The 144,179-nt window shown below is 34.4% G+C and overlaps 7 protein-coding genes and 1 long non-coding RNA gene across 20 annotated transcripts in view; 5 read left to right on the top strand and 3 right to left on the bottom strand.

Annotated features, from left to right (window-relative positions):
• The window catches only part of LOC106055101 (sodium-independent sulfate anion transporter-like), a 22,981-nt gene extending 18,113 nt beyond the window's left edge, over window positions 1-4,868 (top strand). The window contains exons 14-17 of one of the 2 annotated variants that reach the window (XM_056021283.1): window positions 1,349-1,451; window positions 1,975-2,103; window positions 2,778-2,880; window positions 3,605-4,868. In XM_056021283.1, coding sequence (XP_055877258.1) covers window positions 1,349-1,451; window positions 1,975-2,103; window positions 2,778-2,857 — 312 coding nt within the window. In that variant the 3' untranslated portion in view covers window positions 2,858-2,880; window positions 3,605-4,868. Of the gene's footprint in view, window positions 1-1,348; window positions 1,452-1,974; window positions 2,109-2,777; window positions 2,881-3,604 lie in introns of both variants that reach the window. The other variant, XM_056021282.1, reaches the window with a different exon arrangement.
• A 2,732-nt stretch (window positions 4,869-7,600) lies between these two features.
• Window positions 7,601-35,601, top strand: LOC106055115 (sodium-independent sulfate anion transporter-like). The gene is made up of 17 exons (XM_056021281.1): window positions 7,601-8,143; window positions 16,724-16,938; window positions 18,735-18,837; window positions 19,146-19,368; window positions 21,646-21,731; window positions 22,968-23,047; window positions 23,590-23,738; window positions 25,143-25,318; window positions 25,650-25,722; window positions 26,116-26,227; window positions 29,655-29,851; window positions 31,408-31,466; window positions 32,762-32,833; window positions 33,091-33,193; window positions 33,420-33,553; window positions 33,890-33,992; window positions 34,535-35,601. Exons 1-17 carry the CDS (start codon window positions 8,057-8,059, stop codon window positions 34,582-34,584), a joined length of 2,022 nt encoding a protein of 673 aa, XP_055877256.1. The 5' UTR covers window positions 7,601-8,056; the 3' UTR covers window positions 34,585-35,601.
• Window positions 35,602-38,247: 2,646 nt separating this feature from the next.
• Window positions 38,248-61,536, top strand: LOC106055116 (sodium-independent sulfate anion transporter-like). 2 transcript variants are annotated; one of them, XM_056021269.1, is made up of 17 exons: window positions 38,248-38,629; window positions 50,996-51,195; window positions 51,831-51,933; window positions 52,453-52,675; window positions 54,156-54,241; window positions 54,370-54,449; window positions 54,920-55,068; window positions 56,263-56,438; window positions 56,754-56,826; window positions 56,930-57,041; window positions 57,150-57,346; window positions 57,827-57,885; window positions 58,133-58,204; window positions 58,479-58,581; window positions 59,065-59,198; window positions 59,883-59,985; window positions 60,558-61,536. In XM_056021269.1, the coding sequence occupies exons 1-17, from the start codon at window positions 38,516-38,518 to the stop codon at window positions 60,659-60,661; spliced, it is 2,088 nt and encodes a 695-aa protein (XP_055877244.1). In that variant the 5' UTR covers window positions 38,248-38,515; the 3' UTR covers window positions 60,662-61,536. The 2 variants fall into 2 exon arrangements, with proteins under 2 accessions (XP_055877244.1, XP_055877245.1); XM_056021270.1 differs by having other exon boundaries at window positions 38,249-38,629; window positions 60,600-61,536.
• LOC106055103 (enteropeptidase-like) lies at window positions 61,284-87,737 on the bottom strand. 4 transcript variants are annotated; one of them, XM_056021267.1, is made up of 14 exons: window positions 87,575-87,737; window positions 75,499-75,633; window positions 74,030-74,154; window positions 73,167-73,275; window positions 70,626-70,769; window positions 70,339-70,498; window positions 69,930-70,201; window positions 68,670-69,146; window positions 67,839-67,949; window positions 66,644-66,830; window positions 66,187-66,452; window positions 62,843-62,988; window positions 62,414-62,507; window positions 61,284-62,276 (listed from the first exon to the last, which is right to left on the bottom strand). In XM_056021267.1, exons 1-14 carry the CDS (start codon window positions 87,648-87,650, stop codon window positions 62,197-62,199), a joined length of 2,382 nt encoding a protein of 793 aa, XP_055877242.1. In that variant the 5' UTR covers window positions 87,651-87,737; the 3' UTR covers window positions 61,284-62,196. The 4 variants fall into 4 exon arrangements, with proteins under 4 accessions (XP_055877242.1, XP_055877240.1, XP_055877241.1 ...); XM_056021265.1 differs by lacking the exon at window positions 87,575-87,737 and adding an exon at window positions 78,030-78,427; XM_056021266.1 differs by lacking the exon at window positions 87,575-87,737 and adding an exon at window positions 78,030-78,427 and having other exon boundaries at window positions 70,650-70,769.
• Window positions 83,268-88,551, top strand: LOC106055118 (uncharacterized). 2 transcript variants are annotated; one of them, XR_008776670.1, is made up of 3 exons: window positions 83,268-83,373; window positions 83,521-83,839; window positions 87,531-88,551. It is a non-coding gene; the product is annotated as an uncharacterized LOC106055118 (long non-coding RNA). The 2 variants fall into 2 exon arrangements; XR_001215511.2 differs by having other exon boundaries at window positions 83,278-83,412.
• LOC106055119 (uncharacterized) lies at window positions 87,918-98,945 on the bottom strand. Of its 2 annotated transcripts, XM_056021280.1 has the most exons (4): window positions 98,867-98,945; window positions 98,773-98,822; window positions 97,950-98,102; window positions 87,918-95,671 (listed from the first exon to the last, which is right to left on the bottom strand). In XM_056021280.1, exons 2-4 carry the CDS (start codon window positions 98,789-98,791, stop codon window positions 94,725-94,727), a joined length of 1,119 nt encoding a protein of 372 aa, XP_055877255.1. In that variant the 5' UTR covers window positions 98,792-98,822; window positions 98,867-98,945; the 3' UTR covers window positions 87,918-94,724. The 2 variants fall into 2 exon arrangements, with proteins under 2 accessions (XP_055877255.1, XP_055877254.1); XM_056021279.1 differs by having other exon boundaries at window positions 98,773-98,932.
• On the top strand, window positions 98,667-110,507 carry LOC106055120 (N-sulphoglucosamine sulphohydrolase-like). Of its 4 annotated transcripts, none has more exons than XM_056021273.1 (9): window positions 98,667-98,763; window positions 102,806-102,943; window positions 103,178-103,310; window positions 103,825-103,958; window positions 104,798-104,948; window positions 105,313-105,554; window positions 106,101-106,276; window positions 106,625-106,807; window positions 107,279-110,507. In XM_056021273.1, exons 2-9 carry the CDS (start codon window positions 102,862-102,864, stop codon window positions 107,975-107,977), a joined length of 1,800 nt encoding a protein of 599 aa, XP_055877248.1. In that variant the 5' UTR covers window positions 98,667-98,763; window positions 102,806-102,861; the 3' UTR covers window positions 107,978-110,507. The 4 variants fall into 4 exon arrangements, with proteins under 4 accessions (XP_055877248.1, XP_055877251.1, XP_055877246.1 ...); XM_056021276.1 differs by lacking the exon at window positions 98,667-98,763 and adding an exon at window positions 99,008-99,056; XM_056021271.1 differs by lacking the exon at window positions 98,667-98,763 and adding an exon at window positions 99,065-99,236.
• A 933-nt stretch (window positions 110,508-111,440) lies between these two features.
• On the bottom strand, window positions 111,441-125,998 carry LOC106055122 (uncharacterized). 3 transcript variants are annotated; one of them, XM_013211266.2, is made up of 4 exons: window positions 125,873-125,998; window positions 118,797-118,854; window positions 117,904-118,005; window positions 111,441-117,251 (listed from the first exon to the last, which is right to left on the bottom strand). In XM_013211266.2, exons 2-4 carry the CDS (start codon window positions 118,845-118,847, stop codon window positions 115,644-115,646), a joined length of 1,761 nt encoding a protein of 586 aa, XP_013066720.2. In that variant the 5' UTR covers window positions 118,848-118,854; window positions 125,873-125,998; the 3' UTR covers window positions 111,441-115,643. The 3 variants fall into 3 exon arrangements, with proteins under 3 accessions (XP_013066720.2, XP_055877253.1, XP_055877252.1); XM_056021278.1 differs by lacking the exon at window positions 125,873-125,998 and adding an exon at window positions 120,525-120,599; XM_056021277.1 differs by lacking the exon at window positions 125,873-125,998 and adding an exon at window positions 120,518-120,537.
• Between the last annotated feature and the right edge of the window lie 18,181 nt (window positions 125,999-144,179).

Raw genomic sequence — 144,179 nt, 5'->3', positions numbered from 1 at the left:
TGAAACTAATTAAGCTGGAGGATCATTTGAGATGATACCACCCTCATAAAAAGATAAAAGTTTGCAAAACTTTCAAACACTCAAAGATGAAGTTCAGAATACACCCACAAATTATCTCTTTGATCTGACATTGAGATGATTATAGTAAAATATTGAAAACCTCACACGATAGGCAAATTATTGATATTACCAGCCGTTGAAGAAATTGTAAAAACTCTTACACAAACTTATATCATTAAAAGAATTTCATGTTTGAGTTTTGTGGCTGCTTCCTTAACATGACTCTAAGCAGGTTATCTCTATCCTAAAGCAGAAGGCTTTGTTACGACAATACAGGACAGAGTAATTTGGACAAAAAATTACGCGAAGCATATCTTAAAACTCAATGTTGTCGACAAATGCCGAAAATGTGGAAAAAATGAATCGATTGAACACATTATGGCAGGATTTTCACTGTTGTTCAGCCCTATCAGAATCAGCCTATCTAGTTCGCCATAACAAAATTGCAAAGCTAATACACTAACATTGGCTTTGACACACAATTAGATCGCTAAGGATACTCCTCCTTATTATAATTACTCGCGTCACCACAAGAGGTTCTCGAGTCTACTGAACATCTGCTGTACTGGGATAGGCCCATTCTGACCGACAAAACGATAGATTTCTATCGCCCTGATCTGCTGTTCGTTGATAAAAAAGAAAAAAAAACGCTACCATTATCGACATCGCCGTACCACTGTCTCATAATTTAAGAAAAACTGAGATAGAAAAAGAAATAAAATATGGGAACCTAGACTTGGAGATTAAACGTCTATAGAAATTATCCAAAATAACAATATACCCCATTGTTATATTAAACGAGGGGATAATAACAACTGACCTCACAGACACCTTCAAGGCCCTTAACATTCCTAGGAACATTTTCGTTGCCTGTCAGAGGGTGAAACTTCTGCAGACCTGCCACATCACCTGAAAATTCATCAGTGGAAACTGTTAAAGCGACTACGATAAATTTTGTTTCTCTTAACGAAACCCGACCCTGGCAGTGCCAGAGAATGACTACTCGTTCGTTTCTGACATAATAATAGTAATCTTAAGTGTCCGTTATTGTAGAAAAAAACAAGACAAACATAACAAATGTACTTTTTAGAAAACAAAGCTTCTATTAAGTGTAATTGCATCAATTAATTTGGGTCAATCAAGTAATTAAACTTGTAATAGATCTCGACTAATGATATCGTATTTGTGCGATTAGAAAACCTCTTTGTTCGGATGTGTTTTACGTTGCTTTACTTGTTTGAGCTTTCTGTAAAACTGTTTATGATGTTTGAATGTTTCACGCTTTCAGTTTTCTAGTGTCCAAGGCTTCATGATTGTAACCCCAACCACAGGTCTTAACTTCCCCAGCGCAGAGTATCTGGAGATAAAAGCACTGGATAGAGCACTAGATGGTAATATCACTACTTCAAGCGGTATCAGGGTGACGGGCTGGGTGATGGTAGCTTGGTGAGGGTGTCTGCACCTCATCTTAATTCCTATTTCTGTCTTCGCATTTATTCAGAGGCTTTGACGGCTGGAATAAAATTGGAAAACCTTAAGCTTATACTCTCCCCCTTCTTCCCTTTCCCCCATCACCTGACCACTTTCCGAATGAATAGCAAATAGAAGAATGAACATAAAAGAGTAATAAAGTGTAACCTTAGAATTTAGTCTCAATGTAGCCAGATCTACAGCCCAACTTTCCTTCGAAAAATATACATTTCGTACTAAATCATTCAGGTATGCCTTTACTTATCTCATAACAGTAATTGCTAAATGAAATTTATTTTATGAACAAAGTCTATAGTGGTAGTACGTCATGTACATTCTCCAAATAATAATTACCCTTTTATTTGTTAAGTGTTACTGTATGTCTGGGTTCTGTCTGACAGTACTGTTGTAATGTTAAAACTTTTTTATCTCTTTTTATTTCAGTTGAAAAACCAAATCATATCATTTTAAATATGGAGCACCTGTCCTTCATGGATTTCTCTGGGATTCAAGCCATTAAATCTTTACTGGCTGAGTGCGAGGTCAACGGAATGAAACTTATACTAGCCCAAGGTCAGGTCAGTGATCTTTTCTAATTGAATATATTTTTGAGCTTATTGATAAATATATGGATACAGTATTGAACTGCTTGACTTCAGAAGCACTATAACTTCTATACCTGCAAAAAAAATAAATTCTGCCCATTGAACTTTCCACAAAAAAGATTTTACAAATACAAATGAAATCTCTATTACAGCATTCAGTAGTGAAATTCAATCATAATTCCTTTAGACATATAGTAATGTAATGAAAATGGTAATGTAATATTAGAACTCATTTGTTCAATTTATGCATAAGTAAAAATAAATACAAATTGATTCACCATTTTTATAATATTAACTTTTTATACTAATAAAAAACAATTACAGAATGTAAGAGTACAACACTTTATACCGTAAACATTTATTATATCAAAAAGAATCAGTTCGCCATATAATTGCTAGCGGTGGTCTGCCTTCTAAATTTATCACTCTTTTGAAAATTCAAGGTAATTAGCTATCTCCATCAACTTTAAATGTTTGGCAGATTTTTTCCCTTCTTTTTTTTTTTTTAAATAAATAGTACAAAATATGTTGTATCTACCACAAGACTTATTTCACCCATATGTTAGTAACGCATATCAATGAAACTGCACAGAGAAGGCATGTGTTCTATAAGTTTATATATATATTTCCGTTCTCCCTCAGAAACGGGTCAGAAGACAACTGAAACTTGCTCAGATCAAAAATTTGATTGTCGCCCACACAATTCAAGACGCAATAATTAAGTTTACTACTGAAATGACTCAAGGTAAGCTTCATCCTCTGCCAGTGTTTGGCATAGTGACCTGGCGCGATAGAACCCACGAACCCAAGATTTACCAATATATATATATATATATATTTATGTATTTTTTATTTTTTTATTTTGTTTATTTATTTATATACTACTATATATACTACTCACACCGGCCTCCAGCAGTACATGGAGGCACCTTTGATAGAAGCGCTTCAAGAGCCCTAAATGCCTTCTATAAAGACATTACTTCCCATTCAACAGTTGCACTGGGTCGGACACCTATCCAGCATGGCTGACAGCCACATGCGAAGGGCGATCTTTTTGGTCGAGGTAAAAGGAGGATGGCGTAATAGAGGTGCTCTCCCTACCCCACCCCCCGAAGCGATATAAAGATCACCCCAGGCGCCATTTTGCTCTCACCGGCTTAGAGAAAAGCAGCTGGCAGTAGATTGCCTCTGAAACAGCTTGATAGACTTCACTGATGTCACGGGACATACATTTGAGGCCCTAAAAAGCTTTTGCAGAAGACAGGTTTGGAAAACAAAATGAAAACTTCAAATGAAACCTTACGAACAAGGATGTGAAACACTGCACTCAATCCTAATCTTCGGAATCAAAGACATATCCATTAGTATTATTATTTCCTTAAAAATGTAATCAAAAGCATTCTCCCATAAACATAATCATTAATTATTTAATGATCTTATTATTTTTATTTATTTTTTAAAATCTCCAGATCCTAAGGACAGTAAAGAAGAACAGGAAACTGATGGACATTTTATCAGCCGTCTCTAAAACTAATATTCTATTTCTGGTCGAAAATTCATTTTTCTGGAGACTCAATTTCTTGTTCTGAGAAAGAACTCCAATGCAAACAAACGTTCGAGTGACTCACAGTCCTGGATTCTATATTCCTGGTACATGGATTCTTAACGACCATTGCTATACTCAGAATGTTCAAGTAATTTAACACATTTGGTTTACCCAATTGTTTGAAAACTATGTAAATATTAAGCAATATTCTTTTCTTCTGAAAAGAACATTCAAGAAACAATCATATTTTCTGAACACCTTTATTTTTTCAATGTCTCCCATTAGCTCTGTCTTCATAGATGTAAAAATGGAAATTATTTAAAATGGAATTATTTATTTCAAGCTACGATTTCGAACTAGTGAAGCTGGATTGCTTAGTTCATTAGCACGTTAATAACGCGAATGTCATGAGTTCGATCGCTCTACTGTGCATTTTAAAAAAAATTTAATGACAAAGAAAGTTTTAATGTTTAGTTTACTATTATGTTAACATAAAGTAGGAAATTATTTCCAAAATATAGGCAGTGTTTACGTTTAATCCTCAAAACTGGAAAGACTGTGTCATGTTCAAGAGTTGGTCTATTTAGGGTGTGATAGGTATTTTTCAACTCTAGGGATTCCCAATCATTCGCGTTCTAAGGCGTACACAAAATATTTCAATTCTGCTAGATAATTTCTTCACTGGGCAAGTTATAACAATAAATTATAAGAAATTTGAAATTATCAACTGTCGATTATAATGAACTTACGTTTACATGAAGTGGAATTATAAAAGGCACACATTTTGAAAATTCAAACATAATGGGGTCAGTTGTAAGCGAACGCGTCATTCAGTAGAAATTGCGTCATTAAGTAGAGATGTTGTCATTCAGTAGAGATTGCGTCATTCAGTACGGATTGCGCATTTTCTTGAAATCTTCCACAGCAAATTTGGTTGAAACTTATTTTTTAAGAGCGCTTACATGAATACACAAAAAAATATGGGTATAATTCTATGGCTGTGGTTGTTACAACAATCATTGATCAATTATTTAACCTCAATCATTTAGAAGATACAACTGACGTAGCATTGTTTCAGTTAACATAGCCATTTCACTTGGATGAATATTTCTATAATAGTTCTATCTATTTTGTAAATATCTGTAAATATTTACTAACCATAGAACCATAATAAATTGATGTCAATTATAGTGATGACTTGTACTTTTTTTGTTTTATTCATATTTTTATTACAACGATGTGGTATACGCTTGTATATTCCAACTTGGCGTCCTGTCCAATTTTTTAAATATTTATCTTTGTTTAAAAAAGGGTTCAATGTATGTGCATACAATATGTATGCTCCCTATTTTTTTTTAACAAAAGGATACAATTTCAGAATATTATCTTATCTTATAAACTACTGAAGTTTCTTGAAAAGAGAAAACAATTACATCTTTATAATTTGTTATTTCAATTAATTTCTTTCATTTCAAAAGGGTTCTACCACTACTGCAGGGCCTGTCACAGGCATAGGCAAACTAGGCAGCCGCTTGGGCCTCCGATTGGTGGGAGCCTCGCATAGTATTTAATTAGTGCACAGCCTGTAGACAATAGCTAAACTTGTGTTCAAAGTTATTGTTTGAGTATTCTAGCCTGACTAGGTTTTTATTAAATTGCATAATTTTATTTATTTTGCTTGATTATTTATTTATTTTGTAAAATTACATTTGTGGCCACCAAATTCACTTTGCCTAGGGCCTCCTAGTATCTAAGGCCGGCCCTGACTACTAGCTTCTAGTTAGTAAAATACTAGTTAGTCTTTTAACCCCCCCCCCCCCCCCCCCCAGTTGCCACAATAGGATGTAAGTATTATGGGATGTCCCTCCCCTCCGCCTTTGTTCACGTTTTCATTGAGGAATGGAGAAAAGCACTTCCTCTTGTCCGACCTCTGCTCTACGGGAGGGGGAGGGGGAAAGAGACCTGGACTTTTAATTCAAGGGTGAAAGAAACAAAGGAAGAGAGAAACATGTACAGAAAGAGTTAAAGCGCCTACATACGACAATAATAATCACCCGCATTAAAAAAAACAACTTTTGGGAGTCCTTACACCCTGTTATTGAGTACCGGTATTACATCTATATCTGTCTGTGGCATTTCACGTCTCAAGGGACAATCTGTTCCCTTTGAAACTTGTCGTGTGACTAAGGAGGCCAACCCTGGATACACAGCAGCGGTCGGGCATCTCTGTGTTCACCAGGTGCTATATGGCAATCAAAGAATCAAACATCTCTTTAAGGTAAATGTTGACTGCATAATTATGTTATGTTTTAAAAAGAATCAACTGAAAAACAGAGCCCTATAATAAAAAAAAAAATAATAATATAATAAATCATGCATTGACGTCATCTATTCATTACGCTTTGACGCAACACAGACATGTGACTTAACATCTAGACTCAGCCCCAGACACTTATGTCTGCCTTCATTGAAATGCTACAATTCTTTGGTCACTTGTGGCTTCACAGTATTTCTTTCTTTTTTTTTTCGTTATGTCAAGGCTTTGACTTTAAACTCTACTTAGAATATACGTGACGGAACTTGTTTGCAATCTAATGAATGTAATCTAATTAAAGCAAGTTTAGAGAGAAAGCATTCGTCTACGGCGGTAACATGAAAGACTACTTTGTATAGATTTAATGATTAAATCAATTATTGATCGAAACAAGATCCAAATGATTAAATGGTTTACTGGAGGTCATTGTACATTGTGTTGTCTGGTGGGTTTTTTTCCCCCCAAGTCTTATTCTAGAAAAGGTATTGAGTTAATCCTTTTAATAGAAAGGCTAAATCATTGGTTTAATATCAACCACGTGAGTGAAAGAGTTAATGAAGTCTCTATTATTGTTTACAGAGTACTTGATAATACGTTTTAATTGAGAGACTGCGTTTGAGACCATTTGAGCGTGACGCCTGACCCTAGAGTGCATTCCCCTTAGTCAATCACTACTCTTCTCTTCTGGGTCTGTCTCGAGAACACTGCTGTTGTAGTTACAACTAAATCTACAGAGGAGGCGCGACTTGGTTGACTTATCTAGATCTGGGTTTGAGAATTAAATTACATACTAGACTTCTGTCTCTCTCTCTCTATATATATATAAAAGATGTTCTTCTTATAATACATAGAAGTCATTTATCACTAAAGAAATGCAGAAGAAAAAATATTTGTAAAAAAGTTTACACTTAGTGTATTGCTTTTTATTGAACATCTACTTTACGTCTAAACAACCTATATATATATTTATATGTAGTTTTCCTAATTTTTTTTTTATTGGAGGGGTTTTTAATCCAGACCTCTCTTGCCTACGCTTATGGAATGTAGGGCTCTAGAATTGCTTTTTTTTTTTTTTTTTTTTAATTGAAATTTGGTTTAAACTTCAAAATCCCTTTGGCTACAGTTATGGAATTTAGAGGACTGTAGTTTTCCTTTAGGCTTTTAATAACGGGTAACTATGGTAAAACTCAATATATAATATATGGACATTATTAAATTGAACGAGACCAATCAGGGATCACAAAAGTGGGTATATTCCCTTAAATATACATAAAACCTTTAGCTCTAATGTATACCATTAGAAACACTTCTGTAGTGGTAAATATTTATCTCTCGCGATTACGTGTGTATATTGTATTCCGCTTGCGGTTGAGAAAACGAATGTACCAGCGTGTGATGAGGTGGTGACACTTATGTCGCGTAGGAATATCACAGGGAACTAGGAAAAATGGTCGATCTTTAAAAGAAAACAACAACCTAGACTACCTGGGATAGGGGGTTGTGGCGGGGGAGAGGGGTTGTTTATCAATGTCCAAAACTTTTTTCCTTATGAATTTCTAGCATGTGTGTGTGTGATTTTTTTTCTCTCACTCACGTAAAAGTATCTGCCGACCAGGAGCTTCCTACGTCAGAGTCCAGCGCTGAAAAGTAGATATAGGAATCTGTGTGGAAAAAAACAATAGAACCCCCTGACTTAACGAAAGGGCGGAGTTTGCCAGAATAAGAGAATTTGATTACTGGCTTATAGTGAATTTTTTATAAAACTTTTATCCTCTCTAGCCCCGCCCTGGGGTCCGATGGTCATGTGCTATATAATGAGCAGGAGTTACCGTCCTTCGCACATGTCTTATGCAGTTCTTTGAGCTTTTGGATTATCTCCCCTGCTCTAGTTAAACTTGATTCTTTCAGCAGACGAACAGGTTTAAAGTATTCGGACGACGCAGCGAAGACAACAAAATTAACATAATTTATTGGATAGTACAAAAATATTTTCGCCAAAGAATTTCTTTACATTTAAAGGAAGTATTTTGTTTCGATTTTATCTCCGATCTTGTGAGTTAAATGGTCTTTACAACAGACCAAGGGACAGAGAAAACAGGAAAGGATGGATCCATCAGACTGGACACTACTGTCCACATGGGTACAGAGGTAGGTACACTTAGTTTACAAGATACCTGTAGAATAATGATAATGTGTGCAAGATTTATATATAGTAAAACATAAGCGAATAATTTTGAAAAAATGTTTTTTAAGAGAATTCTACCTTTAAACAGCTGACCAATTATTGTAAGAGAGATTATTTTGTTCTAAATAACTAATGAATGATAGATATTTTTTTTAATAGAACATTTTAAAACCCGCCCAAAATCCACTACTCTGAAAACCAATTACAATAAACAAACAAATAAACCCCTGGGTAAGCGAATGTATAAATCTACTCAATGTAAATGGAATTCCAATGTTAGACCTATAGCGAGCCCAATCATTGTGCCTGAGCACTGACCTGCAACGTCAGAACCAGTAGGCAGTTTAGACCAATAGTTTGTTGCCACGTCACAGGTCTGTACGAGCTATTGGTCTAAACTGCCCTCAGTTTGTGACGTAGCAGGTCAGTGTTGAGGTCTTCTAACACGAATGATCTCGCCTTTAGACCCAGACGTAGACGACGGTGCGAAAGATGAACGTTTGTCTGTTCAACCATAAAGACAGGCTGGAATTCCCGCTAACACACGTGTGTTGTAAATAGAGAATGTCTTGAACTCCAGACAAATTCAATTGTTACGTTTTTTTTTTCCAAAATATCATAATGGTCAAACCAGAGTTTTCCCAATGTGGCCAATTAGCTTTGTTTCTCAAAGACACGCATGTCTTAGTATTTTTTTTAGGTAAATCCTTAGAGCCATAAGACGAAAAGTAAACAAGTAACATAATTAAACTTTGAAAAAAAAAAAAAAAAGACAATTCCTCTTTATATTGTTCACTTTCTTTTGTATCTAATAAATAATAGATAAAAAAAAAAATGGAACATTTTTTACCCAGCCACTAGTTCCCCTAAGCCCCCCAAAAAATCCTGGCAAATAAAATTTAGCTATCTACCCAGAGTATCTAAAATTCTTCTACTAGGCCTTTAGACCCTAACGTAGAGGACGGTACGCAAAATGTAACTCTAGTTCTTTAATCATCACTGACATATGTGTGTTCAAGATAGAGAATATAGGTATAACAATCCAGACCAAATTTAATTTTAAAGATTATTATATTTTCAAAAATTATAACGGTCAAACCAGGGTTTTCCTTGTGTAGCTAGTAATTCATTTCCCAAAGATATACATAAACTGTCAAATTTCTAGGAAAATTAATAGAGTAGTTTTTTTTTATATCTTTGTCCATGCTTTGCTGATGGAGGATTTGCAATATGAATAGAGGAATTGTAGAAAAAGGTTTATACATAAGGTTTTACATAAAAAGAAAGTCAACACTTTGCATAAAATGACTTTTAAAAATCTGAACTGAACAACAGAGTTGTCCACAGTTTTTTTCGGTTTTGGAGTCATTAGTTTTCGACAGAAAATTATCAAGTCCAAGTAACCAATCCTCCGCTGTTTCATTAAACACTGGGTGAGCATAAGTTTCCAGGGGCTGGGCAGCCAAGGGCTTAATATGGCCCGCGGGTAGTAGTTTTTGTGTCACTGTTATATACTTGTTGCCAGCATTGAGACTTTAATTCTTTATAACTTTTCTTATAAAATAAAAACTACAGTTTCTACTGGCATATTTAGGCCTATAAACACCTACAGAATTGTTTCATTCTTGAGTAATTTTTTTTACACACACACGATATATATATATATAGATATAGATATAGATATAGGCCTAAGCTATATACTTTCAGGTAAAAATAGTTTAAATGTTAAAATAATACATACTTGTAGGCATAAAGTATCTAAACTTGACACAAAATTAACTGTCATTATTATCTTTTGTTAAAAGTTGTATTTTATTGCATATCTATGTATAAATTTGACATTGAAGAAACATATCAGACAAATCTTTAGTGTAACACACCAAGGGCGCACCAAAGTTAAAACCAAGGGCACACCAAGGGTACATCAAGGGCACACCAAGGGCAATTCTGTTTGTAAAAAGGGGCTTATAACTATAAGAACATAGAGTCTTTACAGTAATACAAAACGTAGGCCCTATCTTATTTTTCTAATGGGGACTCTCTGAAATTGTCTACGCTCAAATTTCTAAAAAAAAAAAAAAGTAAGATCTAGTCTTCAGTTTTAAAAAAAAAAGTCCGTCCGTCCGTTTGTACATACCTGTCGCTTGTCTGGAGAGACAGGGGCCAAACGAGAGGGAGATAATTAATTACCTTTCACGTAAAATTTCCATGGATTTTTGTTGTTTCCCTTTGTGCACAAAGTGTATATCCTCTTTTTCAACTTATTTCAGCAGTTTCTATTTGTATACTACTTGGATCTTATTAGGGTTGGAAGTTCAAAGCATTAAAAATTAAAATTAGTACTCTCTAATTATTTATGTGGGCACTTTTCATAATTTTAATAATTCTCAATGTCATAAAATTTTGAAATTTCTAAGAAGACATCCCGTAGTATCCCAACGGACTCTCATAGTCACTAGTCAGTCCAAGTCAAGGAAGTAGTCATTAGGTTTTCAGGTCCCTTGTTCATTTGATTGAACCATAACTTCATTATAAGAAATTAAATAAAGAAACATTTTCATTATTTTATTTCGCTAAAAGTGACGTAGGCACGTAGACACATGAAAATTGAAATACATTTCTTTTGTTCCTCGTAAAGCTGCATTCATTTTCTAAGTTTACAGACCGACGGTAGACCTTCATAACATAATATCAAGTAAACTAAAAAAGAAATAAAATTCGATGGAAATAACAGAGAGGAGGCGAGAGAAAGGAAGAGAGAGAGAAAGAAATACAACGAAAGAAATAAAAAGAGAAACAGAGAAAAAAATAAGTAAAAATAGAGAAACAAAGAAAGAGAGAGAGAAAGAAAGAAGGAAACAGAAAGAGACATAAAGAGAGAAAAAAGAAAGAGACTAAGAAAGATAGAAAGAGAGAGAGTGAGAATAAGAAAGAGAGAAAAAAGAACGAGAGAAAAAGAGACAGAAAGAGAGAAATAGAGAGTGAAAGAAAGAAACAAAGACTGAGAGGGAAAGAAAGAGACAGAGAAGAAAGAGAGAGAGAGAGAGAGAGAGAACGTAAATGTGCCCAGCATTTCACTTCGTGTTCCACTATGTTGTTAGCCTTAAAGAAAATGTCTTGTTAAAAAGTGACTCGGTTTGTTCAATACACAAGTCATTCTAAGACTTTGAGATATACAGAGTTCAAGTTACAAAGATACTTATTTACCACACCCTCCTCCCCGGTCTTAAAAAAAAAGTAGACCAGGCACTCACCCTCCCACCCCCACCCCCCATCATTAAAAAAATGCTAGTCAGATCTCATTGGATACGTCTTTTTTTTTTTCTTTGGTGGTGGTGGGGGGGGGGTTGCATTATTTCCAAAGAACTAAAACACTTGATGTAAAGTTTTCAAAGACCTCCAGTGATCTATGTGATGTTGTCAGCGACACTACAAGACCAGACTGACGTCACTATACACCTCACTGGAGCACACATTTAATGTGCAAATAGATCTGTAACATGTTACTTACGGTTTGGTCTCAAGTCGACTATTGATACAGAAGTGTCTTGTCTTCTTTGCATTACACTCTGATCCACTGGGTTCTGTTGCTTTGTCTATTACTGAGTTTTGAGTTTTGAGTTTAGGCACATCGGCACAATTTAGGCCATGCCGTGCCCGTAATCCTTTAAGGATCACTCTCCCTTTACATAACAAGGGCTAAATTCTACAGTTAAATCATTAAAATCAAGGTCTATTCACAGTTAAAATAGTAAAGGTAGTAAAAATTTAATAATTAGGTAAAAATCTAATGTTATCTATTACTTGACTTGAATTATAAGTTATATACAATACACTCTGATCCACTGGGTTCTATTGCTTTATCTATTTCTTGACTTGAATTATAAGTTATATACAATACACTCTGATCCACTGGGTTCTATTGCTTTATCTATTACTTGACTTGAATTATAAGCTCTATACAATACACTCTGATAGATTGGGTTCTATTGCTTTATCTATTACTTGACTTGAATTATAAGCTCTATACAATACACTCTGATCCACTGGGTTCTATTGCTTTATCTATTACTTGACTTGAATTATAAGCTCTATACAATACACTCTGATCCACTGGGTTCTATTGCTTTATCTATTACTTGACTTGAATTATAAGCTCTATACAATACACTCTGATCCACTGGGTTCTATTGCTTTATCTATTACTTGACTTGAATTATAAGCTCTATACAATACACTCTGATCCACTGGGTTCTATTGCTTTATCTATTACTTGACTTGAATTATAAGCTCTATACAATACACTCTGATCCACTGGGTTCTATTGCTTTATCTATTACTTGACTTGAATTATAAGCTCTATACAATACACTCTGATCCACTGGGTTCTATTGCTTTATCTATTACTTGACTTGAATTATAAGCTCTATACAATACACTCTGATCCACTGGGTTCTATTGCTTTATCTATTACTTGACTTGAATTATAAGCTCTATACAATACACTCTGATCCACTGGGTTCTATTGCTTTATCTATTACTTGACTTGAATTATAAGCTCTATACAATACACTCTGATCCACTGGGTTCTATTGCTTTATCTATTACTTGACTTGAATTATAAGCTCTATACAATACACTCTGATCCACTGGGTTCTATTGCTTTATCTATTACTTGACTTGAATTATAAGCTCTATACAATACACTCTGATCCACTGGGTTCTATTGCTTTATCTATTACTTGACTTGAATTATAAGCTCTATACAATACACTCTGATCCACTGGGTTCTATTGCTTTATCTATTACTTGACTTGAATTATAAGCTCTATACAATACACTCTGATCCACTGGGTTCTATTGCTTTATCTATTACTTGACTTGAATTATAAGCTCTATACAATACACTCTGATCCACTGGGTTCTATTGCTTTATCTATTACTTGACTTGAATTATAAGCTCTATACAATACACTCTGATCCATTGGGTTCTATTGCTTTATCTATTACTTGACTTGAATTATAAGCTCTATACAATACACTCTGATCCACTGGGTTCTATTGCTTTATCTATTACTTGACTTGAATTATAAGCTCTATACAATACACTCTGATCCACTGGGTTCTATTGCTTTATCTATTACTTGACTTGAATTATAAGCTCTATACAATACACTCTGATCCATTGGGTTCTATTGCTTTATCTATTACTTGACTTGAATTATAAGCTCTATACAATACACTCTGATCCACTGGGTTCTATTGCTTTATCTATTACTTGACTTGAATTATAAGCTCTATACAATACACTCTGATCCACTGGGTTCTATTGCTTTATCTATTACTTGACTTGAATTATAAGCTCTATACAATACACTCTGATCCACTGGGTTCTATTGCTTTATCTATTACTTGACTTGAATTATAAGCTCTATACAATACACTCTGATCCACTGGGTTCTATTGCTTTATCTATTACTTGACTTGAATTATAAGCTCTATACAATACACTCTGATCCACTGGGTTCTATTGCTTTATCTATTACTTGACTTGAATTATAAGCTCTATACAATACACTCTGATCCACTGGGTTCTATTGCTTTATCTATTACTTGACTTGAATTATAAGCTCTATACAATACACTCTGATCCACTGGGTTCTATTGCTTTATCTATTACTTGACTTGAATTATAAGCTCTATACAATACACTCTGATCCACTGGGTTCTATTGCTTTATCTATTACTTGACTTGAATTATAAGCTCTATACAATACACTCTGATCCATTGGGTTCTATTGCTTTATCTATTACTTGACTTGAATTATAAGCTCTATACAATACACTCTGATCCACTGGGTTCTATTGCTTTATCTATTACTTGACTTGAATTATAAGATCTATACAATACACTCTGATCCACTGGGTTCTATTGCTTTATCTATTACTTGACTTGAATTATAAGCTCTATACAATACACTCTGATCCACTTTGTTCTATTGCTTTATCTATTACTTGACTTGAATTATAAGCGCTATACAATACACTCTGATCCACTGGGTTCTATTGCTTTATCTATTACTTGACTTGAATTATAAGCTCTATACAATACACTCTGATCCACTGGGTTCTATTGCTTTATCTATTACTTGACTTGAATTATAAGCTCTATACAATACACTCTGATCCACTGGGTTCTATTGCTTTATCTATTACTTGACTTGAATTATAAGCTCTATACAATACACTCTGATCCACTGGGTTCTATTGCTTTATCTATTACTTGACTTGAATTATAAGCTCTATACAATACACTCTGATCCACTGGGTTCTATTGCTTTATCTATTACTTGACTTGAATTATAAGCTCTATACAATACACTCTGATCCACTGGGTTCTATTGCTTTATCTATTACTTGACTTGAATTATAAGCTCTATACAATACACTCTGATCCACTGGGTTCTATTGCTTTATCTATTACTTGACTTGAATTATAAGCTCTATACAATACACTCTGATCCATTGGGTTCTATTGCTTTATCTATTACTTGACTTGAATTATAAGCTCTATACAATACACTCTGATCCACTGGGTTCTATTGCTTTATCTATTACTTGACTTGAATTATAAGATCTATACAATACACTCTGATCCACTGGGTTCTATTGCTTTATCTATTACTTGACTTGAATTATAAGCTCTATACAATACACTCTGATCCACTTTGTTCTATTGCTTTATCTATTACTTGACTTGAATTATAAGCGCTATACAATACACTCTGATCCACTGGGTTCTATTGCTTTATCTATTACTTGACTTGAATTATAAGCTCTATACAATACACTCTGATCCACTGGGTTCTATTGCTTTATCTATTACTTGACTTGAATTATAAGCTCTATACAATACACTCTGATCCACTGGGTTCTATTGCTTTATCTATTACTTGACTTGAATTATAAGCTCTATACAATACACTCTGATCCACTGGGTTCTATTGCTTTATCTATTACTTGACTTGAATTATAAGCTCTATACAATACACTCTGATCCACTGGGTTCTATAGCTTAACTTGACTTATAAGCTTTAGACATTCTTTCAAAAATGAATATTTTTACACGGCTCTTAATGGAATGTGTGATTGAGAGTCATAGACCTCTTGGCTACCTACCTCAAAGTGCCTAAAGGCATCACGGAAACCTTGTTTGTAAAATGTTTTACATGTTTCGGATGTTCCTTCAGAGTTGAAGATAATTACTTCCTAGTCCAAACCTCCCGCAGGACGACGGGGGATGGAAGCGGGCAGGGTTTGAACCCGGGACCATCGATAAATCTGAACGACAGTCTAGCGCGCAAACCGCACGACCAGGCAGCCATCCTTCCAGGTACACAAACCGTCACCCCATCTAGTGCACAAAATAGAACTCGAAAAAGGCTCTATACGAACCAGAAAAATTAAAACAAAAATCGTTTATAAAAAAAACAACAAAAAACAAAGTTTATTCAAGTGGAAGAATTCAGCACTTCAATAATGTGGAAGTTATTTCCATTATTCGATGTCAAAGAAAAATAATAATTACCAATAACTAATTAACTAATAGGTTAATTTTTAAATTGATTCATGTTTTGCTAGGTACAATAAATATGTTCTGTGAATATCTGTGAATGCTGTAGGATTAAGTTCCCTTATAGTTTATAAAACAACAAAATAATGATTTACCAGTGACAATGATAAATTGGCTAATTTTGTTGTTGTTGTTGATTCATGTATTGTTTACGCCAATGAATAATTGTGCAAACTTTCAAGAAATGCTGTGGAAGAAAAAAACGTATTCAAACTTTTTGCTAGAAAGACAGACAGACAGACAAAGTGACTTTAGATAAGCCTTGTAAAAAATGTAAGAAAAGGTTTTATATTCAGAACGTCACTAATGGCTCTTACAGGATCGTTTATAGACTAGAGTACGGTAGTAGCCAAACACATTTCTCGAAATAATGTAGACTGTCACTGATGAATGTTTGTATGTATGTATAATGTATTTTTACACTCTGCGTGAATGACCGGAAGTGTGTTTGTTGTCAGAGAGTGGTCAGACAGAGTCCAGCTTGTGTTAGATGCTGTAAAGATTATTAAAGTGTATGTGTTCGATCGAGTGCTACTTGTTGATTTATAACTACAGCTGAACCAGGGACACCTAGACGTAGCGAGACCTAAGGTAGTTTGTACCCAGTTATAAGTAGATAGAGTTATATAATAGGAATGCTGTAACATACACCTAATAGTCTTGTTTTGTATACTGTGTATAATATATTATTGTATATGGTGAGCTAAAATCCCTTATACATAACTGTACTAAGCAAATAACTTACAAAATGTCTTTTATTTGTAAAGGAATGTAGACGTTATGTTAGTATGGACAAAGTCTGCTTATACTAATATAATTAAAATAAGGTTACTCTATGGTTGATATAGTCCACCAAACTATCTACATATAGAAGTACAATAAGTAAAAGTGTTTTTTTTTCCATCACCAGGCTCCTGTCAATGGTCACAATGGGTCGATGTACAGCGTGACCCCCAGTGCAAAGACAGGGAAGTCGACAACCTTATCAGAGTTCGGATCCTATGACGACATAGTAACGCCTTCCGTGCCCCTGAAAGAGAGGGCTAAGGATTACGTCCGATCATGTTGCACTATGGACACTCTCAAGCGGAAACTCCCGATCATTGGCTGGCTCCCGCAGTACAAGTGAGACCTTTATTTGTTGGTAGATCTCTCTGTGGTAATAGAAGATGCAAGGCTGAGTAGATGTGATACTTGCTTACAGTGGTGATTGTAGCGATTTACGTCAAAAATAATTGTATTGATGCAGTTTTAGTTAACAGAAGAAAATGAAAATGATTATTTATTATTATTATCTACTCATTTTAAAAAGACGTTTTAGTTTCCGTTGTTTGGCTTTTCTATTTCGTTTTTGTTTTCATTTTTATTTCAGTCACTCTAAGAATTTTTTTTCATTATTAAGTGCGAGCTCATATTTTAAATAACAATTAAACAGAATAAAATAATCCATCTAGTAGAAGGCTGTGAAGGGTTAAGGACTTGAAAAGTCGCCTTGATCTTCATGGTGAAAAATGTGTGCTGTCCTTCATACCGCCATGGCGCACTAAAGCAATTTTTCCATTCACTGAACAGATAAATTGCTGAGTAAACACTTTGCTGAGATTGTACAAGAAATCTAATAGGTCTTCTAGGAACTTTTTAAAAATGTTCTTTCTTTGGTTTCTAGCTCCAAACAGTACAACTAAACCAATGTTGGCGTATTACATTCTGTATGTAGAGCTTGAAATAAAAAAAGAACGTGTACACCAAAACTGAATATAACTTTCATTTATTAATTTTCCCAAGCTTCAACTTGAAACCAGATGCACACTACAACGCAAATGAAATGATAATTTAAACAAAATCTAACCCCTGAAATCTACACGTCATTTCTGTCTAAAGTCTCCGACTAGTCTCCTCTCTTCCAGCTTTCACACCAGTAGTTATTAACTTCAATTACGACATACCACCTCGTGATTACATCAGAATCTCTTTAGTCTACAGGAACATTTTAAAAAAGTTAGATCTTGCTAATGGTTACAGGGACATACACTCCATAACAGAAATTGGGAACTGTGTCGTTTAAAAAAGAGATACACTCGGATAATCGAGAGTCCAGTTAACTGACGACTTGTCATCATAATATCATTAACTTGTCATCATAATATCATTAACTTGTCATTATTATATCATTAACTTGTCATCAAAATATCATTAACTTGTCATCATTATATCATTAACTTGTCATCATAATATCATTAACTTGTCATCAAAATATCATTAACTTGTCATCATTATATCATTAACTTGTCATCAAAATATCATTAACTTATCATCATTATATCATTAACTTGTCATCATTATATCATTAACTTGTCATCATTATATCATTAAATTGTCTTCATAATATCATTAACTTGTCATCATTATATCATTAACTTGTCATCATTATATCATTAACTTGTCATCATAATATCATTAACTTGTCATCATAATATCATTAACTTGTCATCATTATATCATTAACTTGTCATCATTATATCATTAACTTGTCATCAAAATATCATTAACTTGTCATCATTATATCATTAACTTGTCATCATTATATCATTAACTTGTCATCATAATATCATTAACTTGTCATCATAATATCATTAACTTGTCATCATTATATCATTAACATGTCATCATTATATCATTAAATTGTCTTCATAATATCATTAACTTGTCATCATTATATCATTAACTTGTCATCATTATATCATTAACTTGTCATCATTATATCATTAACTTGTCATCATTATATCATTAACTTGTCTTCATAAATTCCTCGTATTATTTATACTGCACTCTCACTTGTATTGTCTCTAGTACATCCTCGCCTTGTCTACACACAACCCTCATCTAGCGTGCTGATGCAAAGCGACTGTTTTATTTTACAGTTTCCACAAGCTCCAGTATGACCTGATAGCTGGTATCACAGTAGGCATGACCCTCATTCCTCAAGGACTAGCCTACGCCGGCATCGCTGGATTACCTCCCGTGGTACGTCCTTTAAATACTAATACATTCACCTACATTAATTCAAATTGTTTTATGTATTTATGTACAAATCATATTATGAATCCATGACACCCGGCTACATATGCCATGACCATACGTAAGTATCAGAGCCTCCTAGTCCCATTGCATAAACATACAATTTCACTAGAGGGCCATGCACATGCTTTTAAACGACCAAATTCCCTAGGATATTTTCAGGTTGGTTTATTTTCTGTAAACAACACCGTGTGATTTTCATTCCATTTAAACTTTCATTATGTTAGGACTTATAAATCTTGTTTGATTTCCAGTACGGACTCTACTCTGGCTACATCTGCTGCTTCATCTACGTGTTGACTGGCTCTGCTAAGGACATCACTGTTGGGCCGAGCGCCATCATGTCTCTCTTGACGGCTTCTTTTGCTACTTCCTTATCCCCAAAACTTCCCAACGGAGATGTGGACCCGACAATGGCCATTATGTTAGGTTTTACCACTGGTCTCATACACATTGTAATGGGTCTATTGAATCTGGGTAAGTTGAGCCTTATACATATCCTTATGGGTTATAAAATATATGTAAGTTTAGTCTATTTAACATATTGTTATAAACCTGGTGGTGGCACAGATGGGGGTAGTGGTATGTGTGTAGTCAACCGACTCAAATCGCCCCAGGCCAGCGTTAGACGAGCGGTCAACCGTGACGAGTTACGACGGTCAGCCGAGACGTGTGTCAACATGACGGTTCGGGAAGGATCGGCGTCGTTAACAGACCTCAGAAGCGTCAGGAGGGATGTAGTCATGTGACGAAACTAGAAACGTCGAAGCGATGTTCCGTCCGGTTCGAGAAGGCAGGGACCCTATATAAAGAGCGGGGCTGTCGCAGTCAAGACGGTTCAGAAAAGGGGTTCAGAGCCCGGTTCACTACAGTCCGGTCTACTACAGCACAGTTCAGTGTGGTTCAGCGGTGTGGTACGACGGTTCAGTGCTGAGTACTATCATGTACAGTTGAGACGAACGGCGTCTTGATCTTGGTCTGTGATCGAGTCCGACACAACGAGCTCAGTGTGTGAAGTCAGTCCTGAACTGTTGAACCCAGTGCAAGCCCGGAACGAGATGGAGAGGCCAGTACAAGAGTTGATACGGTGTTATCGGAGAGATATTTGTACAATGTACGTTTTGCCAATTGTACAGTATTGGCTCAGATTTATTTAACTATTAAGTGTTACGTTACTTTGGAGCCCTGAGTTGTCAAGTTCTTTAAGTTGGTGGTGTATGGTGCAGTTTTCAGAGAGCATGGATAGTGAGATTCGTAACAATATGAACAGGTCTTTCAAATGTTGGGCTAGCGTCGCCTCATAAACACCAAAATAAATCTTTTTAATTAGGCTGAGCTTATTTCTAAATACGTTTCATGAATGTGGCTAAGCTCTGCCTCATAGCATTTGTGTAAGTCTGTTTCATCAGGAAATGCTTCATCAAAATTTCAGTACTTTAAGTCTTCTCGTGTAGTTCATCTCTACTCAGCTGTTAATTACGGTCTTCTTGTCTCGAGTGCCGCTGAGGCTACAGAAGTAAACATTTCCTTGTACATATTTGTTTACCTCTGTTCTGGGAAACAACTTCCTCCAACGTCACATCATTTGCTTCTTCAACATTTAAGAAACATAAACACTGCAGATCTTTTTGTTTCTGACAACAAACAGTCAACATTTCCTGTACAATGTTTATAAGACATTGGGGTTGGAAGTTCCTGTATGTTTCACCACTTTTACATGGTCATGAACATTTTTATTTCTGAACCCTGTTACCCATTATCAAGAGTCATTTTTGCAAAGCTTACCTCAACTCTGTCTCTCCTCTCTGTCTGGTAAAAGATTCCACACCCAATCTATGATCAGGCTGAAATTTAGTACAATCATTTCTTGTACCAGAAAAAAAAAACAAGAATTAATAATAATAATAATAACAATTAGTTGATAATTTATTGTTAATTAAATTATGTTTTTTTGGTATCGAACAAGGGAAAGAAATTGTACTAGAGTGATGTGGTGGTCTAAGTTGAATTAGTCCCCTTAATACTATGTAGAGAAAAATAGGTCGCTGCTTTAAAGTTTGAAGCTAACAAAAGATACTATAAAGCCTTCTAGTTTCATAAGCGCTTACTAGCATAGTGGTTAGTGTGTTGGCTCGTGAAAGCTTGAGCCATGCTACTATATTTTCCTAATTAAATAATTGAAATTCCAAGAAAATATTAGGAATGAGTTAAATTTTGTTGTCCTAAAGATTTCAAAATCATGTTAGACCCATACTTTCAAAGGCTCTGCCTCTAACTTCTTAACGTCTTAATGAGTAAACGTTTCTGTGTTTCTGTAGCTCGCGGCTAACGTGAGTGTCATGTGGCCAGCACAACGACCAACTAATGTCATGAAGCCATTAGAGTGAACTATGGGGCACCCTAAAAATCCCGAAATTAAAAATCCAAGTCTACAATCGGGGAAATTGAGAACCCTCGGTTCGGAAGTTCGTACATAAAATTTTTATTTTCACAACAAGGGCAAAATAATCCAGAAATGACGTCATTACTACTGTTGTTTGACTAAAAAAAAAACATCTTTTCTGAAATTAATTAGATGCTTAAAAATAGCATTAACGACGTGTTTGTTCCTGGTAATGAGGAAGAAGGGCAATAAAATTAATGAATTCGACCTTGACAGTGAATGTTAAATTCAGACCTATGTGTCCAAACTGTACTAAACATCTACATTTGTTTATTCACTACGTCATACGAGCTATTCTGTTCACCTTACAGGTATACTTGTCAGCTATATATCTTTCCCTGTCATCAACGCTTTCGCATCTGCTGCTGCCATCACCATTGCTGTCAGCCAACTTAGAGTAAGTGATATGAGATATTGATAGATTATACCAGCTACTGTTGTCAGAGAGAAAGAGAGACAGAGAGAAAGATAGAGAGAAAATGAGAGAGAGACAGAGAGAGAGACGGAGAGAGAGACAGAGGGGACAATTTTATTACAAAGCTTTTATCAACTCAATCTGTCTGTCTGTTTGTCAGTCTGGTATAAAATTTGAACACGTTATGTTATCAACTCAATCTGTCTGTCTGTTTGTCAGTCTGGTATAAATTTTGAACATGTTATGTTATCAACTCAATCTGTTTGTCTGTCTGGGGTATACATTTTGAACACATTATTTCTCCCCACCCATACTCGGATCAAGTTGAGACTTAATATTATTATTTATGAAAAATGAATCAATAAAAAAGATTAACCAAAAAGTCAATTCATTACAGGTAATTAATTATTTTGTTTGATACCAACAAGAGGAATTAATCGTTCATAATTCAGAGATATGGCTAAATATGTAGAGTCGTGTTCCCTTAGATGATTGTACACGTTATTTCTACCACACACATTCTTGGATCAAGTTAAAACTTCATACATGAATCAATTTTAAAAAATTAAAAAATTATTCAATTAATTATCAGTAATTAATTGTTTTGTTGAAATCAAAAAAAGAAAATAAATCAACATTGATAAACATAGTTGTACATAGTGGGTTCTCCACCTTGAAATGCTTGGTAGTTGTTTGCATAATTACGAACTATTTGGTCACCTGTTTCTTTGTGTTCAGTAACGGATGAAAGAAAGAAATAGCTGTTCATGAATATTTAGCGCGCAGTCTTATGTATACATTAGCTGGACTTCTTAGAAGAGCTATAGACTGCGCAAGCTCTCTGGAAACATTCTTGGCTATATTGAAGCATGACGTGAAATAGACAGAATCGGATTAGAGTGATCTGCATCAGCTTGATAAGGGAGGAATTGATTTGTAAAAATAAATTATGATGTATTTTTTTAAGTCTCACTTTGAGAAATCACAAGATGACAGCCTACTTGATAAATTAACCAGAGAAACTAATTACTTATCCCATAGTATTGGCGATGTTGAGGGAAGTTAGTAATTTTATTTTTTGTTTTCACTAGGGAATTGTAAATGTGTCTCGATTCTTCGTTTGTTTTCTGAAAGTTTGTTACGTCTGCTAGATCTTTTGCTTCTCACAAAGAGTTGTCGTTCTTGTGTTCACTTTGTAATTGTCTCCTTTGTTTTCAGACACTGCTGGGTCTAAAGGGAGTTCCCAATGACTTTGTTGAGGCGCTAGACAATATTAGGCAGAGACTTCCCTACATCAAGTATGTCTTTAATATTTTATTTATTATTGTATACTCCTCGTACTGAATGTAAATCTACATCCTCATTTACATGTAGACATTACGGTGATTATGGGAAGCCCAGGATATTACCAACTTTAGGGTTTAACAAATAACAAAAAAAAAGTTTTAAAAATATGCAAAAGAAAAATATAAAAGAAAAACAGCGCCATTAACTTTATACATACTCTCTTGCTGACCCTTTTCAAGAGAATTTTAAAACGTTTTGTTAACTACGATTTAGAAAGATTTATTGTCTAATTTTTCTTTAAAAAGAAGCTAAATGATATTAAATGTGTGTTTACTTTACAACACGGGGGTAGCCTTGAAACACGGGGACAGCCAATGAGAAAGATAACTCATCCCACGTTTGTATAATATCTTTATTTACTAGATCTAGCTCTATCTGCATTATTTTGTATCTTGGGGAATCTTGCCCACACGCCTTCTTACTTTATTTAAAATTCGCCCTTGTCTAGATCTATAGATTCCAATGCCTTGCAAGACTTCATTTTTAATTTCAGTGTCTGGGATATGACCATGGGACTGAGCTGTGTCGTGGTGGTCATTCTAATTAAAAAACTTCGAGAGATCAAATTTAAAACCGACCCAAACAAGGAGACGCCTATTATTATATCAGCCCTACGACAGATGGTGTATATCATTGGGGCAGGTAAGATCCACTTCTGCTTTGAGAGAAACTTGTGACATGACTTCTTAACATATTTGAGAATCCAAATCTCGTTTACAGAAAGAGACGGGGAAGTAATTACACCAATTACACAAGATCTACTTGCCCACATTTCCACTCAAGAAGAAATCGTTCAAACTTCAACCTTTCCAATTTTTTTTCCGCATCTTTCGCCGTGTCCACACTCCTGATTTAAAATTATAAACTCCGTATGCTCGCTTGCCAGTAAATAACAAACTCCATTTCTTGGGCAATAATGAACAAGTCCCGTTATCTTCTTTGTCTCGTTCCTATTGTGTAAGTCTCTTACGATGTCTGCATCCAGCTTTATTTCTCCTAATAGTAGTAAGATGTTGGTGGATAGCTGTGTATGTATTATGGTCTGTCATTGTTTAATTAAGTAAGACTACTACATGTTTAGGTACATGCATTCATTCATTTGAGCAATTATTAAGAACAAGATTTGTAGCCCGTTGAGACCTCTCAGAAATAAGTATTAATTCCTCTTATCTTATAAATACAGAAGTTCTTCAGAAATAAGGTTTATATGTCTGTGTTTATTTTTATTTCAATTTAAAAAAAAACAGTGCAATGATATTATACCTTGTGATCGAGAGTTACATACTTGTATGTCAATCCGTCAATGGCCAGGTTATTTCTATTTTGCATTTTTGGTAAACAGAATTCCAAAGTATTGATAAGGGCAGTATTTTAGTATTTTAATAAAGTATTTCATAATTTTCCCTTGTCATCATTAAAGAAACAAATTTCAAAGTTCTTTCACTTGTAGCATTAATAAATTTGGATTTATTTACTTGGCAAAACTGCCAAAAGTGATTTTTCAATGTGACGCTTCTTTGTATTTATTTCAAATGGTCTCCTTTTATTTTGTTACGGTTAATGTTCCATTCTCTCGCCACCACACTACTTCAAATCGCTTTCTATTCTTTTTCTCAAAATTTTATGGATTAAAGAATGTAAAAGGCAAAAAAGTAAAGTTTTCCTTTCAGACCTTTCGATCTATGGGGCGAATGATGTTAAGGTCATCTGTTACTATGGCCAACGGTTAACGAACAGGGTGTTATGTGGCCAACACAACGACCAACCGCCTTTACATTCCCCAACTGAAGTCAGGTACCTATTAGCATTGGGTGGACTCAGTGGCGCCCTAAAATTTCCGTAATTCAAAGTCCCTGTCTACACCAAGATTCGAACCCAGGACCCCAATTTCGGAATCCGAGCGCTTAACCACTCAGCCACCGCGCCCCCGAATGTAAAAGTTGTCTTAGAATTAAAATGTATAAACAAAGAGCGTATGACTGTGATTAATCATTAGAGTGCAAATCCATAATAGTTTTTTTTTCAATTGTGATTTTTTCTCCTCAGCCTCTACTGCCATCACTGTCATTCTGGCTTCCATAGTATTGTACATCTTGGAACAAAACGGAATCCATGCTATCACTCCAACTGGCTACATCAAGCCTGGACTACCGGAAATTCGTGTCCCTGATTTCAGTATTTCAAATGGAAATTTCACAATGTCCTCATCAGAAATGTTCTCTGTAAGTTTTTCATATTTTTAAAAAATCCATATTTATTTGTTATTTTAAAGAAAAAGAGAAAATATTTCCCGTTGTGGGAATCGAACCCACGTTATTTGCGCAATGCCTTATCAACTTAGCTAAACAGCCTTACTTTTATGTGCGAAATTTCATTTTAAAATGAACTATTCAAATTTCTGTACTTGTAGTTAAATTTTTTGGTTTGCGGTTATTGAGTCTTTTTACCTGTCTTTTAGACGAAAATGTAAGTTAGCTGTAGGAACTGTGTGCGTTATTATTGTATGTACCTTTTGAATCATTAGATTACACACAAAATATATTTATTTTTCAGAAACTTGGTGCTGGTATTATTGTCATGCCAATTATCGCGTTGATTGAAGCCATGGCAATCGGAAAGTTTTTTGGTAATAATAAAACTTTGTTTTCACGTAGTATATGTATCCTGTTTATGTCCTGCAAGGATTATTTAATATTATAATTCCGATGTCTACACATTGATATGTATATTGCTAGAACTATTGTGTTTGTTTTACTTGTCAAGTTGTCTCAAATCTAAGTTTGTTGACATTCTATACAAATACTAAAACAGCTATAAACTAAATGTTAAGCATATAATGAAATTATTGTAAAATATTGTATCATGTAGTTATTTGTGTTTTATAAATAAATGAAACAATAAAATGGCTGTGTACTATTTAAAACCAAACATAGCCATTTTTCGCCATTGACATTTTAGAACAATAATAATTATACATTTTTAAATATTAATATAATAATTATGTTCATTCGTTTACCAGCCAGAGTGAATCGTTATAAACTAGACCCCAACCAGGAACTACTCTCTTACGGCATTTGTAACCTGGTCAATGCTTTCTTTCAAGGGTATACCATCACAGGGGCCTTCTCCAGGTAACAGCAATAGCAGATGTAGTTATTTACTTGATCCATGTGCTACTATACACATCGTAATGGCATTTATCAACCGGATAAGTTATTTATAATTTTTATTTATTTCTCAAATTGTCCAACTTTTCGTAAATGTATGCATCATCAACTCCACAACCCCAATATTAGGATCGTCTGGAAGTAGCTTAATCTATGTTTGTTTGTCAAATGTTTTGGATAGTTGAAGGTAATCTGTTTGTTTGTCAAATGTTTTGGATAGTTGAAGGTAATCTGTTTGTTTGTCAAATGTTTTGGATAGTTGAAGGTAATCTGTTTGTTTGTCAAATGTTTTGGATAGTTGAAGGTAATCTATGTTTGTTTGTCAAATGTTTTGGATAGTTGAAGGTAATCTGTTTGTTTGTCAAATGTTTTGGATAGTTGAAGGTAATCTATGTTTGTTTGTCAAATGTTTTGGATAGTTGAAGGTAATCTGTTTGTTTGTCAAATGTTTTGGATAGTTGAAGGTAATCTATGTTTGTTTGTCAAATGTTTTGGATAGTTGAAGGTAATCTGTTTGTTTGTCAAATGTTTTGGATAGTTGAAGGTAATCTGTTTGTTTGTCAAATGTTTTGGATAGTTGAAGGTAATCTGTTTGTTTGTCAAATGTTTTGGATAGTTGAAGGTAATCTGTTTGTTTGTCAAATGTTTTGGATAGTTGAAGGTAATCTGTTTGTTTGTCAAATGTTTTGGATAGTTGAAGGTAATCTGTTTGTTTGTCAAATGTTTTGGATAGTTGAAGGTAATCTGTTTGTTTGTCAAATGTTTTGGATAGTTGAAGGTAATCTGTTTGTTTGTCAAATGTTTTGGATAGTTGAAGGTAATCTGTTTGTTTGTCAAATGTTTTGGATAGTTGAAGGTAATCTGTTTGTTTGTCAAATGTTTTGGATAGTTGAAGGTAATCTGTTTGTTTGTCAAATGTTTTGGATAGTTGAAGGTAATCTGTTTGTTTGTCAAATGTTTTGGATAGTTGAAGGTAATCTGTTTGTTTGTCAAATGTTTTGGATAGTTGAAGGTAATCTGTTTGTTTGTCAAATGTTTTGGATAGTTGAAGGTAATCTGTTTGTTTGTCAAATGTTTTGGATAGTTGAAGGTAATCTGTTTGTTTGTCAAATGTTTTGGATAGTTGAAGGTAATCTGTTTGTTTGTCAAATGTTTTGGATAGTTGAAGGTAATCTGTTTGTTTGTCAAATGTTTTGGATAGTTGAAGGTAATCTGTTTGTTTGTCAAATGTTTTGGATAGTTGAAGGTAATCTGTTTGTTTGTCAAATGTTTTGGATAGTTGAAGGTAATCTGTTTGTTTGTCAAATGTTTTGGATAGTTGAAGGTAATCTGTTTGTTTGTCAAATGTTTTGGATAGTTGAAGGTAATCTGTTTGTTTGTCAAATGTTTTGGATAGTTGAAGGTAATCTGTTTGTTTGTCAAATGTTTTGGATAGTTGAAGGTAATCTGTTTGTTTGTCAAATGTTTTGGATAGTTGAAGGTAATCTGTTTGTTTGTCAAATGTTTTGGATAGTTGAAGGTAATCTGTTTGTTTGTCAAATGTTTTGGATAGTTGAAGGTAATCTGTTTGTTTGTCAAATGTTTTGGATAGTTGAAGGTAATCTGTTTGTTTGTCAAATGTTTTGGATAGTTGAAGGTAATCTGTTTGTTTGTCAAATGTTTTGGATAGTTGAAGGTAATCTGTTTGTTTGTCAAATGTTTTGGATAGTTGAAGGTAATCTGTTTGTTTGTCAAATGTTTTGGATAGTTGAAGGTAATCTGTTTGTTTGTCAAATGTTTTGGATAGTTGAAGGTAATCTGTTTGTTTGTCAAATGTTTTGGATAGTTGAAGGTAATCTGTTTGTTTGTCAAATGTTTTGGATAGTTGAAGGTAATCTGTTTGTTTGTCAAATGTTTTGGATAGTTGAAGGTAATCTGTTTGTTTGTCAAATGTTTTGGATAGTTGAAGGTAATCTGTTTGTTTGTCAAATGTTTTGGATAGTTGAAGGTAATCTGTTTGTTTGTCAAATGTTTTGGATAGTTGAAGGTAATCTGTTTGTTTGTCAAATGTTTTGGATAGTTGAAGGTAATCTGTTTGTTTGTCAAATGTTTTGGATAGTTGAAGGTAATCTGTTTGTTTGTCAAATGTTTTGGATAGTTGAAGGTAATCTGTTTGTTTGTCAAATGTTTTGGATAGTTGAAGGTAATCTGTTTGTTTGTCAAATGTTTTGGATAGTTGAAGGTAATCTGCTTGTTTGTCAAATGTTTTGGATAGTTGAAGGTAATCTGTTTGTTTGTCAAATGTTTTGGATAGTTGAAGGTAATCTGTTTGTTTGTCAAATGTTTTGGATAGTTGAAGGTAATCTACTAGTCTTAGTCTTGGCAGCGGGCAGGGTATGAACCCGGGACTATCGAGACAACCAAACGGACAGTCCATCTCGCTTACCACGGGCAGCCATGCACATATTTTGTTTGACAATGTACTATTAAACCTCGTATTAAATACTATTTCTGCCTATACTAGTTTTACTAACTTTAAATATGAGTGCAAGGAACATTGATTGTTGATTTTACAAGTAATATTTAAAAAACAACAACATTTATTCCTAATTTATGTTCAGATAATATTGTAAACTAAACATTCAAATTTTATTTGTAATTGAAACAAATAAAAAAAATATAGACAGTGGTGGGATCGAACCCACGACATTCCCATAGTTAGCGTGCTGTTCTATCAACTCAGCTAGCCAATCGTTACATAACCTATCTACGAAAATTGAGCTTGACCTAATGATTCATCTCCCGTCCCTTCCTTCTTTAATTCAACATTTGCACAATTCCTCATTCACACCAACTTATAAGAACATTCCCACCCATGAGGAGAGAGAGAGTTAACTAATAGCAGGGAGTGAAAAAAGTGATATTGTTTTAGTCTCAATTGATAGGTTCTAAACATATTTCGTGTATAACTATATCTTTCTAATTATTTTTCTCTTTGGGGCTCATTTGTGAGAGTATAAAGCTAGAGTAATCATTTTAGGATACTTGTATTGTAGACTGATCAGCAGTCGATACTTTGAGCTCTAAACATCTCCAAATGGAAGTCCCCCATCCATTGTTACTTTAACTCTCGATAGCTGTGTAGATCAGGCTTAACGTTTATCAAAGAAAGTAATTCCCATTGAGTCTTTCAGTAGATGTTAAGGTTGCTACGCTTAGGAATTTATTATATTTTACTGAATATCAAATCAGGATCGAAACAACTAGTTTAACAATTAGGATTCAATAATGTGATGTCTTGGAAACATTCTTATATACAATGTCAATATCATATATGTGCTATATGTTGGTCCTGGAGCGTATTATCCTTTTGATTTCTAACTTAATGAAACAACTGTTGGGTCCATCACAGAACGGCTATCAACGCCCAATGTGGGGTCAAGACAACCTTAGGAAGCATCTTTACTGGCATCATCGTCATCATCGCTTTGAGTTTCATGACGCCCATCTTCTACTACATCCCCAAGTGTGCCCTGGCTGGGGTCATCATAGCGGCCGTGTTGGCCATGGTGGACGTCCACACTTTCGTAGCTCTTTACAAAGCCAACAGTAAGTTCCGTCTCAAGCTTAATACACACCAAAATGTCATCATTTTTGTCTTTTAAGTGAAGATGGATAATAATTACTTTTTTTCGAGCAATTTCTAACTCATATATTTTTTCCTTATTTTTTGAATGTTTCAAATAATAACAGAACAATACATCTTGTTCTTTATCCCCGCAGTAGTTGAACTGTTAATCAACTTTAGCTACATACCTTCTGATAGAGAGTTATAAAACTCTAACAACAAAAGCATCAATCTCCTCTTTGTAATATCCTAGTTGGATTCTTTAAGGCATAGATTTCAATCATTTAGAAAGAGAAGAGAAAGCAATAAGGAAACAGTGTGGGCGCTGTAAGGAAACCTCAAAAAAAAAAAAGTCCAAGAAATAAAAAGCAGAAGACTGGCAGATTTTGAAATAGACAATTCAAGAACGCGATACTGAAAAATCACCGTGAAAAAAAAATGATTGCTATAAGCGAGAGAGATTAGAGTTTTGATAATACAGTGCTAAAAATATATCGTAAACCATTTCAAATAATCAATACTTTTTATATTAGTATAATCTGTACACTAGAAATACTGAAAAACCAAATGTTTTCCACCTGCAATGATAAATAAGTAATATATATTTAAAAACTGTTCGATTTTATGAGTAATTTATTTTCGAAATTGGAGGGTATATTCATGAATTAGGTTTGATATAAAATAGGTCAAAGCCTATTAGCTTAAACAGATTTTTTTTACAATAATTGTAAAGAAATATAGTTTAATACATACCACTGTCATATCAATGTACCTTAAGGGCATTGCATAATTCTATCTGCATTCATTAGTACTCAGTACTGTTGTCTGATGGGTATGGATTTGTCTGCATCCATTAGTACTCTGTGCTGTAGTCTGATGGGGATGGATATGTCTGCATCCATTAGTACTCAGTACTGTAGTCTGATGGGTATGGATGTGTCTGCATCCATTAGTACTCAGTACTGTAGTCTGATGGGTATGGATGTGTCTGCATCCATTAGTACTCAGTACTGTAGTCTGATGGGGATGGATATGTCTGCATCCATTAGTACTCAGTACTGTAGTCTGATGGGTATGGATGTGTCTGCATCCATTAGTACTCAGTACTGTAGTCTGATGGGTATGGATGTGTCTGCATCCATTAGTACTCAGTGCTGTAGTCTGATGGGTATGGATGTGTCTGCATCCATTAGTACTCAGTACTGTAGTCTGATGGGTATGGATGTGTCTGCATCCATTAGTACTCAGTGCTGTTGTCTGATGGGTATGGATGTGTCTGCATCCATTAGTACTCAGTGCTGTAGTCTGATGGGTATGGATGTGTCTGCATCCATTAGTACTCAGTGCTGTAGTCTGATGGGTATGGATGTGTCTGCATCCATTAGTACTCAGTGCTGTTGTCTGATGGGTATGGATGTGTCTACATCCATTAGCACTCAGTGCTGTAGTCTGATGGGTATGGATGTGTCTGCATCTATTAGTACTCAGTGCTGTTGTCTGATGGTAATGAACTGTTATTGACTTTCATTATTGACAGAAGTAGATGTGTTCCCATACCTGGTGACCTTTGCTGCGACCTTGCTGATAGGTGTCCAGGTAAGTTTGAAACTCATTGGATTGTTTTGTTTCTGATTCGCGTAGAATTACACTGTATGACAATGTCGATAAATGAAACAGACCTGAATCATATCCACACAAGTAGTATGGTGTCATATGATGTAATATTATAGTAATATATATGTCTCTTTCTGTCTCGGAAGACAATGAATGCGCCCAGTTCAGTCACTGTTATTGGCTGCATCTTGAGACGGGGCAGAATCGGGTGTGGCTAGTAAAGTCAATTCTGGAACGGCAGATTGTTTACAGTTCATGCATTAGTATGCATCTGTTTTAGGGCTAGCTGATAAGGCAGCTTTCTTTTCCTTTCTCTTGACTGAAGCAGTTTCGTTTATTTTGCTGTCGTCGAGGATCGTACCAGTACGCACTCTGTCTCCATGCTGTCCGGTCTTGGTCTATCCCCTCCCACATACTTCCATTGATATCTGTGGTTCTCATGTCTCACTTGCAGACATCTCTATAGGTTAGTGATGAACTATGTGATGCATGATGTGATGCAATTTTTATGTAATATGTGATTGTTTGTGATTACTTGCCCTGGCCTAATACAGACTTCTGAAAATTATTTGTTAAAATTAATGCGATTTTTTAAAAATATAAGTTGCAAGTTATTTCAAAATGATAATTTGTAATTGACTCACAAAACTTAAGATGAATAACAAAACGTCACCTAAGCTGTTCTGTTCAACATGAAAACTAGAAGAATGTCTCTAAACATGCAATTACTAAATATTCACAAGTCCCTTAACCCGTACAGGCCATATTAATAGAAAACACACAATCACAAAAACAAAACTAGTTTTGAAAAATACATGTATTAAAATAAACTTTTAAAAAAATGTGACATAAAAATATATTTTAAAAGATCTAAAGATTTTGGCTTCCATTTTAAATCGCTCTTACGCTTGAAGAGCACATAAACAAATTAATATCAAGATTGAAAGAATGTGATGTAAGCACACTTCGTATACATAGGCATGGTCACGTGAACAAAGTACGTAGACATTTGAAACAAATATACCATTCTTAGGCCATCCTATAATTTTCCATTAAACTAAAACAAAAACATTTAGCATAGATCTGTAAAGAAACTTGATTTTGCTTTGGAGCTTGATTACGAATCCTTCACATACAGAAGTGATATTACGGATTGCAATACCTCTTTCTGTGAGACTCAAACATTCAAACATTACGTGATAAAATTAATATTGAGAGTGTACAATTTTTCATATGCATTTTGATTGTGATATAAATAAAAATGATTTTTTTTTCAGTGGGGAATTTTCGTTGGCATTGGTCTATCACTGCTGATATTACTGTATCCTATTGCAAGACCTAAGATGTTGGTAGGTAATTAACTTGAGAAATATTAAAGATTTAATGTCAATTATCAGAAATTTTGTTTCGATTTTTTACTCGTTTGGCATAATAAGTTTTTAGTTTAACCATTTTTCATTAATTATAATCATTATTCAAGTATGTTATTACTATATATACCACATTAAACTAATTTCTATGGGAGTCTATTTGTACTCCTGTAAACATAGACACTTCGCACAAATTGATACAACGTTAACTAATATATTTTTGTTGAATTGTGTAGTTTTCAGCACTTCAAGGCTTCATGGTAGTCACACCAACAACAGGATTGAGTTTTCCCAGTGCTGAATATTTAGAGATCAAAGCCTTAGATAGGGCTCTAGATGGTAAGTTGACTATGATGTCCAATCTAAATATAAGTCTCAGCTACCACAAGTTTATTAGCTAGCGTTCTTTATGTACAAGCTCTTGGACTAATCTCGACTTCGATTAGATATCTTTGATCCACAATGAATAAAGTGATCATCCCCAAATTAGGGTGTATACCTTTTTTTCATTTGCATCAAAACTCCTGTCGACACTTTTTAACATTGTCCATGCTCAACCTTTCAGTCGAGAAACCAAACCACGTGATCCTGAACATGGAACATCTTTCGAACATGGACTTTTCAGGTGTGCAGGCCATCAAATCTTTAATGGCTGAGTTTGAGGTCCACGCCATGAAGCTTATCTTAGCTCAGGGACAGGTAAGGCAAAAACATCTCTAGTATCAATTTTCAGGAATTATTTTTAACGTGGGTTTGCAAGTGTTAATAATTAATATTATACAAAGAATTTTTTTAGGATAGATGATTTAAAAATAAGATAAATTAGTAAAATTACTTTTGATCTTCTTAGACAGAAAGCTAAACCATGATTAATAGGTTTAAAGATATACTGTTGTTTGTTGAATAGAACCCAATATACTATAGAACACTTCATTAGGGCTAATATGCAACTACAAAAAGCCATAGTTATCTTCAGTTTACGTTAGCTATTCACTATCACAGAACTATAAAGATTGTATTCTAACATCTGTACAGAAACGAGTCAGGAAACAACTGAAAAGAGCTAAGATTCCAAATCTAATCATTGCACGAACAGTGGAAGAAGCTGCGGAAATATTTACTGCTCAAATAGAATCAGGTAAATTGGACCATTTCTATGGATTTGTTTCAGAAAGAGTGATAGATGTGTGGATGGCGTGAAGAAAGCTCATAGCTTCCTAACAATGAAGATTGAGTTTGAATCCCGATATTGCCTCTGAGTTTCGTATTTAGATTTCGCTCGAGCTTTTACACAGATTCCCCTTATATTTGTCTTCACATTTCCAGAAAAGAAATGATTATTATTGTTATTATTATTATTATATAATCAGAACATTACTGAGTGGGACACTGTTGAGGGGACTGGAATGAATTTCCTTTCTCTTTGAAATCTTGGCATTAATTCATTTCTACAATAAAAATACTACTACTGCTGCAGACCAGTTACATCACCAGAATATTCCATAGTGGACACTGGTATAGGAGATTTACAATGATTGTACTTTATATGTACATAGAAATGTAACAAAGCTCGACCCAAGCAGCTCTAGAGAATGAAAATTTATTTGTCCAATAGCATTAATAGAATGTCTGTTTCCTAGATTAATTACATAACAAAAATCTTTCTTTTTTTTTTTACAGGTACAGACCCATATGAAAACGAAGAGGGAAATTTCATGAGCCGGCTTTAGTCATCTTGTTTTGGGTAGAGTTACAATAGGGCACAAAGTCGTGACAAAGTAGGCCTACTAATGTGATGTGTAGACAAAGAAACGATACAACAAAACTATTTTTATTTTGTTTCTCTAATTTTGAGAAATGATTCTGTATATAGTTGTTACTATGCTGATATATGTACATTGTTATAAAAAAAGAATGACATAAGACTGTACATATATATTGAAATGAACAAATGTGTCATAATTCTGTTCACTGTTGTAACTAATTGTATGGAAGTGGTGTCTACATGGACTAGTGTTACACGCGCTACGAAAAAAAGAATTCACTTGCATTGCTATTTTTTTAGTATTTCTTAAATGAGTTTTTAAGTATTTCTAAAAGTAATTGATTGTACATCTGACCTTAAGTTATTGCTGACTTTTTTGAGCAAATGTATACTTTATAATATAAAGATTGGAAAGGACTTATAAATAAAAGAACTCGAATAGTTATTTTTAGCTCTAACAAGCACAGTCTATGTAACCTAATGTATATAGTTACATCGCAAATAGTAAAACGGGTGTGTTTAAGTTGGCCTGTGATTTGGTATTTTAAGGGCATGTTCAAGTTGGTTAATCTACAAATAGATATTGGCGTTTAGTAGAAAGGATACAATCACTTGTGCTAACGACTTTTAAAAAGTACACATTACCTCAATTCAAGTACTACCGTTCATAGTCTCGAGACTAAGAACTACTTCAACTGAAGTGTACACTGGCGATCAGCGCCAATCTCTTATTCTCAAATCGAATAAGATTGTACTTTATTTAAATGGCATTACGTGTAACTATGAAATTGCTACATTATCTAAAACTTGTTTGTATGTTAGTATAGAAGTATGACTGCCTTGCGGGGCCATTTATTAACTTCTTTATATTCATGTTTCAAATGGGATGAACAGATGTAAGTATGATATCCGAGTACATAAGTCTGTTCACCTTGTCAGAGTAAAATAAAAGAGAAAAGAATCTCATGAATACATTTTCTAATGAACTTCTTTCCGTTTTTTTTTTAAAGCTTTCTTTCTATTCACATATTGTTGGGGGATGGGGGGGGGGGTATTTGTCATTTTTGTGTTTGTTTTTCATGTCTGTTCATATATTGATCAAGTGAATTAAAATTGTAGATACAACGAAGCACTGGACACTTGCGCTAAGATAAGTGTAAACTCAAAATGTAGGCGTATATAGCGCACATTCCCCTGAATTAGTTTAACAAAATTCTACTCAACGTCGGAAATAAACATGCATAATTCGAGTTTAGATTTTTTTTCAATTAATAATATTACATACTTCATTTCATTATAAATTTGCTTGGTAATGACGATTGGTATTAGCGATAACTCTTATCACCTTACTTCTTGATTACACTAAATGTATAGTTACATCCCTTGCATTGTATTTAAAAGTTCATTCTTTCATTTTATGCAAATTACAAAGGTCGGTAGTCTGTCAAGATGACTAGATCAAAACTGTTTCTATTTCTATATATAAGAGTGTACAGTTGAAGTCACCAATAAACAGAATATATGATAATTTTATAATCTAATTCGTTCTCAAACACACATGTACACACGAACACATACACACAGTTGAATTCAACGTCACTTAATCGTGAAAAAACAAGATCTCGTCCCAGCTTCGAAAGTTAACCTCGGTTTAGCGGGTCACTACTGATGTAATGGTCTCTGAAGTCTTTTGAACTAGGTGGTCACTCAGTATCATCTTTAAGGCCATATTTGTCTTTTTATCGTTTGACTTTAAGCCAAGAAAGAGGTCAATTAGTTTACCAACACACGGACAAACACACACAAATATATACACACACACACACATTTACAAGCGCAGCTGATCTAAGGATCCTCCTCATGTGACATTCACACGGAGGTTGAAAAGGAGAAGTGAGGGGCGACTACTGTGTGCGCGTGTAAAAATAGGTCGTCATAACATATAAAAAAAAAAAACATTAAATATATTCATTACTGTTACATGAAAAATATTTAAACATACATTACATAGGCTTCAACAGAATAACAAAAATAATAATGTTTAAGTAATAAATTAATTCATAATGGCTACCTATGAAGGGGGCTCGAGGTTCGACACCCGACTCAAGCAGAGTTGTGTTTACTGAGCGCCTAAACGCAGCACGGAAAAACCTTCTCCTAGATACCCCTCCCCCCCCCCCCCCCAGTGGTCCACAACTGAGATTGGACCATAGCGCTCTGAGTATGCTATAAGCAAGAAAATAGCGATATAAAAAACAACAACTCTAAAGCACAGTGTCGTCAGGTTTGTAAACAAAAACAATTTCAACATGCTTTTCAAAATAATAACAAAAAGAAAAAAAAACATGTACCATAAAATCTTAATGGACCAACCGTAAACAAACCACATATAGCCACGTGATAATATTGATAAACAATGAAACTTACGTATCACGTGACAGCCTTTATGGATTGCGTAATTTGTATAGAAGATTTAGAGAACCACGTGGTAAAATGTTGTTTGTTTACGATTGGTGATTGAGGTCCATTAGATTGAGATCGAGATTACCTACATAACTCGCCATTTAGGGATTTCGGTATAGAGGACACGATTCTCTTAAGCCTTCACACACATGGTGTTTGATAATGATTTCATCGTCACTTTATTGCAGCAGTTAATATTATGCCAATCGTTTTAAGAAAGATCATCTTACCGGTGAGTGAAAGTTACTTATAAGGAGTCAATGTGGAATCATGGTGCAGCCAGGGTGGAATCATGGTGCAACCAGGGTGGAATCATGGTACAGCCAGGGTGGAATCATGGTGCAGTCAGGGTGGAATCATGGTACAGCCAGGGTGGAATCATGGTGCAGCCAGGGTAGAATCATGGTACAGCCAGGGTGGAATCATGGTGCAGCCAGGGTGGAATCATGGTGCAGCCAGGGTGGAATCATGGTGCAGTCAGGGTGGAATCATGGTACAGCGAATGTGGAATCATGGTGCAGTCAGGGTGGAATCATGGTGCAGTCAGGTGGAATCATGGTGCAGCCAGGGTGGAATCATGGTGCAGCCAGGGTGGAATCATGGTGCAGCCAGGGTGGAATAATGGTGCAGTCAGGGTGGAATCATGGTGCAGCCAGGGTGGAATCATGGTGCAGCCAGGGTGGAATCATGGTGCAGTCAGGGTGGAATCATGGTACAGCCAATGTGGAATCATGGTGCAGTCAGGGTGGAATCATGGTGCAGTCAGGTGGAATCATGGTGCAGCCAGGGTGGAATCATGGTGCAGTCAGGGTGGAATCATGGTACAGCCAGGGTGGAATCATGGTGCAGCCAGGGTAGAATCATGGTGCAGTCAGGGTGGAATCATGGTGCAGCCAGGGTGGAATCATGGTGCAGTCAGGGTGGAATCCTAGTGCAGCCAGGGTGGAATCATGGTGGAATCATGGTGGATTTAGTCAACCTTAGCACATAGTCTAACGGGAGAGGGAAGAGGAAGTGCCCCGAATGCCACCTTTCTTTTTAGTTTGTTTTTTGTTTGGACGTCATACCAGGAAGCTCCCTAATAAAAAACGGACGGCCAAGTCACTCTCAAGCTCCGCCCACCTGGATCAGGTTATTAGCATATTTCTTAATTAAAACAAACGTCAGGAGGGTATTGTGATCCAGTCAAACTTTTCTGCAAACCGGGTTGTGACGAGTTTTAGGGTCCTGACATACTTAGGGAACAAGAAGTTTTCTCGGGCTTCCGGATAGCCATAAACAGCGACGATCCATACGATAAATCAACCACTTTTGTTCTGCTTGGTATTCATTGCTATGGAACTAGTAAAACTTTGATATTCCAAGAAGAGGATTTAAAAAATCAAACAACGTCCACTGCTTGATCTTTTAAACAAAATTACAAAGTAGATAAAATGGTGTATACTACTGAGAATGGTCTACAGAAACCTCCACATGAGGACGGGATTACAGACCCAGTGGTTCTCAAGATGGCACCGATAGAGGTCTCATTACACATGGGCAAAGAAGTAAGTGAATGAAATGTTTTTACATGTTGGAATATTTAGCATAGAATGTGCTGAGTAAAAAAGATGTAGTACATTAGACAACCGTTATAGTCACTTCACCATTAGAAAACGTTGCATATAATGTTAAGCATTAGAGAGTATGTAGTGGCCGTAGAAATGATGGAGGTTGGATTAGCGAATACTTATTATTTATAATCTCAAAAAAGATAGATATGTTTTATTGATATAATATATTGATATAATATGAGAACAAAAGTCTAAATTCTTGCCCAATTGAGGCACAATTTCTAATTCAACGTTTTCCAACCTGACAACATTCCGATGTAAACAATTCTATCAATTTGTTTTGCTGTAATTTTGGATTACATTTTATCTCTTCACCAAGTTCATGCCAGGTAATCATAGCTCGTCTCTAGACAAAGTGGTTTTACGTTTCTAGACAAAGTGGTTGTACAAAGTGTCCGTTTCTAGACAAAGTGATTGTACAAAGTGTCCGTTTCTAGACAAAGTGATTGTACAAAGTGTCCGTTTCTAGACAAAGTGATTGTACAAAGTGTCCGTTTCTAGACAAAGTGATTGTACAAAGTGTCCGTTTCTAGACAAAGTGATTGTACAAAGTGTCCGTTTCTAGACAAAGTGATTGTACAAAGTGTCCGTTTCTAGACAAAGTGATTGTACAAAGTGTCCGTTTCTAGACAAAGTGATTGTACAAAGTGTCCGTTTCTAGACAAAGTGATTGTACAAAGTGTCCGTTTCTAGACAAAGTGATTGTACAAAGTGTCCGTTTCTAGACAAAGTGATTGTACAAAGTGTCCGTTTCTAGACAAAGTGATTGTACAAAGTGTCCGTTTCTAGACAAAGTGATTGTACAAAGTGTCCGTTTCTAGACAAAGTGGCTGTACACAATGTCCGTTTCTAGACAAAGTGATTGTACAAAGTGTCCGTTTCTAGACAAAGTGGTTGTACAAAGTGTCCGTCTCTAGACAAAGTGGTTGTACAAAGTGTCCGTCTCTAGACAAAGTGGTTGTACAAAGTGTCCGTTTCTAGACAAAGTGGTTGTACAAAGTGTCCGTCTCTAGACAAAGTGATTGTACAAAGTGTCCGTTTCTAGACAAAGTGGTTGTACAAAGTGTCCGTTTCTAGACAAAGTGGCTGTACATATTCTTTTCAAGGGGAACTGATTGTACGCATACAAATATATCATGTGTTGCTAGACAGAGTTTGAACAAACTTGTTTTTAGGGAAAACATCCGAACAGATCAAAAGTGTTTGTACAAATATATTCAAATAGACTCGAGTGTTCTAGGGAACGTGTTTGTACTAACATATTCAAATAGACTCGAGTGTTCTAGGGAACGTGTTTGTACAAATATATTCAAATAGACTCGAGTGTTCTAGGGAGCGTGTTTGTACAAATATATTCAAATAGACTCGAGTGTTCTAGGGAGCGTGTTTGTACAAACATATTCAAATAGACTCGAGTGTTCTAGGGAGCGTGTTTGTACAAACATATTCAAATAGACTCGAGTGTTCTAGGGAACGTGTTTGTACAAACATATTCAAATAGACTCGAGTGTTCTAGGGAACGTGTTTGTACAAACATATTCAAATAGACTCGAGTGTTCTAGGGAACGTGTTTGTACAAACATATTCAAATAGACTCGAGTGTTCTAGGGAACGTGTTTGTACAAACATATTCAAATAGACTCGAGTGTTCTAGGGAACGTGTTTGTACAAACATATTCAAATAGACTCGAGTGTTCTAGGGAACGTGTTTGTACAAACATATTCAAATAGACTCGAGTGTTCTAGGGAACGTGTTTGTACAAACATATTCAAATAGACTCGAGTGTTCTAGGGAACGTGTTTGTACAAACATATTCAAATAGACTCGAGTGTTCTAGGGAACGTGTTTGTACAAACATATTCAAATAGACTCGAGTGTTCTAGGGAACGTGTTTGTACAAATATATTTAATAGGCAAATAGACTCAAATGTTCTAGGGAACGTGTTTGTACAAATATATTTAATAGGCAAATAGACTCAAGTGTTCTAGGGAACGTGTTTGTACAAATATATTTAATAGGCAAATAGACTCAAATGTTCTAGGGAACGTGTTTGTACAAATATATTTAATAGGCAAATAGACTCAAATGTTCTAGGGAACGTGTTTGTACAAATATATTTAATAGGCAAATAGACTCAAGTGTTCTAGGGAACATGTTTGTACAAATATATTTAATAGGCAAATAGACTCAAATGTTCTAGGGAACGTGTTTGTACAAACATATTCAATAGGCAAATAGACTCAAGTGTTCTAGGGAACGTGTTTGTACAAATATATTCAATAGGCAAATAGACTCAAATGTTCTAGGGAATGTGTTTGTACAAACATATTCAATAGGCAAATAGACTCAAATGCTGCAGAAATATTGTATTCATTTTTAATGACCAATCGTTTAAAAAAAAATTAGAAAACAAAGTCATAAAAAAACAGTACATCCATCGTCTGCTAGAAACTGCTTTTCATATGACTCACGTCTGCTTCTATTTAAGATCTTAGTAGTCGAAAAGTGTTGTTTTTTTTTATTGTCTCATAATTCTTATATTCTCACATTTTAATGACATTTTTTCATAGTGCTATTGCAATTACTTTTAAGTTTGTTTACATTGTGTTTTTTTTATTTTAACTATCTTTGAACAAAGAGGAGCGTGAATATAAAGTTAAAACAGCGGCCACGCCATAACCTAGATAGGTCGAAAGTACAATAAACCAAGAACCATTTAAAAATCTTGTTTACATGACAATTCTATAAAACTATAAGTTATAGCTGTATTAGAAAAAAAACATGTTTTGCATTGCTGGTGTATTGATGATATTGGTAGATCACGATGGTAGTTGTGTGGAGATCAATGTCGTCTGCGAGTTCGGACTAAACACATCCAACAGGAACCAAGTAATGCAACAGAGCCAAGTACAGTAGATAATGAATAACTCCTGATAGTAAATTGAACACTAGCTTTATTAAATAATAAGGGTACAGTGTGCGTCGTCTCTAATCTCTAATCCGGTCTCTTTGGTCATCCTCCAGTCCGTTGGTTCTCTATTTCCGTTCTTACTTTTGAATGATCCGTCACGTCACCACGGAAAAACCCAATTAAACCCCAACTTCTACGCGTCTTCCTATTGCGTCATTACAGCTTTGATAGATTGCTCCATCTAAAGGTTGCTTGATGGGCGAAACATAGAGCCTAGACATGCTTTTCGAAAACGGCTCTAATGATATTCCTAGAAATGTGATAGAAGATGTATATCTTTGGGAAAAGAATTACTAGCTAATTGGCTACAACTGAAAGTTTGACAGTTATAATTTTTCAAAATATTATCTTTTAACATTATCTTGAACAAACATAGCTGGTATTGACGCTGCCTTCATTAAAGATTAAAATAAATAAATAGACTTTCAGGAACAATTAGCGCACCGTCTTCTAGGTCAGGACTTAGAGTTTTATAAACACTGAGTAGTTTTAAACATGATTTCTTTTCGGATGGGGAAGGGCGATTAGGGGCAAAACTATTCTAGATTAGTGGCCCTTTTTTTTCCAATTTATGAATCCAGATATTATATATCAGTGCAAACTATTTCTTGGGGGCTCAAAGCTACAACCGTATAAGCTTGTGTTGCTCATAGGTTAATCCAGTCCTGACAGTTATCAAATAAGTATCTTATCTTATCTTATAAAATATAGACGTTACTTTAAAAATGAAATTGATTACGTCCTGCGTCGCACATCTAGTCATGATTGTTAACCAACAACATTGTTTTTCCTGGCTGACTCAGGCAACCCTTTCTATGCTCTAACAGCACTAGGGAACATTGAGCATTTGTAACAATTAAAAGACATACTTTATATTTTATAATACATTTCTAAATAGTTCGTTTTCCTTTGCCACTTTTGAAAAATTAGTTTATTTTATAATTAGATCGACGTATTATTAAGTAAAAAGTTTTTCTTTCAGACCTTGCGATCTATAGGGCAGAGGATGTCAAAATTAACGAGCAATGTGGCCAAAAAAACTAAAGTCAGGGGCTCACTAAAAAATCACGTAATTAGAAATCCCAGTCTTCGTCGAGATTCGATCCCAGGACCCAAGGTTTGGAAGCCAAGCGCTTAGCCACACAGCCACTCAGCCACCGTGCCCCTATTAAGTAATATTATTTAATGGCTAAATCTCTCCTTTCAAGATATAATTGTTTTCATGTGACACATTTTTTCTGAGCCAAATAAAAGCAGCTGTTTACCTGGCAATAAGACTGGATATGAATAGACGGGAAGCAATAAAAAGTCTTTTAATTATTTTGTTTATTGATGTTTTCAATGGGCTATGTTGCGCCTATGAGTTTCGTTTCTTTGGTTTAAAATTAGAATTAGTCAAATTGGGTCGGAAGTACTTTTTCCTTATATATCTTTTGCAATTTTCAGTTTTCATTTTAAATTAAACTGACATTATTAGGATGTAAATTTAAGTGTACCTGACAGAAAAAAAATTCTGTACAAAATACGGTTAGTTGGGATCAAATCCGATAGAGGCTATAAAAAGAATAGACCTGAAACAAGCGTGTGAAACTACACATTAACAGTACTAGAAGTCATGTTCCAGAAGTGACCCAATAAAACCTACTCAGCCCCAAAGATCACCGTAAATGGACGTCGCCTTAACGTGGTAGACCACTTCACAGATCTAGGAATGACACCTCGCTTTCAATGATAACCGTCTGGACATGGCCAGTAGTACTTTATGACGTCTCCAAGATTGAGTTGGCGGAATAGATCGCTTTGCCTGCCTCAAAAAAAAGTGTTTACCAAGCAGTAGTTTTCTCAACCCTTCTATATGTATCTGACACATGGGTATTATACAGAAAACAAATAAGACTACTTGAAAGCTTTCACCAAAGATGCTTGAGCTCGATCATGGACTGCCAAAAGCAGTCTTATTTGGTGAACTTAAAGGTGGTCGACGTAACAGAGGTGCCCCACGCTTTTAAGACCTGCTTAGGCGCTTACTTGCCATAGCAGACATAGAAGAGAGCACCTGGTTGCATGCGGTCTCAGAACAAGACAGACATCTGGAGGTCACTCACAAAGGACGCGGGATGAACTTTTGAGACCAAGAGGAAATCCACTGCCGAGGACTGACACAGACGGCGAACAGAAAATCTTAATCGACCATAAGCGGACAATGGTTATACTTGCCCTGTTTATGGGGAAATATGTAGGTCACAGCTGGGGCTGCGTATCCAGGGGAAATATTGCATTCCTCATTGATCTTCGGACTCGATGACATGCTTCATTATTATTATAGTAGTATATTAGATCTTGGCGTTGAAACGTATATCTATAAGTCGAATTATATTCAATATTCAATGTATAGATAGTAATTCTACTGAGAAGTTTTCTAGATCTAGACAGAGATTCTATATAGAATAATCTAGAAAGTAGATGTGGGCCTATCGGGCTCTATCCTAATTAATAAACCTTAGTCAGGTAGAGCTAGATCTAGACTAGTGACCATCTAGTCTCAAGATAGAACTTAGATGTTAAACTAGATTCGATCTGAAATGTAGATCTAGATAAAGAGTCTACTTAATGACAATATCATTGATTCCAAAGATTAATGATGAGTGTAGTGTTTACTATTTATTTAAATGTTTCATAAATCACATGTGCCCCATGTGGTGATATGACTACGCCTCCTGTATACACAGAACCGTGAATGGCGTGAACTGTATACGCAGAAGCTACTGCGACTTGACGGCTTTTGTAAGTTTGTCTGCCGTGCTGTACGAGATTCGATGCCAAAAAAAAAAATATGTAGATTCTAAAATTCTAGAACAATAGATCTATTCCACTTAATTTATTAAGATAAATCTACTAATCTGATGAGTAATCTCATTTATAATATGTAGCTCTAGATCTACTATATTACCAACGCATTCATGCAGATTTTAATATATAGATTTAATTATACTAATAAAGAATAGTAATTTAGATCTGTACGGTGTTAGCGAATAGCGTTACACAAAAAAACAACGAATCTGGGTTTTTCTCAAATCTGATACTTTGTGTGTAATCGTAAAACAGCACCTTCCTAAGTAAATTGTAAATAGAGAGCATATGTGGTTTTATATAATATAACTTTCGTAACTTCTTCTATAGAGAAATGACTTTTGTAATTTCTTTTACTGAAAATTTGGGCTATTCGCGTCTGACACATATATAATTTTTATGTGGAGCAACAAAGCCCATTAACTACAGTGGACACACATTTGATACCCAAAGGAAAGTGTGGTGATTATGTTTTGTATATAATATTGTAAACGGTACGTCATAGAACCTTGGTTGTAAGACTGAAAGAATTCTATGTTTATTTATTAATTTTACTATTTTTTCATTGGTTCATTGGTTGGGACAGAGTGACAGCGCTTGAAGTTTTGTTATTGTTGACAGAGGACCGGAGTTTTGTGATAGCATAGTAGGAGCCATTATAAGGCAGTTTGATAGTTAATGTATATTTAGGAATTCAGCTTTTGTTGGCGTTATCTACAGTTATAATTTATTCTTATTTCTTATTAAATACTTCTTATTTCTAATGCATCCCTGGTGTTCTTGAAGTATTGCATACGTAATGTATCCATGTCAAAGTCATAGGCTAGGAGTTCACAACAATCACAACATAAATATTCCCTTATTGAAGACAGGCGCAGAAGACAGAAAGAAAACTAAAGTAGACCGTCTATGAAAAACGACTTTGTCTGCACGCATCCTTAATCTTTGGAGTCGAAGACATTGCCATTATTATTATCGTATATAGGAAGGTATTAGGGCCAGTGGGAACTGCGCCAAATCCCAAGTTTCTCTCTCTTTCTCTCTTGTCTGTGTGTATGTGTATATATATATAATAAATAAATGTTACATTGTTACATGCCTCTTCTCACTTCAAGAGCTCACAATCTTAGGTAACGAAAGTTCGTGAGAAAATGTGAGTTGTGTATTAACAAGGTATAAGCCAGTTGTAAACAGTTCACACGGGTAAAAGTTACCATGTAGAAAAATAAAATGGAGCGCTGGTGGAGGGGGTCTGTCGATTGTAGATAGTCTCTCTCTTCTAATTTCATTTACACTATGAACTGAAATTTCTATACATTTTATTATGATATTTTTACACTATCTCTTTTCAACTCGTATCTTCGTGGAAGGCAGGCGGCCGGGAGAACGTGATTCTCGAAAACGGCCTCCCTGGGAAAACTCTAGTTTTCGAACTTTTTTTTACGAAAGTTATATCAACTCACTCTCTGTCTGTCTGTCTGGTAAAAAGTTACTACACGTTATTTTTCCGACACCCAATCTCGGATCAAGCGGAAATTTTGCCCAATTATTTCTTTTACCTTTTTTCTCTTTTTTTTTTTAAATTAATGTTTTTAAAGTTATGAGGCTAAAAATCAGCCAGACATCCCTTTCTCGCCCCCCCCCATCCCATCATTGGTCCCTAGCGTAGTGAGAAAGCTAAAAGCATGAAATAGCGCTAAACAAAAACAATTGGTAAAAATATTTTTTTTAATCGCACAGTTTTATTGTTGTTAGTCTAGATCTATTACAAATTTAATTACATGACTGATCCTAACTTATTGATACAATTACACTTTGTATAACCCTTTTATTTTATTTTAAAGTATTTGTATGTCTATCTTGTTATGAACTAACTGTATATGAAGATTATTTTAATTGACCACCAGCGGACAATGGTTATGCTTGCCCTGAATGTGGCAAAATATGTAGGTCACAAATGGGGCTGCGCAGACACGGGAAATACTGCATTCATCATTAATCTTTGGAATCGAAGACAAGCCTTAATATTATTATTATTATGAAGATTTTGGACTATTATTACAATACAACACTTTTAGCTGCATTAAAAATATAAATGACTTTTTTTTTTACTATTTATTGTCGGGATAGAGATAGCCGCTATAATGGTAAATACTGGCTTAAAACTTAACTTTTTAGAAGCTATTAGAAATGCTCAGAGTTTATCTGAGTGTAACTAGAGCAATGCCCTGGGTTGTGTTTGAAACAAAAATGTTGGCCGCGTCAAACGTTCATACAAAGTTCTTTGTTCAACTCAGTAAAGTCAAAGTCACTGGAGTCATTCCAAGCAGATCTGAAGATCACATAGAAGCACCAGATCACAGATAAACAAAGAGATCTCTATCATATTAATTGATACATTTCATAACAATCGCATGCCTTCGTTCATCTCTCCCCACTGACATGTCACGGTGGCCTAACTAATGAAGTTATCCATACCAGTGACGTCAAAAGAATCGCTCTGAGCTTGTCATCTGTGGCTAAACGAGCAGAGAATTACAATTATGTAGATGAGAGAGATGTTCAGCCCTGCTGCCTGCACCACCAGTAGTGTTAATGTTAAGTGGTCAATGAGAGCTAGAACAGGATCTACAACAAGGGGGGCAGAGGGTTTCTTGTCTCTTGACAAGCGTGAAGGACATCAATGCTTTGACCTTCATTACTTACACACAGAGTTTTTTTTAAAGGGTCTCATATTCGTAATTGTCACTGCCGACCACTGTAAATAGCTCACTGTCTTTGTACTGCAAATATTTCTTTATTTCCAGTAGACTGCGTGCCAGTGTGCATGTTGAACTATATTGCAAGAGGTAATGACGACTTCGAGCTTATTGGAAATATAATCAGAGACTCGATGTTAACTTAAGATTCTTTCAATGAACAAATAAACAAAGTAGTCTAGTGAACTAAATGTGGTTCAATTTTTTTCTTTCTCTTCATCTCTCTCTCTCTCTCTCTTTGTCTCTCTTCGTCTTTCTCTTTGTCTCTCTCTTCATTTCTTGCTCTATCTTCGTCTCTCTCTCTCTCTTCGTCTTGCTCTCTCTCTTTCTCTTCGTCTCTCTCTCTCTCTCTCTCTCTTTGTCTTTTATTCTCTTTCTTTTCCTCTCTGTGTCTCTCTCTCTTCGTCTCTCTCTTTCTCTCTCTCTCTCTCTTCATTTCTTGCTCTATATTCTATATATATATATAACTTTTTTTTTTAAATTGCGTCACCAATTCCGAACAATGGAACTAATTCATAGCTCAAAATGTGTTGATTTGTGTCTCATTGAGCCACTGATAAAACAAGACATTCCCTGAGCTACCTTACCTTTGAAAGAGGCGCATGACGAGTCACAGACACAAGCAATGCAGTAGGTTCTGATTGTACACTTACAGCAGACGACAATTGATGTTTCTAGTTTCTGTTTTTCTGTCTCTCCTATAAATGGTTCAGAGAGTTGTAGGCATGTTGACGTCTATAAAAGTTGTAGTCCTAACTTCTTTCTGAGAGCACTTCCAATTCTTTATTGCCTTATGATTCACTATGAAATATGATAGTGCACTAAAGGGTTATACATACGCATCGACTATAAATAAATGGCATATGATTTTTTGTTTCAAAGTTATAAATTTACAAATAGTCCATATAAACTATCTTTAATTTTTTTTCGGTCATAAACATGTGTTGTATTGGTGTATTTCCAGTGGCTACGCAGCCCCAACAGCGGCCTACTTATTTTGCCACACCGGCGCAGACATAACATTGTCATGTAGAAGGCATTTGTTTGTGAATGCCTGAAGCTTGTCTAAATTGCTGTATGGTACTCTCCATGTTTCTGCGCGAGGCCCATCGAGCGGCGAATGGTTGCCCACGTTGCCTAGGCCTTGCCATTACGAAGCATGTCTACAAGCTAATGATTTGATTTCCAGGGCTTGGTTCAAAATTACGTGTTATGAGGTCACAGAATATCAAGATGAGCGTTTCTGCTATTCAATGGGGCGATGATAATTTTGAAGAAATGTCTAACCGTCTTGTTCGGAAGCCGCCTGCCTCCATGTGCTCTCTTCTATGTCGATTCAAGCAGGGCGGTACCTAGAGCTTATCTTTAAGGCACTTTCGGGAGGCACCTTTGTTACGCCTATCAGCTTTCCTTTCCGGGTCTTTGTGGATAGAGGAATCTATAAATTAATTTAATTAATCTTTAATTTCTATTTAAATGATTAGGACAAGTGGACGTAATGAAATCGGTCCAGGTCACATTGATTTTTAGTGGCTTATCCGATACTACAAGTTTCAAATATGCTTCTATTTTTATAAAGAAGATATAAGATGTAAAATTGGTTTGTAGTAGAAATGTGTAATGTTTAAAAAAAAATAAATAGTAATTTAGATAAATAAATAAAATTTAGTTTGTTTTATAACATTTTTATAATATTTAATGTCATTTTTGTATTTCTCAGATAATGTTAATCATAAATACACATACACATACACAAATATATTTTCCAATCAAAAAGCAAACAAAGACTGCAGTATGTAAATATGTTTGTTGTTGACAATGCTATGATTCGATTACTCTTTGTTTTACCACAGTGTCCCCTAAATATTCTTTAAAGTTTTTAATTGTAAGTATCTCAGGTATGGACGTAGCCATCCCGAACCGATTCTATTTGAATACACTCATGATACCAGAAGTCCAACTGCTCGAAGGACTGATGTGTGATAAACAAAGGAGAATTACAATCTTATTTTGAATGTTTTCATGTCAATGTGAGATCTACGTGCCCCAGTGTAATGACACCATAACATGCCTCGGTGTCACTAGATCTCGGTTTCATGAGTAGGTCATAAAAATAAGGGTCCAAGATGTCCGTTAACACCGTACACAGCAGTAGGTCTACGTTTGTGTATGTTTATTTTGTAATTGATCTATCACCTTGTAAATGTAAACATTTTTTTATCCTATTCATGCCTATAAATAGTTTCCTGTTTGCTACTAGGATATGATAATAAATTTGAATCTTTTGTATGTATTAAGTTGTATTATATTATCTGTTGAGTGTAGTTTCTATTCGATTTGAAGTGCTATGCGCACAAACTATTCCTACGTAAAAAGTAGATTTCCCCTTTCAGACCGATAGCGATGTATAGGGCAGATGATGTATAGGTCATCTGTTTCTTTGGTCAACGGTTAACATGCAGGGTGCCATGTGGCCAGCACAGTGACTATTCGCCTTTACTTTCCTCAACTAATGTCAGGTACCCATTAATGTTGGGCGCCCTAAAAATCCCGAAATTCAAAATCCCAGTCTTCACCGAGATTCGAACCTAGGACCACAAGTTCGGCAATCAAGTGCTTAACCACTCAGCCACCGATCCGCATTGTTTCTACGTCCACAAATAAATTTAGTTACCCACTTACTTAATAATTATTAAAAATTAATTATACCCATATCATTTTTTATAAACAAATTGCACAAACATTGTTCTGTAGTAACATAAACAGTTTAAAGGATCTGTAAACGATTTGTGTACCCCAACTTGTGACATTATGACATTTATAATTTCTATAACCAACAATTCTACTCTTATATTTAGACACTCCATTAGTCAATGTGTAGCTTGAGGATTCCTGTATTGCACTCTTTATTTTGTAATAAAACATTGGACATGGAAATAATAATTATCTGTAATTTTTGGGCTTTCTATATAAAAAAAAGTCTAGCAAAAGTAAAAACTATATTCTGTGATACAATGACTGAACTTTAGTGACAGCTTTTTAAAAATGCAATGCTAAGTTTAAAACTATTATTAATCGTAGAAGTGGACAGTAAAAGGGAGACTATCCAGGATATGTCAGAATAAACATTTTCTGAAGTTTACACCCTTAAGAACGTACACTTATAGTTTCCTAAATGACGTTTGTTAATTTGTTTATAATGATTCGAAAGTTAATATCTAGAACATATCACATATGTAGATCTAATTGAAAAAATGTCTATGAAAGAGAAATATTGTATTTTTTGGTTGTACGGTAATATCCCATTCAAACACTTCTGACAATTAAGATAATAAAAAAAAGTATTTAATAACACATCGAGCTAATTATTTGTGTCAGGTCAACTTGTACTTTACCCGCAACATCCACGAGTGATGGCTGTGTTAAGTTCCAGTACAAAATTGTAAAAATGACAGTCTCCACAATATAGCTCACTAGTCAAAGGATGAACTCCTCAGCCACATCAGAAATATATTCTATCGTCTCTCTTCACCAACCACACCAAAAAATATTATATTTATCTGTTTGAGGTGCGTAATTTTAGAACCACCTGTAAGAAAGCTCTAAACAACTTTAAACTAGTCTCCAGATAAATACTGCAAGTGATGTCCGCGTCAATAGTTAGAATCTAGCATTAGTTTTGTCATGTAGCACAACGTGACCATTTATCTGTCGGCAGCAAGGAACTTACAATCCAAATGGATCTGCAAACAGCTTGAATGGCCTCGGAAGTTACGACCCACAGTTTAGCTTCTCTGAGAACCCTGGCGGCCCATCTGTTCCGTTCCAGGAGAGAGCCAAGAACTGGTTCCGGTCACTTCTGACACTGGACACAATCAAGAGTAAACTGCCCATCATCGAATGGCTGCCTAAATACAAGTAAGTCTTGGACAATTCAAATCAATCGTTGATAAGAATAACCGGGCCATTTTCAAGATCGAAACTGTAATTATATTTTTTTCAACAAACCTACTTATATTATTTATGGATTGGGCGTGCCTATCTCTTAACACTACACACCAATGTCATGGAACAGGTTCTTAGTTTGTAAAGTAGTTCTGTGAAAGATATTTTTTTTCGCAAACCAAACCTGTGTAACATATAATATGTATGAAATAGATGTAAGTTATGTTAAGACAAGAAGCGCACATAATATCCTTAGATCCCAAATCTAGATAACAAATGTAAAATCTAAAATCATAGAATTATTAAAATCAACAGGCCATATGCATAGTGGTGATGGGGGGAGCATCATGGTTCGGACGCCACACTCAAAAGAGAACCACACGCAAAGGGGCGCCTAAATATTTTGAAGACAAAATGATTTTTTAGAAATTCTCAACATAAAAAAAAATCAAATTCTGTAAAATATCATTTTATCTACACAAACATGTTCACATACATCTTATTAACAAAGGGAGAACCCAATTGGTTGGGGTATGTTAATAACTCCAAATAGACCTTTAATGTAGGATTTATCTCTTTCTGTGATTGAAGTGTTCCGATCTCCACAGCATGTTCAATTTCCAGTGTGACCTGATTGCTGGAATCACTGTGGGCCTGACTCTCATCCCACAAAGTCTTGCGTACGCTGGCATTGCAGGTCTGGCTCCCCAGGTAGAACTTGTTTAAGTATTGTATTTTGTTTTAAGTGGATCATTCTATCTAACTGATAATTTATATTCATCCCGATTTTCTCCTTTTTTCTTTCAATCATTTCTATAAGCAAAAAAAAAAGATTATATAAAATTATACCACATCGGTAACATACGAAATAATTAATTACCAATAGTTAATTAGCTAATTGGTCAATTTTTTAATTGATTCTTATACTGTCAGGTAAAAGAAATAATTGTGCAAAGTTTCAGCTTAACCCGACATTGGGTGTGGGAGAAGTAACGTGTAAAACGTTTTACCAGACAGATAAAGTGAGTTGTTATTAGCTTTGTCAAAACATTTCTAAATCTCATAGATTTATTATTGATAGTCTAGAGATCTATTATAAATTTGATTACATGACTGATCCAAAATAACTAATACAACTACACTTAATATAAGCTTTGTTTTTGTATTTATTTATTTTCTTTGTATTTTGTTATCTTCAACATTTTAGTTTTCTGTCTGTCTCTCTGTCAGTATGGTCTGTACTCAGCTTTCATCTGCGTCTTCATCTACTGCGTCATGGGATCATCAAAAGACATCACCCTCGGACCTAGCGCCATAGTGTCTCTCATCACAGCTTCCTTTGCTACCTCCGTATCGCCCAGGCTACCCAACGGAGAAGCTGACCCAACAATGGCCATCGTGCTGGCCTTTACAACTGGATTAATACAGATATTTATGAGTTTCTTCAAACTAGGTAAATACTCAGACAATATTTTAATAAGGATGAGAGTAAGCTCTAGAAATTAATGGAAAGAAGGTGGAAATTGATGAAACAAAACATACAGCAGTAGAGCTACTGTCCAAGATAGTAATCAAAGTCAAAAGGGATAATCAGTCAACGAGAGGGTGTAATCTGAGTCAGTCAAGATAGTCAATTGACGATAGTAAGTAGTCTAAAAGGATACTCAGTTAAATTAAGTAATCAAAGTCAAAAAGGGTAATCAGATAATGAGGGTAGAGTTAATTAAGGATGGTAAGCAGTCAATCGAATAAGGTAAGCAGTCAAGCGAATAAGGTAAGCAGTCAAGCGAATAAGGTAAGCAGTCAAGCGAATAAGGTAAGCAGTCAAGCGAATAAGGTAAGCAGTCAAGCGAATAAGGTAAGCAGTCAAGCGAATAAGGTAAGCAGTCAAGCGAATAAGGTAAGCAGTCAAGGATAATAAGAGTCGGTCGAATATGGTAAACAGTCGACGCATGTAGTCATAGTCAGCCGAAGAGGATAATCAGTCAGTCAACGAGGGTAAGCAGTCAGGGAAGAAAATCAGTCAGTCAACGAGGGTAAGCAGTCAGGGAAGAAAAACAGTCAGTCAACGAGGGTAAGCAGTCAGGGAAGAAAAACAGTCAGTCAACGAGGGTAAGCAGTCAGGGAAGAAAAACAGTCAGTCAACGAGGGTAAGCAGTCAGTGAAGAAAAACAGTCAGTCAACGAGGGTAAGCAGTCAGTGAAGAAAAACAGTCAGTCAACGAGGGTAAGCAGTCAGTGAAGAAAAACAGTCAGTCAACGAGGGTAAGCAGTCAGTGAAGAAAAACAGTCAGTCAACGAGGGTAAGCAGTCAGTGAAGAAAAACAGTCAGTCAACGAGGGTAAGCAGTCAGTGAAGAAAAACAGTCAGTCAACGAGGGTAAGCAGTCAGTGAAGAAAAACAGTCAGTCAATGAGGGTAAGCAGTCAGTGAAGAAAATCAGTCAGTCAACGAGGGTACGCCTGTGCAATGTGCAAGCGAGTCTCAGTGACTGAAATGTTCGTGTACACGTGGAGAGGTCACTAACAGTGTGCAGACGTTGACCTTCAAAACAACAACATGCCCTCTTTATACTTTGAATTGAACCTACTTCTTAGTTGGCAAGACTTTTAGTTGAACCTACTTCTTAGTTGGCAAGACTTTTAGTTGAACCTACTTCTTAGTTGGCAAGACTTTTAGTTGAACCTACTTCTTAGTTGGCAAGACTTTTAGTTGAACCTACTTCTTAGTTGGCAAGACTTTTAGTTGAACCTACTTCTTAGTTGGCAAGACTTTTAGTTGAATCTAGTTTCTACTTGGTTTACTTCCACGTGCGGAACTTAAGTTTTCCTTTGTTAGTGTTATAATTGTCTAGACTGTCTAGATGTCGTTTTCTAGTTTGTTATTGATCTTTTTTTTTACCTTATTATCATCCAAATGTTTGTCTTCTATTCAGGTATCATCGTCAGTTTCATTTCCTTCCCTGTCATCAACGCCTTCTCCTCAGCTGCAGCTATAACCATTGCCGTCAGTCAGTTAAAGGTAATAGCGTTGGATAAATCTTAGCAAATCTAACTGAAAAATCTGTATACAATAATTCCGAATCAATTTCCACATGAATAAATTGTACTATTTCCTATCTTCCAATGTTCGTCTACATTTCAACAAAGACTCTTCTAGGAGTGAAAGGAGTGCCCAACGATTTTGTTGAAAGCTTGGACGTCATTCGTAAGAAGTTGCCTTACATAAAGTGAGTGCTCACAAGAAATATATTACACTATATGAAAAATAAGATTGATACTAGAGCTAGTATGTCAGAGTCAAGTAGGTAGCTTATCGTAGAGAGTTTAAGAACGTAACTGACGCCATCCAGTTCCAATTTGTTGCTAAACCAATATTGTATTTGGCAAAACATATAGGTCACAGCTGGGATTGTGTAGCCAAGTGAAATACTAAACTCCTCATTTATCTTCGAACTCAAAAAAAGCTTTATTATTATTCATCTAACCTTTTTTATTCCCTGGACCATCAGGTCAATTTAATTTTAAATATATTTTTTGATGTGTTTCAAACTTTAGGTTCATTCCGCTTTACTAAAAGAGAGTTAGTATTTGAAAAAAAAACACCTCATAAAATAAAAATATACGTAAAAAGCTTTAAATACTAAATGGCAGTAGTGACATATATGTTTAACTTGTGTATGACATATATATTTGAAAGTGTCTGGGACATGACTATGGGAATGTCATGTATCGTTGTTGTCATACTACTGAAAAAATTACGAGAAATCCGTTGGAAGGATGATCCAGACAAACCGATTCCTATCTACGTGATGATTTACAGAAAGCTGATATTCATCTGTGGGGCTGGTAAGTGGAAATAGTATTTACATTTACCTATACTTTTTTTACCATCTGACAGACTTTTACCATACATAATGACTATTATATATTACCTATAGTCTTGTTAACACTTGCAAGATACATTCAGCCCTTCAGCTGACGTTTAATTGCTACATTTAAGAGTAGAAAATGGTTATGGAAATTCTAATAAATAGTGGCATTGTTTAACATGCTAATAATTCAAGGTTTTGTGAATCGTATGAATGTATCGTACTCATGCCAGAAATTAGCACGAGTAATTTAAAAAACATATTCCTGATGTTATTACTTTTAAGAAGTGTCTTTCTGGACCTGCTGTTCAAAGAAAATGTACAAACTTTAGATACCTATTTCTTATAGAATGTTGGGTTTATATGGGGAGATTATCTTTTCAAGTAAAGAGGTCATCGTGAAAACCCATAGACATAAATAAATATAGACTGGAAAAAGAAAGTAACTTCATGTAACGTGAAAACATGTATATCTATTGTATTCGGATTTCCGAATTCTGAAAAGTTGCATGATCTTCATTCTTAGAGATTAAACAAATCTACACTGCCTCCTTATATACAATATATATAGGTGTGTATCAAAGTTAAAAAAGCACTTTTATACTGCTCATAAATGCTTTATAATAAAGTACACAAAATTGCAAGTCACAAATTTTCGTTTCATAAAACTCTTTAATTGGCCAGTCTATATTTATTTATGTCTATGTGAAAACCTTATAAGTTATCTTCCTTGTTAAAAAAAAAACATTTTTTTTCTCAATTAAAAAACACTTCAGGACAGAAGAATAAAAAGTAAAGTAGCAATAATACATACAAAATGTAACGATAAATTGCAAATACAAAAACACAACGTAATTAAATATTGTCACAAAGATAAAGGCACATTTCTTATTGTATACGCTAGAACAATTTCATACTAATTTTTCCTACTTCAAAAGTGCCATTAAAGCATGAAATGGGTTGCCAAAATCTGCAAGCAAAACCAATAACTCAGCTCAAATTAACAAAACACAAGACTAGCACAAGGATACTCGTAGGACGTAATTATCTTCTCCTTTGAAAGAACGTCTGTATTGTATAAGATAAGATTATTAATATCTGTTGCCACGAATTTTAATTTCCAAAACGAAAACACCATATTTTATTCCAATCATCACGGAATATATTTCAGGGTCAACTGCAATTGTGGTCATCGTCGCTGCTGGAATCCTGGCCATCTTGGAGCGCTACGGAGTAAAAGATCTGACCCCTACAGGGTACATCCGCCCTGGCATGCCCGAAATACGAGCCCCACGTTTCGACATCACCATTGGAAACTACACGATGCCGTCGTCGGAAATGTTCAGTGTACGTTCAAACTGACCTGGGGAGGAATTATTGAAAGAATTAGTTTTGAAACCTCATGCCATTCGATGATACTAAGATCAGAGACGGCCTTAGCATTGCCTGAAGCTCTGGACGAGTGTCATATTAGGGCTGAGATTGACAAAAGATTCTCTTTATCGCGGGCCCCATTTGCCACAGTCTCCACCTCCTAAGGCCGCCTCTGCTTAGATCTAATAGATAGAAACACACACACACACACACATATATATATATATAACTTTTTTTTTTAAATACTGAATATGTAATAATAATGCCATTTATTTCTTGATATTATAGAAAATCAGCGCTGGAATCATTGTGATACCAATTATTGCCCTCATGGAAGCAATGGCGATTGGAAAATATTTTGGTAACTTAAGCGAACATAAGTAATGTCTTTGAAAGCAAGTTAAAATATTTTTTTTTTAAATTGGGCTAATACATTAATGTTGTTATAATCTTCTTGACGCTAGCTCGAGTTAACCAGTACAAGCTAGATCCAGCTCAGGAACTTTTATCGTATGGCATCGGCAACCTTGTAACGTCATTCTTTCAAGGTTACGCTGTAACAGGGACGTTCTCAAGGTATGAAACCAATTTGCCTTCACAGCCTTGTGTATAAATAACTAGTTCGTAGAGCCGTCAGGCTTATGTCAACTCATTGAAGGTAATCAAACGTCTACATCTCCACAGGACCGCCATCAACTCGCAGTGTGGTGTCAAGACGCCCCTGGGGAACATCTTCACGGGTGTTATCGTCATCATCTCCTTGTACTTCCTGACGCCCCTTTTCTACTACATCCCCAAGTGCGCCCTGGCTGGGGTCATTATAGCAGCCGTACTGGCCATGGTGGACATCCAATCGTTTAAAATGCTTTACAGAGCCAACAGTAAGCAAGTTTAAGAAGCTTTGAAGTTATCAATTTAAGTCTTATTTGATACTACATCCGCCTTTCAATCAAAATCTAAGGCGATGTTTTGTTTTTTGTGGTGTTTTTTTCTTTATTGAATAAAAAATTAACAAGAAAAATATTTTTAAAATACCTTTTTAATAAAGCTTATGTGAAGTGTAATTGTAGCAATCGGTTTGAAGAAAGAAGGGGGAATCTTGGTGAAGGTTACCTTGAATGCTTTTTACATGACTATTATAAAAATAGTTGTACGACTCCAAACTCGAGGACTCAAACCTCCTCCATACACTAACCACTGTATTGCTTATGAAAATTGATTGTTTCTTCAGTTTGGGTTCGTTGTATAGAAAAAACACGGATGCAACTAAATTTTCACGAATTAAAAGATTTCTCAAAAGTACATTCTTATAAGTGATTTAACTGACTGAAATGTTAAACTATGTGCTCTGTATATTTCAGAGGTAGATGTTGTGCCTTACTTTGTCACCTTCGCTGCCACTCTCCTGATAGGAATACAGGTAACCCGTTGTGAAAGTACACATTGGGGGTGGGGGTGGGGGGGGGGCTCATCTTAAACTCATGAACAATTTTACTTCAAATTCTATTTCGCTAATTTTTTTGTTCTGAAGAAATAATGGACTATTATCTATCTAACCAAAACATTTTAACAAAGCAAGAAAAAAAAAACATTTTGAAAGCATTTTATGACTTCCTTAATTATGTTGTCCTAAGACTTTATAACGACTTTTTTCTTTACTTTTACAGTGGGGAATATTTGTTGGCATGGGCGTATCTATACTAATATTATTATACCCAATTGCAAGACCCAAAGTTTTGGTAAGTTTTTTTTTTAGTGTTGTTTAGTTTTTCAAATGTTAGTTTTGAGTATTTCTGTTTCTCATTTGAAAATGTTGATACACATTTTTCTTCTTCTACCTTCTCATTTTCATGTTGAAGAGCTAAGATAACTAGTCTTATATCATAGATGAACTGTGTAGTGTTTTCCTGACCAGGAATAGTTCTATTATATACCATTATTTCTATTTAATGCATTTTAAGGCAGTGGTCTAAGTTTCTCTACCTAAACATGTACTTGTGTTTGTAATGACAGTTCTCTACGGTGCAAGGTTTTATGATCGTCACGCCAACACACGGACTAGATTTTCCCGGAGCTGAATATTTAGAGATCAAGGCGTTGGACAGGGCTCTGCAAGGTTAGAAGATGTGTAACTATTGAATCTGAGGTTCTAGATCAGTTCCTTAACGGAACGTTTCTCACATTCTAAGTATTTAGCAAACACTTTGCTTAGTTTTTTAGAAAGATTAATTCACTTGGTGGCCTACTAGTTAATGAAACCAATTGTTTGTGTGACACCCGAAGAACACTAGGGTTCCCATGAACAAAGTGTGGGAAACACTGGTCTATACTTTATTCTTGGGTTATGAACTAAATGTAAGAGACAATATTTGGTTGTATATTTTATCTACGGACACATAAAAGGCGACACAAAATTATCTTGTCTTAGTTTGATAGAGTTTCAACGACACTGCTTTTTAAGGCCTAATGGTCTGCATACTGGGGGGGGGGGGGGGGAAATGACCAAATATTTTATAATAATGGCGAAAGTTTGTGAATAATTTAAAACTATCTTGACAGTTTACAACATCATTTTAAAAATAAAAAAAAAATGTTGCAGTTGAGAAGCCTCACAACATTATCTTGAATATGGAACATCTCTCCAACATGGACTACTCGGCGATCCAGTCATTGAGATCTCTTCTGTCAGGGTGTGAGCTGCACGGGATGAAACTAATTTTAGCTCAAGGACAGGTAACTTACACATATCATTAACGATTGATCAAACTCGTAGGCAATGCCTAATATGTAGCCTATAAGTTTGACTCGATAATAAGTTGTATGTAAAGTTAACGACAAAACAGAAAATAAGGTCTGTGTACTCCTATAGGGAAAAGTTCACATTGTACTGACACGCCCAAATCTTTAGTGCATTAGAATCCAGCACTTTCCATGTCCCCTTATTGACATTTAACATTCCTTTTAAGTAGTGGTCATTGTGCTTATAGTATAACAAATCCTCCGCCTGTGTCTCAGGAATCAGTGAGCTTTACATCATGAACCTTTTGGCCATAAAAGAGAGTTAACATTTTAAAAAGATATTACTTTGCATAAATAAAAAATCCTAGATGTTGTATTTTACTTATGTGCTGCATATTGTAATGTTTTGGAGGAAAATAATGCTTCATCTATTTCCGATATCGGGAGGAGCGATGCTTCTGAACGGAAGGGTCCCGGGTTCGAATCTGTGAAGGCTGAACCAGGATCCTTAGGGCGCCTCTGAGTCCACCCAGCTCTAATGGGTACCTTACGTTGGTTGGGGAAAAGTAGATTGTGACATACTCGTTAACCTTGGGCCACGGAAACAGATGAGCTTTACATCATCTGCCCTAGAGATCGTAAAGAACTTTATTTTAGTTCCAACATCTTCTGTTTCAGAAACGGGTCAAGAAGCAACTGAAAGTCGCCAACATTAAAAATGCTATCATTGTTGACACTGTGGATGAAGCCATAAAAACATTTAGGTCACAACCTGAAACAGGTCAGAAAAATAATATACATAGAACCTCAGATCTATTCAATTCGTTTGAAACATATTCTTCCGTTAAATCTTCTAGAACAAATTATTCCACACTACGGGGAATGTTGTTAAAGCTAAACATGTCTTACATCATTTCCTCTCTTCTAAATAAACTACAGTCTGTATCATGCATCAAAGTATGACTTTATGGAACTAACATTGCCAGCTTAAAGAAAGAAGTCATCTTTCCCATTTTTATTCATTCACCAACCCTAACAGTATTCTTAACAAAGACATATGTTTTGTTTTTATCTGTAACAAAAAAAGAAACAAAAAACTTTCAGAACTTACAATTATACCTTCAACGTAATCGAAAGAAAGAAAAAGTAAGTATACTAGTATAAAAGATTGTTATCTTATGAGACTGTTCTTTAAGTTACTGAAAACATCTTTTTCCCATATTGCTTTTTTAAGCATATAGAAGCATGTCTTTATACAGCGAAAAATAGCTTCTTTTTACATGATAATTAGTGCGGTAATAATTGATTACATTGCGATATGGTATTATTTGATTTTTATCGTCTCTTCAACAGGTGAACATGATTTTAAATGTTTCACTTTATTCTCCTATCTAGCGGAAACAAACGAAGAGAAGAACGACGAAGAAGACGAAGGCTTTTTTATTAGTAGGTTGTAACAGTGAGCCGGGACAAGATCCTCATGCCACATCTTACATGACCTGCTACAACAACTAGAGCTACATCACGTCGTGATCCACATTACACCTGCAGACAGGTCAAGGGAACACTTCATACTTGGTGGAAGATTGGGAACTGTAGGAATTGTTGCACTAGCCGTCGGAAACATACATCTAATTTAGAATTAAAGCCCATGTCAGTAATTAAACTTAAGACACATTTCAGACAAAATATCGAACTTTTAATGTGATACTGTTTCAGAAATATTAAATTAATGTAAAAATAGTTAAAACTAGTATAAGTACAAGCCACAAATAAATAAAATAGAAAACATTTATAAACGTTTGGTAATGTATTGACAATTTATTTTTGTTTTAAGTACACAAAAAAGTATTGAACAAATCGTGTAATAACAGGCGCAGATTTGCAGCAAATTTGTGTCACACTTTGTACATTATGTAAAGACTGCGCTCTTCAAAAAATGTTAGAGTTGTTTATATTGTATTATAGAATTAAAATATTACGTTCATTGGTAATAATTTTAAATCCATAAGTTGAAATAACTGTTTTATTATCTTAATACATATTCCCCCCTTCCCCGGGTCGCATTTTCTTTCATAGTTCACTTTATTTAAATTTCTCTTTTTTTTTTTTTTTCTTTATTGAAGCTTAAAAGATTGAGGTTTAAAATAGAAACTCGTGATCAGGGGAAATAATTTGCCCTAGTGCATAGATACTAAGACTATTTAAAACTTCCATATGCATAAATACTGAGACTATTTAAAACAAAAAATATAGTTATTTAATTGTAGAGTCAATACCTGAACACAAAATGAATAATTTATAACATGTAATAAAATTATTGTTTTACATATTTCAAAATGTTTCTTTACTCTTTCAAGTTCCACAATTATAATTATTGTTGGTTTACGATAGTGCATCCCCACTATTACTTCTACCAATCCATACTCTCGGACCAGTTTCTTTTGTGGACATGTGTTCTAGGCTACTTCGGGTTGCCAGACACCTACAAGACCAAAGCTGGACAGAGAAGAAGTCACAAGAAACCATCTACAACTTGACATTACTTGGTTAACGATTTTGTCGAGGAAACATCTGCAGAAATTATCTACTGTAAAACTTCAATATTGTGTATCATAGTTCTTATATTAAATACGAAACATTTTCTTTAGAGCGATGTACTGTCGTCTCGATGGCCCTGGTTCCAGTCCCTGACCACCGCTATCTCCAGCCGTCCTACGGGAGGTTCGGACTAGGAAGCAATAGTTTTCCCCTGTGAAGGAACATCCAAAACATAGAACAAAACTTCAGTCTCTAGACCCCTCATCAGTTTACCTTGAATGAAAAACAGATTGGAATACGAAATGTTTGAACTTGGAACAACTAAGGAAATGTGTGCGTGCTTGTGTGCCCATATTTGGCTCTCTTTTGGACCCGTTAATAGTTTTATTCTATAAACACAAGTTACAGGTAAAATAATTATTAGGGAAAAAACAAATTTTTGGTATTTATATTATATATGAATGGCGATTGTCTGTCGTATCCAGAATATATAGTCATCCACAACTGTATACACTCCTGGGCTCTTGGCACCTGACGAATAAAAAAGTTGACAGATTGGATTTGTGAAGTGTATTAGCCAAAAATGTGATAATTTATAATATGTTGTTGTTTTTTTATTCAAATAAAATTTGGTTTTAGAATTTCGAAAAAGTTTGTTTTTTTCTCACTTGCACAAAGCAGACCCCATGATGTTACGCCCTGAAGTTCCCAGCGTCGGCTTCCTGTGGGAGACTGACACACCAATGGCCCACCAGAATCTCCCTGATAGAAACAAGAACGTGATTTGTAATTTGGCAACTGAATGTTTTATGGGAAACTGAAGCTTTACAGTGTAGAACTAAGTTTGATTCGCTGTAATCTACAAGTTTTCCATCTTCATTTCAAATAAGTTTTTAGATGAAATTACCATTCTGAAGTGTATTGGTATCACAAGCTGTGCACATTGCTACGTCTTAAATGGTGCGCATAAGCGTCATATTATTTAGAGTTATAAATGATGCGCATATTATGAAGTCCATAGACTACTCTTAAATGGTGCGCATTTTATGTATGTCTGTGACCGTTAACCTGAATTTTAAAAAAGTAAAAGAGCTTACGTCACAGGAGTCTACCCCTCCCTCTGGGTAGCCTGCACACATCATGTGATCCATCAGTCGTGAACCGTAATATTCCGGCTCACTGCATAAACTTGAGTTCATGATTGGCACCAGGGCTTGCTTTAACAGGTTACTACAGCAAGTACCTGGTAAGGGATAACATATTATTTCAGTTCAAGTAAAACATTTGAATATTAATCATAGATCCTACTGTTGACTTATGGGCTTATCTAAACAAGTGTTCTGCCTCACGTTTACACTGAAAACTAACTTATGGACGGAGAGTTGGTACTACAGTACAATAGACATATCCTTATGTAAGCCAACGAGTCATTGAAATGACTACTTACTATTTGCATAATAAGGAAACTAAATTTCGTTTTTTTTTCCATCATTTTTTTTTCAAAGTAAAGAATTATTAAGAATATGATTTAAAATATGTATTCCCTTCCTGTCTAATTTCAATTCGTTTTCTTTGACGTGATTAGTAAATGAAATTAATTTTTGAAAAAAATAAAGCTTTTCTAATTTAGCATATAAAGGTTTCTTAGATGATTTTTTTTCTGACTATGACAGTATGTATTCAAAGTCACAGTGAAAGTACATGTTAGGTTAACATTCAGATGAAAGATTTTAATAACTAGATGGACTCAAAATAAGAAACAATGATTACACTTTGACAACTGTGAAGAAAACGTTTCTAGCATTCTACAATACTAAGAATGAAAGATTTCTATTTCCTCGTAACCAAAACCAGAATGATGCGCTCCTTAGCCACATTCTTATATTTTTGCGAGTCTTGAACGCTGGACTTCTGATCTCGAGAAGAGGATCCTAGAGATTTGATTGAGATGCTACAGAAAGATCTTAAAAACGTACAAAGACGCATCAGAAATGAAGAGATTAGAAACAGGATTAATACAGCAATTAGAGTTCACGATAACCTGCTAAGTGCTAACTACTGTCAAAAAAATAATTAAATTATATGGCCATATCACAAGGTCCTCAGGGCTCGCAAAGACCTTCAGAGAACAGTACCATGAAAAAGAGAATGTGAGAGAGACAGAGAAAGTGATGGGAAGACAACATGAAAAGAATGGACGGGCCTGTCATTGTAAGAAATTTTATCCAAAGCAAAAAACAGAGAAATAGAGAAAGACGGTTAACAGATCTTGTATAGTGTTTCAACGGTCCAACAGACTAAGGGATGGGTGAAGTTGAAAATAAAGAATTCTGAATGTTTTCTTGTTTGTTTGTTTTTAAGTGCATTCCTTTTTATCCAACGATACACAAGTACAATATCATCCAAATGTCTCTCCCCTTCCTGTGATGTAACATACCACAAGTATCTTCCGTTCCTGTGATGTAACATACCACAAGTATCTTCCCTTCCTGTGATGTAACATACCACAAGTATCTTCCCTTCCTGGGATGTAACATACCACAAGTATCTTTCCTTCCTGTGATGTAACATACCACAAGTAACTTCCCTTCCTGTGATGTAACATACCACAAGTATCTTCCCTTCCTGTGATGTAACATACCACAAGTATCTTCCCTTCCTGTGATGTAACATACCACAAGTATCTTCCCTTCCTGTGATGTAACATACCACAAGTATCTTCCCTTCCTGTGATGTAACATAAAACAAGTATCTTCCCTTCCTGTCATGTAACATACCACAAGTAACTTCCCTTCCTGTGATGTAACATACCACTAGTATCTACTCTTCCTGTGATGTAACATACCACAAGTAACTTCCCTTCCTGTGATGTAACATACCACAAGTATCTTCCGTTCCTGTGATGTAACATACCACAAGTATCTTCCCTTCCTGTGATGTAACATACCACAAGTATCTTCCCTTCCTGGGATGTAACATACCACAAGTATCTTTCCTTCCTGTGATGTAACATACCACAAGTAACTTCCCTTCCTGTGATGTAACATGCCACAAGTATCTTCCCTTCCTGTGATGTAACATACCACAAGTATCTTCCCTTCCTGTGATGTAACATACCACAAGTATCTTCCCTTCCTGTGATGTAACATACCACAAGTATCTTCCCTTCCTGTGATGTAACATAAAACAAGTATCTTCCCTTCCTGTGATGTAACATACCACAAGTAACTTCCCTTCCTGTGATGTAACATACCACAAGTATCTTTCCTTCCTGTGATGTAACATACCACAAGTAACTTCCCTTCCTGTGATGTAACATACCACAAGTATCTTCCCTTCCTGTGATGTAACATACCACAAGTATCTTCCCTTCCTGTGATGTAACATACCACAAGTATCTTCCCTTCCTGTGATGTAACATACCAAAAGTATCTTCCCTTCCTGTGATGTAACATACCACAAGTATCTTCCCTTCCTGTGATGTAACATACCACAAGTAATTTCCCTTCATGTGATGTAACATACCACAAGTATCTTCCCTTCCTGTAATGTAACATACCACAAGTATCTTCCCTTCCTGTGATGTAACATACCACAAGTATCTTCCCTTCCTGTGATGTAACATACCACAAGTATCTTCCCTTTCTGTGATCTAACACAAGTTAACTTAAATACTCTCTTCATCCTGTAATATAAGTATCAAATTTCTCCCCCCATCCTGTGATGTAAAACATGTAACATAACACAAGTACCTAATGTCTCCCCCCATCCTGTAATGTAACATAACACAAGTACCTAATGTCTCCCCCCATCCTGTGATGTAACACAACACAATTTCCTAATGTCTCCCCCCACCTGTAATGTAACACAACACAAGTACCTAATGTCTCCCACCATCCTGTAATGTAACACAACACAAGTACCTAATGTCTCCCCCCATCCTGTAATGTAACATAACACAAGTACCTAAAGTCTCCTTCCATCCTGTGCTGTAACATAACACAGTACCTAATGTCTCCCCCCATCCTGTAATGTAACATAACACAAGTACCTAATGTCTCCCCCCATCCTGTAATGTAACATAACACAAGTACCTAATGTCTCCCCCCCCCCTTCCTGTAATGTAACACAACACAATTTCCTAATGTCTCCCCCCACCTGTAATGTAACACAACACAAGTACCTAATGTCTCCCACCATCCTGTAATGTAACACAACACAAGTACCTAATGTCTCCCCCCATCCTGTAATGTAACATAACACAAGTACCTAAAGTCTCCTTCCATCCTGTGCTGTAACATAACACAGTACCTAATGTCTCCCCCCATCCTGTAATGTAACATAACACAAGTACCTAATGTCTCCCCCCATCCTGTGATGTAACACAACACAAGTACCTAATGTCTCCCCCCATCCTGTGATGTAACATAACACAAAGTACCTAATGTCTCCCCCCATCCTGTAATGTAACATGGAGTTCCAGGCGTCACGCGCTGCTCGGGGAGACACACGAGGCTGACGTAGTCATTCAAGTTGAAAGGTTGCTTCAGTTTGATCAGGGCGATGTCATTCTCTGAGGTAGCGCTGAGGTATTCCCTGTTCATGTACACGTTGTCCACAAACCTCCACTGCTCGTGTGAGTCGGTCAGAAGTAGGTGATGTCTTCCAGCGACAAGAGCGAACTGTTCATAGTTCCTCGAGAACACCCTGAGGAAGATTAATTAATCTAAGTAATCAATCAACAAATCTAAAGAGACAATATTGTTACACTTAAATTCGTATCCACTCTTCAATATGTACACTCTCTCAGTCTTCAACGATAAAATGTGAATAATCTATCTAAAATTTTCAAACGGAAAATCCTAATGGCAACAGTCATTGACTTAATGTTTCTTTACCTTTCAAAGCAATGGGCTGCGGACAAAGCCCACTTTGGATGTATGAGCGTAGCACCACATATATGTCCAGGACGTTCTTTATCCACAATGGACAACGTCCAGGGCCAGGCTCCTTCCACTGCTTCAGTGCCACCAACGATCCTTGCCACTTCAGGTTGGATGGCGGGCAATCCACACGAAAGAGATGCTGTTGATACAATGGATCTCATTCACCAATAGTAAACAAACAACATTTAGCCACGTGAGTCTCTATCTCTTCTATACAAATTACGTAATACACAAAGGCTATCACGTGTTACCTTTTTTCATTGTTTAATTAATATTATCACAAGTCAAGCCCCCCGAGCTCTCAAATACTGGCGAATTCCTAGCTACGCCACTGATATCAACAAATAAGACTCTTCAGAAAAGAAGAGTCATGTCAGAAAGTAAAGGCACAACAAACAATACAGAATACATGCTCAGTATGCAGCCCAACGCTTTATGCGCAGACCTAACCAGCCAATTGAGGAGGCACAATATATAGATTTAATCACTTAGCTCCTTGGAGGACAGAATAGTACACCATCGAATTCGATAGATAATATATATATATATATATATATATATATATATATATATATATATATATATATATACTATGTATAATATATACAGCATGAATACTATGGATTGATGATGTGGAGGCAGATCTAGAACAGCTGGGGTTTGGGCGTGGAGTATATATATATAAGATCAAATTAAGCCTCAGGCTTCGAAAAGAAGGAAATATTACTTTTAGTTCATACATAAAATGAACTGTATATAAGATAGCATTACAAAATAAAAGGGTCTTAATCAGTTTTATAGTGGAAATCTGAACAACGCATATCCTAGTTTTTCTTAAAAGTCAATCAAACATTTGTTATTGCGACTAGTATTTGTTTAAATAGATAATTTATAAACTGCTCATTATGATTAGACTTTATGAGGCCATAAGTTCTTTGGGATATGTGGAACCCGATGCAACAAACATAATACAATTTTTCCTTGGCACTTTCTATAAAAGGATTGAAAATATTCCATGGACCCTTTTTGTGGGAGTGGGCCTCCAACAAGTGGGTCCCCAAAGCTATAGGTTGTGTTGCCTATAGGAAAATAGAGCACCAAATAGAGCACTGTGACTACATAGCTTGACTGCTAAAAGTCTACTTACGACATATGAGCTCGTCCACACCACCGTCGCAGTTGGCTTGACCATCACAGACAGCTGACCGGTCAATGCAGTGAACAGAATCACATTGGAACTGACCAGCGGAGCATTTGACTGCAAGAAATCAAATGAATAAAGGAGTCAGTAGAAGTAATACATTTTTTTTTTTAAAAAGGACTCCTAAATTTATTCCTACTTCCTAGGTCAAGTTGTCGCTATTCAAAGATTTTTTAAAGAAAGTCTTAACAAGTACGAATTTAACACTGAGATTAGACCAAAAGTACTTGAACCGTATGGAAAGTAGCAGCGTTTTTTACAAAGCTTTTATTGACTTTGTCTGTCTGGCCAAATGTTTGTACACGTTATTTCTCCGACCCCAAATCTCGTATCAAGCTGACATTTTTCTTTTATCTGACCACACAAGAGTCAATAAAAAAACAACAAATAGTTAATTAACTATTGGTAATAAATTACTCTGTTTGGTATCTAAAACAAGGGAAAGAAATCGTACTTGACTGATGTGGACTAAAACAATAACAATAACCACTGGTCACTAGCAGCACTCCTTCGGACTACTTTGTAGGTTGTTATAAATTAGTAAGGTTGCTTTGACATCTGAAATTTATGGTTTGTTATTTCATTCCCTTACGGTACGCTTGGCTACTGAACCCAAGGAATTTTGGTTTCGAATATCGGTGAAAAATTTGTAATGGAAAGTAAAGGCAGTTAGTAGTTAAGCTGGTCACATGACACCCTCGTTTACCTTTGTCCATACAAACAAATGACTTTTAAATCATCTGCCTCATAGATTGCAAGATGCGAAAACGAACAAACCTTCTGGGACTTTGGTCAGATATGTCAGATTGAATCCATAGCTTCCATATTGTTCATCACTGTGAAATCTGAGAACTACTGTAGAGTTATTGGACTCAACACTATAAGGCAGCATCTGGCCACATAAATTCGCTATTTCGGTAAGATGGTTTACGTCTGACAAGGTCTCGTTACGCACTGCTATAGTTCCGTTTGTCAAGTTGTTTGAGAACCCAAGGCGATCTTCATTATCGTTGTAAATACGCAAATAGTCGCTGTCACAGCCACCAGACTGCTCCAGGTCAAATTCTACAAAGCTGATGAGAAAAACTTGTCCCGGTGGGGCCAGCAGGATCCATTCGCAGTCCACTCGATCAGCGTAGACGTTTTGGTGGTCGTAGTAAGGCGTGGTGATGTAGCCAGACATTGAAATGATGACCAGAGCTGTACCGTCACAACCTGGAGGTGGTGGTCCAATAGTGGTGGTCGTTGGAGGCTCTGTTGAAAACAAAAGTAGTTATTCTTTTCCGTAGACTAATTCAATGTTGTTATTTATTTTATTTATTTATTTATTTATTGCAGTAATATCTACGCTTAGCTTTTGCCCTGTTGATTTAGACAACTTTTCAACTTTTATTACATATGACCATAATCGTGTTGACAGGGAAGGTGCGCTTCATTCAGATTTCAATGTGAAATCTTTCTCCTATCAATTGTTTTTCACACTCTCTATCTTCAATGTGTTTCGAACAAAATGGCGCTAGATTTATATTTTTAAAATCGAACTGCATTAGGGGTGGGTGATCTGTGACTATGTGTGTATTTGTGTGTGTTTGTGTGTGTGTGTGTGTACTTGTAGGTGTATATGTGTGAAAGGGAAATGGACGGCAATCGGACTCAAATTTCTAACCGTTAGCAAACTCTTTCCATCCTTTGCAATTGTGGCAACGGTTGGGGCTAGGACACTTTAATCGTCAATAATGAAGCCAGGTCCGAAACTTGTAAATCAAACAACGCCTGTCGTATTTTGTATACAATAATGATCAAATGATGTTAAATTTCCCGCTTAGGCTACATTCTGCAGAACCATAGATCTTTCTTTTTGGTGTATCAGGTGAACAGAATACGAAAGTCTTGATAAGGGAAGTATTTTAATAATGTCATTTTTTTTTGCATTTTTCTTTACTGTAAACTCACATGTCTAAGCTCTGTTGTTGTCTGAACATGGAACTATACTAACTTTTAGAGTGAAGATCTCCATATTAAGGTGCAAACACTAACCTATATACAAAGACATATAATTTGCTTGGAATCCGACTCTTCCTGCCGTGTTGTTGTCTGCGGTCATGACTAGGTACAAAGTGTTGTCGGATGTCATGAGTGGCGTTGGCATGACGTCGCCGCAGTAGGTGTCAATGAGAGGGGCGCCATCGTCGGGGCCGTCGTAGACCTCCAAACGCCCACTGGCGCAGCCGTTTACGGTGGCCTCTCCAATATCGATAGATAGAAACTGCAAGGAGACCCTGTAGCCTGGTGATACTGTTATCTGCCATCTGGAAAGAAAGGTGTGGGGGGGGGGGGCATTCTTAATGACCTATCTAGGACAGCACTGATCTATGACGAAGCATAAGTAATCAAATTAAAAGTAGTTTTAGTATTTATGTACGCTTTATGCTATGGTTATTATTACCTACAGTATAATGGAGTCATATAGGGCTGTCCATAGTTTGGAGACGATATGTGCCCAAGGTCTCCGCCATATTCAAACTGACCCAGGCACTGAGAGTGAGCTGTAGTGGACACTTGCGTAGTTTGGATTTGTCCTGACTCTTGAGCTCGGCTCTGATGACCTTGATCATGGTCAGAAAAAACTAAACTAAGAAATTGTCTTGCGTTCTTTCCAAAGCGTAATGTTTTGTTTTTATTTTTAATTTAAATTTAAGTTTTCATTTTTTTAAATATTAGAATAAGATTTACCATGTGAATAAATAATGTTGTTACCAGAAGTCCATCTAAGTTTGAATCCATATCCAGATTTCTGACCATCACTTTGAAATTCTACCAACACTTTACTAGCATTTAGCAGCATGGGCCCTGGAGGTGTTCCACCACAAAAACGTCCTATTAAAAAAAAGAAATTTTTCTGTAAGACTGTTACGTTCCAGTTATTATCAAATTGTAATTGAGTGTTTAAAGTTCGAATTTAATGTTCTCTTTTGTATCTAATGGTGAAACTATTTGCTTACATCTTTTATTTTCTGAGGGCCTGTTATATGAGTACTATAATATCTCAATTCAATTAACGGTCGCCTTGTCACGTGGTACGCTCTATAGAATGCCCTCACGAAGTTCATGAGAGTCTCTTTCCGTCTTGTACGAGGTCTGAGCTAGGACAGCTAAAACTTACAGGAGTCTCTTTGAAGTCATGCTCTAATGAGTGGACTCATTAAAACATGAAATAAAATTATTAAAAAAAAAACTGGACCGATCAACCTGACCTAGCCATCTCTAACTGAAATCTGAAATAAATCTTGTTTGTCTCATGCCAATGTGTAGTCTACCCTAGCCCAGAAAGAATACGAAATTAAATAAGCTGTTGACCAAAGATAAAAGCACATTTCTCACTCCATATGCTTAGACAAATTTGTACTAGTACACCTTCTCTAGTACGGAACTGGATGCATGAATCAGCCAGGAGAACCAATGACTTGGAAGAGTTTTAAGTCTCTAATTTAAAAGACGCACTAGATTAACATATTTGTAGGACATACTTATCTTTACTCATGAAGGAACGTATCATTACGTCTGTAATCTATAAGATAAACTAAGAATACATTTAATATTTTAACTTGAGTTCTCTTTTTTCATATATATATATGTACTAGACATATGTTACCCGCGACCCGCGGGTCTTTATTTGCGCATTACTTTCGATATAGTCACTGAGAGTGTTTTGTAAACAATTAAACGAAATAATAATGTAATAAGTAAAGCGAATGTGTCAATGTAAAAATAGTGTGAATGAAGCTATCAAATCAAAATAGCTAATAGGCTTAAATCCATTTTTTTAAATTAAAACATTTGCTTTTGAATAATCTAGTGGATTGGATTTAGATGTATGTTAAACGTAGCTAATGATCTTTTCACGTTATTTCTCTTTCGCTACGAAAATAATATTAGTTTTGCGAAAATGGTTTACCCGTAGTCGATACATTCTTATCTATTAAAAACGAAAAGAGCGATAGCTTTGTTAAATGAATGGGATTATAAAGTGAACAATTAAACGAAATAATTTTTAGTACGCGATTCATGAATGAATATAGATCTAGGCCTATCTCAACTCGGCTTCGTGGCTTTCGTAAATGTATGTAGCTTTAGAAAACCAAATTTGAATGTTTATTTGATCAAAATAAAAGGTGAATGAACTTTAATTAATATGTTTATGTGTTAAAGTATAAAACTATCTGTGCGAAGAGAAGTTTTATCATCTTAGTGTTGAATTAGAGTTTTAGATCTAGGGATGGGATTATAAAGTAACAATTAAACGAAATAATTTTTTGTACGCGATTCATGAATGAATATAGATCTAGGCCTATCTCAACTCGGCTTCGCAGCTTTCGTAAACGAATGTAGCTTTAGAAAACCAAATTTGAATGTTTATTTGATCAAAATATGAAATGAATGGACTTTAATTAATATGTTTATGTGTTAAAGTATAAAACTATCTGTGCGAAGAGAAGTTTTATCATCTTAGAGTTGAATTAGAGTTTTAGATCTAGGGATGGGATTATAAAGTAAACAATTAAACGAATTAATATTTAGTACGCGATTCATTACGGAATTGTCTAATGAAAGAATGTTCGTTAGGAAATCTGTAATCACAGATATAAGGAACTAATTAATGTAAAAAATGCTGTTGAAACACAAAATTGAAGGTTAATTTTATTATATAATGAAATCAATGGATCTTCTTTTGTATTTTCATGTGTCAAAGTAAAAAACTATCTGCGCAAAGTGTATTTCTTAAAATTAGATCTAGGTCTAAATCCTTTCTATCTTTTCTAATGTCAACATTGTAGACACGGCCTAGATCCATAAAATACTATAGCTGTAATAGAGTCGGACAACTTTATTTTTTTTGAGGGTCTTAAGTTTGTTTTAGGGCTACAATACATACACTACGGTCTAAGTTGGTACCCAAGGAACATTCCTGCCTAGTTTTATCAAGATTGGTCAAGCGGTTTTGATGTCTATAAGTAACATACATACATACATACATACATACATACATACCCCTCACATTCTACTTTATAATATAGATGTAGCATTGTACAAAACAGTACAGTCACTTTGAAATGTTTTTGCTTTTTATTTTATTTATTTTTACTTTTGTTTCTGTTTATTAATTATGAGAATCTCAATTAAATTGTATATTATATGACTTTGAATACGGTTCGCTTGAATATGTCATAATTACAATTAAATCTAGATCTACATCTTTCTCAGACCGACACTTACCTAACGACAACGACGGACTCAATTGCAACACACTGACAAAGTCGTAGAGACATTGGTTGTGCCTGGGTTTCTCTAGGTCAAAAATCTCTATAAATTCTAGCTGTAAAGTCTGGACATAAAGAGAAAAGAAGTCAATACGAATTCTTAAATAAATCTACAACTAAGAGAACAAAGTTATTGATGATCGCATGTCTTCTTGGCGTAGCTCGTTAGTGACGTAGACAGGAGGAGCCATCTCAATTAGTCTAAGTAAATTCACTAGAAAGAATTATTTCATTCAAATATTCTATTCGTTGATCGCTTCTTTTTTTTTTATTCCTAAATGTGAAATAAAGAGATCCAGGCGCCTTTAATGCAGTTGGGGTGTGGGGGGGGGGGGAGTAAGACGTTGGAGAAGCGATCGCCCCAAATACTTTTGAGGAGATATTAGTCAATAGTTACTTTGATATATTCAGTATACCAAGTAGTTTCGTAAACATATATGTTCTTGTATTCCTAAAATAGTTCATAAAAGTAAAAGTAAGTACCCTTTTCAGACCTTTCGATCATCTGTTTGTGTGGCCCAAGGTTAACGAGGGTGTCCTGTGGCCTGCACAACGACCAATCACCTTTACGTTTCCCCAACTAATGTCAGGTACCAATTAGTGCTGGTTGGGCTCAAAGGCTGCTATATGAGTAACGTCGTTGACCACTTACTCCTTTACCTTCCCGTCCACCAAAAACTCCCCAAATGTCCTTCAACATCTGTTAGCTCGAAATTATTGACCCACTCTGGCCTCAATTTAAATGTTCATCATATCTATAATAGTATGACGTATCACTGCAGAAATAAGTTTTGGACTTTAGATATAACATCAACCTACTGTGTTGTCTGGTGAGCTGATGTACCACTGGCAATGGAGGTAACTTGTATAATTCAGGGGGTAATTTTTACTGGATATTGTTCCAGTCTGTGCGATATGATAAGATCCGTCTCCGCATCCTGACTCTGAGAAAGGAAGATAGAAAAAAAAAACATAATTAATTTGCTAATCAGAGAGTAGTAAATTTTTAAAAGATGCCATTTGATTTCTAGTCAGATACATTTACAGCAGATAAAACTCTCTCCTTTCAAACGTATGATATAATCACAAAAGACTTCTTCGGGAGCTGAAGGTAAGCGTTAATATGCGGATATAGAGTATGGATGTGAACTGATCAGAGCCATTACACTTTGGTACTAATATTAATAGTTGCATTGTGTGGTTTCAATGATAATAATTCATTAAAGATCTAGATGGCGTAAAAGAATAAATAATACAAGTTATCAATCATGATCATTATATCCATCATACTCACATGTCCCAAACTCTATTGGACAGCTATATCATCATAATTGATACGTAATTGAACTCAGCAGTTCAAATATTTAATTGATAAGAGGAGGGGGGAGAGAACTGGAAAGTGGAGAGACTTAGCACAAAAACAAGAGAAAGAGATGTTGGAGAAAGAGTACAAAGAGAGAAATTGAGTTGACATGAAGTTAATGAACCATATCATTTTTTTCTGTTTAAAGACAGAACAATTATTTAGAAAACATTACGTAACCCTAGATTATCAAAGTATCGCCATTATTATTCTTTTGGTTCATTTGGGCACCACGTAGTGGCTACAATGAAGGCTCTATAGCCAGTTCTATCAATTAGTATTATTTTAAGGGAACATTATACTATACCAAACACTACATATGTGTATAACAGCTGTGTCATTTTACCCGCCTCGTCTGATCTCAATGGTGTACACTTTCTCTGGTTACGAGTCAGCGCGGTAAAAATGTACATTTGTCTTTAGACACAAAAAGCACTGTTGATACTGTATGTGTGTGTGTGTATGTGTGATAGTGTAAACCTCGTGATTATCTTCTTGAAAATATATCAAAACATGACCTTTGACATTAAATTCTAACCAATCATGGAGGAGGCTATTTGGCTGAGTGGTAAAGCACTTGGCTTTCGAGGGGTCTAGGGTTCGAATCTCAGTGAAAGACTTGTATTTTCATTTTCAAGATATTAAGGACGCCCTTGAGTCCACCCACATTAATTCAACATTAGATGGGGAAAGTCAAGGCGATTGGTCGTTGTGTTGATCACATGACACCCTCATTAACAGTCGTTCAAAGAAATATAAAGCCTTTACATCATCCGCCCTATTGATCGCTAGTTCTGAAAAGCATAGTTTTTGGGGTTTTTGTTTACAATCAGCGGACCTACGAGAGCCTTCTACGATTTTGTGTAAAACTCCTTCGTAATGGGGAACTCAAAATGCTATTAATAAAAAAAAAACTGTCTACGACCTTTGAACTCACAGTTGGCCTCGTCCTCTCCGTCATCACAGTCTCTGTCACCATCACAGATGTATTTGTTTTCAATGCAAGTATGAGTTGTATTGCATAGAGTTGTCGAACCTGGACATGCTATGGCTGCTGGTTCTACAGAGAAAATTAAAGTTCTTTATGGAATAATGGGTCTAGACCAGTGATTCCCAAAGTGGTCTATATAGACCCCCAGGGGTCTACGAAGACCTCCAAGGGGTCCATGAAAGTAAAAAACTAAATTGGGGGTCCATGAGATGCCCACGGGGGTCTACGATAACAGATTTCATTTAAGCACATTATATGTTCACATTCCACTAATGTAATTATTGCATACACTAATATATGATTTGTACCTTCGTTAATCCTTTAAATATTTATCCTGCTATTCAAATGAAAAATTGTTGTAATCAATTTCAATACTTATTTAAATAGCTTAATTTTGTCTACATGTAACTAATATTTAGAAAACAAAGAAAGAAATGTAGACAGTACAGCATTCATTATTTAAAATTGGGATTCATTGCTTCCTTGTCAAACACACATTTGCTAAGTGACTTTTTTATGACGATGTGAACCAGGTTCGCTGGAAGATCATCTGAGACAATGCTACCCTGACAAAAATAAAGATTTTAAAAACTTTCGAACACTCAAAGTTCAAAATAGACCCGCAAAATCATAGTTCGACATCATATAGAGAAGATGATGGTTTGTGAGCGTCTTACAAGATTTCTTTTCTTATAGCAAAATACGGAAAACAGCAAAGGTCAAACATTGATTCTAACAGTCGTTTTACACAAACCTACATCTGTTATTATTAAAAGAATTTCTTTAAGCAACATTACATTTCAAGGTCGCTTCGGTGGCATGAGTTATAAAATTAAAAGCTTGTTATGTAAATCTTTGCAAAATACATAAATACAGTTTGGTCTGACAAGGTGTAGCGCTGTGTGCTACAAACTATATAAAGGTCACCATCTCATCTCATCTATGCCTGTAGTCCCTTCTGGGCAAAGGTTACCAACCAGCTTCCTCCAGGCATCTCGGTTCTGGGCGAATCTCTCCAACTGTCGCCACGTCTTGCCCATCTGCTTCCAGATCGCGGAGACCTGGAGAACCACCATCACCACCGTGAAAAAACCCTGCTATTCATCAATACCTGCCTGAGGAAGATTCTTATGATCTGTTGGCCAGACAAGATTTTGACTGAGGAACTGTGGCAAAGAACAAAGCAGCAGCCCACTGAAGTAGAGACACTGGAGATGGATAGTTCACACCCTTCGCAAGCCTGGATCCAGTATAACAAGGCAAGCCCTAACCTGGAACCCCCAAGGAAAGAGAAAGAGGGGACGGCCCAGAAATACATGGCGCTAATGTCACCGTCTCCTTATATTTCCTTAGGGTTGACCCACGAGACCTTTCCCATGTTTGGGTATAGTAGCAAGGCAGCAGAGGTTTGAATTCAGTTTTCCTTCTGCTAGGTGGGTAGCAAGCCAAGGCAAATGAGCCCTTCCTGCTCGAAGTTCACTGGTTTAGGCTCCAGTTACTCGCCTTTGACCCATCTCCTGTTAATGAAAACAGTTCAGCAGATTCAACTTTTGAGCCACACGTGAAAGATCAAGAAATACACGAGAAACTGCTCTTTGCGAAACCTTTTACAATGATACTTAAGGCATATTAATTAATTAAATAATATTTAATGTTGGAAAGACTACTTCATAGAACGACAAATTTGTATATGAAACATAGTATCCTAAGTTGTGTAGTTTAAAATTACTTTTTCACTCTTCAACTCACTACAGTTAGAAATTTGTTTAAAAAATGTTAATGAATTTGCAAAAATGTGCAAGTTGAGCAAGTTGAGCAGGGGGTCTACCGAAAACAAGAAAACATGGCAAGGGGTCTACGAGACAAAAAAGTTTGGGAACCACTGGTCTAGACGTTGTTCGAATTGTTTATAAAAATATATTTCATAAAAAATGAAAATAAATGTTTCCAAAAATAAATGTTTCCATGATTGTAAAGCCTCTTGCCATTGTAATCATAAAATAAAGTGTACAGACAAAATTAAAGGCCTGTACACAAAGTGATAGACATGTGGCTATAGTTTGGTATGACTGTAGGCCTAATATGGGCGTATAATATAACGATAATAAGTGGACATGTCCAATTGTTGAGCAGTAATTTCGGAGAACTACAAAGAAATGTACATATTTAAAGATTAAGAACACTGGAAGTGGAGACAAAACATAATTAGCGTTTCAAGTTTCATCATTGTGAATTTAGCTGTTTGTATTTTCTCCACTGATTTCATTTTAAATGTTAAATTTGTGTTATTGTCTCAGATAATTTTATTATTTTGTGTTCATATGGTTATCAAGTTTGATCTTAATAGACTATTTTTATAAAACTAATAGATGAACTGGTCTCACTGAATGCTAATATTTTTAGCAGAGATTGGAAATGCAAGTGATTTAAGAAATGTTAGAAAGCATATATTTGTGTGTCGTTACCTATTTTCACTATAACCAGCATGAACAGAAAACAAATATATGTATGCAACACAAGAACGTCCATATCAGCACAGAAATCGGTCGCACTATAAAGATCTCCCCCAGAAACCATGTGATACAAGCTATTGTACCATATCATTATGGCCTATATATTTTTTAAAATTATTTTCTTATCATTCCCGTGAGGGATACATGGAAACATTGAAGAGCTCCACCAGATGATAAAAAGAATATCAAAAACTCTTTTCAAAGTTTTACTTGCAGTTGAGGTGACACTTTTATCTCTCCTGGCCCAGTTCTTCAGTTCACCAATTGTTCAGATTTCATAGTTTAATCTCTGTTTGTGTCTATGTCTTTTCTCTTGTGTTTGAACTTGACAATCTGTGCCTTGAGTTTCTACCACTTGATCGTACAAGCTTGAAATTCCCCCCCCCCCCTTTTCTCCTTTAAAAAAAAAATCCTTTGGACATGATATCAGTATGACGTTAAATTCCACAAACTACATTTGTAAAGTTTTATACTTTCAAACATTGCAGGCATATAAGACTTAATTGTTATTGAGTCCATATTACAACAATTGCTCCTTCACCTGTTCGTACTTTGCATATAGTTTTTCTAACATATTTCAGTGGCTGACCGGTAAAAGTGGAGGGATTTGGTTACACAAACTGTTACAGCACTCCTACGACAAAAGACAAGAGACAGATGAGCTGATGATGATGATTTTACACAGACCCATCTTTGACTTATATTTTTGTCACATAAAACGCTAACAAAATCAATGTCGATTAGAATTTTATTTCGTCGTCAGTGCCGCTTTCGTCTGTACTTTTCCGGGTCTCACCTTTTTTTTTTGCAGCGGTATCTGTAAGAGTTCTCTAGACATCTTTTAGGGTAGCTGGTGGATCTAGTTGTCAGGCTTTCTGCACTATGCCAGTATCAGTAAGTTTACGTTGGAAATGAGGAGCACCATTATCAGCAAGTCTTCCGTTGGGTTTGCTTAATATGGATTCTTCGGCATACCGTCATGCCCTTTATGGCATTGGTAACAATGTTGTGATTAAATATACCCCCACTGGACTGACAAAACCGACTTAATTAATTAATAAATTCACTATAGCTGATTAAGCGTAAATAGGTCGGTCACATCATGCTTATCTTCGTCTACGTTACGTCATTAAACATTCGACCTTTTTTTTTTCGCGGTAGTTTGTACATGTGTGATGTGTCGTCCTCTACATTCAAGTAGTTCCTTTGGTTAACACTGTAACAAATACTAGATCTAACTTCATCAAATTGATACCGTGAAATGTCGACGCCTTAAAATGCTAATGACAAAGCAACGCTAACCTCCCGTGCAGTCCCCAAGACATCACAGGAGAGGTCACGCTGTAAAACAAAAGAAATTAAGGCCCTTTGTTCTGGTTGCGTTAGTGCTACAACGAGCAAGAGAGACAAAATGTCAACATGAATCAAATTTGAATCAAATTATAATTTGTAATCCTAGGGTTGGCATCGAAACTAAAAAAAAAAAAAAAGACAGACACTGGTGTGGGTCTAATTACGGTACGCCGTGTTTCTGATTGCTCTCCTAATTAATTAAAGGCGTTTAAACACACTGTGATACAATCGTATGCTAATTAACACATTTCCTACTTATTAATATAAGAAACATAAACGATCTTGTAAGTGCAGGCAGGCGCGTGGCTAGACATATAACGGCAGTAATTAGAGGACCGCATCTAATCGATTCACCTACATCGCAATATGCTTTATTACCGGCGCGATGGCCCATCTGAACCTAGACAATACTACTGAAGACAGTGGATAGTTGAGGCCACCGTGGGGCTACATTGTGGGTCAAACACGTCGAACATGGGAAGGAAATGTTTGTTGAATGAAACATTTTACCATCTGTCTGTAATTGTAGAAAACTTGTCGAACAAATGTTTAAAAGACAGGCCTATTTTTCATTGGTGGAGCGAGAGGGGCAAAGAGAAATGAAACAGCTGCCCCCATTTAGCGCACAATCTAACTCGACAGTTTTAGACATTAAAGATTGTCTTCCTAAATGAATGGACTAGATAAAAACTGATCTTTAAAACTTTCTTTCCCTTCCCCATCCCCGCCCTTTTCGATCATACGAATCTGATTTCTGAACTATTTTATAATTAATGAGTCTCTCCAATAAAAGTAAAAAAAGGATAAAACTTGTAATGTCTTTTAAAACCAGAAAATTTAGAGAACAACATTTTATCGGCCTCTCTGCGGTGTACAAGGCATTGACATTTACAATAACCAAAACGAAAGCATCCCCTACATTGCGTTCAGAAAGTACACACACAAAAATGTATGTGGTTTCAAATATGTAAAACTCATCAAAACATTTTCTTTGCTCCGAGTGCATTAAAATTTTTACCCCATGAAAAACATCGAAATATATATATGTTTATATCAATGTGAAGCTAGGTGCTGAAACAAATGAATGATGCATACATAGTGAACATAAATGAAAAGCAGCACCAGGGACCACGTTTTTTTAAATGAGAGAAAGTAGTCAACCAGTGACCCTGAAAACGACAACACTGCCTAGCCGTAACGCACTGCAAAACGAATTTCACCTCTTGACCAGTGTTTCCCAAACTTTTGACTAAAGTGTACCCTTTTATAATGTTTGTAACGCTGAGTACCACTCGCCTTGCGTCTATGAGAAGAATGAACTTAATAAATGGGTATTTAACAAATAAATCCGCATAGTTAATGAGGTGCTACGCGTACTCTCTCCAAAGTCTTCCCATATCCCTAGGGGTACGCGTACCCCACTTTGGGAAACACGGCTGTAGACCCTCAGAAGTCCAAAAACATATATGTTTAGAACGGCAATGCCCCTAATAAAACATCGTTGATACGTTGGTTGGGTGGGAAGGTTTGTTTTCTTGATACGTTGGTTGGGTGGGAAGGTTTGTTTTCTTGATACGTTGGTTGGTTGGGAAGGTTTGTTTTCTTGATACGTTGGTTGGTTGGGAAGGTTTGTTTTCTTGATACGTTGGTTGGTTGGGAAGGTTTGTTTTCTTGATACGTTGGTTGGGTGGGAAGGTTTGTTTTCTTGATACGCGACCTAAATCGCTACTGAACGTGAGAAGCTGAGATAATGAACAATTACAGGCAAGCAAAGTGGTAAATGGAAGAGTTTCCACCACTAAATAAAGTTGTTAACTACAGTGACTAAGCTTTATACTCTTGACATATAAGACCATTAATCATTTCGATTGTATAATCACATTACTCCAAAGTGTGCGTATATGTGTGGGTATAGTTGTGTTTCCTATTGGTGTGTATGTGTTTGTATACGTGTGCGTCTAGGTGTGTGTCTTTATGCTGTGTAATGTAAGACAAAAAAAAAACTACACCTGGGTTCAATAGCACCTTGTTAAAGTAAAGTACGTGAAAGGTTAATCAAACCAGATCTAAGTGGTTGGCAGTGACCTCATGGCGCTATTAGACATATTTTAATATAAGTAGTATCCGTTTTATCGGTCGACCGGTTAATCACACCATGCAATTATTCGGACCCTATTTGGACAACGAAAATGTTGGTGTAATCGGACCAACTGGATGAAAACAAAAAGCGGGAAAACATAAACTGCATTTTGTTATTACGTCTGCCTTAAACTTATACTTAATTTGTAATTAATAAATAAACTATTTTTAACTGTGTGCCATGAGATAAAAAGCAAAATAGACCAAATTTTATTTTTGAAAGAACGTCTATTTACTAATATTCCTATAAGATATGCTTTTAGAAACATACAGCACTTAATAAATTACATTGAACTTAGAAATGAGCCTTACAAAAAAATTCTACCTAGCAAATTATTAGCACAATTCGTATTTTCTACATCTCAATCTGTCAGTCCGACAAAAAAGTCTGTACACTTTATTTCTTCAACACACAATCTCGGATCAAACTGAAAATTTGTTGGTTTTAAATCCTTTTGGTTTTTAATAGCTTATGAAAAGGCAATATAAACCTTCTCCCAAATATCCCCCTTTTAGATCACAATAGTAATTGAACCATATAGCGCATTGAGTGTGCCATAAGTATGAAAGTTACGCTAAACAAAAACAATTATGAACAAACATAGGTGGAAGGCGAACCCAGGACAAAAATCACGCTCAGTCACACCACGGCAAACAAGCGTTCTCTCAACACACCATAACTTTATTATAACAAGCATAAACTTCATCACCTATTTTACAACGAGGTTCCTGTAGTCCTAATTATACGGTCATAGTAAATTGAGACACGGAGAATCATGTACTCTACGTAAAAAAAATAATTCTAATCGCACAGATTTATTATTATTAGTCTAGATTTCTAGATCTATTACAAATTTAATTACATGACTGATCCAAACTAATTGACACAATTACATTTAATATAAGCTTTTTTTAAGTATTTTTTTTTTATTTAGCTTAATATAATAACGAGGATGTCTTTTGTACATGGGAGATGACCCTGGTATAATCTTAGTCTTAATACTTGTATTTATCATAAACCTTTCATTACTTTTATTACTACTGCTGCTGGTATAATACTATGATTATTATTTGACTATTCTACACAATGTTCGTATTTGAAAAACGTATTTTACTTATTCTGTTAGAGACTCACATTTTCTAGCATGCGATTTGTTCGGTATTTCTTTAGTACTATCTGTAGCTGTGAAGTATCTTAGCTTACAAAACTTGAAACAACTTGAATAGCTTCTTTGGTGAATAAAACTTATGATAATTTTAATTACAATGTAGACAAATTCAACTTGAGATAGCATGCAATAAATATAGTAGTGATAATATAAGATGGTATTTTGAACTCACTACAAAAACACGTCTTTTCACTCTGGCAATCTGGAGTAGTCTCTCCTACCCAACACAGCTGACGACAATGCCGCTTATCTTGCATCATTAATACATAGCCACTAACCAATCACTAACATCTTCTCACCGTTATCATAGAAATACATACACAGGCATAAACTCCATACAATTCAGATATGTATTTAGATTTTATTTTTGGTCTGAAAGACTAGAATATCATTTTATGTAAGTGTCGCACCTATTGAATTAGTTGCATTGTAAAAATGTCCATATTCTAATGACGTCATTTTCATGAGTATTTATTTTGTGCAGTAGGTGATCTCCCCTTGTTTTTTATGACGTAAATTGTCTTAGCTCGTCTGGTGCATTCACGCCATTTTGTTAGACTGAAGTAGTCTATATTATGTTCAGCTATTGAATTTCTCATTGGATCTGGTATTGGATAGCCTTATCGTTGTCCTTGGTAGATATTCTTAAAGAATTATTTTGACCCCTGTTTAGGGTGTTTTATTTCATAATGTATAGTTAATTTTTATTTGGATTCGATCGTATTCGTATTTTGTAATTAGACTAGAAGATAAGAAGAATCTGTTCTTTATTTTTTTTATAGGGTCTCAGTTTCAAGTATCAGATGTAGGCTACAGGACTGAGATTTTCATCTCTGGTTTTCTGCCTGATGTTTGATTTACGATACTGAGGTTCTGGATTCCAGACTAAGGAGTGCTATGTTCAGACCTGGTTATACAGTTTGAAGTTGTGAGCTTTGGTGCTACTTTGAACTCTGATATTAGGTGTCGGTGAGCAGTATATTGACTAGAAGATAATTTGGAATTGTCCTGACATTTGAACATACAGTTTGATGAGCTGTTTCATGGAGTTGTTGTCTTGAAAGATTGTGTGGTCAATATTATTGAACCTTATAAGTTAAGGTGAATTATTCTTGTTTATTTTTAAATATTTAAGTATTTACTAGAATCTTACTATAAGTATTGATTTTGTATACCATACTATATGTACTCATATTTCTTTATCATTATTGTTAATCATTTGTCATTTTTCATTGTAGAAATATCATTAGATTAAATTTATAATTTTAGTTAAATCATCACACACATCGTTTATTAGTTTATGCACAACTGGGTGTGTATGGTGTGACTGTCGGGCTGAACTTTGGGACCAAAATAACATATGATATAAATATAATACTTACACATATGGTCATTCAAATTAATTATTTTTAATAATTACACACCTTAATACATTTGTAATACTTAATAACATTTTAAGACCTGACAGTAAGATTGAACGTCAAATGAAAATGTTGGCGCCATTTCTTTCCAACGTAAAACTAAAGGCAATGCATAAATCAATGACAACTAGGAAATACATTTTAAAGCTCTACCTCATCCTTTATTAATTAACTCATCAACAATTTTTAGCGGCCCCCGAAAGGGGAAAATACGCTATTAGTTTTGTGCAAAATGTCTGTCCGTCCGTCCCGTTTAGATCTCGTAAACTAAAAAGATATTGAAAATCCGACATCACAATATTTTAGACCATTCAAAGCTCTGATGCAACGGCTACTTTTTTTTTTCTGAAAGCGAAAAATCTAATTTTTAAAATAAGTTATGCAAGCAGTTTTTTAAAGAGAAAAAGCTAATTAGTATGCATTATAAGTTAGACCTAAATTAAAACGAATAGTAATCTTGTAAATTTCATTTTCGTGCATTTTTTTTTTTATTGTGGATATATATATTTTCTTTTCTTTGAGCAAATAAAAACATATTAAAAAAAAAAAAAAAAAAAAAAAAAGCCCACAAAAGAGGCAAGATGGCCCATAAAAGAGGCATATAAAGCCCAAAAAAGAGGCAAAGAAAAGAGGCATAAAGCCCAAGGATTCCTATGATGATAAAGCTAAATCTGAATAGCGCAAATTCTGAGGTTTCCTTTTAAAAAAAAAAAAAAAAAAAATTGGAATAAGAGATTGAGCCTTTACAAAACAATTACATCATGTATAAGACTTCAGTTAGGCCAGGAGAGGCGCGGTAGCTGAGTGGTAATACGCTTGGCTTCCGAACCGGGGTCCCGGGTTCGAATCCTGGTAAAGACTGGGATTTTCAACTTCGGAATCCTTGGGCGCCTCTGAGTCCACCCAGCTCTTATGGGTACCTGACATTAGTTGGAGAAAAGTAAAGGCGGTTGGTCGTTGTGCTGGCTACATGACACCCTCGTTAACAGTAGGCCACAAAAACAGATGAACTTTACATCATCTGCCCTATAGACCACAAGGTATGAAAGGGGAACTAGTTAGACCAGATTCACATCTAACTTTGCATTCACTTGCACCTATCCTTTGATCTGCTGGACCGTTGGGGCACTATACAAGATCTGTCAACCTTCTTTCTCCATTCTTATCTCTTAATTGTCTTTGATATAATTTCATTTGGATGTTCTTTCTGAAAATATTGAAGCCTGCCTGGGTGGACCACTTCGGGGGCCGATTTTGAGTTTGTGTTTCCACACAAACTGTCTTTGTAACCTTGTTCAATTAAAATTTAATACATTTTTTTTTAATTTGGACGCAAAAACTCATTTATCAGGCAAGTAGATTTATTTATAATATTTTAGTAAAACAAAATTGCCTTCAAAAGACATTAATTTACAAATTATGTAGCATCAATAATAAATAAACTTTAAAGGTCTACCTTATCTATTAGGCCTAAAGGTATCTTTAATATAAATTCAATATAGGTTTTTTTGAATTTCGACGCAAAAACTCATTCATCAGGCAAGCACATTTGTTTATAATTATTTATGTAGAATAGAGGCTTTCAAAATACAGTAATTGTCACACTACGTAACATATACGAACAATGAATATTTTGAATTTAAAGGCTAGCACTTTACATCCCCTGCTTCATATATAGCATGCGTTGACATTCGTCTCACGAGTTGCACCTTTATGAGTATGAGCCAAGTTGAACTCTATCCTATTCTCTATCACAGTGTTCCCCATGTAGACAGGTGCACCTGAACTTCCTCGACATGTTGCTGCAGTATACCGAATTTTTTTATATGGTAATGTAAGTCCTTTGGATTGTAAACATTTGTAATACGCCTCGAACCGTCTTAAGCCAAGATTCTTCAAATCATAGGTTTGATTATGTTCCACAAACCTCAATAAACCTGGTTTCTCCATTATGCACGCATCGTAAAGCTTTAAAAGTAAAATAGCATTTAATTTTTCCTGTTCATGCGTGCAAATAAGTTCACTCCCTTGTACGTGTCCAATGCTTATCTTCTTAGACGTCCCATGAGGATGGGAGATAACTATAGCATATTTTTTAGTCAATAATCTGATAGTCTCGGGAATTTGTAACCACAACTGATCTTTTTGACGCAGTATTCCTTTCATTTTCTTCACTAAAGACTTGTCGTGAACATAGCACGAGAAAACCGAATAATCAAAATGAGTATCACGGAATCTCGAAGAGGATCCACGTTCGGTGCATCGAGACGTTGAATTCTCCTCACTGTAGAAAAATTCCACTTGTGTTTCCTCGGCATCTAGTTCTCTACTGACAAAATGTGTGTTTGTGATGATTCCGAGACCACCATAGACCACGTGATCTCCTAACTTCTGGCGATGGCGGCACTCTTTTACTGGACACACTTTACTTGCACCTTCTTCTTCATCCAGGAATGAGACACGCCCCGTAGCTAGTGCATGGTGTACAACATTTTGGAGCTTTACTACAGATTGTTCTACAATTTTCAGCCACTTGTAGACATTTTCGTGTCTTATATCCTCAGGAAGGTGGTTTAAGCAGAACTCGTTTATATCTATAAATTCTGAGTGTTTATCAGCTTTAACACATTCAACGTACTCGTCTACTAGGCCACTTTCAATGACATCCTCTGACTCTATGAATACAATTTTAAAAAATTAGCATCTTAAATGTTAGTTTTCTAAGGTCAATATTCTTACATTGCGCTATTACTCACAGAGTGAAACCACTCCAGTCAAAACTAAGTTTCTACATTATAATTCGTACTTACCCTCAGACGAATCTCTTGGGTACCAATGCTGAAGGTATTTGTAGAATAAGGATGTCAAAAGGTTTGAAGATTTTACAGAAAGACCATGGGCCCGAAAGGTCGCTACGTTGAGACGACCACAGGAGAACAAAGGGAACTGACTCGGTGTGTTCTCTACAAAACAAAGAAACATAAGGGTGGCACTGTGTCAACATTTACGCTGAAATTAGAACTCTTAAAAGTGTAAAAATGTAGATCTACCTAATGTCCAACGAGTGGCAGGTTGACTTGGACCTTATAGCAGTTTAAACTTGACAGTGACAAAATTAGTCTTTGTCTTTAGTTCCACACTAATAATTAATTTTGTTTTTCGTAGAAATTTCATTCTAATGGAGAATAATATCTACTTGGGTTTGAGCAATGGCATGGTACCAGTTGTCCCGGGTTCAAAAACACGGTGATGTGGCCCCTGTCCCCTGATTGAATGTGACGAGAACCAGTCAAGTCGCCATGTCTATATTGTATCATTACTAAAAAGGTCTATATAGTAAGGAGGAACTTGACTTTTTGTTTTGTTTACAGATGTTCCTTGAACTAAAATAAGATTTGTAAGATGATCAACTAACCTTCACAGTCCATAATGATTGCACTAGTTGAATTCAGCGCCGAGTCAAACGTTAAAGTTCTTTTATTTGACTTCATGTGGAAAGTGACTAAACGACAATAGTCTCAAAACTGTTCTAAAGCTATTACAACTTTCATTTGTCAACGACTTTAAAAAACGGAGATTTCCGAAAAATACATCATTTTCCCAAGGCTTTAAACAATGTCTATTTTTATTATAACGGATTTTCCAATTCCACCCCCGCCCCCCAAATGAATTAAAACTACAAGTATTTGCTTTGTTTTAAATATTTACTTCGTAACAAATAAAGAAGAATTTGAAGAAGCTACAAGCAGACTACAAAATTCACGTCTTTTGTTGAACAATTTTATTTTGTTTTGATTAACACAATTACTTAACACATTTCATTAGGACTCACAAACAAATTTGATGTTGGTGTATTAAACTGGAGAAATGAAATTTTTACAGAAGTCTTCACTGAAGTTTTCACTTTGCAATCTGTGTCCAGTTCGTTCAACTCATACACACTACACAGATGTACTACACTAGAAAGAAACTATTTGATCACGTCAATATATATGTTTGAATGTAACCCACAGACAGACCATATTTTTATTTGAAACGAAAAAAGAAACATTTAACTTGTTAATTCAACAAACAGACTTGTGAACAAAAAATTGTAATAAAAACATTGTGAGCAAAGTGACATGGACATTTTGAATAGAAACTGATGATCAAAACAAATGTTCAAGGGATTTTCACACAGAAACAATCTCTCAATTCAGAGTCACATTGATTGCATCTCTCAAAGAAAACAAAAATGCGTTTAAATTCCAACCATTTCGCATGAGTTAAACAAGTGATGAGCAAAATTTTTTGACCAGTTAAACAGAGTATTCATCCAAAAAGAATGTGAATTTAATCCCTTCATTTAAATGTATCAATATAAAATGGTGTCATCAAATTAAATAACTTTTTTTTTAATAAAGCACTCATTAATCAAACACGATATAATGACATTTAATTTTTGTGAACAAAAACATTTGGTGGTTTATTTTTAAAGTTTTTACTAAAACATTGAATATTTAACATACAAAATATAAATTGTAAGCAAAAACAAAATTAGTGTAGACTCTCAAGTGGGTATTAAAATACAGTAACACACTGAACTATATATAACATGCAAATAATATTCCCAGCAGTTGTGAATGTCATAATGGCACTAAGATAGTTGCACTGTGAATAATACCACTACAAACAAACAAAAAAAGGGCACTCAATAAACAACTAGTCTCTAACTTCTGACAATCTAATTAGAATAAGTGAATGACATGAAAAGAATGAAAAGACAACAGTTTAAATTCCTTTGAAGTTTGAAAATGACAGAGTTCTAACAGAAATACATTTAGCTTTATGAATTGTTGCTCCAAGAATCAAGTGATGCGAAGTTTTCATGTTTCTGTGGTCAATACTTATAAATAAGAATCAAGCAAGCATTATCAGCAGCTGATGCCTTAACATCATTAAAGTTACTTCAAATCCTAATCTAAAAGTCTTGACCTTCAAGATGATTTGAGACCCCTGAATGGAGCCAAAAACAAAATTAACCTTCTGCCACCACACACCATAAATCTAGCAGTACCGGTACTAACCATCACACAAATACTAAAATTCTTTACAATACTTGGAGTATTTTGCTGCATTTCAAAAGACTTGTCAAACAAAAAACTTAAAATAAAAATCAACAATATGAAATTGACAATATGAAAACATTTAAGAAAAGTGATATATATAAATGTATTTTTAAGTTGTAGCACTTTTCAAAATAAAAACCCAAGTGTAACATAGTACAAGACTTCACTGTTGAACTGATTCCTAGGGTTCAAATCTTTTATGAAATTGCCAATAGGGATGGGACGAACCCTAAGTATCTACTTGACATTATACAATTACAACCACATAATTAATTCCTACCTGAGCAGCAACCCCAAAAAATAACAGTTATGGGTTTACTCTTCTTTCCTTCAAATATAAATTGTTTGAATTGGGGTCTCAAAAAGAGGGTTAGGTTGTTGTTTTTCTGTCACCGATATTGCAAAGTTATTCAATTTTCTCATCTCACCAACAAATATTTGAAACCAAACCAAATTGAAAAAGTTTTATAATATGGCTGTGAAAAGAAACTATTCCTGCAGGTCAATAAAAAAAAAGGATGAAGAAACATAAAACAAATACTAATGATATGTTTGGCACAAGATTATTCTTTACAGTTTGGCATAAGATTATCCTGGGAGATATTAGAACTGAGCAAAAGGCATAGAGTTGAGGTATTCAGCAGTGGAAAGCATGCTCTGTTTCCTGCCATAAAGCAATGGGAGAGAGGAAGAGAAGAAGAACTTCATTGTTTTAAAAGTATAGTACTACCATAAAACTAAATACAGTTTAATTTATTCATACTGTCCAAACACTTTCATAACTCGAAGAGCAAACCAATGACTTTTCATTCTTTACAGCCATAAGGAAGCATCAGATGATCACAAATGATTTAGGCATCAGGATTATGTTAACCAAAAGATGTACGAAAACAGATTTAGCTGAAATCAAAAAATTACTTTTCTGTCATCTTAACCTAATTTTGATTATTACAAGCAGTTGGATTATTCTGAGCAAAAAAAAATAGTGTGGACATACTAAAAAATTATGTTTTTAACTTAAAAAAAGACAGCAGAAAGGTTTACAGACTAGATGTTGACCCACTGGATGCTTGTCACATGTGGTCAGGTGGGTCATAGTCTAAAGTAAAACTAAAAGATGTTGCACATGACCAAGTCTGAAACTTGCACTCAAACTAACATCACAGAAATACTAGTTTGAACATTTTTACTTCACTCGAACCATTCCCAAACAGAACAAATGAAGCAAACCTTTTGGTGAGCAAATAAATGTGTAAAAATTTTGCATAAACTGAACTGAGATTGGTCAAATTAAACTTAATGTGATTAAAATGTAACTAGAGTGATACATCCATTCTTTCTGAGAAAAAAAGTTTTGTATTTTTTTTAGCATTGCCTTATAGTGAATGAAAAAAAAAATTAAATTAATGAAATTAACATTATACATTTATTTATATCTTTAATTTTTATTTTGTCCTACTCAATACTGAAAGCTTTCAACAGATGAAAAAAGCTTGAGAAAGTCTGTTAGAATAGTCTGTTTTGTAAAACTAATAAAAAATTAATTTTAAAACTAAAAGCAACTAAAAAAGAAAGATTTTTAAAACATCTCAGCTGAACCTAACGGTTGACAATAATGTCAACTGTAGAGATAAATCTTTCAAATAAATATCATTGTGTGACTTTTCTCACCTACAGTATCTACTGATGCATTGCAAAGAACATTGTTTAACTGGTAGAAAAAAGTTTGTTCTCTCCCTTTACATTTTTTTTTTAAAGTTAAATATTTAAGTCAATCAGCTGACATAAAAGAAATGCCAAACATTGAATAAACTAAACGTTCATTTAAAATCTTAAATATATAATATAATCATCTCAATGAGGCTTATTGCATCACATGGACAGACTTGTTGAAAGAAGCATCAAAAACTAGCAAGATGTCTATGTGTTTTAGTCTCTAAATTAATTTGTAAGTAAATTATATGTTCTCTTCTTGTTGTTGTTTTTTTGTATGAAATGTGCAATTTTAATAGAAAAAAGCTTATGTAATCATATCCAATCCCTACCAGGATCTATAAAGTCTTAATTTGTTTCTAATTAAAATCCTAACCATAATTGAAGATGTGTGTGATAACCTCAGCAATGTCAATGATAAATTTCATGACCTACTGGCCATAGCAAATTTTAAAAAGTCGTATGGTATAGATGTGTAGCACCTAGATTGATAAATTAAAAATAGGATGGTATCAATAAATAAATCTGCCATCTCAATTCAGAAATGGATCCCACATTTTTCATCACAGTAAGATGAAATTACTGAGTAAGTGAAAGTAAATAGCTTTAATTATCCCAAAATGTATAGAATAAAAGAAAAAAATAGCACTATTTGCAAACACACAGAAAACATAAGTAGCTTTTAACATAAACCAACATTTTTAAAAATACTAACAGTATTTACATGCATAGAACATTATTACTGTATTACTTCATCGGATTAAATTGTCAACAAAAATGTATTGTTCATGACAATAGTAACTATGTGGTTTGTCTAAACTCAAGGCACAGCCTGTTCCAAACTTTTGAGTCATGTATAGAATAGCACCGCTATGGCCTACATTTTTAGAGAAACATGGGAAAGTGACAACAAAGATGGGTCTTAATAAAGAATTAATATTTGCAGAACATAGTCTGGTCAATTTCTTAATGTACAGGGACATAACATTGGTCATCTTTTTTTAATAAGTTTATTTTTGGCTGACACTAAATAATTTAATGAGAACATTAAAAAAATTTTTTTTTACGTGTTCGTTTATTTTTCTGTCGTATGTTATCCATTTTAAACAAATGAAAATTATGTGTTTTTTTCACCTTGCCTGCCATTTCTACCTTTTTTAGAGTTCATCTTATAAAGAAAAACATAAAAATAAATATTATAAAAGGCCATATGATAATCCCATTGTTTACATATTTCATTTAAAGAGAAAGTTCAAAAATTTATTCCAATAGTCATCTTTATCAGAATCATTAATGTATATATTTGAGTTGGCAATTAATATTATATATATAGTTAATGATCTTTTAAAATGATATTCCACATGAAATTCTCAAATGAAAAATAACAAAATATAGAAAATATCAATACAAGATATGTATGCATACAAAATATGAATGCAAGAGATGTATGCATACAAAATAACAAAAGATGAATGTTTAAGCCCAATAAATTCATCAATAGAAATGATAAAGCCCATAAACAAAACTTCAACATTAAATGTATGTGACAATGATTAAACTTCATTCGACATCACTTTAAAAAGAAATGAAATGAGAGACCAACATTTCTACTGAACTAATTAAAAAGTTTGAGTCAAAAATTGAATACAAAAATATATTTGTACAATAAAAAGTAAACAATTTCTTTCAGCAAGTTCAATGTCTGACCTTGATATTAATGGCTTCTATCCATGACTGATTTTCAAATATGTGTGAATAACAATAATAGCAAATAAAAAAAAAAATACAAGAAATAATTATACAACAAACTATTGATAGTGATAAAGTAAGCTTATATTATAAAAATAAAAAAAATATTGAAATAATCAAAAAAGAGAAATTCACTTTATGGCCAAGAGTTAAAAACAAAAAAATCAATCACAGAAACCTTTAAAGTAAAACGCATGTAAATGAATGGAAGCATTTTTTTTTCAAAACTTCCCTCTCACCAAAATGGTAAATATAACTTTTTGTTGTGTGCTAATGACAAAAACTTTTCATTTGTTTAGGATAATTATTTTAAATTTATTTAAATTTACTGTTGATTTGTATTAGAAAGAAAAAAATAGATGCTTTGGTTTAATGACCAGACACTATAAGAATAAAGTTTGGTTATGTCTGGAGCTTTCAAGAAAATAAACACCTCGGCTGAAGTTTGAAGCAGTTTATTTAAAAAGTGAGAACTGCAGAACAGTTTTTGACTCTTGAATACAATTTGAGAGTTATTTTAACAAAGAATCATAGCAGCTATGAAGTAAATGTCTAGTCAATATAAGGAAAAAGAAAGTCTTGTGTTTCATGTAGCATTTTAAATGTACACATAACTGTCTCTGATTTGCTCATGTGAACATTAAAAATAAAATCGTAAACAAAATAAGACTTTTGTTTAAGAAAAAATATCCTAAACTGAGCTTATAGATGATTATTATAAAAACAAAAATTCAAACAAGTTTTGAATCTCTATCATAATGAACCAGCTATAGTTACAAGAACACACACAGACACACATTTTCCCTTGATCATTAAATCATTTTTTTAAAATCATTTTTCAAGTGTACACCCCAGATTGAAATTTTAGACTGTCCAGTTTTAAAAGTTTGACTGACCAGTTTAAAATGTCGACTGTCCAATTTGAAATGTTTGACTGTCCAGTTGGAAATAATTTGACTGGCCAGTGAATATATTTCATGTATTTCTATAGTTTAAGCTTCATTTCATTTCTAGAAATTGTAAAGATCTGATGCACAGCTGTCAATCTTGTTTCCTTCATGATAATAAAATCAAATGATTATTGGGTGAGGCTCATTTTTAACACTTGTCATTCTTCTAACTACAGATATGTTATATTTATTTATTTCAAAATACTGTATTGTAGCTGCCAATCTCAGGCGTAACACATGATGTTATCTTATTCATATGAAATGACAAGCAAGTGACGTAGTTACACTTCTATGACATAATCGCTAATGCACTTATGGACTGATCAGATTTGAAAGACCTGTAGTAATGGACTGGTGAAGTTTTGACATTTATAATTGTCAAGTTTTCCTTAATTTGAGCAAAATTACATGAAGAATGGACCTACGATAATAACGTATTTCTGATAGGCATTTTTCCACAGCTGCATAGGGAGGTTTTCTATACTAAAAAATAAATACAAGTCATTTGAACATCAGAAAGTCTAGTTAAGATTTAACTAAAAAGTGTTGAAGTTGTCAATTGTAGTCAAACTGTATTTCCATTTGATTGGATCAATAAAAATTATCTTATCTTATCTTAACTAAAAAGTATTCAATTCATCATAAATACCAATGGCAGTGTTCTACCTTATAAAGACTAGAGTATATATATGCAAATAAATGAGTGGTATATCTCTGATAAAAAAAAAGCATTTTGTTAAGTTTCCTTTATATTCATCTTTCCCTGGCAGTTTAAGACCTGTGTTACCAGTTACCCTAATTTTTTCAGCCTGCCATGTAAATTTGAACATAGATGTCACAGCCTGTATCAGCCCAACAATGTCAATAAAACTGAGCCTCTGTGGATTCATTACGAAATGTTGGTAGAAGTTTTGAGGGGATAGATAGAACTGTCAGCTGGCCATAGTTTGAGCACCAATGTTAGAGATTATCTTATTAAAAATGTCTCTATTTAAAAACAACTTTGTGTTCATTCAGCAGAAAAAAATGTTTCTTTATCTGTTCATCAAGTGAAACACACATTTAAATGTTTGTTTTTATCAACACCTCTGTGAGTGTGGGCCAAGTTTTTCTCTTGCCCATTTTCTGTCACAATATTTCCCATGTATACCGGGGCACCTGAGCTTCCTTTACAAGTAGCAGTGGTGTACCAAGTTATTCTAAATGGTAATTCCTGTTTCTGTAAATTATAATATGCTAGAAATCTCTTCAGGCCCTCGCTACCTTGCTTCTCACATAAGTTATAAATTACTCTAAGAGCAGATGCGCTGATGTTTGCTAATTCATTTTTACCTTTCACTTCAGTCTCTTTAACCATCCCGATGCTGATTTTCTTTGCCTTCCCATGAGGATGAGAGATAATTATGGCGTACTGTTGAGTCAATGTTCGTATCCTAGGAGGTATCCTCAACCAAGCATAATCTCTCTTACTGTCCAATACTTTGACCATCTCTAGTAACAGTTTGTCATGAACATAACATGAGAAAACAGAGTAATCAAACCTTGTGTCAGACAATTGCAAGGAGTTGCCCAGTTCTGTATATATGGGAGGTGAATTCTCATCATTGTAGAAAAAATCCACTCGTGTCATGGCTGCATCACAATCACTTTTAATCACATGTTTGTTAGTAATGATTCCAAGGCCCCCATAGACATTGTGGTTTCTTCCCAGCTTCTCCAAGAACTGGCAGTGAACGTCATCACAGATTTTACTTTTGTTCTTCTCCTGGTCCAAAATACATATACGGCCTGTAGCATTTCCATCTCGTTTTAGCCTGACAACAAATGGGGCTACATTCCTTAGCCAGATATATACAGCGATATGTTTGATGGGAGAAGGGAGATGCTCTAGAGAGAAATCATTGACAGCTATGTATTCATTGTGACGGTCATATTTGTCACAAAAATCATCTTCATCTAAATTAACTTCAATAGCATCTTCTGAAAGCAGGTCTGAAAAAAAAAAAAAAAAAAAAAAGAAAAATAATGTACAAAATTAAATTACTTAAGTAAAACTTGTTTTTATATAATATTTATTTCAAATAAATGTATGGGAGTCCAGAATGAAACCCATCTATATATATAATTCTCTTCATGCTCAAGAGTTTGGACACCACATAAAGGAAAGATCACTCTTTTATTTCTACAATTCATACTAGAGTTACCTTAGGAAAAAAATATGGGGGGGGGGGGGGGGGGGGAATACAAGTTGCATTCACCCATCACTAAATAGCAGGGCCGGACTTAACCATTGTGGGGCCCAATGCAAAACGGATTTCACTGGGCCCCGTTTGGGTAGGGATACAGATAATAAGTGAAAATTAAGAGTTTGCATTAGAAAATATATTCGTCTTTGCATTTTATTCATTCTTTACCATGCACAGAATTACTACACGAGCCTTGCGTGTAGCGAAGTCATACAGTAATTCATAAGAATTCTGTTTCCTACATAGATCACGCTCAATAGCAAGAATTACCAAATGTTTCAATCTATCTTTGAGAATTGTTGACCTCAAGTCATTCTTCAATAGTTTGAGGTGCAAGAAGCTTCTTTCACCAGATTTCACAATTACGTAATAATGCTGGGTTTTTTTATCACGCTTAGGATAGGAAATTTACAAAGTGAATGACAACCCAAAATGAAAATTTTTGTCTATATATATTTCAGGAGATTTGTACGTTTTCAAAAGATTTTAATAATTTCCGGAGATTTCCAGGCCTTTTTTGTATATTTTGCAATTTCAGGAGATTTCCAGGAGCTCCTGTTAATCAGGAGGCCACGGGAAATCTGTTATAAGTTATAAAATGTTTAATTTAATAATTTATACACATAGAATTAGTGCGAGTCCTATGAAAGTGCGGGGCCCACTGCGATCGTATAGGTTGCAGTGGCATATGGCGGTAAGCTATGCCGCCAGTCAACTAGTAGCATTAAATATGACATGTTTTGTACAGCTTAAGTTGAATCCCTAAAGTAGAGGTAAAATAGAAATTCTGTATAAAAAAAAAATATATATATATATTTATAAAGTGTTACTTTTTTAGACCTGGTTGCCTGGTGGTATGCACTTCAGAGTGTCATCATGAAGGAGTGTCCCAAACTTATAAAACAAAGCAATATGCCAAACCACCAGTATCTGAACAAATTTAGTAGTTGTGCAGTTGGATCTAGAGTTAGGGCCAAATTACTATTGCAGGTACAGAGAAGATAGATGCTTACTTTCTGTAGGTTGTTGATATAACTTTATACATTTATACATCCAAGACAACAATTGAAAAAATTATATCAGGATAATGAATACTGTTAATAATATTGGAATGTATAATTATCCTAATTGTTGAAGTCTTGAAAATACTCTTAAAATATTTAAATTATTGACAATGCATTTGACATAATGGTATAAACCGATCGGCTACCTAACAAGAAGCTTGAATTTAAATCCCCATGTGGGTAAGGTGATTAAAAGTGGAATTTGACAAGTTGAATTGTGTTAGCTGAGTACCCAAAGACAGCATGGAAACCTCACAGATCCCCCCCCCCCCCCCCAACAAAATTGGACCAGAGTACACTTTAATAGTTAAAAAAAAACAACCTTTAAACTTTAAAAATCTTCCCTAGTATTATGCAGCCAAGCTATTACATACCACAGTCTCCGAAGAACAATTATACATTAGACTCAATGACCACATGGTAAAGTCACTTCCCATGCCAAAATGCTCATATTCATAAATTATTCAAAATGGACTTTTTAAAAGATGTAGATAAAAACAAAAATCATTAAGAAAAATACTGCTTGCAAAACATGACAACTCTGACACCAAGATATGATGACTGTTAAATTGTACATCAGACTTAACAAAAAAAGTGAGTAACAACTTGTAAAACAGCCTAGAATTGATAAATTTTAAAGCTTATTACACAATTAGTTAGTTTTTCTAAATATATTTAGATATAGATGATTTACAAGTTCAAATTCCCCTTAAAACTATAAGCAGATTAAAGGGAATTTAAATGTTTCCATGGCCAACATTTTCTGAATATGTCATCCAGCCACAATAATGACCAATCACCTCTCCTAAGTTCATGAATCATGCAAACAAATAAAAAATAAAAAAAGTAAACCTGTAAATGTGGTTCTGTAAACCTCTTTGGTAAAATAATTCCATCCTAAACACACAAAAAATACTGTAGTCTTTTTTAACTTTATTTATTTAGCACCTGTATATTTACCTTCCAAAGAATATGAAGGATAAAGCTTTTGAAGAAATTTGAAGGAACTTTCTTGAAAGATCTGAGGAGGTTCCAACAGAAGATCATGACCTGATGCCACTAACTTAGGATGGCTGAATTGGGTGAGCAACAGAGGCCTTCTCTGTGTGGGAGCTGAAATTAAAAAAAAAAAGGCTGACATGCTAATTTTTTTAAGAACATGTACTTGCATTAGACCTATCATCACAATCTATATAATATATTAAAATTCCCTCCATTTTACACTGATGCTAAACATAGTATCATAGGAACATGGATATTTTTATTGTCCTTTAGACTTAGTTGAAGAATCTGCTTTCAGTTTTTTTTTTGTAAGTTAAACCTTCACCAAATAATGTCTAACTATGTATTACCACCCATAGTCAAGATTTTAAATAATATTGGGTCACTTCATTCTCCTATGCTAAACGCAGTTTTTGTGCTTTCCCTTTCATTAAATTAATTAAATTCATTGCCATTGGACACTGAGCACTTGTGTTAATTAAAAATTATTTAGATTGTATTATTACTATTAATAATTAATTTAATTAAACGAAGTAGATTCACTTCTGCCTCTGCAATATCATATAATATATGTATTTATAGTCTATTGCCTCATATTATAATAATTATTATAGAGTCTAGACTCTAATTATAGATCTACTCTCTGACTGAGTCAGTGAGTGAACTGGGTCTCTCTCTTAGTCTTATCACTCATTCAGGATGATTCACTCGAGTCAATCACTGGCACTGGCTGGCCCCTACTTACTAAACTTAGTCTTATGAAAAATATGGGGTGACTAACCTTTATTTATGTTTTCCATTTCATTAGACTCAAGATTCTATAGATCTAGATCTAGATATATACATAGATCTAGATTTCTAGCTCTAGATCTAGAAAGAATAGATCTATCTAACAGTAGTAAAAGCTGAGTAATGTTTACAAACAAGAAATCCCAGGAAATAGCATAGATCTAGACCACAGACCTATATATCTAGATTTATATAGATGTTAGGTCTCTGATGATATGTGTGTGTCAGTGAGCAATACTTTTATTATCACTAACCTGTACAGAAAAAAATCTGACAGTAAAGATCTCTACTCTAGACTCTAGATCTAGATCTAGTCTAGATTCTAAATAATAGATTGTGATTCTAGTAGATCTAGATTAAAATCTAATCTAGATTCTAGAGTCTATATAGATCTAGAATCTAGAAATGTACTAAATAGATCTATCTAGATCTATACTTTTATATTACTATATCATGGTAGATTCTTATACTTATACTTATACTTACTTATATCTGAACACCGACTTTGAACTAGAAAATTAAGAAAAGTCTGACTCTAGTCTCTATCTAGTAATCTACTCAACTTAACTAGATGTATATAGTACTAGGACTAGGCTAACTAGGCCTAGGGCGCTCTAAACTAGCAGATTCTTATTTTTCAACTTATCATCTTATTGTCAATAAAAATAGCTGTATAGTGTGTTTCTTTGTATTACCACTCATAGTAGTCATAGTCATACTAGTCATAGTGAATAGTGATAGTCAGGATTTTAAATTAAAATAAATTGGGTCACTTCATACTCCTACTCAGTTTTTGTGCTTTCCCCTTCATTGGTCATTGGACACTGTGAGCACTGTCACTGAACACCACTAGATTTGACTAGATCTATCATAATCTATGTAATTGCTAATAAATTATATCTGTTATATTTTTAATTAAAAATTATTTATTTTTGTATTAAAAGAACTAGAAGTAGATTCACTTCTGCAATATGTATTTATAGTCTATTGCCTCATTCTCTCTCTCTCTCTCTCTCTCTCTCAATCTCTAAGACAAGTATATATATAATATATATATATAATATATATATAGATCTATATATATATATTAATAATATATATATATAAATAGGCCTATGACTATGACCAGTACATAATAGGAAACCATACATTTGTTTAGCCTCATAAACAAAAAAAAATAAAATTGAAAAAAATGAAGCTTAATTCTTTCTCAATATTTATTTTTTATAGCCTTTTATAATATTTTATTATTACATAATATAGATCCAGAGTTTTCATATCATTAGAGCATGACTAGATCTATCACGAACAATTACATGATAGTGATACTACCGACACCGTCTAGCCGGTAGTGACCTTGTGACCTGATTACCGTAGCGATAGACAGCGCGGTGCTGCCACTTGCGTAACATTCTTTAAAAGGGTCCTTCGATGGGAAATTTTATATATATATATATATATAATTATATATATCGTTTATAGTTTATTTATTTAAATACCTTCTATAATATTTATTTATATAATCTATGTGTCGACAGACAGAAATAAATCTATATAGATTATAGATCTATAAATTAATTATTTTAATTTAATAAACATGATATTTTCAACTAGGCTACATGTATTCTCTCTCTCTCTTTCTTTTGATTCCCATCCATAAACCCTCTTCCTGTTTTCATAATGTGGATGTTTATTTTCTTACAACTTAACACCCCCCTCCCTCTCATAGATGCTTATAATTCTTTTCATAACTCTCTCCTCCCTTCCCTCCACTGCCTGTTTGATAGGTTGTGACACTACACGCTTAGTTTATACCTCTCCTCACTGCCAGCTCACCTGACGTGATCACCTGCTGTGGGCATGGTCCTGGCTTAAAATTAGCAGCCTGCACTTTTTCTTTCATTCATAAATTCTATATTATTCTAGATATCTCGATCTAGGTGGTGTCTATTCATTGAAATATTTCTTATTACGATTTTGCCATGTCCAATGAAGGAGAATGAGTTAAACTCATTATTATTCGTTGGGACAGCTCCTTTTTTAATTTTATATAACAGCTAACAGTATAAATGTTATTTGAATGTCTTTCTCAAGATGTTTGGAAGCTTATTTTGATATATATCCATCAGCCTATGATCAAACAGGCTCATAATATAGCCCTCATTCCTTATATGGGTGTGAATTGCCGGGGGAGGTTAAAACAATAGCTTTACATACATGGTTACAGAGAATCTAAAAAACTGCCATCTGCTTTGGAAAAGTGGAACAAAAATACCGAAACATTTTTAAAATTGACTTGCGCAGTCCCGAAAACTCGATTTTTACCCCAAACATAAAAACAAATGAATTACAAACAAAAACGACGCGTTCAATGAAGGAGAATTAAATGGGGTGTCCCAAATATAAGATATATATATAGTCTTTTATTATTATCTATAGACTATAGTACTAAAGCTATACTTATACCATTTTAATTTCGAACACTAGTGTCGCAGCCATATCAACATAAATTTTTTTTAAAAAAAAAGGAAATATATATTTTTATAATACAGCATTTATAGTAGAAACCTGTGAATCTATTATAGTAATTACATTAATTCATGAAAATTTAATTAGAAGCTACAATATATATTAGACTAAATAGAATTACATATTGTTTTGATATTAAAAAAATAAGTTATTCCAATGCATATAAGAAATTTAGGTCATAATATGATTATTATAGCATTATTAAAGCAGTTATTTATGCTATTGAACAAAAATATTTTATACCACAGCTGGGGTCGCTGCATTGTTGGGAATCGTTGTCGAGCTAAAAAGGATGAGAACCACTGGTTAAGATACAGATTCTTCGGAACTTCATTCACCTTTTCTCGTGTTACTGTATCTTTCAAAAATAAATAAATATTGCACAACCTTCTATAGATCTACTATCTAGGTATATATAGAATATACATCTAGTCCAGTCTAAACCACTGGATGCATATATAGTCACAGTATATAAACGGTAAAACTTTACATCAAAGGCATCTGGCTTTTCAGGTCAATTATTTGGCAATTATCTGCACATATGTTCACGTAGTGATGTGACCTTAACTGCGCATACGCAAGCACTGTGCTAGTAGAGCATACGCAGTCACTGTCTCTCTCCCCTTTTAGTAAATAGTAATTTGAATTTCTGGTTTAAATTGCTTAAAAAGGTTTTCAAGAAGATGCTCTTCAATTTCATATAGATCTATGTACATTTCCATCTCTTACAGAAACTTGTTCACATTCTACATAATAAGATAAGAGATAAGATAAAATAACTTTTATTGATCCAATCAAATGGAAATTCGGTTCGACTACAATTGACAACCTCAGCGTAACTACTGTAATAACAGTAGATGTTGGTACTTTCAGACCCATTTAAACTAAATTATGAGTGCGTCTGGTGTGAATGTACACTTTGGTTTCTTATAGTTATAATGTTTTTTGTTTGGTGTAATGCACAAATTGTAAGACAAATTTCCTTACGGATAATAAAGATTATTATTATTATTATTATTATTTGTCAAAAAGCAAAGATTAAAAACAATGGCTTTTCCAATGCTTGTAAAAACTGAACCGAGAATCAATTACTTTTGGTTCTACTTTTGCTTTTCTTTGCAAAATCTTGGCAAAAGTATAATTACTGTGTAATTTAGTAACAAAAAGTATTGAGTTCTAAAACAGTTTCATACTATTTAGGATATATATATTGATAATATATATATACGGATAAAATATAAATGTGCATTATTGGAATTTTAAAAAAAGACATTCTTTCAAAAGTTCAAAGACTTATTTTGAGCACACAAAAAAACAGGATGGTGACATAAGATTTTCAATCTATAGCCCTTTTAGCTTTTGAGATTTGATCAAAGTTTATGTGTTTGTGTAGTAAGGATAGCCATTCTAATTTTTTTTACTATTTATTATGTATTTTTTTTATTTATTATTTGTAAACAATTATTAAAATAATAATTTTTTTTTTAACTTTTCAGGCTACAGAATAGAATGTAAACAAAAGGACAAGCTTTTACATTTTTACTTGCTGAAAATGTTACGTTTGATAGTTGTATTGTCTTGGCTCTGTGTGTTATTAGCTGTGGGTAAAAAGCGGAATGTTCTCCTTTTTGTTGGTAATTTTCTTTGGTTAAAGTTAAACATCTTATTCACTTTGTAAAAAAAATGTCTTTAATGTATTTTTAAACTAAACAATAATTTAACCTGTACTACCGTATAAAATATTATTAATATCTTGTATCAATGGTGCATCCAGAATTTTGAGTGAGTGAGTAAATTTAAAAAAAAAAAAAGCGTATTTGTATTTTGCTAATTTTTGTTTATTTCTAAATTTCGTTGTTATCGAGCAGGTGATGATGCAGGATTTGAAACACAAGTTTACAATAACTCAGTTTGCAAAACACCAGGGTTGATGGCTCTAGCACAGAGAGGTATAATATACCAGAATGCTTTCACATCAGTTAGCAGTTGCTCACCTAGCAGGTATACAACTTGCTTTGGTATTCTACTACTTACATATAAACTACAAGGTCTGTGCTAGTCAGTTTTTGACTAAATGGTTTCATATGTGTGAAATGTTGAATGCAAAATGAGAAGAGAGGAATTTAATTTTTTTTAAAAATTGCTTTTGCTTATAACATGCTCTGTGCGCTATAGTCCAATCTTTTTTTGTGGACCAGTGGAAGCTGCCTTTAGGCACTCAGTCGGGTATCCAACTTGAGCTTGATAGATAGTTAAGCAGCTTTTGAAACTCAGCCTCACATCCCATAATGGCAGTGAGAATATAAGAAAGTAAAATTTCTAAAATTCCTAAGAACTTGCAGACACATTCTTTTCCTTCCCCCCAGCCTCTCTACAATCTAATTTGTCCTATATTGCCAGTATTTGTATTCTAATTCTAAAACCTTGTTGTTGTTTTTTTATTCCCTGCCATCTCAACTTTGATTGTTTAGAGTACTGATAATTTATATCTCTTTTTCTTCCTACACTATTGTAGGTCCAGCATTCTAACAGGACTCCCTCAGCACCAGAATGGAATGTTTGGCTTACACAATGGTGTACACAATTTCAATTCATTTGATGGTATTCAAAGTTTGCCTGTACTCCTTCAAAAAGCAGGGATAAGAACAGGTAATAGCATTTTGTAATTAAGAAATTTGATCATAAATGTTTTTAGTTTATGTCCTTGTGCCTGCATTAGTGCCAGGTAGCCTGTCATCAACTTTTAATAACCCTTTGAAGAATGAAATTTTTGTATACTCTTAAAGACGGCTTAGAAAACTGGAGCAGAAAGCTGTTCTATTGTTTGTTGTGTTGTTTAATCATGTTTGCTGTTGTTACAAATATTGTCTGTTTGTATATAAAATAAAATGGGATTTGAGTCTTTGTAATCACAACAAATTTCCGTAAGGATCAATAAAGCAGTCCTAGTCTTTTTCATCTCACTTGAGCAACTTAGTGGACCAGGTATTCAATTTGTTAAAGTACATGAAACAGATTTTTCTATGCACATTCTTCTTTTATTACTTCAAAAAGTTGTATGCCTCTTTCAGCAAGTTTCATTCTGAGCCTTGCTAGACTATTTGCTTTAGTCATACCCAATGCTACTAACTCATCAAAAAAAGTTCATTGCTAGCTGGACACATCTTGCCATGAAGCTATTGTAGCCATTCAATAAAAGACCAATGGCTAATTTTTTTTATTGCTCAATCATCTAGTCAATACTTTCTTACTAAAGAACTGTCAGTCATCTTTCAAGTCACTAAAAAGTTTGTGTTTTACTTTTCAGTTTCTAAATTGAACATATGAAATTAGTATAGTATACAGTACTTAGTATACAGTACTTAGTTGTTGTTTATTTTTTGTTTGCAGTACTTCAGTTTTGGAGAAAAAATTGCCAGAAATAAAAATCATAATTTGTATAATTTTGTGCTATCATGGTTTAAATTTACTTTTTTTTAATGGGTCAGGAATTATTGGTAAAAAACATGTAGGGCCTGAAAGTGTCTACACATTTGATTTTGCTGTCACTGAGGAGCAAGTTTCAGTGAATAAAGCTGGAAGAAATATCACATTTATGAAAGAAATGGTGGCACAGTTTTTCAGGAATGTCTCACAAGAGTAAGTGGAAATATAATTTGAACTTGTTAATTTATTTAAATTAATTGTATTTTTTTTCTTTTAACATTTACCATTAAGTTTAAAAAGCAAAAAAAAATGGGAAATTTTAAAAACTAGTTACCTGGACACGCTTTATGTGCAAAGTGCATTAGAAACTACATAGAAATCTCTAAACTAGATTTGATGCACATATTTTGAAAATATTTGAAAATTGCTTTCGATAACAACCATACTTTTTAGTATTATTTATTACCTAGCTTGATTTTTATGAGATTGTTTGAACAGAAATTCATATTATCACGTTTTTTAAAATTTAAATACAATTGACCTACATTATAAATCTATTTATTATCTTTCCATCCAGTCTGCCTTTCTTTCTGTACATAGCTTTCCATGACCCTCACCGATGTGGCAGCACCAATCCTGAGTTTGGTCAGTTCTGTGAGAAATATGGAAATGGTCAGGCTGGTATGGGAATCATTCCCGATTGGAAGCCTACTCTCTACAGCCCTGATGAAGTCATAGTTCCCTACTTTGTCCCTGACACGCCAGCAGCAAGACAGGACATTGCAGCTCAGTATACATCAGTGGATAGGATGGATCAAGGTATGTACAAGAAACTTCTTTTTTAAGATTTTGTCATATAATATACAAAGCTTCCAAAAGTCTAGTCTTCAAAGTCTTCAAAGTAGACTTTTTTTTTCTTTTGTTAACTTACATGTTTCTCAAATAGCTGATGATGTAGTTTTCATTATATCCGTTTTGAAGGTTAAGCGTATTTCAATAAGTTTTTAGACTTCAAAAATTCCAAAACCTTTCATTATCTGAAGTCATATTGAAAGAATTGTGTATTTTCAGTTAGAGAAATGATAAAAACTGGCAATGTACCAGTGAATATTCTTTTTTGTTGGAAGAAGAGAGAATAATACATTTGGCCTATATTTTCTTTTTGTGAAGGAAATGACTCGTCTATTTCTTAATAAAAATATCAACACATTTATTTAATGAATTTCTTTCTATTTACATTTAACTTAACTAGATTTTTTTTTTATTGTTTTATTTTGCATTTCTCAAGCTTAACACATTTTTCTTTTATATTATAGGAATTTGTAAGAATTTTTCAGGATCTACTTTATATTCTTCTTTTCCCAGGTATCCAATTGATAATGAAAGAGCTAGAAAATCAGGGTCATCTAAATGACACTCTGGTCATGTTTACCTCTGATAATGGAATTCCTTTTCCTAATGGACGCACCAATGTATACAACTCTGGCATTGCTGTTCCTTTCATTTTATCATCACCAGAAGATACTTCTAGTTGGGGAAAAGTGAGAGCAATGCATTTGTACATGTTAATGGACTACTTTCCTTTAGATATTGTACAAGCTAAAATATATAGATTTTGCACTTGTCTTAGATATATTATTTAAAGGTTGTTTTTTTTTTATATCTATATAAGTTTGGAATATACATTAGCATATTTTATTATTGTTTGTTCAGTCTTCTGTAGGGAGTCATCTATTTTTTTTTTAAAACGCTTTCCCTTCCACATCTTTATTCCTGTGTCTTAATTTCAAAGAAAACCATATTACGTAGAATATTTATTGATTATGAAATTTTATCTGTTTATTTTTAGCTTCTGTGTACTAATATTTGTGTGTTCTTTTTACTTCTAGACCAATGACAGTTTAATGACTCTGTTGGACGTTGTTCCTACCATACTAGACTGGTTTAACCTCTCATATCCTAACTACACACTTGAAGGGAATGCAGTCACATTGACTGGAACATCACTATTGCCAACTAATTCAACTTCTGATAATTTCACAACAGATGTAGACACTGGCAATATTTTGCAGGTTTGTTCTTTTTTTCTTTCAAGTGAAACGTAGGTAAAATCTAGATACTTCTTACAACCCTTGCCATCTATGGTGGCAGAGGGTTCAAAGCTAATCTTTTCCTATGCTTGATAGTTAATGAGTATGATTTATAGTTAACGAGGGTATTATGTGACAGAACAACGACCAACTGCCTTTACTTTTTCCATGTACTGAATAATTGGGTGAACTCAGGGGCATCCTAAAAATTTGAAATCAAATCCTAATCTTCACTGTGATTTGAACTCAAAACCCTTGTATCAGAAGTTAATACGCTTTACCATTCAGCCATGACACCCCTAATCTTAATAACATTGTTATTCATTTCAATTACTCTAAATATTTTTTTCAATGTTTCATTTCTCACCTAGAAAAATATTGTGCTGTGTTATTGTTCAATTACCAATTTAGATTCATCTCACATCTCTAACATTTTTCTCTTTATAATTATAGAAAAAATTAACTTCAAGATTAGAGAGAGACTTTGTCTTTGCCAGTCACAGTCTACATGAAATCACCATGTATTATCCAATGAGATCACTTCGTTCGTCCCAATTTCATCTCATTCACAACATAAATTTCAAAATGCCATTCCCTATCGACCAGGATTTTTTTGTTTCACCAACATTTCAAGACATTTTGAACAGGACGAGGTATAACTTGCCCCTACACTGGTTCAAGACACTCAAAGAGTATTACTACAGAGAGCAATGGGAGTTATATGATTTAGCCCAAGACCCAAAAGAGACAGTAAATGTAGCAAAGATGGAGCAGTACTCTATTGTTCTTACGACTCTGCAAATGTATCTAAATCAGTGGCTGAATGTCACCTCTGACCCTTGGATCTGTGCACCCGATGGTGTGTTGGAGTTCCAAGGAGTGTATAAGAACTCTCCTCAATGTCTCTCCCTAGAAAATCTGTTGGGTGATGGCGAGCTAGCTGTAATGCGCAGTAAAGGCATCAGCCTGATGAGGGATACAGCAGAAGAGCAAGTTGTTTTTTATCCTTCAGAGTATGTGTACATGAGATACACTGTCGCAGAAACACCGCACGTAGTCTACGTTCTCTGTGTCTGCAGTGCCTTGACAACTTTACTCCTAGTTCTTATTTACAAGAGGAAACAGAAATATTATTATTTGAACATTTTCTAATTAACTAGCAATTGATTAATTTTGATCAATTTTTTTCAATAATGTTTAAAAACCAACAATCAAATGGTTGATTTGGAGGACCACCACTTACCAGTCTTTCAGTTAGTTTTTAGTCAAATGTTCTTTTTTTTTTTAAATTGTTTTACAGACTTTTTCTTTAGATGTTATAATCTCTGATGGATCATTTTAATTACCTATTTTTCTCATTTTGTTATGTTATATTTTTGCTATAAATAGGTAAATAATCAGTCATTTGTTCCCATTGGTTGACCTAGATTTCTTCAAGATGACGTTTATCCTCACTTGAAACACACGTAAAATCCTTCACTTACAGTAGGGCTGCTGTCAAACATTTTGATTACTTTGTTAGCAAGTCAGTCGACTACCTGCTCTTTCTTTCATTATTTGTGATATTTTAGGATGTTTTTAAAAAATACTTTTATCAGCACATACTGTTTTAGCATTACATTTTTTTTCTTTATAGAGTGCCTTAGACCTTGCATATAAGTACATTATTTCAACGTTTGCCCTGAAATTATTTTAAGGCTTGACTCTTAAAAGTATCTATGAAATAACAAAACACATTAGTGTGTATAGTTCTGTTAGTATGTATAGTTCTGTTAGTATGTATAGTTCTATTAAGGAATCCTTAAAAGGGATTTTTTAAATTCAGATTTTTCTCAAAACTACTGCTACTACTGCCACTAATGATGTTGAATTTAAAAGTTTTTTAATAACTGACATTATTATTATTATTATTATAGCTTTTATATAGCGCTACTTTCATGCTTATAGCATGCTCAGAGCGCTTTGGTCCAATCTCATTTGTGGACCAGTGGGGGGGAGGGGGTATCTAGGAGTTGGATTTCCGTGCTGCCTTTAGGCGCTCAGTAAACGCAACTCTGCCCGAGTCGGGTGTCGAACCTCGAGCCCCCTTCTAGGTAGCCGAGACAAGCCAAGTTCAAGCGCACTTAGCCTCTCGACCACGCTTCCCACAACAATATTAAAGAATTTGCTTAAATTGACTCATTGATATAATGTATTATATTTCATATCCAAAGTCATAGTTTTGTGCATTTTTTAATTCTATTTTAAGTATTTCCATTTGTTCAAAATGGTTCTAAAGATTTTATCCTTTTTACAAGTGCTGAAAACCTTACTAACAGCTTGCAATCTTTAGAATCATGGGAAGCATAGTCTTGTTGGTAAAGTGTTATTGCTGGTTTGCTGTTGACTGCACATATCTCCATATGTTCATTGTTTCTCAATCTTTAGCTTGCAAACCTACCCTCCCCGATGAGAAATGGCATGTCCATGCCCTTCCATAGTCTGCTCAGGGTTCTAGAGAAGGGATAAAATTCCAAAGCCTTTGACAGTATTCTAAACTGGGGCTGCATAGCCATGGGAAATACTGCACTCCTCATTAATCTTCGAACTCAAAGACAAGCCTTAATAAACTGCAGAAATGCATTTTCAGGCATTTACGCTACTGTGCACTACCATCTAGTAAAAAGAGTGTAATTCAAATAATACAGTTAATGGAATTGCTCAATACAAAAAATGTAAAAGATTTGAGGCACTTGTAGTGCATGTACATTTGAAATTGGCTTTATTGTTGTATGATCATTTTTGTGTTTTGTAAAATGGTTTGTAGCAGGCCCACTGTTCTTATCTCACAAAAAAACAAGTACAATATGATAGTACAGCTCTAAGAGAGAAATTCTTCAGACATGAGGACTGTGGCTAGAATCAGATGGTTGGAAATGTTTTAAATTTCTTCTACATACCAAAGTTTGTTATTAAATACTATAAAAGGTTCTACTTATAAAGTAAAAAAATGTCCCTTAATTTAATAATCAATATTCTAAACATTAGTAGTAATATCTTTTTCACTTGAGCAATAATAAAATCTGGATCGATATTGCAATGCAATAGGAATCACCTTAGGTGCATGGGGAGTATGGTCCATAGGATGAGAATATTCTCATTAGTGGGACAATTTATTTTTCAATGCCACTAGCGAACTAAAATGAAAATCCTGGATTGCATAAATGATTATTCTGGCCTATTAGATACATACTGCCATTATAAAAAGAGAAGAACTATTACCATTACAACATGTTGTTTAGAAAACTTTTGTCAAATGAATGCCATCATAGTTCTTAACATAAATCATTGGAGCCTTTGAATAGTACTTTGTAGAAGCATTTCTTTAGAAAAATAAAGATTGATAGATATAAAAGTCTATCATATTTTGTTGAACGACTTGACATTATGAATGTTTTCATTTTGTAAATGTTTTTTTTTTTTTCAATTTGGAAGTCTTTTTGTTGTTTTTTTTCATTTATAAAATAAATATTGTATTGTTTTTTTTTTGTAGAATTATTATTCATCAAATATTATTTTATATACCAATTTTGCAATCTGCAGGTACATGTTTTAATGTAACTTTGGATAATTTTTTTACACATTGTATATATTATATATACTGTTTTAATTTTGTTTTTTTACAATATTAAATGAATATACAAATGATAATGACTTGTTTTTTCATGAAGATTATTTGAAATTACTTGAGCCTAACAGACAATTAAGGGAGGTAAGAGTAATGGTTTAATAAGGAGAATCAACTCAATACATTTTTCTAATTGTATGGTAGGAAGAAAAGTTATTGCTGATAGAGACTCTGACACTAAAACAAAGATATTAAAGCTTTGAATGTAATAACAATGGGTAATCTATTTTAAATATCTCTTCCATATTTAATGAGGTGTACCAAAACATGACAAAATTGATTCCTATGTCTTCATTCAATAGTTCATCTTGTAATCTGTATGCCACAAAATCATCTAATCAAACAACACCTGTAGTAGGAGCTGTGTTCAGGGAAGCCCTCTCAATGGAGGGGGGGGGGGGGTCAAGGAGTGTGAGATTGACATTCATGGCTGGGAAACACTAGCTCTTGATCGCTCCTCATGGCGTGGAGCCTTCAGTGTCGAAAGTCACAAGACAAGGAGAACAGTCAGTGTGAAAGAAATCAGTGTAAACAAAAGGCTGAGAGATGAACGCAGGCTTATCTGCAGTAGACCCAACTTACCCATGCCATGGATGTGGCCGGCTTCATAAGTCTTGGACTTAAAGCCATCTTCGAGTTATAGGCAATGAGAAATGTGCTCATTTTCAAGCATATAGGAGGGAGCTATATATTACCTTGAATACTGCACTATGGTGGAAAGTGAAGTGTTAGGCTATTGTGGGAAGATGGGCTTGTATCAACTATTGATAGATACTTAAGGATTATTAAGTATTATGGATATAAATGCTTCATACATGTATTAGATTTGTTTTAGCTCACTTTGGGGCCTATCAATGGAGAAACATAAAGAAATTGTATGGTTAGTCTATTACAAAAATAAGGTGTAACTGCAGTACGTGACATGACATGAAAAAATTTCTGAAAATGTTTGAACTTTTCTTTATTATATTTTATTGGGAACTCAGACAACAGATATATCAGCTAGTGTACATCAGTCTCTAGTTCATCTTATTGTACCAAGAACTCAACAAGTTTAAACATGGATTAATATGGTTTTTAAACTATTTTAAACAAATTACAAGCTTACATACACATATCCATTAATGGAATAAAGCAAAAATACGTTTTTCAAAAAGTCATGTTTTCAGTTAACATAACATTTTGAACATTACATTTGATTGTAAAACAAAGAGTAACTGGTATACAAGCCTTGTAAAAATATGGTTTGTGTTATCAATTCAAGCAATAAAAGGTACAGAGACAAGGGTTTGAACCAATAAACCCAGTCCCGGCTCCCATTGTATGAGAGTTGACAAAATCTCTTGAAAATACATGAGGCATAATTAATATAAGCCAATTAGACAGGGAGTGAGAGTTATCTGAACATCCCTAATGACATGGCTAACATAAACAAATATTCTATTACATTATCATAACATTATTTACACTAATTATTATTACTATAAATACAATGATAAGTATCCTCTTCACATTTGGAGAAACAATGTAATGAAAACATTGGAGTATCTTTCAAAAAAAAAAAGTGTTTTCTTAAATTTTTACACATTTTCATTTAGTGTTGTTAAAAATTAAAGTATTCAATACTAAAATACTAACACCAATAGAATAAAAACAAAATTATAAAAATAAATTCAACTTTTTTTCTCCTCACATATATAAATAAACATTACCTAGTCAGAAGTTTATAATTGCAATGTCTTCCATTTCAAAAATTAAGGATGAGTGCAGTGTTTCACAGGACTACACATTCCCAGTTGTGACCTGCATATTTATCCACATCTGATGTAGACAAAGCCAGTGTCTGCCAGGGGCCTATATTTTTTTTTATATTAAAGCAAAATGTGCCTTGTAATCCATGGTGTTTACTAGAAGTCATGATGTAATGCCTAACAATTCTGACCATATAAAGTTTTGACTAGGCAACAGTGATATAAATACAAAATTATCAAACTTAAATATCCATGCACACAAAAAATTTAAAGTATATATATTTTTCACTACTTCCTGTACAAATATAAACATATTCACATTTTTCTATGAAACTGGCAGAGATGAATGATGATTAAAAACATATAAAACAACTCAATGTTTCTTCACCCATTAAGGAAAACAGCAATACAGAAAATTTATAGTCATAATATCTTAATTAAATACAGCAGCAGGTCAAAGGAATTGCAAAGTCAGAAACGATAGTGTGTGAAGAAAAAGTAAAGAGTGTAGCATAATTAGAACAATGGGGGGGGGGGGGGGGGGGGTTAGGAAGGACAACTCCTGTAGCACACTGACAAAAACTGTTGGTTTTCATAATGCCATGAGGCAACCAGGGTGAGTGATAGGACTTTTACATCTCCTCTGAGCTTCTGGAGCTGGGAATACTCAAACAAGAGATACCTCACTGTTTTCTCTGACCACAGTGGTTACACTGGAAATCAAAGTAGATGCAGAATCTAGTGAAATAAGTGCCTACAGGCCAGTGTTCTTGACAATTATTGACTCGTCCAATCTATTTAGACCCTCCATGAACATATATTCTGCCAGACACTAAAGGTTTTTTTTTGAGTGACAAGAGAAACAAAAATAGATTATAGCAGTTAAGTAACAAATTCATTGACATCATAATAGGTGACCAGAGTTAATCAACCCATGTGCACAAAGCAATAAGATGTTTTCAATTATTTATCTTGTTCTATGCTAACAGCTATTACATGATTAAACCAGAGTAAGATTAAAAGGTTAAAACTTATATTCACCAAGCTAATCTTCATGTTAGCAATTAAATACCCTAGCCTTAAAATACTCAACTTAAAGTGCTTACGCATCATTTTTTGTATTTCATTGAATTTAAATTTTTATGTTTAATAAAGTGAATTTAAAAGAAATAAAAAATTAACACAATTTTTTAAATTAAAAACATTCAAAAAAGTAATTTCTAATTTTAAAAATTTTGGTCTTTGGCTCAATTGAAAAAAAAACATGAATTGCAAACTGATTCGACATTGATCAATCAATCTTGATAACAACATGAAGGAAAAAGATATTTGAGAATAAAGTGTAAAACAAAATAAGATAATTCAAGAGAGTTATTGATTAAGTGATGTTTTAGTATTTTGTTAATAGAATTTTTTGTGTTACTGTAAAATAAATAACAAGTATGATATTATATAAACAAATAACGTGCAAGACTTTAGGTTACAATGTGCTTATATTTAGACTATCTAATAAGAATTGCGTGTGCTCAAGACAAGAAAACATGATCAAAGATAAACAGAAGCTTATGTAGTCAAGTAAAATTACTCATGGCACAGTTTACAGAGAGACTGAAAAATATAATTAGATTGAATACACATAAATGTAACAAGCCTGGAGTTTCTTTAGGTCAGAGTTAGGGACAACTAGTTCTATACATTAGCTACACAAACAATATCTAATTTATACATTACTAACAATTCATCTTTTTCAATTCTATGCTTTATCCATGTAGCTGTTCAAGCTCATTTAGAGATTTAAACTCTAAAAAATCTACTAAATAATAGGTTTTCCAAGCTTCTGTACAATTTTTTAATGGAAATGTAAAATAAATAAACACATTGTTATGTGTATGCCTTATTAATTAGTGTGAGTGTATAACATAGAATTAACTGGCCTTGGCATCTGAATCACTAATTACTATCTACATGAAGTACGCCAAACATTTTACATCTGATATTAAATTTCTGAAAACTCATGTATAACAAAATAAAAAATATGCAGTCTAAATTTTAAAAGTAAATCATTTATCAGAAGTATAAGAAAAAAAAAATACTGAGCTCTATTACTTTTGTTAACTAGAGCAAAAATAGCTTAACTGTATTGAAGCTATTATTAATAGAATCTCTGTAGAAGTAAGGTATATGGAAAACATAAAAGTTGTAAATACAATTGTCTACCAAAGACAAGAATTAAAACTTTCAATAAATCATTTATATATATATATATAAAAGAAAACAAAACCCAGCTGCAGACAAATGTATTGTAATGAAGGATATCAAAAAGAGGCTTCTGAAAGATACATAGTATGAGTTCAATTATTTCAAAATGTTTTAATTGTTACAAGTAGTAATCAGACTAAAAATTAATGAGAATAGGATTTTAGGGATTTCTTGAAGAAGTTAAGAGATGAAAGTTCACCAAAAAAAACTTATACAACAATAGAAAAATATTTGCACTATAGTAATGTCTCAAATTGATTTTTTTAAGAATTTGGTTGCTCTTCAAGAGGAAATAAAAAGTATATATGAAGTATCTGATTTAGGCATGAATATTATAATATTTAATATCAGGTTTTTGCAAATGTTTTGGGAAAGTATTTGAAAGTGGAAGACAAATTAAAAAGGTATGCAGTGTAAGTACTATAAAGTCACAAATACACTGATCTAATTGATATATAAACGCTGTAGGCTACTCTTGTTATTTAAACCTAATCATAAATACAATAAGATTACCAATAACCTTTAAACTATCTCAATAACAAAAGTGACACTAAAACAAAACCTAGAACTCAAACTAAGCTCATCCCTTAGAACTGAACAGATACCACAAAGCCAATATTTTCTCAAAAAAAAAAAAAAATTAAGAATATTTAACAATTTTATTTTAATATTTTAAGAAATTCCTACACAAACTAAGTTTTAAAGTTATTTTTTTTTAAATATTTGTTTATTTCATAAACTGTGGGTGTAAATGAAGATGATAAAATAGAAGCATTTGTTGATAACTCATCCAAGTCCTGAAATGATGTTTTTATTTGAATTTACAATTGCTATTTAACTTTACAAATGAGAACTCTCAAAATCTGTGTGTGCATTACGTGATAGTAAAAATTCAATTATTCTTTCCATGTTCTAAATATTTACCAGTGCAATTTACATTAGAAATGATATATATAAGAAATGATAAGTCTTTTTATATAGTAAAAATAGTAGCTAGCAGAGGCCTTCTCTTTAGTTTTAATATAGTTCAAATGCAATGATACTGCCAATATCTATTAAATGACATTGAAGTTAAATATAAGACAACACACATGAGAAACTGTTAATATGGATGTAAAAAAATACATTCAAGCTGGCTCTATTAGCTTGATGAGCTACTTTTAGATTTGGTCTTATCAAATATGTTGCCATTTTGCTGCAAATCCTCAAAATTTAGACTAGGTAAATTTAGTTCTAGGATTGAAGATTGTTGATCTTGCTCTATATTTTGTGTGGCCTGTTCTGCCCTAAGGACAGGCTGATTTACCACTGTTCCAGAGTGAAATATTAATATTTTCCCATCAGGAAGTCTAATTAATTTAGCACTAGAAAGTTCATCAACAGTGATTATGGATTGTCCATTGTTGTACTTCTGGACAGAAGCCTGTGGCTGGGCAATAGTTTGAGGGCTGATTTTATTAATGTTCCTAGAATTTAAAGTTGTAATTTCATTGGAATCAATAACTGTCATGTATTTCTCATGACTCTCAGGAATGGCTTGTTGAGGCCTGCTGATTACATTTGTGTGACTGGTTGTCTCCATATAGTGGTTGGGTTGCCCAAGCTGCTGGTCTGTTATGGGATACTGTTTTTTAATCTGCTCTTGAAGCTGGTCTGACACACCAGGACCCAAAGCTAAAATAGCAGATGATAACACTCCCAGTTCAAATTCATGGATGGTAGCAGCATTTTCTTGAGAGTTTGTTATTTGAATATCAGATTCTGTTTGAGATTCAATCTCCTGTGAAACATATTGCACAGTTGCATTAGTGAAGTCAGAGATACTGTCAGGCAAGACAACCTCAGCCAAATCCTCTGTGTAAGAATATCCCTCTGGCAAAGATTGAACACTGCTGTTGAACCCAAGGGACTTCAAATTTTCAGTTTGGTTTTCAGAACCAAAGCTGCTATTTCTCAGAGATTCGTAAGGCTGGTTGAAATAATGACTATCATCTTTCGCAAAAAGTTGCTTGGCAATGACATCTTCACTGGGAATGTCAGGGTGTTCGAATGCTTTATTTAAAACACTGCTACTTCCAGGTTGCTCTGAAACAGGGACCCAATGTAACTTTTGACTTGGCAGTGTCTCTTGGGTATGAGGCTTAAATGAAACATCAGTAACATCATTGCACACTTGCACATCATCATCATCATCATCATCAATTACAACTGTTGGAAATGGAGTACTCCTTGTTATATTTGTTGGAATTTTAGATAAAGAAACTTGTATTGGATTTAATACAGGTGGCAGACTCTTTGAATTAAGTAGTATATGAGAGAGTTCTCTTGTCTCAGTTTGAGTTTGAAAAAATGTTGCTCCTTGAGGTCCTGGGGATCGAGATGGAGATCTGCTGGGGACAATATTCTTCTTACTGCAAACTTCATTCGGCAGAGGAGTTCCACTGAACAATGCAGTAGGTGCTGGATCATTAGGTTTAAAGGGCATTGGTGAAGAATGCTGATCAGAAGAGGAACTATCTGGTGTGTGAGGTGGGGTGTGCATCCTTGAGTCCACACGCGTTTCAATGTAGCCCACTTCTCTGAAATCATCTAAAGAACCTTCCTGGAAAAGCATTTCAATGTCAGGGGGAAGTGAACATCCTTTGTCCATGTGAATTTGAATGATTGTTTTGAACTCTTTAATTTTGTCCAGGAGTTTGATCTTCTCTTTAGAGAGGGTGCTGTTTTCACTTTCAAGCTCTGCATTTCTCTGTTTAAAATAGAAGTAATACAAGTTCAGGATTTTCAAAAACAATTTCTACAAAACTGTAAATGATGATACATGTTTCATATACAAAGGCATCACTAGGAACCACATTTTGGAATGAGAGAATAGGGTGAATCAAATAAAGAAAATATATGTAGTCCTGACCAGGGCAAGAACCATTAACCTTTCAGTAACACAGGAGCAGTAAATTAACCTACTTGACCATCCAGATTCTCAAAAAAGATTCTTGATGATCTGTAGTGTTTTGCCAGTTTGCTACTTTGCTACCCAGAAGTTGCAGAAGTCAACAGTCACATGACCCACCCAGTCCCACCCCCATCTGTCTTCACCAACAATGTTAACAGAGCTGATGCGAATAGTCATTAGACAAACAACAGCTCTATTTAATTAAATTTAATAACACTACAAGTAGAAGCTCAAGTGAGTAGGTAGCAATTAATCTGTAAACTTAAATACAAATGTGACTCTTAAGTGCGGAAACAATGAATGACAATACATGGTAAATGTATAAAAACTGCACCAAGGGACGAAATTTTTTTGTACTTACTAAAATTGTAATATAACAGTTAATTTCTATCTTTTTACTTAACATGGTAAAGTGGATCATAGTAAAAACTGGACAATCAATATTTACTTGTTTTAGTTCCTGGGCTTCTTTTTCTTTCTTTTCTCTGCACTTTTTGGCTGCATCTCTATTCTTTTTCTTCTTTTCTTGTTCTTCAGGACTCAGGTTTGACTGTTTAATAAAATGTATTATACATATAGAATTGTTTAAGAAGATGTTTCAGGCTTATATAGGCTGTTAAGACTAAGACTAAGACAGCTTTATTGATCCTTGTGGAAATTTGTTGTGATCACAAGGACTCTTTTCTCATATCAAGACCACACAACAGAAACATTCACATTAATAAAACAGACGTTTTATACAAAAAGGCTGTTTAAAAAGGTGTATAGACTGTTTAATAATATATATTATTAACAAATGTAAGTTGTTAAATTTATTTGCCGATTTTCTAATTGACAATATTTAGAATGTATTTCAAACAGGATAAATATTTTAACAAACATCTTGTTTGATTCTTTTTTTTCTCTTTTTTATACAAAACTAAGTAAAGTGTGTAAATGATAAAAGTGACTATGCTGGAGCTGAGGATGAGAATACAAATCTCAATGAATGCTGGGATTATAACTTCAAGATTATTAGCATGTCTATAGATGCTCTCTGATGGGTTTATAACCCAGACCATTCATCATAGAAGGCCTCAACACAGACCTGCAACATCACAACGTGTGGGCAGTTTAGACCAATAGCTCGTTACCACATTGTACAGACCTGTGACGTGGCAACGAGCTATTGGTCTAAACTGCCCACAGGTTGTGATGTTGCAGGGAATGTCAAAGTAATGGACTACTGTAACTGTGTAAGAAATTTAAGACATAAAAATAGACAAATCACTAAACATTCTAACAAGTTGTATATTATTCTTTGTTTGCATTCTAAAAAATAAATTCAATAGAGTCTCTTACATCATCTGTTTTCCTTTTTCTTCCCCTAGTGCTTGACTTGCCTTCCTCCATGGGGAATCTGTATGTGGAGAAAGACACAAAAATGTTAACCCAAAGAAAATATGACATCACCATCACATAAACATAACATGATAATAACACAAATAAAACTGGTTTGGAAATTAAAATCTACTTATATTTTTTTTAGAAATCATTCTCAGTTTTTCAGCTTTGTAGTAAATCTGAAGTGAAATTATGATGTGTCTGTGTTTTTATTTCCATATAGACTGAGATTTTAGGATGCATCTGAACTATTTGGTTTTATATTATCATCATGCACGCATTGATTGTTATAGGCTTATATATATCACTACGTTGATACCATATATGATGTTACCACTTAAATAAGAATTTTTTAATTTTTAAAGCCTTTTCTACCATTGGCTGTCTAGTTGGGGTGGCTGGGAGGTCATGTGGTATGCTCTTCAAACTGTCATCTTGGTAGTTCCCAGTTTAAACCCAGCCTGGCGTCTTAGGATATAATAAATTTCATTACTGAAGCAATGTTACAACTGAAACTTCAAATACAAGAAATCAGACATATATATGGTGGAAATTGTTAAGAAGAATGAACATGTGATACATTTTTAAGTGATCTCCATGGCATTACTTAGCAAGTATGAGGCTAAACATTAACCTTGGGAGAAGAGGACCTTATTATTTTGCGAATGATTTTTTATATGTAAGAGAATAAATTTCTCAATTCCTTTTGCCTAGTTAAACTTTTGGGGAGTTTTTGTGATATATGTGGAAACTATATTGATCATCTGTGCAATCCTCCAAATTTTAAAAACTCATAATGACATGATGATGATTGCCTACTTTTGAAAAAAAAAATACAGATTTAATTGTACAGTAGGAGCCTATTTTTAAGTTACATAATATGGAGTTTCAATAAATTTTCAAATGAGAAAATGTTGAGATTGGGCAACAGAAGTGTCAGAAGTAAAAAAAAAATATATATTCAAACAATTTAAGTTTCCAGTTTCTTTTCTAAATGTAAATTAAATGTAGAATCTTATTCTAGATCTATTATAAATATGCTCCTTCCCTAGTGTCTTATATTAGAGAATGGAATGCTAGACCTAGTACAAATTTGTAGAAATGCACCTTCTTCCCTATTATATATATATATAGTCACAATATAGTGACATCCTATACTCCTATAGTCTATATGGCACGGAATGGGTTGCCTGGATCATTATGATTATGTGAAAAGTAATGACTATGTTTGATAGATGCAATCAATCTATTCTATAGATCTACTATTTATACGCACTAAGTTATACTAGACTTGACTAGTACTAGTTATACATATAAATTATAATTATAGACGTCTAGTTAATATAGATTAAAATTATAGATATATTTATATTGATATATATTTATATAGATCTAGATTCTGGAATCCATCATTCTATGTCTATAGGCATAGGGCTCATAGGCAGTAGATCTATATATATTCTATACTAAGTCTAAGTTAAAGTGCTCTAAGTAGTATAGGTTTAGCCTAAGGCCGCCTTATTAGCCTTTTTTATAGGCTTAGGCAGGAGTCAAGATATCAAGTATAATCTAGATGTAAACAATTATTATTATTTAAAACAAAACTGTACTAGAATAACCTTAACAAAAGCGACCTAGATCTATATCTATTACAATGAAAATTATTAAAAATTAAATACTCCATACTCTAGTCTATAATCACTATAGAGTCTAATGGATTTATAGTATCTTTCTATTTTCGTTCAAAAATAGGATTTTCCCAAAAAACTATTTTAAGACCTTTTTTTTTTTTTTTTTTACAGCGTAGCACAATGGTGCTCAACTAATCTTACATATTACGGCCGGGAAGGGGGGTCATTTAAATATCTGGCATATATGTATTGGCCGATCCACACACACAAATAATATTGTAAATTGCACAAGCCGACACATGTGAAACACAAACACTCATAAACAAGCAATAAATAGTATACCAAATTTATTAACGCTCATATTGAGAACTATGGCTGCCTAGTCCTAGTCGTGTGGCATATTGTCTCGTGATATGTGGTCTGGAAAGTTCCGGGTTCAAACCTTTCCAGACGCTATCCCCAGCCATCCTGTGGGACTAGGTTTGTTTAAATGTTATAATATAACATAAGATAACAAAGTAGGAAAGGACCATGATATCAAATATGTTTCCCCCACTCCCATGAGCTGTACATGAGGTGGGCACAGGATGACATTTACCTTTTTTTTTAAAGGTACTATAAATTAACTAAATTATTTTCATTTCCACTTAAAGTTCCATCAATTTTTTTTCTATCATTTTTTTCTTTTGATTCGGGCAATATTGAAACCCACACTCATGTTATAAAGTGATTTAACAATAATTACAAAAACTAAATTAAAGACCAAAAATATATTATATAATGAAAAAAAAATCTCTTGTTCTATACATGAGAAAAACGTAGGACACAAACACACATAAAAAAAATAGATATGTATCATTCTTCTTTAAAGAAATAATACAATGAATATAAAAAATGTGATTAAAACATTTCACACGAAACGTCCCCTGTGCAAAATCGAACATTGCACCAAAATGGCTGCGCCAAAACAGTCGTGCCGAAACATCCTGCTTTGATCTGGGGCAATGCATTAGCCTTACTGAGGCGCTCATCTGGAAATGTTCATTAGACAATCAAGCCATTAGGGAAGCACAAAAAAAGATCCCCCTTGGAATGCCTGTACGACCAAGTCCATTGTAATGGCGGGGACAGAAGAAAGCAGCAGCAAACATATCACTATCCGCACACCGTTCTTCAAAAGGGCCGCTTTTATGGCAGACATCTGCATGGCTGATATAGTACAAAGAAGGATAATGGGGGATTTCACCGGTGTGCTTGGCCTTTGGCCTCGCTTCTAATCCAAGCATCATGGGACATGAGCCGTTGGTAATAAGGTTGTAATAATTTGCATCTGCCTGGAACTTTTCTAGGCAGATGGAGGCAAGCTTCCATTGGCCAAGAGTTTCATGAGTCTTAGACTCAACTGTTACATCAATTAAAAATAAGAATTACCTACTTATCTAATATGTGCATTTTTAATACGCAAGCTCTTACTAGCTCTCGCTAAAAATCAGACATTATAAGGTGACATTATTACCACAGTCTGGTTGCTTTTCACACCACTGCTTCATTTTCTACAACTGCTTCATTAAAACAAAATAAAGCAGCAATAAAAAAAAACAACACTAAACCATAATTGTTTACAATTACTATAACCTAAGAATATATTATACTCTGAAGGTACAAAGATAAAGGCAATAAAGGCACATTTCTTATTCCATATGTTAGTAAAAAAGTCTTACATGCGCTCATTCTTCCCCGGGTTGCCTGAATCAGTCAGGACTTAATACAATTTAGGTATGTTGTTACCATGCACGTCTAAATTGACACATGGATACGAATAATTATGAAAGAACGTCTGTAATTTAAATTATAGGATAAAACGAGACGAGGATATTTTTGTCAACATCTTATTAGTATAAATAAATATTGATGAACTTAATGTTGTTTTTAATTTTACTTGTGTGCACTTTAGCATATATATTGTGTGCTTTTGCCACATACATGTGATTTCATGTTGAATTATTTGTAATTGTATTGTATTTATACAATTTGAGAACTTTTAAAACGGATGCTCCTTTATTTAAACTTTCGTTGGTGTTGTAAAAGCTGGATTTCCCAAGAGCTAATTTTGGAAACAACTTTCGGTGTTCACCCTAATATTTAGTCATTAAAGTTTTTTCCATTTTTTGGTAATACCCGATTATTTCTTTGTCTTTAGCTTATGTATGTTCTCACTTTTAAATAATAATGAAATCCATATAGATATTAGTTCTAATTTTTAAAGAGTAAAATTTATAAATATTAAAATTTAAACAGGGCATAGTCATCGTGCTTCTAATGTCTGCATATAGATCTAGTAGACAAAAGTAGACTTATATATAGTCCGGCCTACTAATAATAAGGCTTAAATTGTCTTCGCAACTGGAGTCCGAAGAATACTCCGGAATGCAGTATTCATATATGGCTACACAGCCCCAGCTGTCATGGCCTTTTAAATTTCTGCAACAACCATTTGTAAGCCTTCGTGCTGGGATTAATATGTTGTAACACGGTCCAGGTATCTGGCAGTGTTCTGTAGGGTTTGCCTGTCTCCGTACAGGGCTTAAGACACACACCCCCCACATGCATCAGTTGTATCTGTTCCAAGACTAGTCGTATCTTCGAATGTGTTTCTGAGCACCCTGATGTCATTGAGGATGCGTTCTACTGTTTTCCGTGTGACAATGTCGACAGCTGGAATCGTGGTTCTCTTTGATCCTAGCGAAGTAGACTCCTATCAGACTGTCCCGCATGAAACCGTGTCAAAATTGCCCGATCCTTTCTGTCCAGCTGTCAGCATTCGTCCTTCGTGTTTGGGCGTTTGAAAGCCTTCCAGACTTCCCGTCTCATGCTAAAATGGTCCCAGCCATCGTACCACTTGGACTTAATCCATTCACAAATCCTATATTTTGCACTTTCGTATGTTTGCGGCTCCTCTGGCTGTCTGCCTTCTCGTTTCCTCTGACTCCACAATTAGGAAATCCATTGCATCAGCCTAGGTAAATTACGTTTACTTTCTAGTCGCTTCACACACGCCATTGTATTTTCCAGTGGGGTAGACACGTCTCTGAGCTTGCATGAGCTTTGAAGGCAGGAAAGTGAGTCTGTAAAGAGGATCACATTGGCCGGTGCCGAAGTTCCTTCCTCAATACATTGCTCTATATGCTGTAGAGCGGTTCTGATTCCTTCCATTTCCGCAACATAGTTGCTTCCGCCTGCGCATTGGCCTACCAGTTCATCGCTTTTCTGCAACAACCAATATGTTCTTAGATCAAACTTAATAGAGGCACACATTCACCATATTTCTCTTTTCTAGAGTCTTGATCATTACGAGGATGCACCAGACGAGGCAGCGGTCCAATCAGCCCTATTTCCTTCCTTTTTTTGGGAACATAAAATACGAAAAGTTTCTAGTGTGATCAGGTGATAAAAAAGGTGCGAGGCACATATAAATATCCAATATAGGCTAAATAATCAAAGACGAGATCATTTTATTTTTCTCCCACTAATTTTGCATCCCATTTTTCTAAACGGTTCCGTGTCTGAATGAACGTGCATGGTAGCCACACAGTTGAACAAATCTTATACTGCAAGGATCTAGGACTGATATATGTTTTATCGTATATTTATGCTAGCAGATATCCGTTCTTCGATACGTTCAAATAGTTGGAATATGTTGACTAGTTTGACGGGAACCTTTTTTTTTCGCCCAATAAGAAACTAAAAATATATGTGACTGACGAAAAACAGGCTAAGGGGCCTACATTGAGTTTCTTGACTCCGACTCAGTTGAAATCTTTGGACCATGTTGTATAGTTTGCAGTTTTGATGCTCATGTCATGGCTGTGAAACCTAAAAAGATATTGACTCTCAACTCCGCAAGGGACATTTAAGTGCAACACAGATTGTACCATGCCCCCCCCCCCCAATATCGACACTGTCATCTTTTTGCTGTTGTCGTCAAAAGACAGGGCCGGTCTTAGGCCACTGCAACCTATGAGGCTGCAGTGGGCCCCGTACTTTCATAGGCCCCGCGCGAATTCTACGTGTAAATTATTAAAGTAAACCATTTTAATTTATTATCAAAGGGTTTCTGCAATTCTCCTGCAATTGTAAAACATACGAAAAAGTGATAAAAATCTCCTGAAATTATTAAAATTTTCTGAAAACTGATGCAAATCTCCTTATAAACAGATACAATTGTCATTTCTGGGTGTCATTCAATATGGAAAATTATTTTAATAGTCACTGGCATACAAATATATATCTAAATCTATCTCGACCTCTAAAATAAAATCAAAAGCGATTCTTTACTAGTCGATAGTAAATCTGAAAGGCAGATCTGAATGTTTATCAGCTTTTTGCTACTATCTACTGTAGATATCACGTAAAGCTAATTTGACAGTGATTTTGTACTTAGTAAAGTATGAATAAAATGCAATGACGAATTTATTTTCTAATACTTATTATCCTTATAACAATGCATGATAGGCCCCGCGCAATCCGTTTCGCATAGGGCCCCGCAATCTGTAGGACCGGCCCTGTCAAAAGATCTCATTTATGTGAATTCCTAAATAATAGAACAAGAAAGCCAAGTGACCTAGTTACTAGATCTTTAATAGCATTAACTGATGAATGTTTTTTTTTTGTTTTGTTTTGTTTTTCGATAATTTTGCATTGAGCATCTTTCATACTTTAGCAAACATACTCAGTCCACGCTATGGTCCAATCTCTTTCGATTATCTGGAAGAAAGTTTCCACGCTCAGCAAATTTAACCCAGCATGAGTCTATAGATCCCTTGTGTTTTAGGCCCCTATGCCGTGTGTAAGACAGCTCAATAAATGTAAATAATCAATTATAATATGTTCATAAAACAATTAATCAAGTTTTTCCATTTTGTGTAAACAATCTTCTCAATCTGTTTTTTTTTTTTTAAGTATCTACTCGAAGATTCAGCAATTCACCTTATCAAACTACGAAAATTCAACTTGAATATTTAGTCTGTACACGTCTGAGTAAGTGTACGAAGCAGGACATTTCTCAACCATTACACCGCACTTAGTGTTCAGCTTGTTTAAATCCTCTGTTTCAATTATTACAAAGAGATCTATAATTTCCTTTGTGCTATTGTTTGTCATTATATTCCAAGGCCATTTAGATCTTCTTATCTAGAAGTAATTAAAGTATCTAAACCATAATAAATCAAAATAGAGTTCCCTTTAACTTCTTCAGTAATTGAGTTTGAGACTTTTGAAAAAATCTAGATTCTAGATCTAGATGTCTAGATCTAGATCACTCGATCTAATTAAGTAAATAATAACTTTTCCACCAAATATTTCTTAATTTTAAAAAAAGAAATGTTTATATTCTAACATACTCACAGGGTTAATGACAATCAGAAAAGAAACAATATATGGGATTTCTAAAAGACACCTTCTCCAGTAGTTTGTTTGATAACAGTGAAATAAACTATCGGAAATATTCAGAAGGGAATTTCCCTGGCTAAAAATAAACGAAATCAATGAAACGTTTTGTCAACTGCTATTCCATGAGTGTGAATTAAAACGTTTAGTTGCTTAGACTTGCAGAAATGACCGTCATTTAGATCTCGATCTTATCATCTAGATCAGCTTTTTAAACAGTCCTGCAAAAAGGTTAGTGGACTTTGAAACTAAAACAACCGAACTTAATGGAGGGAAAATGTTTTAATAGTAACAATGTATGAGCAAAGATTTTTTTTTTATTTCACCAGAGAATTCTTCGTTTTAGTCCTAACAAACAAAAAATTCAATGAATTCAGATCAAAACGAAATATAGAGTGCGTTCATATTCCAATAAATACTTTATTATTAGAACGTCACTTTTCGTTATCTTTAAACACTGACAAGGGCTCTTCACTACGGGAAGAAAGCTGCAACCTGAAAATGAAGGAAAATGCTTGGAGGAGTTGACGGCGCTTCAACAGACAACCTTGCTGGATGGATGCCTCTCTTATACTATACCTAGAAAGAACTTTTTTTGGTTATACAAAACAGTTTAAAATTATCTACAAAACACTTTTATAAAAAGACTTATCGTTTAGCAGGCTGGGGCGCCAACGATAAAAGTTTGAGAAGCACTGCTCGTTCGCCTCGAATGTCTCTCACACTTCAGGTACGCCTACCACTTCTAAATTGAATTTTATTTGACCTGCAATCTTTTTACTAGTAGAAATTGTACAAGATAGACTTAAGGAGAATGAGTTTATAAAGCTCAGAAATGCTGAAAAATGCTTGGCCCCTGGACCCAGGTGATATAAAAGCGCGCATTTACGTAGCGGTAAATGTACATTTTCTCCTTTAGGTGAAAGTCAAAGTTTGAATAAAACAGCTTAATGTTATACCGTTTCCGATTAAAAGTTTAACAAAGGAAACATGTTTAGGTGATCTTAATAAACATACATTGCGAAATATACAAAACAATTGAAAAAATGTCATAATCAATTAGATTTTAAAATAGAAGTGCCACTCAATTTACATTTGTGCAACAATTGATGAAAGTAGCTAATCATCTTACTGTATTGGCTCAACAAAAAGAATTAATGAGAGTTTTTATTGGGAAAAGTTTGGAGAGGGGTGACAACTTGAGCTAACTTAATTTTAGAATAAACCTTCTCTATTTAGGATCCCGCAACTCAAGTAAACAGAAGAAAAAAAAAACTAGAACAAATGCAAAATAGAGCAGTGAAATTTATAACAAATGAAAAATCCAATTTGATTAGAGTAACACCATTAGTGTAATCACTAAACTTAGAGATACTTCTGGACTGAAGAATAAAAAGTAAAGTAGGGCCTAGCTATAATACATAAAACACTAAACCATAACTTACAAATACAAAAACAAATGAAGTAGGCCTACTCAGAAAGACACAAGGATAGAGGCAAATTTCTTATTCCATACGCTAGAACAAATTCATACAAGTGCTCCTTCTTCTTCCCTAAGAGAATGCAATGGGTTACCTGAATTAGCCAGGAAAATCAACGACTTTGCAGAGTTTAAGTCATTGATTAACAATATGACTAGATTGACACATGAAATGGGTAGGATTGAACTATCCTCTTTCTGGAAGTAACGTCTGTAATATATAAGATAAGAAGAAGATACTGATAGTGGTCTTTACCAGAAAATAATATTTAAAAAAAAAAAAGAAAATCAATACTTCACTTTTCATTTCTCCACGCAAGTCAGAATTTGATGAATCTCATGCCACTTATCGATATTTTTTCTTTAATGAAAATGTTAAATAATTATTACTTGTATAAATTTAAAGTGCTTCATATGACATGGTCCAGGGTCGCAGAAACTCAGAAAGTCACTACAGAATTCGTGACCAGCTTACTTACTTCTAAGTTTGTAACTGATCAAGCGTTTAAAAATGTTAAGTATTGCAAGTCTATAAAATTGCATAGTTGGCAGCATAATTAAAACATCAATAGACCCACCTCATAGAAATAGATATGTGACCTACTTTTGTATTGGGAATTTCCACTAGAAACACGCATTCTAGACTAAAACCATAGACTAATTTAAGTGCTACTGAAGCACCTTATTCCAGTGCATAGATTAATGTCGTAAGCACTGCACGTAGATCTGTAGTAAGCTACATGCATGGGCGTAGCATGAAAAGTTTAGGTGCAACAGCTACTTTTGGTTTTCTAAAAGCAAACCATTTAATTTGTAAAATTAATTATGCAAGCGATTTTTTTCATAAAAATACACCAATTCTGAAACAATTACATAAATGTAGGGGAGGTAATGTTACAATATGTTAATAAAGAAAGATAATAATATGTGTATTTTTGTATCACAAAGTCGAATATATTTATAAAATGTACAAGAAATGTTCTCAACAAATATAAATATTAGTTAAAGGTGGGTTTTTTTGTCAACTAGCTGTTAAAATAGAAGAAAACATGTATGTTTGTATATAAAGGCTAAGAATGCACTTCGTATGTAAATATCACGCACATTTTTTAAAATGGACTTTCTATGCAGCGACTTTCGTGCAGTAGCGTAACAAGTAGTGGTACGATGTAGTACTAAATCACTTTCCTCAAAATTGTTTAAATAATCAGATTTTATTTATTTTTTGTTTAGTGCCCACATCAGGATAAAAGACGCTTATTTTTGTTCGTTTTGTTTGCCAGTCGGTCTGTCTGTCAATGTCAATCAATGTTTGCTCTTCTAACTTATATTACAATTAATTTTCATGCTTAAACGTTGCAAAATGTTTTTTAATGTGAATAGCATATAAATGCTAAATGAAAATCTCGATACTGGCTTATATTTCATGAACTATAAAGTTGTTCCGGATATTGTTTTATAAAAAATAAATTATGTCAAATGGTTGTTTGAAATCTCATAATTGACTAATATTACACTTGGTTGTATTCTTTGATAAAACGTCGGTGGTATAGCTAGCTACAATGTTGTCCATTTTTAAAGTAGAGAAAAAAAGCCATATTATGGCGCGCCTTTAAAAAAAAAAGATGAGCGTGAAATATCCAATTAATTAATGTAAGTACTAGATCAACGGCTTTTAATTAAATAGTTTCAGGTCATTTTAATTTCGTTTCTGTAACATTTCGTTCATATGTAACGCAACACGAGTGTCGGAAATTAAAATAACCTGCAGAACGAATTAGGTCTGGCATCACTGTTCAAGAACATTGACTTAAAAGAACTTGTACAGAAGGACATGTTTTGACATGCGATAACTTCACTTACCATAGATGTGATAAATTCTAAACTGACATTTTGTGTTAAAGCAAATCGCAATCGCCGAGTATGGCTTGAGGTGCCGTGTGATTTTAAAAAAAAACACTATTTCATGCATTTACTTGATTTACTTGATTTAGCCCTTTAGAGTCCAAGTGAAGCATAGGGCCGCATCAGTACTTCACCATCGTACACTGTTCACTGGTAATGTCACTCGGGTCCATGTCCATCTTGTTTTCTTTTCTTTCATTTATGTTGCTCTCTTTCAAGTTTACTTTGGTCTCACAGCCTTTATCTTCCCGTGTGCAACATTTTCCCTTATCCTCCAACACAGTCTACCCAATCCAGTTCCATTTGCATCATTTGATTTCCTGCTCTATTGGTGTTTGCTGGGTCTTTCCTAATGCAGGATATATGGTCTGCTTAGCCTAACTGTAGAAATATAAGCTTCTTTCTACGCAACTGACTAGGAAGGAATGCATTTTTGCCACACTTCTATGTTTATATTCTATAAGTCTATTTAAAATAAGGTTAAACTTAAATGAACCTAATCTTTGGCAAGTGTGCATAATTCCTTTTCTCATTAACCAGAAATAATTCAATACATATGGAGAGGACACATATAATTACGAATTGCCTTTAGACTATTTAGTTTTCAAACATAACTTTTTATAGATTTTATTGTTTGTTTTCTGATCCAATATTTTTCCCCCTTACCACGTGAACTAAATAGTGTAAAAAAGTGATTTCTATGTAATTTCATATCCCTGTGGATTATATAGAAGCTACTTTCTTGATAGCTTTACAAAGAAGATATACAATGAAATATTGGTTTTTATTCAAAACGTACAAGTTTAAACATTTTATTATTGTGTTTTAAATAGATAAATAATATATAATTTGTTTGTTAAACATTTTATAATATGTAATGTTAAAATAGAATTGAAATATATTATGATAATTTTTCTACTTACTTTAAATAAGAAATTTTTGGGACAAAAAACGCAAAAATTTGCTATTAAAATGTCCATAGAGTTCTCTATATCATTGTACTACGAAAATAATCTACCGAAAGGTCATCGTCAAAGGTTGATAACTGTTGGAAAAAGTTGTCATTTATTTTTAGTTTATATAAAAAAAAAATACTAGTTTTTCAATTTGTAATGTCAACTGCATAAAACATTATCTTTTCTTTTACTAAACTGTTTGAAATCAAATCTAATATTTTAATTTTTATAAGTTTTAGCATTTTGAATAAATATTGAAGTAATTTTTTGAAAAAAGTATAGACATAATTTATAGATTTATCTTTAAAAAGAAAATTCAATTCAAAGTATGTTTAAATAACCTAAATTTTACACTATTGAAATCGTTCCTGTAGTATGATATGATGAATGTTTACTTTTAGAGCTAAACGTACCTGGCTCAATGACTCATTGGCGCATTTTTTAATATTTTTTTTTTATGTGTGTAAAAAAATGAAAGTCTGTACAACGATAACCGAAAAAATACTAATTTTGTCTGAATAAATTTATATTCTTAGAGTAAGATGAAGAGAAACACAGACTTGTTACTTCAAGATGTTTATCTAGCTTTCTTTGTAATTATATTTATTCTGTATATTGAATGAAAATTTTGAAAACTAGTCTTATCTAACAACATGATCAAACCAGTTCTTAAAAAAAAAAAACCCACATATAAACGCCATTGTACAACAAATATAACACGGCGGCATTCTTGAATGAAAAAGTGAATAAAAAAACTGTTCCAGCAAGATGGCGCCTAAGTTGTAGTACAGTGTCATACTATGTGGAATATTTATAGGGGTGTAATAGGGGGGGGGGGGTCTATGTGATGTACACGGGGGTCTATGTGATGTACACGGGGGTCTATGTGATGTACACGGGGGTCTAGGATAGTGGGTCACATTTAAGCAGGTGGAGTCTTCAATTGTATTTCCCATTTATGGAATTAACTCATACACGCTTATGATTTGTACCTTAGTGAATCCATGAATTTTAGCCCTTATGAAAATGTTTTTGTGTTTTAAATGTGAACATCTTATTGAAATATCTTTATTGTGTCTAAACTAATATTAAACATATCTGAATTTAAAAAAGAAATGTAGACATTGCAGTGCTGATTATTTTTAATTCACTTCGTTCCTTCTGTTCATACGGGCCTAATTCTCTTTTATGCAACAAAGTTATAAGTTATGACGCCATGAAATCATCTAAGCTGGAGGAACATTCGAGATGATGAAACCTTGATAAATAAGATAAAGATTAGAAATACATAGGAACAATTAGTTCAGAAGAGACCTGCAATGGATAAAATGTTGGTTCGCGAGCTTCTTTCAATATCTCTACTTGAGCAAAATCAGTTTTAAAAAAAATGATTTAGCCAGCCATTTAAGAAGTTTTAAAAATTGTTTTACACAAACCTGCATCTGATATCGTACAAAGAATTCCTGTAAGCAAAAATACAGTTCAAAGACGAACTGGTGAATGGAGTTATGACATTGAAACAACGACACATTTCTCTTGCCAGGTTCTGAAGCAAATGTAAGTTTTAACATGAATCAAGAAATGCATTAGGAACTGTTCTTTGCTGAGAACGTGTATCAGTCGCTCCTTCACATTGGATTACGGTCTGGCTGTCAAAAGGCTTAAGTTTGACTTTTTTTTTTTCTCTTTTTAACACAGTTTCAGAATTCTTGCATATATTATCCTTCATGGCACATATCACTTGCTGGTCTCTTCTTTTTATCTACTCTACAACTAACACACTTCCGGTCATTCGCGTGTACGCTCTAACTGACACATGTCTGTCAAACTAGATTCTACGCACATACTGACATTCATACGTGACAATAATCAAGAGACAGACTTGTCGAAGATTTTTTATGAGATTAACTTGCAGTTACCAGGTGATAAAACTGTAAAATTAAAGTCTATAATCTCTGCATTTCTTGTGAGAATTTAATAAAATGAAGCAGAATACACAAATAAATACCTACGACTTAGAAATGAGTGGGGAAAATGGGGCACATCTGAAGTTGATGAATTTTTTTTAATGCATATGTAATCAGAGGGTTTACCAAAAAGTAAAAAACATGGCAAAGGGTCTACGTGACTAAAAATATTGAGAATCACTGCTCTAGAGGATAATAATTAAATAAATATTGAATTTCTTTGTTTAATAATGTGTGTGTGTCTATGTTAGTAGTAATATGGACGTTTAGAAGTTATATATATATGTGTGTGTCTATGTTAGTAGTAATATGGACGTTTAGAAGTTATAAGCTCTCGATGGTGGTCTGCTTGTGGTTTTCTTGTGCTATAAGTGTCAGGTTCAAAGGGGAATAAGCCAAAACATTTTTAAAGGGAGTTATCTAGTAAGTCAAAAAGAATAGAATTAAAACACGCAGTTATCTACCTTTGACTGCTTATGTTGCCAGCAACATGTGCAAAGTATCCAGTTTGTAATAATCTAACCGGCTGACGGCCTCGGGTACATCACATATTTTTTAAAAAAATCATACAATATAATCTAATTTAAGATATTTTAAAAATATTTTTATGGCAATGGTACGTTTATCAAATCCCTCTGTTTGGTTGCAGTACGCTAGGCCATCAGTCATCTGTGTGTGCTTGCAGTTCGTTAGTTGAGGCACTTTTTCAAAAATAGTTCACATTTTCTTATCCTTAAAAGTACAATAGGGGAAAAAAAAGTGCCAATATTCAAAAGTGCTAAACAATTATCAATTTCTATAAATGAGTTAATTTTTGATGTTATTATTGTGATTATAAAACAGGTTTCCAATTTTCTAGCTCCACCACTGGTCCACCAGGATTATCTTATCTTATATAATACAGACGTTACTTCAAAAATGAAGATGATTACGTCCTACGCGTCATGCATTTAGTCATGCATATTAACCAATGACTTAAATTCTGCCAAGTCACTGGTTTTCCTGGCTAGCTCAGGCAACCCATTCCATGCTCTAATAGCACTAGGGAAGAAGGAGTGTTTGTACAAATTTGTCCTAGCATATGGGACGAGGAATGTGCCTTTATCTTTGTGTCTTTCAGAGTATTTTATTAAATTTTGTTTTTGTATTTGAAGATTATGGTTCAGTGTTTTATGTATGATTGCTACTTTACTTTTGAGCCTTCTGTCCTGAAGGCTTTCTAAATTTAGTGATTTTACTAAAGGTGTTACTCTAGTCAAAGATTAAGATTCATTAAGGGTAACAAACATTCATTGTAGTGTTCTCTTAAGAGTGGCCACTGCCTGGAACAGTTCCGCCGTCTGACAAGTAAAGAAGGTCTTCCTAACACTGATCAAGGTCACGAAGATGTCTGCGAGGCCATTAGTCACCACACCTACGGCTGATATCACAATTGGAAAAAAAAAAATTACTTTCATTTAACTTTACGGGCGCTTCATATCAAAGCTAAGGTCCTTATATTTCGTTTTTTTAGTCACTTAATGCTGGTGAATTAATTTCACAACCTAGTAATGGTGAACTAGGTAGGCAGATTCAAACACAGCTGGACATCCTGCCATTACGTACTGAATTGTATTTCAGCGCTTTCGACTTTTGTTTACAGCAGTTTCAGGAGTATTATTATTATTATTTTAAGAGCTTATTATTATAATTATGGTATAATTATTTGTATTACTGTTCAGCTATTGTCTCCCATCGTACACTCCCCTAAACGGTCTCAAATTATGGCTCCTTCTGTCTCGGAAGACAATGGGTGCGCCCAGGTGATTCACTGGCTTTGGTTACGTATTGAGATGGGGCAGAATCTGGACTGTCTGATCAAGGCAATTCTGGAGCGGCAGAGTTTACACCAGTTTGTGCATGCATATGCATCTGTCCTAAGGCTAACTGACAGGGCAGCTTTCTTTTTCTTTCTCTTAGCTGACGAAGCTTCGTTTTCGTTTCTTTTGCACTCGGCGAAGTTCGTACCAGCACGTACAGTCTGTCTCCATGCTGTCCACTCTTGGGCTATCTCCTCCCACATACTTTGGTCAATGCCCGTGGTTCTCATGTCTCACTTGCAGACATCTCTGTAGGTTACAGAAGAAAAAAAAAAGCTTACAAAGGGAGAGAACTTCACGTTTACAGACATAAATAGCTCAATAATCTAAGATCTATTTCATTTTCAATATCAAACAGAATGAATTACTGCTAATTAAATAATTAACTGTTGGATTGTTGTTGTTTTATTGATCACGTTTTGTTAGGGACAATAACTATGTGCAAAGTTTCATCAACAAGAGCCGAGAGAAATGTACACACTTGATATCCACAGACAGACGGAGTGAGTAAGAACAAGTTAAACTAGCTCAAAGAAAGAAACCCCCCAGCTCTTCCAGTCCCTTGTATCCACCCCACCCACCAACCCACCCCCAGTCCATACCAAACCAACTCTTTCCTCAACCATTCCACTCGACTCAACGTGCGCAGCAATTACGCCTCTCGAAGGTAATCCGTTATAAAAGATCAGTTGCCTGGAGGCCTAGCGGACAAGTGACGCAGATTACATTGCCCTGACATCCACACGTCAATTTCAGCCTTTCTTTCAAGATTCTTTTTTTCTTGCTGGATAATAAAGATTATATCTTCTGCTCCAAACTCCCCCTAGCGGGTGATACAACCAACATTTGACGTTTGTTTTTTTTTTTAGGACAGCGAGATAGACGACCCCCCCCCCCTCCTTTTTTATTATTTTTTTTATTTTTTTATTCACCTTAATAAAGACACGCGGGGACTTGAAATTAGGTCAAATGGCGCATACCTGGGCGAGAAAGACACCTGCTCATGACGGACCTTCAGATGGAGGGGAGGGGAGAGATGGTAGAAAACAAATAAAGAGTGGCGCTGGTTGAGGGTGAAGAGTTGAGGTGGTGGAGGGAGGGTGAGCACGAGGGAGGGAAAATAACTTTACCAGTGTGTGTGTGTAAAGGAGCGAGTCTTTGATACATTGGGGTGTGTGGGGGGGGGGGGGAGGGCAAGAAAAGAAAGAGAGAGAGAGAGAGATGGAGTGAAAGAAAAGACACACCAAATGATTTGTTGTTTTTTTTCATTTCCAACAAGATGTTACTACGACAATACGGGGGCGGCCAGGGGGGTGGGGAGGCTGTAGTGGTTGTTTGTTGAGGGTGTTAGGGAGGGGGACCAGACTTACGCGGAATGTCTCAGTGCTCACCTGCCGATCAAGCTCCGAGCCTTTATATCGTGTGGTCTGACAATTTCTTGAACATTTCTACAAACCGTATTTGGCCACAGAAATCAAAAGAGTCAATTTAATAATCATTTTTTATACCCTTTATTCCCCTCTAGACACAGTGTCAGTGTCTTTAAAATAGGCATGAAGTGGGTCTGCGGTTCAGGTTTATACAGGCAAGTTGATTTCAGGACTGCTATGGACCAGACGAAGAGGAAAGTATCTATTATGTTATGCGCCGCCCATATCTACCTCTCCAGTCCACGAGTTAGTAATATTTGTATTGACTAGGGAATCTAAATAAGCAAAATAAAACTAAAAATACTTTTTTAAAAAAAGTGCTTATCTAATGAGAGGAACTCAACATTTACAACCATATATCCTAAAACTGTAGTGGGTTTTTTTTTTTTCTTTTATCGATATCAAACAGAATTAATTAATTACCAATATTAAATTAATTAATTGTTTTTTTTTTATTGATTAATGTTTTGTTTGGAACAACGAATAATTGTGCAAAATTTGAACTTGATCCGAGGATGGGAAGAGGGGGAAATAACGCGCTCGAAATTTGTAGAGACGGACAGACATAATGTATATAAGCTTTGTAAAAAGATCAAAACGTCTCTGTGTTACTGTTGTTACCGATCGTTGACTTGTACCACCAAACTGCTGGTAGACAACTAAACCGTTGTAAGCAAGAGTTCTGTGGTAAAATACGGTTTGTAGAAATGTTCAAGAAATAGACCACACGATGTGTAACTAATAAAACTTGAAATAACTTCCCCTTGTGAACAGTACTAAATATAACCTTATTTATAATATAAACAAAATCAACTTGAGATAAATGAAATAAATGTACTAGACTTTAATAAAAATAATATCTTTTAACAAACCCTAACTCACTACAATAATACAGCCTTTCAGTCTCACGTTCTGGAGTCGTCTGTCTTCACTAAGCCCAAGTGACGTCAATGTCACCTATCTTGCATTACAACCAATCGCTAACCTCTTCCCAACGTCACTATAGAAACACACACAAACACAAACTCCATAAGAGTTACTCAATGAACCTCACTGCGTGCTAAGTCTGTTCTCTTGTGTAGATTGCTATTTGTTATAAATGAAAGCAAGAGTTTCTGCAATCACAACAGATTTCTGGTGAGTATCAATAAAGCAGTTCTTAGTCTTAGTATTCATCCGTTTTGGGTGTGTGTGTGTGTGTGTGTTGTTATTGAATGTTGATATTTAAAATCCTGTATCATTTTTAAAATGTTAGTATTAATTAAAATCTTAATATCATTTGGAAGATGTTTTACTTTCGACTTTGTGACTAGACTATTTCAGTTTTTATCAAGAACACATTTCACATGGAAACAAACAAAAAAAAATATCAATAGCACAACATGCTTAGTTCTTAAATAAGTTATTGTTTAGTTTTGTACAAGAAACAAATAAATCAATCGACTTGATGACCTCCTTGCTCACCAATACATTCCTACTTCAGAGAAAACGATCACCAAGTCTCATTTCAAGTGATTCAATGGACACCTGGCAGAAATAACACTAGACCTAAAAGCCTATCTAAAATCCTTCATTGGGAAACTACTAGACATATAACTTTAAAACAGGCAGTAATACATCCACAGAACTATACTTAAACAAAGCAAAACAAGCACCATAAAGATGTCAACTAATTATTTACATTTTAAAGATGAATGCCCCAAGCCAGTATTTTCATTGTTTTTGTTACGTAAGTACGTTCTGTTAATGAGACGCGGAGTTTAAAATAAAAAAAACAACCTTCAAATATTAAGTAAAATCCTCTATAGATAATTTAAGACCAAATTTACTGCATTAATAAAACCGTATAAATTATAAGAGAAATGTATATTCTTTATTACCTGAAATATAAAAAAAATATACACATCAATAACAAAATCCACACACACAATTATACACTAACATATATGACAAGGTTACAAAGACAGTTTGTGTGGAAACACAAACTGAAAATTGGCCACCGAAGTGGTCCACCCAGGCAGGTAAAAAAAAAAGGCATGTTTCAATATTATCAGAACGTAGTTCTATCAAAGACAAATGACAGAGAAGAATGGAGAAAAAGGTTAACAGATCTTATGTGGTGCCACAGCGGTCAAGCAGACCAGGATAGGTGTAAGTGAATGTGAAGTTAGATAGGAACCTGGCCTAACTGATGACTTATAACGAATATCTAATTGATTTGTTTTGTAAAGGTTCAATCTTTTATTCCTCAAGAAAAAACATTTCATAAAATATTTTTTTTCTTTTCCATTCGTTGAGTGAATCATTGTAACTATAGTTCACGCAATAATATGAAAAACTACTTATTAATTGTTGTTTTAAATTATGTCCAACTTATATGCATACTAAATAGATTTTTTCTCTTTTAAAAAATAGCAAACATTTTTGTGTGTAAATATAGTACTTATTATAATAGGACTTACATAACTTAACAATACAAATGTAAAAAAAAAATTTTGATAAAAATCTGCAACCGCTGCATAATGTGTTAAAATTATGGTAAATGGTCACCTACCCTAATAAAGAGCCTCCCGTGTTTGTTACTATTAATAGTGATTAGTTGTAAAAGTGGTGTATTTTTATGAAAAAAATGCTTGCATACGTGATTTAAAAATTTAGATTTATCGCTTTCAGAAAAGAAAAAAATAGCCGTTGCATCACAACTTTGAATGGTCGAAAATATTATGATGTCGGATTTTCACTATCTTTTCTAGTTTACGAGATCTAATCGAGGCAGACGGACGGACAGACATTCCACACAAAACTAATAGCGTCCTTTCCCCTTTCGGTGGCCGCTAACAAACTCAATCACCATTAGATTTTTAGTCCTTTTAATACTAGAACTAAAACCAAGATAAAAATGGACTAATTGTTGTAATGTAATACATTCATTGTAACTTTTCAGAAGATAAAAATGACGCAAAATTTGTTACGCACGTGCACCTTGTTCCCTGTTACAAACACACACACGCACGCGCATTAACACAGATTTAAAGATGAATACAAACATTAGGATTACATGAGCTGCACGTGCAAAGGCATTGTGTTCAAAAATTCAAAATTGGTGGGAAAGTAGCGCGGGCTTTTTGAACTGTACGTCTGCCATTTCGATAATAATGCATTAGTTAGTCATAGGGGTTTTAGAAACCAAGGAAACCTTGACAGTGTTACTTTTAGTTGTTGAGATAGTTAAAACATTCTTGAATTGTTATGATATCAAATTAAGATGCAAAAGTAAGATAAACCTTTTGAAGGACAGACCTCACACGTTGAAATGTCTACATTCAGTGCGAAGTTTAGATTTCAAATTTAAAAAAAAAAACAGCACAAATATTCAAAGCACATCTCCAAGTCTGTAGTAGAAAGTAATGTTAAATGGCAGACTTACTATAGAGTAGGTCTCAGTACACTTACAAAACGTAAACATCCAAGATTTGGTTGATGCATTTTGATAATTCCCTTTCAATTCCCTTGCAATTTATGCCGCAGATGATGTAAAGGTCATCTGTTTCTGTGGCCCATGGTTAACGAGGGTCTCATGTGGCCAGCACAACGACCAACCGCCTTTACTTTCCTCCAACTAATGGCAGGTACCCAGTACAGCTTGATGGGCGATCGCCCCCCCCCCCCACTCGGCCGATCCCCCCCCCCCGAAGGGGGGGGGGGCGGACGAATTATAGTATAGCATTTACACAATTTGTATGCGAATTTATTACTTATGTTAGTAATATATACTAATTATTTATATTTCAACATATTTTTAGATTATTTCGCCCCCCCCCCTTCTAGTATTTTGGCCGATTTGGTAGGGTCGGGAGGGGGCGATGGCATCAATCCGCCCCCCCCCCCACCATAAACTTTCGAGTGGGGGGGGCGGTCCTATTTATTTGTAGAAATCACAGTTTGCTAACAGAATCAATTAAATATCTATATGATTAAAACTTGTTATTGGGTGGCTGCCTGGTCGTGCGGTTTGCTCGCTGGACTGTCGTTCGGATTTATCGACGGTCGAGGGTTCAAACCCTGCCCGCTCCCATCCCCCGTCGTCCTGCGGGAGGTTTGGACTAGGAAGTAAACTATCTTCAACTCTGAAGAAACATCTGAATTATGTAAAACATTTTACAAACAAACAAAACAAACATTGGTATTTTAACCGGTCTTTATATAATTTCGTTCACCTGTTGGCCGATTGGAAGGGGAAGAGAAAATACCTCCACCGCCCTTCCCATCTAAACCCTTTGAGTGGGGGGGGGGGCCGGTCCTACTTTTATGGAGAAATCATAGTATGTGAACAAAATTAGTCGAATATCTATATAATAAAAACAGGTGGAAGTGCGATACATGCAATCCCCTTCCCCCCATCGGACAAACCAATACTTTTTCTTTTTGTATTATAGTAAGAAATTACAAAATTAAAAAAATCTGTCACTAATATAATTTATATATGCTATAAAGTAAATTCTTATATCGAGTCACCCAACCCCTATTCTTTAATGCAAAATGCAATCAATAGCAGAAATAATAAAAAGGAGCGAGAATTAATAGTTTTCATTTTACCGCCCTTGCCCTTTCCAGACAGAGTTTGTTTAATTTGACATGAATTTATCATAACTATTTTAAAAAAGACTTTGCTTTGGAAAAGTTATAATTCAAACGAAATTTTTCAATATAACAGTGACGGTTGAGATGAGTTCAAAAGCCAGATAATCTTTTCCTAGTCGACTTTTTCCAACCTTTACTCTATCTCATATTTTTCTAGTTAAATAAATTTAGGACTATAACTCACAATGTATGCTAGAATTTTATTGAATATTATTAATCGAAAATTATTTTTTTTCGGCGGCGATCCTCAAAACCTTAATCTAAATATGTGGGGTATCTAATCTTTTCAAAGAACAAATCGGTTTTATTTGCAATGTATTAAGGGACTATAAATTCATATTAGAATATTTTTCTCATTATTCAAAAGGCACTTTATAATAGAATGAATAATGAGCTGTAGGGCACGAGAATGCGTTATTGCAGTGAAGAATGCCAGAAAACGCTTTTAGCGTCGAGGCTTCGCCCCGAACCCCACTGATAAATAATGAGCTGTAGATGTCAGAAGAATGCGTTTCTGCAGAGAAAAATGCAAGAAAAAGCTTTTGGGCGTCGGGGCTTCGCCCCGAACCCCACTGAAGAAGCTTACAGCGCGCTCCCAGACCCCCAAGCTTGCAAGAGAAAGACGTTTTTTTTTTGTTTTTTTTTCGCCGAAGATTGAGAAACAGTCTTATTTTATTGTCATATATCGAATATATATATATATATATATATATATATATATATATATATATATATATATATATATATATATATATATATATATATATATGCTGTACGGACGTTTATGCATAGGGTTAGGGTTTACTGGGCCTTAGGGTTAGGGTTTGGAAAAACATCGCCCCCCCCCCCACTCCAAAGTTCTGGATCCGCCAGTGGTGGTACATACCACAAGAAGCAATGACTGTGATACATAGCACAAGTAGTTATGATAATGGTACATAGCACAAGTAGCAGTGACAGTGTTACGTAACACATGTAGCTATGACAGTGGAACATAGCACTAATAGCAATGAAGTGGAACATAGCACAAGTAGCTATGACAGTGGTACATAGCACTAATAGCAATGAAGTGGAACATAGCACAAGTAGCTATGACAGTGGTACATAGCACTAATAGCAATGAAGCGGTACGTAGCACAAGAACAAAGTCAATGTACATAGAAAAAGTTTGCAATGATTGTGGTATGTACGTAGCACAAGTATTAATAACAATAGTACGTAGCACAAGTATTAATGACAATGATATGTAGCACAAGTATTAATGACACTAGTACGTAGCACAAGTCTTAATGACATGGTAGGCCTACGTAGCACAAGCATTAATGGCAATGTTACGTAGCCCAAGCAGCAATGACATTAGGGCTTAGGATAGGTAGCAACAAGAAGCTAGGTGATTGTATTGTAGCAAAGAATAAACAGCGAGACTGTAAGCTACGTCATCTTTTCGTTCCATTTCAGTAAGTAATAGTTGGCAGCACCAAGCGTTAAACTTTCCAATCTCTGAATGAAGAGCTTCAGTTACTATATGTTCTCATCTCTGAAGTAGAAAAATAAAACATGATCATACATATATAAATAAGTGAGGTTGTAATTAAACATAGGCTTGTAGATATATTGTTGCAACAAACAGTTGAGACAGACAGCTGATTCATGATCTGAGACACAGAGCTAAGACAACTGAGACAGTGATTTGAAAGTTACAATAATAATAATTAATACAATTTATAGAGCGCTGTCAACAATGAATTGAAGGAATCGTTGTTTGTTGGAGATCTATGGAAACTGAGTTTCAAACCTTTGGTCCGTGCACTGAGAAAGACTGCAAACTAACTTTTGAGGGAGAAGCAAAATGAGAGAACTGGGATATAGAGAAGCAGAAACATAGAGCTGGGTAAGACGAGACAACATATAGATGTGACATAGAACTAAGACATATAAGTGTGACATAGAACTAAGATATACAGATGTGACATAGAACTAAGACATAAGATGTGACATAGAACTAAGACATATAGATGTGACATAGAACAAAGACATACACATGAGACATAGAACTAAGACTTATAGATGTGACATAGAATTAAGACATACAAATGTGACATAGAACTAAGACATACAGATGTGGCATAGAACTAAGGAATATAGATGTGACATAGAACTAAGACATACAGGTGTGGCATAGAACTAAGACATACAGATGTGGCATAGAACTAAGGAATATAGATGTGACATAGAACTAAGACATACAGATGTGACATAGAACTAAGGAATATAGATGTGACATAGAACTAAGACATACAGATGTGACATAGAACTAAGGAATATAGATGTGACATAGAACTAAGACATACAAATATGACATAGAACTAAGACATTCAAATGAGACATAGAACTAAGGCATACAGATGTGTCATAGAACTAATACATACAAATGAGACATAGAACTAAAACATACAGATGTGACATAAAACTAAAACATACAGATGTGACATAAAACTAAGACATATAGATGTGACATGGAGCTAAGACATACAGATGTGACATGGAACTAAAACATACAAATGAGATATAGAACTAACTAAGACATACATATGTGATATAGAACTAATACAAAAAGATGTGACATAAAACTAAGATATACAGATGTGACATAAAACTAAGACATACAGTGATATTTTGATAGTTGACTAAGACATACATGTGAGACATCTCATGAGAATGAAGAGCTTCTCGACAGACACGCAGATAAACAACATTTAAAATTGCAATGTTATAAATATATAATTCACACATAAAAATACTTTAACAAAACAAAGCTTATACGAAGTGTAATTGTATCAATTACATTGTTCAGTCAAATAGTTAAATTTGTTAAAGATCTACAATCTAGACCAACAACAATAAATCTGTGCGATTAGAAATATTATTGTTTGTGTTAACCGCTTGTTGTGTGCACTGAAGCATGAAAACTCTAACCAAGACCTACTTTTAGATCACAGGACTACAAACTTCAGCCATTGAGTCTCGCTCGGCTCATTGCTTTAGACAGCTGAGCATTTTGTTTTCCATTTTGTGTTAGCTTTATACAACATTTTGAGACGACAATCGCGCCACTATTTTTTTATTTAATCTCCTCAGATTATAAACACTAAATCTACAACTTTATACAACATTTTGAAACGACAATCGCATACTATTCTTTTATTTAATCTCCTCAGATTATAAACACTAAATCTACAACTTTATATAACATTTTGAAACGACAATCGCGCCATTATTCTTTTATTTAATCTCCTCAGATTATAAACACTAAATCTACAACTTTATACAACATTTTGAAACGACAATCGCCCACTATTTTTTTATTTAATCTCCTCAGATTATAAACACTAAATCTACAACTTTATATAACATTTTGAAACGACAATCGCCCACTATTTTTTTATTTAATCTCCTCAGATTATAAACACTAAATCTACAACTTTATATAACATTTTGAAACGACAATCGCCCACTATTTTTTTATTTAATCTCCTCAGATTATAAACACTAAATCTACAACTTTATACAACATTTTGAAACGACAATCGCCCACTATTTTTTTATTTAATCTCCTCAGATTATAAACACTAAATCTACAACTTTATATAACATTTTGAAACGACAATCGCGCCATTATTCTTTTATTTAATCTCCTCAGATTATAAACACTAAATCTACAACTTTATACAACATTTTGAAACGACAATCGCATACTATTCTTTTATTTAATCTCCTCAGATAATAAACACTAAATCTACAACTTACAAAAAAAAAAATGTCAGTCGTCTGCATAAACTTGTTTTCATAATTCTCTCCTCTTGTGGCCTGTAGCGTCACGCTGAAACGTTCTTGAAGTCCCATTCTTTGACAAATTGAGAAGTTTTGTGACGTGTGTATGGGGATTTACATGGAGGGGAGGGTTCTTGTGTAACTCGTATTCATGTTTGTAGCATAATAATAATAATGCAAATTTATATTAAACAAT

The sequence above is a fragment of the Biomphalaria glabrata genome, chromosome 2 (assembly GCF_947242115.1).
Source record: "Biomphalaria glabrata chromosome 2, xgBioGlab47.1, whole genome shotgun sequence".
Classification (NCBI taxonomy): Eukaryota; Metazoa; Mollusca; class Gastropoda; family Planorbidae; genus Biomphalaria; species Biomphalaria glabrata.
Note: the sequence above shows the minus strand (reverse complement) of the source record. Positions and strands in the feature narration are given on the sequence as shown.

Bases quoted from the DNA above. Each gene is read 5' to 3' on its own strand.
- LOC106055115 (XM_056021281.1), top strand. From the start codon at position 8,057: ATGGTCTTTACAACAGACCAAGGGACAGAGAAAACAGGAAAGGATGGA. The intron at 29,852-31,407 runs GTAAGTTCCGTC...CATTATTGACAG, and splicing joins AGCTCTTTACAAAGCCAACA to AAGTAGATGTGTTCCCATAC. The intron at 33,993-34,534 runs GTAAATTGGACC...TTTTTTTTACAG, and splicing joins TACTGCTCAAATAGAATCAG to GTACAGACCCATATGAAAAC.
- LOC106055116 (XM_056021269.1), top strand. From the start codon at position 38,516: ATGGTGTATACTACTGAGAATGGTCTACAGAAACCTCCACATGAGGAC. The intron at 51,196-51,830 runs GTAAGTCTTGGA...CGATCTCCACAG, and splicing joins GAATGGCTGCCTAAATACAA to CATGTTCAATTTCCAGTGTG. The intron at 58,582-59,064 runs GTTAGAAGATGT...AAAATGTTGCAG, and splicing joins GTTGGACAGGGCTCTGCAAG to TTGAGAAGCCTCACAACATT.
- LOC106055103 (XM_056021265.1), bottom strand. From the start codon at position 78,168: ATGATATGGTACAATAGCTTGTATCACATGGTTTCTGGGGGAGATCTT. The intron at 70,770-73,166 runs GTAAGTGTCGGT...TTTTTTTAATAG, and splicing joins GAGTCCGTCGTTGTCGTTAG to GACGTTTTTGTGGTGGAACA. The intron at 62,508-62,842 runs GTAAGCTCTTTT...TGTTTCTATCAG, and splicing joins GAGGGGTAGACTCCTGTGAC to GGAGATTCTGGTGGGCCATT.
- LOC106055119 (XM_056021280.1), bottom strand. The intron at 95,672-97,949 runs GTAAATATACAG...TTTTTTTTTCAG, and splicing joins TCCTTCATATTCTTTGGAAG to ACCTGCTTTCAGAAGATGCT.
- LOC106055120 (XM_056021273.1), top strand. From the start codon at position 102,862: ATGTTACGTTTGATAGTTGTATTGTCTTGGCTCTGTGTGTTATTAGCT. The intron at 105,555-106,100 runs GTATGTACAAGA...TTCTTTTCCCAG, and splicing joins AGTGGATAGGATGGATCAAG to GTATCCAATTGATAATGAAA. The intron at 106,277-106,624 runs GTGAGAGCAATG...TTTTACTTCTAG, and splicing joins ATACTTCTAGTTGGGGAAAA to ACCAATGACAGTTTAATGAC.
- LOC106055122 (XM_056021277.1), bottom strand. The intron at 118,006-118,796 runs GTAAGAGACTCT...TTTATTAAACAG, and splicing joins GAAAAAGGAAAACAGATGAT to TCAAACCTGAGTCCTGAAGA. The intron at 117,252-117,903 runs GTAAATATTGAT...TATTTTAAACAG, and splicing joins AAGCCCAGGAACTAAAACAA to AGAAATGCAGAGCTTGAAAG.